A 139,377-nucleotide genomic window follows, 5' to 3' on the forward strand; every position below is an offset into this window, starting at 1 on the left:
ACTACTAGTCTACGAGAGAGAGTATAATAAGGAATTTTACGACCAAAACATATATAGATGAAGAGACAGTACGAGACCAAAACATATATAGATGAAGAGACAATACGAGCCCCCGCGGGTTGCTCGGACGGGGTTCGAGCCCCGTTGTTGACTTGTTTGGTGTGGAATGGGGCCTCCTCTCCCGGACAGTAGTGGGCTCTGTTTTCAAACTCGGACCGGACCGGGGGTCGAACCGGGAACCGGCCAGGTAGCCGGTCCGAGTCACATTAAAAAACCGGAAATTTAAGACCCGGTCAAAGCCGGTCAAAAATCGGGTTTGACCGGGTTTGAAAAAAAACCGGTTTTTCCGGTTCAACAGTAATTTTTTAAAAAAAAATTCAAACTTTTTAATATTATGTTTTGGCCCCCTAAATTGTTAAAACTTATTGATATACCTCAAATATTTGATACTTTATAAATATTGTCCTAAAATTTGATGTTATTTTTCAATTAAATTCATAATTTTAATTCTAAACTTGTTAATATTTATTAAATAATATAAATTGCTACTTGATTGTTCTAATTTCTTTGTATTTTCTTGTTAAATATATTTGAAACATCAAATATATATGAATATACCTTTATTAATATCAATATATTATTAGATATTATATATATAATATTTTAATTTTTAAATAATTTTTATTTATGACGTCATCCGGTTCGACCCCTATCGACCCCCGGTCGAACCCATTGACCCCTGACCCCTGACCTCGGCCGAGTCGCTATCCGGTCCGGTTCTGAAAACATAGGTAGTGGGGATTAGTCGGGACCCCGCAAAAATTGATCCAGATACCCCTGTGTTGACAAAAAAAAAAAAAAAAAGACAACACGAAGTAGACTATTATTGTTTGTTACTTGAGACATCCAAACGAGGGTTGCCAACGTATGACAATTTGGCCGGCATTGATTGATTTCTGGCTTCTTTTGCATGAATGGGATGTGTGAAGGCTTGTGATTTGCATCATTTACAACTACCCGTGCCTATGCGTGAGTTGACGCTGCTGATTGCTTTATTCCAAAAATTTGAAGAAAAAAAAAAAAAAAGGCAGCTTCATCAAACCCAACTGCGGGGAGGACTCGGTCCAAAGACAGGACCCAGAGATCGCTGATAAACCAATTCCTACGACAACACAATTTATGATGTTTTTGGTACAACGATAATTCCTCTTTGTATTGTTGCGATTATACAATAGTAGTAACAAATTAAACTGCATGCCTCGACAAATTTACCACCGATTCCGCTGCGGAGTATGTGTTATTAATTCAATCTGACGGGGCAGAGGGATTGAAAGTGGAAGTGCTACAATCACGTTAATACAAGTCTCTATTTTGAAGAGGGAACATGACAAGAGCTCAGATATCCATTCAAAGTGACAGAAGAAACATGACAAGAGTTTTTGTTGTTTTTCCATCCATCAGAATCAAACTACTGTTTGCTTTGAGCCCTCAGATGAAGCTGCCCACTGGCTTTCATTTATGCATTGGACAGCAACCATTCCTCATCCTCCCTAATCATTGCCACCCTACATGGTTTAACAACAATAACAAACTACAGTGTATCACTCCAGTGCCTTGTTGAATTTTCAACTCGCTGGAGCCTAGCTCCATGCTTGATAACACTTTGAATCCACTAAGACTCCAGACATACCCCGAGAAAAAAGGAAACACGATCCACCAGCATGTGATGTAAGTCCCAAGAATGAATGATCCCATCCCAGTTAATGCAATCACACAATCAATCTTGCATCTCATCTCCATACCTCTCCTTTTATTATTAAGCACTACCAAAGGAGGAGATCCTCTTGCTGACCATGACTCTTTGTGCCATGACTTTTAGCAGTAAAATTTCCACCCCAAAAAAAAAAAAAAAATCATTTGACTAAGTACCTGATTCAGATTATATCGTACGGTTGCTTCATATCCAAATCAATATAATCAGCAGACATGACCAGCCTGATCTTGCACTAAAGATTGAAAGGAAGTATGTAACAGGAGTGAATTTGTTCAACTTCACTACCATGGAGACAATGTCGTCACCTGCAGTTGTCCGTATTACATGGAAGGTTGCTTCTCCCTTTCACTGCAACAGAACTTTCTTCCATGGGTTGGTAGAAAGGAAGACCAGGCCTGAAAAAATAACAGTCAGCAAAGTGAAAGCAGAAAAGACCATGCCTCAACAAATTTACATGCACCAATGTTGTTAACCAAATAAGATTACAGAATCAGACAAAAATGGCTGTAAACACTTCCCAAGATTCTGCAAATGCTGCTCCTGATGAGAAATATATTGAGGCAACCAGCATGCAAAGTGTGAAATTCTCAATCACTAACTGCAAGAGTTTAGTAGTTGGTACTTGCTTTTCAGTGGCTTTCTCATAGAGTTGCTAGCTGGGTTCAACTTATAATTTGGCTCAATGGGGTAGAGGAGATACAATACCAAGAAATTTGTATTTCACGTAGTGATTTCTGTACAGATTTGCTCAGCAGTGCTAAATTCGGAAAAAGACACTAAAAAAGAAAGAAGTAAGAAAAAACTTTAAGAACTTTCCTAAAACTCTCCTTCACTACTTTTTAAAGTGTATGATACCATCACAAGCAAGAGTGCCTTCTAGATCTCCAATAATTCGAGATATCCTAATTTCAAGACCTCTTTGGACTTCTCGGAAGAGTGTTTTGATATTATCAGCAAACCTCTTCATGTCAAAGCTAGCAGGTGTCTCGAACTCTTCAACTGCACTAAGAAATCCAGAAGCAATCTTGGCTTGTAATTCCATCAACTTCTGTCCTGTAGCAACCATATATCTCTGGAGGTGAAATGTCTCTTCAAGATATTGCTCGAGCAATCGAATTTCCTCCCTTGTTTTTGCAGTATTCAGATCTCCACCTCTCACATATAAGCTGTTTTCATGCTGCACAACACATGCGAAAATGATAAGTAGAACTATGGTGTCAAGCGTCCAACTGTGATCACTTTTTCTATACATCATCAAAGGGCCTCCATCTAATTGTTATCCAGAGAAAGCCCAATATTTTGTGAATTTACAAGATAAAGACCTTACAAGATAGTGAAATGGTTTTGGTCCTTGCATTTGATGAAGAAAATTAACCCCTAAACTGTAAAATTAGCATAATGAAATAGAAATGTACCATTCGCTGGCATAGATCATCAGTCTTCCCCTGGAGGGATTGGTACCGACCAACCTGTTTGTTGAGCAAGGACATTAGAGCACAAAAAACATTTTTGTTAATTTGTCCATTGTTACTGCTATCACTGCTTTCATGACACTCTCGCTTTCCAGTCAATCTCTCAAGCATGAGCAACTGCTGCTTCAGCCTTCTGATCTTGTATGAGACTCCAAGAGCATGAAGATCCATTTTCCATGAAGAATTAATCTTGTTTGTTAAGCACTTGACTGCTGATTGCGATGCTTCAGCTTTTTCAGCACCTTGTGAACTAGAAGATTGCTCTTGAATGGAATCTTGATCAATTGCATCACCTAACTCTTCTTCAAGTTCCACTTGTGGAGGTTGGAGTGTCAAAACTATATCTTTGCTCGGGTAATTAGCAGAAGATTTCTCTTGCTTCTCTTCTTCTGCCGGTTGGTAATTTCTCTCTGCGGTTGTCTTTGACTCCTGCGCATCCTCCCCTGGTCTTCTCTTTACTATCTTCACTTTTGACCAAATGGTATCATAGGCTAATGTAAGATCATGCGGATAAGCATTTGAGGAGATCCTTTGGCTGTTAGGATGATTTTCCATCCGCAATGCCAACTTCTCCTTCAGGGATTGTAATTCTGCTTCTCGGTTCAACAGTACAACTTCCAACTTCATATTAGCTTGTTTGAGTTGTGATAAGTCATTATCAAGCCCCTCAATAATGGATTGCAGCCTCTTTGACTCAAGTTCCATACTCAATAAACGCCAGCGAAAAGCTTCTAACTTCTCATCTTTGACTCTAAGTTGTTCTGCAAAAGCATCTATCTCAAGTTGATGCCTCTGATCAATAGCAGTTCTATACTTCTCAGCTTGAGATCGAACCCAACCCTCCAACTGGTGAAAGTCAGCTGAAATCATATAAATCATAGTCGGGTAAAATGAACTGGAAAGATGATAATCATATATTTGCAGGAGTAAACAATTTTCTTTTCTAGTCTATGTGTAAGTGTATTACTCAAAGTATAGAAAAGCACATCAAGAACTTAAGTCTTACTTGTATCTTGAATTCCCTCAGATAAGTAGCGATCCGACAGAGGTGAAAAAGCTTCTATTCCTTCCCTGAATCCAGGTTGCTCATACTCAACAAGATAATTCATTTGGTGTGTTGTAGGCCTTTCCATGTTTGATGCCATCATTGCATTTGAATGAACCCCTTTTCTTCCAGAAACAGCATCTGCCTTTGTATTTGCATGTTTAGAAAGCATACTTCTTAGGGAATACCTGTCACGCCTAGGCTCAGAATCTGTCTTTAACCTCTCTGTTTTTAGCTCAGCCTGCTTTCTTTTTGCCTTTGACAATGTTACTTCCTCTAAAAGCATTTGTTTCTCTGTTGTATCCAATTTAGATTTTCTTAGCATGGCGGACAGAATTTGGTCTTTCTGTTCCATATCCCTTCGCATTTTGACAAGCTCGAGGGATAGCTTTTGAGTCATCAACAGTGACTGCTCCTTTTGCTCCAGAATTATATCACGGTCCTGTTTCAATGATTCAATTTGCCTAAGAGCCCGACCCATCTCTGCTTCAAGCTGTCTCTGGTTTGAGACAAGCTCAATGCAGGCAGTCTTGTGTTTTGAAATCTCATTGGAGTGCCGTTGATTTTCCTGCTTTGCAGCTTCTCTGAATTCTGCTATAGTACTCTCAGCATTCTTCAGTTTTTCTTCAAGATCCTGCCTCTTCTGCTCTTCTTCCTTGAGAATCTTATCCTTAGACTTCAATAGCAGTTCATTGTCCTGCAGCTTTCCCTTCAAATCAGAAAGAGCTTTATCCTTATTAGTTTCAGAAATTCTTAATTCGTTCATAAGACCCCCAATTTGTTGTCTAAGCTTCTTCCTCTCATTGAACCAGCCTTGTTCCTGTGCAGCAAAGATGCCTACTACTTTCTCATTTGCCTTTGCGTCCTCACGTCTTCTATTTTTCAACTCTTCAATCTCTCCCTGTGCATTCTCAAGCTTCTGGCGAAGCTCTGATTTATCATTCCCGGCTTCGTCCTTCTGGGCCCTCCAAACAAACAATCCCAGAAGGTAAGCACTTCCTTGAAGCATCCCATTTTTAATGTCTGACCATTGTTCAGAGGACAATTTAGGCTCCGACAAGATTCTAAGGGCAAAAAACGCACAGGAGACGCCAAAAAACTTAGGATACAAGTTCTCATTTTTCTCTTCAGAAAAAACCATAATGGATCTTGATATCCCTTTTCCGTCCATTACTCAACAGTATGATTTTGCCTCTTCTCTGAAAGCCAAGAATTGAGTGTAAGCTGGAATCTATTTGCCAAAATTAGGCATTCGTACACAATTGATTTTGTCAAAGAATTTCCAACCGCAAGAATAGCCAAGAATGAGCTTGAAGATACACAAAACCAAATACCAAAACAAATCAACGATAGAGTCATACAAACAAAATTTCCAACTGCAAGCTAAACATGAACGTAAGATTGTCAAACATAGTAACACGAACACTGAAATACATGTACCTAACAGAACATTTGAGAAGCATAAAGGAGTGCAGCAGGGTTGTTGAGAGACAGATAGTAGCCTAGAGAAATTAATAATTGAGCAATCAGGAAGCGAAGAGTAAATTTGAGTCTTACAAGGAAAAGGGAGTAAATTTCTCTTCAATCCCTGGAAATATAAGCCCCGAGATTTCGGTGGAAACCTAGAGCAGAAGCGGCAGCAGCAGCCACACCCTACTGCACAAAACTAGTAGTATCATACCATAGTACCATCTCTGAGGTGTGTTAGTTATCCATTATAAATTTGTCAGAGAACGCCATAAGCATGGACTATACACGTGTTGAGACTGCAGAATCGGTTAAAAATAGGGGCCTTGCTGTAACCGAACTGAAGCAAAGTTGAAGGAAATTTGCTCCTGGTTCTTAGCGGAGGTTGGCCCCATCAGCCCCACTTTTGCGTTCATGTCTGAACCCCTGTTTTCCTGGCTTTCTTGATTTCTTCTTCTTCGGTTATAGTCATGAAGGAAATGGGATCAGAAGAGCTAGATTCCTGGGTTCTTTGTCAGCATTACTACAAGACTAGATTAACAGAAGGCAATAATATAATGATGATGCCCATAAAATTATTACACGTCTCTTTCAAGTAGTTTCCATAGAATATTGTAATCTTTCCAGGTTGGCTAGGGCGTACCTTGTTCCCCTTTGCGCCCACATCTTGGAGACGATTTTTTCGTGACGGCTGTTTAGTCTGGTTTGCCGCTTTTACTTCTCCGAATATGATACTACCGCCTTGTTTGACAAGCTAGTTTTTTTTATCAAATTTGTTTGTTTTAAGTTTTTTAATAACTTTAACTACAATAATCTCAAAAAAAATTTCAAATTTTTTAAATCATATACTTCAAAATATCCATATGTTTACGCACTTCAAAAATTTTTTCTATAACTTTTACAGTAAACTACAATAAAGTTTTAGACAAATATCCAAAAAACTCACTTGCCAAACGGGATCTATATGTGGTCAAATAGTAACACACTTAGGACGAATGCGATCATTTGCCTGCCTGACTCACTTGGCCGTGATTTTCTAATTCGATTTGTTTATCGAGTGTCTTGTGGACATGCATTAAAATATATTTCAAGTGTTAAAATTTTAAAAATATAAAATTAATTAATATATATATATAGAGATTAATTTTAAAAAATGTATAAATATAAGAAAAAATAATTATTATTGATGTCTATATATATATATAAATATATATCATAGATTGAGCGAAATATCGGTGTGTTAACGAATACAGACAACATTCGTTGCGAAAATCCTTCCTAATTTGCACCACACTTAGTTAGAACTGAAGTGGACCACAAGGTGGTGCAATACGTTTCCAAGTACGCAGTAGTCCTAGCTTTAAGTGCCATTTCTGGCTTCCATCAGTGGACGCCGGACGAAATGAACTAGTCCAGAGTCAGCCAAAAATGCCAATAAAGGACACAATTAAAGGAACAAAGGAAAAGTACATACGTACTAAAAGTCGCAGAGTTGTGATTTTCAAAAAAAAAATTATAGAATTAGGCTACATAAACGCTAAAAAGCAGAAAATATGAATCAAGCAAATGACTATGCCCATATATATATATATATATATGGTAGCCTAGGCAGACGATTGGGAGATCATAGCCCCTTCACACACCAGTATTATGATGGATCAGGAGCGGGAATGGTTGCTTCTGCAATCGTTTCTGAAGGTCACGTGCATTTTATACATGGCATAATTTTATTTACATATGATGTAATTTACTTTCAACAACGTGTAATTCTAAAACAAAATTTTATAGATTCAACATATATCATAAAAAATGAGATACAAGATAAAATTTGACTGATGGTCCAAGAGATGTTAATTTTGTGAGGGACACTATTAGTGCAGCGCAGCCCTACAGTACTGTTTACTGATGATCAGAAGCATGACGATGCCACCCAGGTCATCATGGTCCCATCAGAGGAAGCGAGAAATGGTAAGGCAGAGGCCACGGTGCCTACTTTTGCTTCCTTGGTTTCACAAATTTTAGACCTGTAAAGATGGGACTTGCTGAAGGAAAGCTCTACATGCAACCCTAGTTTTGAGTACTGTATAGCTTTTGATTGGTACTCCATATATTTTTTGACTACTCATGAGGGCATGTGACCGCCTCCTTGGGGAGTTTAGTCTCAACTTTCAAGAGATTCACCCTTGGAATTGGAACCATTAGGCTCTTGCCTCTTGCCTCTTGCCTCTTGCTGGCGGAGGCTGGATTTGTCCACCACTTGATTCATCGTGCTTAAAGCACTCCGAGAAAAGTCTATGCATCCGCCATCTTCCTTTGATTGAAAAAGTAATGCTTAAATTGGAGTAAGTGAAAAGAGGAAGGACCTGGATGGAGACTAATCGCACAAGGGCAAGAAACTCTAACGATCATTAAACTGTGCAAATTATGCTTTTTTTTGCTACTTAAGACTTTTTTTTTTTTTTTTTTTTTGTAAAAATGATTACTCGACTCGCAAGATTAGTGTAGCCTTTTCATCAAATTTTGTAATTAATTGTAACGAAATGAGCTATACGCATGTAGCACATGTGCTAAATCTCGGCAAATTCGTCCAAAATTCGATGGTCACTTAGATACCAATTTTGTGAATTTAGTGACTGTTGCTAAAACAAGGGCAAAAATTTTGGTCAGTTCTCGAATTATTATTAATTTTGAACACTTTCAACTCTTCAATCATTATTCGTATACGTTTTGCTCTCTTATTTCTAAAAACGTATATTTCTAGCACTTATGTAATTTTAACCATTACTCTTAACGAATTCTATCTCAGATTGATGTAATTTTGATTATCTTCAATCCTTCAATCACATATAATCATCGTTGCAACTACTACACGCCGGTCAATAGCTACTAATTGTTGTTGGCTAATAGTTGACCACTTTTCTAGTGTTATCAAATTTAAACGAAACTACACTTTTAGAATGTGTTTTTCGAGTATATTCCAAATCTAAACTCAGATTTCTATCAATCTAGCTAGTTATGAGTAGATTTTTGCTTGTATATTATGCATGGTGTAGTTTCTTTTTGTTTTAACATCTCAAATGTATAAAAGGGTTAGAAGGATACATTTTTAGGAGTTATTAATTAGAGGATTAAAAATGTACTGACTTAATAGGTTGAGAGCTAACCAAATAATCTGTCCTTAAAACAAGCATTAATTGAACAATCAAAAGTATACTATGTGGGTAAGGTTTTTTTGTCCGTTATTGGTTTAAATACATATCAAGCCACACATGTGCAACGAACTCAAAAAAAGGGGGCCAAAAAAAAAGCCATACATGTCTCTCTCTTTTTTTTTTTTTTTTTGTCAACACAGGAGTGTCCGGGTCAAGACCCGAAGGCGGCCCGACTAATCTCCTGCGCCTGAAGTACCCCGCCCCCCAAGAACACCCAGGCGGTATGTGAGGCCAGACTCGAACCTGTGCCACCCCGAGGATTACCCCGAGGCTCACCAGCCGAGCTGACCCCGAGGAGCCCATACATGTCTCTCCACTGCTAGATATCTTGAAATTTTGAAACTTTTAAGAGTCAAATAGTCAACGAAAAACGCATAGCATATTGGTTACCAAGTGCAAAGGTCAATGGTTCTTCAATTCTCACCCCACCAAAGAGCTAATTTCTCATTTCTAGTAAACACAAGTTGATAAATTTTGGAGGACCGCCCTCCTGAGTCCTGACGGCAGCACTGGATAATGGTGGTCCTGCTTCGAATTCTTCATTCGCCGTAAAAATCTGGATCCGCACGTGCACACAAATTTTTGGAGAACTATCGTCCAGCCCATAGTTGAACAACGGCCCACAATTAAAGCAACACTCTTGGGCCTTCGAAATCATTTGCTTTGACAGTCCACATATTCTATGCTCATCCAGGCTCTTCCAGAAATCGATTATTTCATCACCTGGTGCCGGCCACCCCCACGCCTCTCTCTCTCTTGCACACTATAACTCTTTCAACCGGCGCTAACCTACGCACTAGGCGTACGAGTTGCCGCGATCCTCCCCTCTGTCCCAACCTATTCGTATCAGAATACACGAGAAAAGCACAAATAAGGAATTTCAAAAGAAAGAGAAGCTCCTTCTCTCCCTTCCGAATTCCAGATTGATACAAATTTTAGGCTAACTAAAGCAGAGTCGTAGGGTTTTGAATTTCGGTAATCGAATAAGTTCACCTATGGGTGAAATGAAGATGGAGGAGTTGTCTTTGCCAGCTCTTTTCGAGCAGGCTCGAAAGATTCATCTCGCCGCCTCCGAATCAACAGTTGATCAGGTAAGAATTTTTTGATAATTTCAACATTTATTATTTTTATGGATTCATATGTTTATGTTGCGTTTATTTCTTTTTATTTCGCTGTGTGCAGATATGATTGTTTTATTAACGCTAATATTAATTTGTGGATTTTCAGGAGACCCTGAAAAAAGGTTGTGAAAATTTGGCGCAGTGCGAGGAAATGATGAGTAAATTAGGACTCTTCTCGACAAATGAGACCAAGGATGACATTAGCACCACTAATCTCAAGTATCTTCTCGTGAGTCTATTGGTTTTGCCTGGTCCTGTTGAGTTTTTTAGTTCCTTTTTTTTTTTAATATTCACGTCGCTAGCTTTAGCATCTGAAGTAAGCCATGGATGGAATCTCTTATTCTGGCAGTTTAGTATTTTTTGAGAAGCATTTTCTTGAGTAGAATGCTTTGTGTGACCTGGTATTCCGAAGAAGAAGTTACGTTGTTTCTCTCCCTCCATTTTGCAATCAAATCGATGTTTTGTCTTCCTGATTACATTATAATAACCGTAAATTGTACCAATAAGCTATTTCCTACTTGAATCAAGGAGTTGAAGTGAATGATGTGTTATCAATTCCTAATGAGAAAGGAACTTGGCCATGCTCAACAGATGCATAACTTGTATGGGGGATTCCTTTGTTTGATACCTTTATGTGATTGTTTCTTGCAGTCTTATACTAGAAATTAAACCTGGCTTCAAATATTGCGTTCCTGTGATTTTAGTATTGCTTCTTTAATTTGGAGAAGCCTGAAGGTTTTCAGTCTCCTCTGATGATATATTCCTAGTTGGATGCTGTATTGGGCCTGAGATATGTTATGCTTATGATAAACTGGGACAGGTGCTGTTCTATCTTGGTGAGTTGACAGAAAAAGTTGCGCAAGATGACAGGATACAGGTTCTCAAGGTTTCTCAAGCTAAGCTAAAGGTAGAGAACACCCCACTATTTGTTGCTAAAATTACGTGCTTCAATATCGTAGTCCTTTATTGTTGCTAGTTCTTTTTCCATGAAAAGGTTGCCACTTTGAAATTTTTATAACTCCTGTTGAACCATTTTGCCAGGAATTTATTTCGTTCTGTGAAGCCATGGAGCTTGTGCCTGAAGAAGAGTTACAAATGTCCTCTTCAGGGGGTGCTAATTCTTTTGCTGACCTTAGGGCAAAAAAGGTAGTTCTTGGTTTGCTATTTAACCATAGAACAGTGGTACTGCTGAATATAAATTTAGTAACTTAATGGCCTTCTTTTGTATGCTTTTGTCCTATATAAAGTTATAAAGTTATAAACTTAATGTGATTTGTAATTTCAGGTTGCTCGTTTTAGACGGCAGAAAGCTGCTGAGGCAAAACTGCTTGAAATAAAGGAGCGAAAGGAAAGGCGAGGGCGGTCAACTAGAGCAGCAGCAATATCCACTCCTGTTGAGACAAGGGAAGAAGATTTGCTGGATGATGATGGAGAAGAGGAGAGGGAGGTTAGCTTTTTTTTTTTCTTTAATGATTTTTTCGTCTTCCAACTATTTTTCGTTTCACCCTTCCTCTTTCCTTCCCTCCTTTTAGGACTGGGGGATGAGGAGGGGCTTGGGCTGGGGGAAGGTGACGAAGGAACTCTGAGTCTGCAGGATTTATGGCTTCTCATCTTGCACTTAAATAAGCAATCTGTGATGTTGCCTTCCACTTGATTTTATTTGTAAATATTCATCAGATGGAATAGACCAAGTAAATGGCCAACATGATGTCAACTAGCATACCAAGAGGAAACTGTGGATGTATATTGTTTCAGTTGCCTTAAGTTTAGGCTTCGTGTGTAGAATTATTTTCTGTAAAACATTGGTTTTGCACTTTTTGGTAAGCTACTCTCTTTTTTTCTTACTCAATCTGGACACTTGTCGTGGAGTGTTTACTTTTTGTCTCGGATGAAACAGGATTTTTCCTTCCCCCTTTGTAGTTTGTCTTTAAATTGTGTTGCAAATTTTTTAAGTAAATTCAATTCCTTGTTTAATGTTTTGGCTTCCCCTATTTTAAACCTTAAGGTCCTTTTTGCAGGCTTGGCTTACTACCATCTCATTGGCCCTCTGCAAGGTTGGTTGGTGGTTTAGTAGCCTCAGAATTTTTGTATGATCAGTTTCCATCTCTTTGATATCTTTTATAATTTTATAATAGGCTTTTGATCTGCTGGAAATGCTTAAGAAGGAGGAAGAAATGCTATCTGCCATTAACGAGAAGAAGTTACAGGTATTAATGTTTTCTTCTTTAGGAAATATCTGGAACATAATTTTCACACTTCTTGTCTGAATACTTTAATTTTGAGATGTCCCTCAATCATATTTGAATGGGGACGCTCATTCTGAGATCACATATTTGCATCTTGGGTATTTGATGTTATTAAGTATGGTGTGTGATTGTTCTTTTTCTTGGATAACAATCATATTCGTATCAGCAATGTGCTCAAACACCTCCTTGTCTGGGGATATGTGCCCCCCCTCAGCAACATTTCCTTAGTTATGACATGATAAAGATCAATTTTGTACTAGGTTATGATAAAGCATTAATTAGTTCCACATTATGTATAATGTGTCTAATCGCCCATCATAAGTCATAAAAAAGTAGCAGATGCACACTTGGCAGTAATGAGGGTCGTCACCTCTTTTAGAATGATTCCTCACATGGTCCTTTTGTGTTGCTTGTGGACTTAATTGGGGGAGTGGTGGATTGGCATATGCTAATTCTTTCAATCAATAGGGGGTGATGACTTCAAATGATTGCCAGATAAATGGCAATTCATAAAACTACAGGAGCTTAAGATGTTATTTACTTCTGTATCTTATTTCTTCTTCTTTGGTTGCTTTTGTTTCTTTGGATCTTTTGTTTTCCTTAAAAGGCTTATCTGTTAATTGTTCTTCTCAGTTTTATTTTTTCAGTGTGTTGGTAACGTGTTCTTTAGAAATTTCCCTTGTTGAATGCTCCATTTTGAAGCCTGCTTTGTGATTTTTATAGGAAGGGGACGGGGAAGTTTCACCAGCTATTCTTGATGAACGCGCTAAGAAAGCTGAGGCTTGGCATCGTGATGCAGCTTCTCGGGCTAGATTCACAAAACCAGCTGCCCCCATCACATGTGCTACTTTTGCTCAGGATGTTATCGAAGGAAGAAAGAGGGTTTCAGATGCCCATGAGCACAAACATCAGCCAATGATATTTGGACCAGCAAGTCTTGTTGCCAAAAACCCAACAAGTGAGCGGGAAAGGCTTGCTGCACAAGTTTTCCAGCCTCATTACAGGTAAAATTTTATTGTGCAACTAAATGAAATGAAGGGTTGTATGCCCAGTATTAAAAGTACATCAGGAAGCTCAAAGGAAATAAAATGCTAATCATAATGTGTCGCTTTTTTTTTTTTTTCATATAGGCTGCCAACCATGAGCATCGAGGAAGCTGGGCTAAAGGAGATGGAGATCATGAACAAATGGCAGGAGAGAAATGCGAAGCTTATGGAAGAAGCCAATTCATCATGGTATAAGGACAAGTTAAGACCTGGTGAAGATGAGGAGGAGGACGATGATGCAGCTCAAGAAAAGGCAAGGCAGTGGGATGACTGGAAAGATGATAACCCACGTGGTGCTGGCAACAAGAAGCTAACCCCTTGCGGTTAATATAAGGTGGTTTTATGGCTGTCCCTGTTTTCTTTGTTTACCAATAAGCTACTTTTTTAGGCAAGTCTTGACACCAATTGAACATCTGTAATAATTTTGTTCATCAATTTGAATTCATTCTCTTGTATATAACAATGAGATTATTTACATGTTGATGGAGATTTTTGTAACAGTAGTGTCCTGTATTTTAAAGATCAATGCATAAGTCTCGGTTGGCTTCTCTTGAGTTCTTGCAATTGTTCAATTCCATTCTAATTTCTTGCCTCTTTTTTGATGATTTTTATGAAATGTGTTGTCACCTTGTACAGAGTGAGATTTTACATCATCCCTGATGCAGCCAACAGCTAATCTCCAAGGGTTAGAAGTCCTGGCACTGGAACACATTTTCATCTTGAAGTTATTCTAATTTGGTTTTTCTATAGTTTTTAAGTCTTTTTATGGAATATTTTGGATCGTAGGAGATATCTGTGCGATGGTTGGATTTTAACTAGGAGTACTTTTTATATTAGTTCCAAAGGCAGGATGGGACTGTAGCTCGTTTTAACGAGTTGTAGGTTTGGAGTCGGCGTCAGTTCACGGTAGGCTTTCTTGATTCTTTGCTATTGCTACTTGATTATCGTGTCTCAGTCTTCTCTAAATTTCCATCTACTGCCTACGTATTTGTTAACCGTCCTTAGTCTGTTGCTTCAGTCTGTTTCTTTGTTGTTGATGCTATTAGAGTATTCGTTGGGAATTTTGTAAAAGATTCTTGTGAAAAATGAAGTATAAGATTTCACTTTAGCACTAGTTTGGTGTGAACCTTTAGGTGTAATTTATCAAATTGATTAAATCTAAAATAATAGCATACCCTTCATATGATCCGCAGGCTTTCTTGTTTCTTCCTTCTGGTTTGTTTACGGTAGCTTATAAGTAATGTGGATGCCATGCCCTTGTAGGTTGTTGCTATGCACACTCGGGGGCTGGCAGTCCATATTATGACGTTAATTTTTTCCATGAAAATATGTCTGTTTGGATCCTTCAATTTTTCAAAAACTAGTTTTTTAAATAGTATAAAAATTTTTAAAAAGTACTCTAAAAGGTACTCTAAAAAATAGTCTACATTTTTTTTAATATTTAAAAAATATTTCAAAATATATTTTAAAAACACTACTACTCTTAAATATTTCAAAATATTTTCTAAAAATATCCTAAAATATATTCTAAAAACTCTGCTATAATAAAATTTTTAAAAATATTCCCAAAAACAGCTAATCCAAACGAAACCGGCCAACTCTGTTTGAGGGTATTTTTAAAAAATTTTACTATAGCAGTGTTAAAAATTTTACTGTAGTAGTCAAGAATATCTGTTTTTTGACTTGTTTGACAAACCTTTGTTCATTTTTTCATTTACCCGTTTGGTTACAACAATCCAAACATTTGCATTCTGAAACGCCTAACAAGCTTGATCTTCAGTCATATTTAGAGATTAAGTTAAATACTGAATTGGGTCTGGAAAGAGCAAGACGAAGTTTATTTGTTATCAACACAACACAATTTTGAGAAAAATGACTATCAACTCACTTTTGGATTTGATATGGAACGAAACAAAGGAAAGCCAATACATATTGTTGGAAAGCAGATTATAAGGAAAGAAGAGAACAGAAACTACTACTAATTGTTAAGCACCTTTCCTCCATCTCCTACCCTTTTCCACCATCAGCATTAATCCGAACACAAATACCCGATTCCTCCTATTCCTATCTTTTCTCTTGATTCCATCAAATCAAATGTTTGGTATTTCTGAAACCACAATGGCATCGTCAATCAGATTCAAAAGAAACTTCAACAAATATATTAGTTAAGCATAGATTCAGTTAAGGGACACTGATTCTGACTAATCCTGGTTCTAAAAATAGAATACCACAGTATTGCAGAAAATATTCACACTTCTGAAACGCAAATGTTCTTGATATAGTGAAAGCAGTTTCTGATTGGTATATAGGACATGCTTTCACAGCGTTGTCCGTTTGGATTAGCTGTTTTTGGGAATGTTTTTGAAAAACTTTGCTGTAGCAGAGTTTTTAGAGTATATTTTGAAATATTTTTAAAAAATATTTTGAAATATTTTTTATTGGCACTTTATTATGAGATATTTGGTAAAATTTTAAAATAATTTAAAATTATTTTTTAGAGTACTTTGTTGTAACTTTTATTGTATTTGAAAAACTAGTTTTTGAAAAACATTCCAAAAACAGGAGATCCAAACAGAGCCGACACGTCGATTCTCATCTGAGAACTTCTTGCTTGTCATTGTCATTTAACAAACTTGTGGCTTTCTGATTCAAGTCCATACAGGAAATGATGTATAGATTTCATTACAAGCAACCATACCGCAATCTAATGCACAAATGCGAAGACGTCCATAAAGAAAACTACATTTGTACCATGCAAGTATCTCAAGTATAGGCACATACACATTACAACATGCACAAGAGAATATACGGATTCATATCTGCATACTAAAGACAGATAAAAATTAAAGAGTTTATGAATTTCAAAAAAGAAATCCAAATGCAATACCAGCTTGAGCTTGAGCTTGAACATTTGAACCACAGCAACAAGAGACAGAGATTATAATTACAGCTGACTCTGCCAAAATAGTCTGCCAAACATCTCGGCTAAAAAGTTCCTTGATCCGCTTTTATTGAAGCCCAAATTCCTTCGTCCACTTCGTAGTAAAGCAATCAAGACAGATGGGAACATCAATATAGATGAAAAAACATCCAATTCATAATCAGGATTGCTTCCAAATGAAGATTCCATTTTCACGCATCAACGCATTTGAAACCCCCACAAATGCACAACCATACAACAAACAAGATAGTACAAATGATCAAGTCCATTGACAACACCACCCAAACATGCTTTTTCCAGACTACCTTAGCCTTCTGTTGTCCCAATTCCCCAGAATGCAGTCCATTCTTGTGCATCACCACTGTAAACTCCCTGCTCAATCCAGCTGCTGCCCCCTCATCCGGAGAGGCATCTTTGGCATTTGCAGCAGAGCCACCCATACAATCACCTAACCAAAACTTCTTCTTTTTCTTCATCAAGCTCTTGGCAGTGCCCAACAACGGCCTCCCAACGGGCCCTCCTCTGGAGGAATCCATGCTTCCGTTCCAGCCAAGACTAAGTTTCAACCCTGAATTAGGAGAATGGATCCCCCCCATATCTGCATCTGCGGTCAACAGATGATGAAAAACAGGGCTAAATTCGCCCTGAAAACAGTGAGAAGACAACTTCTGCAACCTTTTCTTAGCAGAACTGCTTCCAGCAACCTCATTGAAGGCGTCCTTGACACTCTTCAGAAAAGCCAACCCTTCGGAGTTCTCAAGATTTTCATCAAATATGGCAAAATAAGCAAAAGGATCTTCAATAAAGAATGTGTAGGTCCTGTTGCGGACCGTATGGGTGAAAACAGAATGCAAAGGTGGCGTTTTTTCAAGGCATTTGATCGCTAAGGAACCAAGATCAGCATCCTTTGAATTGAACTCAGCAAGAATTGTGGTGCCTTTTGCAACGCAAGCGTAATATACCAGATTTGGATCCGAAATCATCATAGTCTCCGAATAACATCAAAGCGACTCGAACCCAGATCGGTATTCATCCGAAAAAAAAAGAAAATAATAGAGAAAAAGTCAAGGTTAAGAAAACGAAAATAAAAAGGCTTTTTCTATAATACACGTAAAGGTCAACCAATCAGATCACTTTAACCAATGAGGGCTAACGTGGGGCGGTGAATTGGAAGATGCGAAATAGAAATAGTTACAGAGATTGATGACAACAACAAAGGAGATTAGATAGAGGGATATTTTGAAAAAAAAAAATGTTAGGGTTTGGAGGGACAAGGGAGGAGAATGGAGGGGGAGGGGTTATTCTCTAGACGGATAAGCTGTATTAAGCTATCGGAAAAGAGATTGGAGAAGAAGTAAGAACCACCTCACTTAAACCAGCTGCTGTTTTTGCATCATCAAAGAATGCAAAAGAGATCAGGAGTGGAGGAAGATGCTTCCATCCTTCCTACCTTCTTTCCCTTCCCTTCCCCCAGCCCTTCTCTCAATTTTCAAGGCTGGAACTTGGAAGACTAGGCCTAGAATCTTGGAAAGTCTCTAATAATTTTCTGCTATTTTCTTTCCATCAAATTTACATTTTTAACCAAGTTCACCCGAATGATAGATAGCACTTCCATTTCTTTAACCAAGTTCACCCGATTTATTGTCACTACGTGGCGCTTTAACTACTTTAATTCATTCATAACAAAAAATCCATGTTATTGTCTTGTCTGTTTGTTGGCTAGTGATATTGTGAAAATTCAAATTTTAATTTCATATAATTTTTTTGATAATATATCAAATTTTCCTTTTTCTAGTTAAATTAAATATAATCACATTTTGAGATAATCATGGCATTTTACCAAAAATTATGAGTGTTTGGATAGTGAAATTATCCCAAATATTATTTCGTTTGCATCATAAACACATTTCCCAACCCACCTTTTTATATTCTCAAACACCTTTTTATCTCACATACATTACATCATAAAAAATGCTACAGTAATTATTCCAAATAATACTCCCTCCGTCCCACTTTGATAGTCCTGTTTCTTTTTTCACACAGTTTAAGAAAAAATAGTTAACTTTGTTGGAAAAGTAAATTTAGATTGCTATTTTCCTAAAATACCCTCACATTAAATATGATACAACTTTGTGAGAACTTGAATTGATGGTAAAAAAAGAATCAACTCTCATTAAATGGGGTAGGTTTATAGTAACAACTACTTACATTGAATAAGGGTATTTTAGAAAAATTAAAATACAACTACATTCTTTAATTGGAAAGTGGACTGCAATTTGGGACAGATGAAAAAGAAATACATGACTATCAAAGTGGGACAGGGGGAGTATTTTAAATAATACTCTTTCCAAACAAATTTAAATGAAAATATCTTTTGCCTTGTTTGTTGGGTACATAACCAAGAAAAGGATATGACCTTTTTTTTTGGTTAATTACAATTTATCCTCCCAAAGTATATCCTGATTCTCACTTTTCTCCATAACCTTTATTTTTTGTCACTTAACCCTCTCATGAGACAAAAAGACCCTCATTTATTATGCTAGATTTTTATTTTTATATTTTCTACTTCCTTTTAACATTTAAGTTTAATATGTGATTTGATTTTGACCATTCTAATTCATGGTGATAAAGTTTCACATGAATACACTAATAATTGAATAGTTTAAAAAATAAAATAAAGACAATCATAATGAGCAAAAATTCATTTGAGGAATACGTGTGAATGTGTGATTGTAAAAATAAATATTTGACTTTGAATTGTGTAATTATAAGGAAATAGAATAAAATTATTTTCTTAATTTTTTAAATTGGAGAATAGATGAAATCAATTTGTCAAGAATATGTATAGTTTTTATTTTTAGGGCATAAACTAAGAAACAATAGTTTAGCTAGTATTGCCAAAAAATGATTTACAAAGATTGTGTTGTTAACAAACCAACACAATCTTTGGTTAACAAATATGCTAACTATAGGGATGCGTTTTGATAAAATTAAAGTTTGAAAATTTAAATTTGAAATCTGAAGTATGAATCCAATAAATTATTGAATTATTTAGTATTAAATTTAATATATTTAAATGCATATCACATTCAATGATAAGTGCAATGATAAGTGAATAGTTATCACTTAATTTTGGGAGCAAATTTTACCATAGAAATTTAGTGTTAATTAATTAATTCAAATGTTTATTTTTTTGTTATCAAATGCATCTAAATATGTTAAGATTTGAATTCATTAAGTTTAAGTGTTGAATTGAATTATCAAATAGAATCTAAGACTTATTCAATTACTAACTAAATTATTCTAATACCAAACACAATCTAATAAAATATATAACAAAAATTGGCATATCTCAACAACTATTTCTTCAATTTTGTAAATTACACAATGAACATCCTAATTTTTTTGTTTAGAGAAATACTTTTTATCTGCTTAGAATATTGAAAATTTTAAAAAAACTAAACTTGAATGAAAAAGAAGAGAGACACCAAAAAAGAAACAAGGGATAATTTCAGAAACCTCCCTTGAGGTTTCATGAAATATCACCTAGCTCCCCTAAACTTTTCAAAATCTCACTTAGCACCCTTGAAGTGATAGTAGGGTCATATACTAATATCAAAGGTGATGACTTGTCAATAATACCCTCATATTTAAATTTTATAAACTTATTTTTCTTTTTCTAAATTTCTTACTTTTCTTTAACAATGTCTATACAAACATATATACATACATGCATACATACATACATATATATATATAATTGAATTTTGCAAATGCCAATGAAATATAGGATTTAATCAATGAAATATTCAATGTATTTGGAGAAGAATAGCTGCAGGTTCTTTTTATTTTTATATATATATGTATGTATAATTGAATTGCAAATGTCAATAAAATATAGGATTTAATCAATGAAATATTCAATACATTTGGAAAAGAATAGCTGCAGGTTCTTTTATTGTTTTCCTTTTTTGGTGTTTCATAACTTTATTTATTTATTTATTCCTATTCATGCAGAGCGCAAGAGAAATAAAGTAATTGAAACTCCGACAGGTTTTCAAATTTTGACTTTTTTCTATAATAAAATTTTCATATTTCACACCTATAAAAAAAATCTGTATATTTTGAATAAATTTTTTATATGATATTGAAGTTGAATTTCATCTATTACTAAGTTTTTTTTTGTTCAAATGTATGATTTTACTTGCTAATTACCTTCAACGCTATAAAGAGTTCATATTTGTAGAAATGGTTTAAAAAATAGTATTTGCTTTTACTATCTCTTCCTACTGTAAAAGTGACTATTGATTGTAATATAAAATTTTACCAATTTTCATCTCCTCACTTTTAAGATAGTTCAAATTTAATATTTTTTTTATTAGTTTGTAAAATATTCATTTTTTATAGCCTAATGTATTAAAGACACTAAAATAACCTCTCTCCTCAAACATGAATTCTTTAATATTACTTTTGGTTAGAAGAACTTCCAATATTACCAAAATCTTTAATATTACTTTTGGTTAGAAAAACTTTCAATATTACCAAAATCTTTAATATTACTTTTGGTTAGAAAAACTTCCAATATTACCAAAATGTCAATTCAAGGGTACTAAATAATTTTGAAAAATTCAAGGATACTAAGTAAGATTTTGAAAACCTCGGAAACCATGTGATATTTCATAAAACCTTAGGAGAGGTTTATGAAATTATCCCCAGAAACAAATATATGATAAGGGAATAGGTTTTATTTGACCCTATTTCTCCATGCATCTTTTATTTTATTTTCGTTCTGATTGCTAGATCGTACGAATAAAAGCCTCAACATACAATCACCATTTCACAATCATTAAACTAAGAATTGTAGGGCTTTACCCAGAAGGGAGCCCTTCCAGAAATTCTCGATGGCCTAGGCCGAACCCAGGCCAAAGAGGGGGTTTGGAAATAGTTTTCAACCAGCAATAGACGCGCCTCGGTTAGAACCTCATGAGCTGCGTCATTGCCCCAAGCGCAAAGATGCTTATAAAAGACTGCCTCGCTTCGCTTTTATACTACCTCCTCACGTAGCTCTCCTTTTAACTGCTGGCGATGTGGGACTCTGAAGCACACGGAAACAGCATCCCACGTAAGTTGACGCTACCCACTCCAAACCGACTGCCTCTCTGGCTCTTACCCTGATCCAACTGGAATTGGACATGGAAATTGCCTCTTTTGCTTCTTCTCATCTGCTACCCAAATCATTAAAGCTCGATGAGGATGAGGTGGAAGGTCAAAAGTTCAAACATTGCCTCCTACTAATTGCCACATTAAGTAACTCTATTAAAAAAATTCGAACGAGTATGTAGTATATCCGTCTAATCCGATGATGGTTCAGTCCCCTCCAAAACTCTTGGTCCTCTTTAGCTCCGCCCCCTTTCTCTAGTATAGAATAAAATAGATTATACAACAATTATCGTCTTAAAAAAAAAAAAATCTACTACCCAAATCCTACGAGGTACCAAAGCTTCTGTTGCTTTCTCAAAATTTCTTCTAGCAAAAACATGACAGTTGATTCAGCTACTCATCATGTCATGCAAAAGGAACCACCAATGTCTGGATTAATATGGTCACCCTATCGGAGTTGGTGTGCTGCTGTGGCATCATTTCTGTTAACTTTGGACCTTCGTTCAATACTACAAGAAGTTAGCCATTTTATCTGCACAATTACAGAGACTACTCAAGTATCTCCTGGTGGGTCGATGATTTTACCATCGATTGCATGCTTTATAGAAAAATCCCAGAGGGACAACTCTCCTGACTTGATTTTGTTAATTGATGCAGTGCAAGTTAAAAAGAAATCTATGATTTGTTCCCGAGGTCATGACTGTATAATAATTATACAACGCTCTAGCAAAAATGCAGTAATTCGTGGTAACAAATTTTGGGTGTATTCCAAAATCAGGAAATTTCTTTTGCCTATAGATGCTGATTGCCTTCCTCTCTCCTTAACTCACTCACTTGACATAAGGAGGATCCAGGAAGGCCCAGTCAAAGACTTGTTCATATTGAACTGCTGCGTTGTTCCAAGAGTAGTCCCTCTCCATTCCTCTCTTCATCAAACCCTCCCAAGATGACTTGTGGTCTCTGTAAGTCCCAACAGCTATTCTTAGTGCCTGCAGACATCATCAAATACCAACTTGTGAAGATAATTCACCAATTATGTTAGCATTCAATGCCCCTATCAGGTAGACTAAGAAAGGATAACCATACCCTACATGTGAAAAGTAACAGACGAATTATGAAAATACGGGCATATATACATTGAGAGAACTTACAGCAATCAGATTTTCTCTTGATAGAGGGGAAAAAGTCCACCTGTTAGACATTTCATATTCAGCACCTTTTGAAAGCATATACAAGACCAAGGGAGAAAAAGATAGCATCTGACTGCAGACCAAAGAAGGAAAAGCAAAAGCAAAAGGGGATCCACCTCTCTGTGTCCTTCAAAATATGAAAGTATTCAAGAAAACTAGTATATACGATTACGAATTGCATTCTATGGCCTCAAAAGCACATCACTGCTCAGTTGTCTTTTATTCTCCGAAGGCAGTGGCTAGAGGTTTATTTTAGTCAAATTAAGAACCTTATGGCCAATATCCTTCTATAATTGTTTTAATAAAAGTGCAACTTCACCTTAACCGAGCAAACACAGTAATTTTGTAGTATCTTGCTATCTGATTTTACAACCATACAAGTATCATCAATTTGGATATCTTGTATCGAGGCACCAGATCCCAAGGAGATGCATATACTGTCTTAGTAGCAACAGTGTTTCAGCTATAGAGATGGCTTCTTGTTTACCAAAAAAAATTTGATTAAAAGTCCATACCCAGTTCCCTCTCCTGTTCCTTCTTGAGCATATGGATTGTAGTTCTCTACTGTGTCCTGAAAGAAAAAGATCGTAAACAGCACATGTAATGCATAATATTGTGTTATTAGAAGATTTGCAATTTCAAGTCTCCACTCACCCTAAGACCTCCAGTTCTGTGAACAACAGGCACGGTGCCATATCTCATTGCATACAACTGGTTCAAACCACATGGTTCAAATCTTGAAGGCATTGTTAGTATGTCACAACTGCCAATTGCACAGCGATAAGAAGTGAACTTCATAAAAATTGCTTCTTAACAATAAATCTCAGAAGGTCAATTCTTGCTCAATTACCCTGCAGTTATTCTATGTGAAATAGGAACATTAAATCCAACCCAACCCCTATATTTGTCTGGATATAGTGACTCCAGGTGCCGCATCCAATCTTCATATTGTCTCTCCCCAGATCCAAGCATTACCTGACAAACATTGGATTAACGTACATTTTTTCTTGAAAAAGACAGGGTTCGGGATTTATGTCAAGAAATACAAAAGAGAAAACAAAGGTCCTCAATTTAAGTAGGGCATACTGCAGCACCATCATCCCTCCACAGAAATCGTATATCAACTTACAACCACTCCAGTAAATATAGAGCGCCAAATTTTTTCTATTTATCATACCTCATTTATATGAAGCTAACTGAATAACACTTAAAAAGTCAACTGGTTCCATGACTACACTATATGCAGATATAAAGAAGGCCAATGATCAAACAGAGTAAAATGTCTACCTATACATCCTGTTAGAGCATCATAGAATAGTTTCACATCTCAATTGAATAAGAACCTCTAGCCAAGATAAAACACAACCTCAAGATGAAACATGGCAACACTAGAACTGGCATTAACTTCTAAATGAGGCATCCTAAAACCAACTAAATACCAAATAGTCCATAATCTCGACTGTTCGGATTATCCAACACCAGTTGTGGAACGGGCTGGTTGCTGGTTTATAAGTGTGAAGAAGAAACCTCACCTCTTAAGCTAGCATTTGGGGTGCAAAGGCCCAATAACACCCAAAGTTGGTGTAAGAACCCCCAGTTAGAACAACTCTGCCTAACAATAATTTGGCTAATCAAGTTGATGGTCAAATCAAGCCTCAGGCCCAATCTTTGAGGGGAGATAGTTGGGGTTATTTACATTGGTTGTGGAATCTTGAGCAAGCTTTCCAGGTGGGGAGGCCCAAAAGCACCCAACAATGGCCAAGAAATACAATGTGTATTGACATCAGTGTGTAAAGTGAAGGAGAAAGATAATACTGCCTGAGTTGCCTCATATATCCCCACAAAACGGAGAAGAGCAATATACGAGCAAGGACATCACATCCGATATGGCACATGGTGCATGTGCAATACAGTTTCAATCGAGAGAGAGAGAGAGAGCTTACAAGCTGGACATCATCTTGCAAAAGTTCTGGGGTGGCAGACAGTAACATGTCAATACCTTTCTGGAAGTCCAATCTACCTATAAACCCTATCTGAATCGAATTGAACTTATAATCAATGCAAAAGAGGAATAATCCAGTAAATAACTAGAATGAGTGTATTCTCACCAGAGGACAATCAGATCGAACTGGAAGACCTAATTCCTTCTGCAACGCAATCTTGCACAGAACCTGCAAATTACCACTAACATGGAGATAAAAACAACCAGAGAAGCAGGTCCATAACTTGACGCAAACAATCGGTCTTTTATTTTCTTTCCCTTCACCTTTTTCATCTTTAGTTTATCCTTACCACCCAAGGGCCCTTAATGTGTCAAATAATTACTATTTCTGAAGCAGATAGAGATGTCTTCATTCATACAAGTCCACTTTCTGACGTAAGGTTATCAATCCAATTTAAGTGACCTGCTCTGATAATGAAGCAACAGTACCTTTCCAGAAAGGTCAATCAAGGAGTAATGGGAAGAAATATGAGGATCAGAAGAGGGATCCCAATCATTGACATCAATGCCATTTGTTATTCCTGCACAAGCATAAAAAATCTTTTAAGCACTTACAAGCTTGGTAATACCAATTAATGCAAAAAAAAAAAAAAAAAAAGATAAATTAAGTGTAAGAGAAACAATAATCTGCAGGACCCTCAAACTCAATCTGTACCCTTCAGAAGAAGCTTACTACATCATAAAGGTACCTCAGGTAAAAGCTACCTATTCTCACATATCAGAAGTCTGTACCTAAGAAATAACCAGTATAAGACATACCATTGAGAACCGTCTTTCTGCTACTCAGAAGCTCATGTAGCCCATATCCACCTTCATGAGTAGTAATTTCCCGAGAATAACCCTGCCATAAACGAAAAAGAATAATTAGGTTAAAACAAAAAAATGCATTTTGATATTGTTCTCCCAATAAATACTTGTACGAAACTGGGATAAAAGAAGATACTTTTACAGGCTGAATCAGTTACAAAGTAACAAAGCTTCTTATTACAGGCTCCACATAGCAGCAAATTATTTTCATAAACTACCCAATTAAATCCATGATACTTAATAATGCATAATCATGTAAATAAAACTAAGTTCCAAGACATCAGACCTGGCTGACTGTCAGTATTCTGTCTGCAGTTACAATTGCACCTTTCAAGACATTCACAGCTTCGCCTGTGTCTAAAGCATGTGTCCTTGCCCAAGTTGGAAAAACCCATCCCACTGCCCCATACCAATCTGGAGGCAATCCCAGATTGTCGTAAGTTATTGCGGGCTCCACTCCCTTGCAAGCATAACAAAGCAGCTTCAGTTACTAATTGCATCAGAACTCATGATCCAAAGCATTTTTAGAAGATTTTAATGATCATTAACCCATCTTTACCTGTTGTCTAATTAATTCCAATGAAATTAGGTGGTCATTGGAGGCCTATTAGTCACTGCAATCTAGTAACACTACATATCTAGTGACAGATTGGTTCAAAGAACTGCCAGCAAAGATTGGATTGGACATGGAACCAAAGTCATGGCTATACATGACAGCACTTATAATTGCAAATCTTTTGAATGCAAAAGGAGAAGCTTATACTTAAATATGATCCTTAAACAAGGCCTTAATTTCTCACTAACGGTTCATGACTTGACAAGGTAGCTACACACAAAGAGCTGCAGATTGGAAGTGTAACAGAAGGAAAATTCATTAACCCTCAAGTGATCTTCATTTCCAGCTATTTTCAGACAATTATACAGCCGATAGCATGATTTCCAAAATAAAAAGGCCAAGTAACTTGGAGAAGGAAGTAAATAAGCATGGATGAGTGGAGAAATAAAAAGGCACCTGATGTGCAAGGTTATGAATCACGATTATACTCCGAGCATCCTTATAGACACCATAAGGACGATACTTGGCTGCGAGAAGCCTAACCATAAATGAAGGTTTTATTAAGTACTATTGCCATGTAAAAACAAGGATGAAGGTTTATACCAACGAGACCTAAAAGGGATTAATAGGTGACATACACGGGAACCAGGCCAGCATGCCAATCATTAGCAAGGAACAGGCATTTCTCTCCGTAAGTGAACCCTCCTAATGGAAGCACTAATGGAGCTTCACATGCTGCGTGACAAAGCAAAGTGAAACGAAACTGCTCAACCAAAAAAGGGAGGGAAATCAACACTTATCATTGTCAGCGGATATTGTTGCCAATAGCTTCATCTATCTTAGCAATAACAGGAAACAACCACACACCTGATTATCACCAAAAGAACCAAATACATCACCATATGGCGTTCCAGGTCTGTGATATGAGGGATGGTCCACAAATACCTAGCAAAAGAAGCAAGATCCCATAACTGTTGAGATCATCATCAAGTAGGGTAAAATTTTTCCCTCACAATACTTAAGGTAAACCACAGTGCTACAATTGAATCAGACGCTACTAAAACAAAAGGAATGAAAAAATAAAAAGCTAAAAATATAGCATGTTATGTTTCCTTACCCAGTCAACCCCTCCCCTGTATTCATGGTAAAAAGAAACTTCTTGTACACCACCAAAGCAATAAATTTTGGTTGGGCAACCAACTTCAACTGCATTAGCAAATCTTTTATCTGAAGGGCCTCCGTCCAAGTATCTAGGAGAGACAACCATTACGCGGTGCCCACGGGCAGCTAAAGCTATAGGCAAAGAACCACAAACATCTCCTAAACCCCCTGTCTTGGAATATGGAGCAACCTCCGCCGCAACAAAGATAATATTGAAGGTTATTCTGGCCAAAATATTTTCTTCTGTATCTGGAGTTGCATGCTCTTGACCACTAGGAACCTTTGTATACGAGTCCGTGACCTTTGCATCACCTGTAGATCAAGTTCAACAGAGTAACTGCTGGTCAAAGCTTAAACTTGAACAGTTCTTCAGCTTTAAAAATTGCTCCAAAGACTTTATGCAGATTTTGTACTTTTTTAACAACATCCGCATAACTAAGGGAAACGGTAGGACTAAAAATATGAATTGCACTCTGTAACCATTTATAACGCTATTGTTGTCATGATGCAATTCTGGGTAGCTTGAATAGTCGTCAAATTCAGAAGCACCAGGGTACACTTGACTAGTATAACGGTATAAATGAAATGCAGCGAGTCTATTGGAAAGACAGGTTCTTGCGAAGTTGTAATATTTGGATAGAATATTATTTTAAATAACTACTGTAACATTTTTTATATCGCGTCACGTTCGTGAGATAAAAAGAATAGATTGAGAAAAAAGGTTTCTAATGCAAACAAAATAATATTTGATTTTTTTTTTTTTGGGTATCCAAACACACTTATAAAAGAATTTCAATGACACAACGAATTAGCAAGATCAGCAACAGTACAAAAGAAATTTCACAACCGAAATCAATCGCAGCACTTTAAAATATCATCTGGCAGACTGCTAGAGATAGGAAAATGAAGTAACCCGCTTTTAAAATGCCAAACTGCATAGAATACAGGAAAAGGAAGCAGGAGAGGAGAAAATCAAGGTGGTGTATATTTACCGGACTGAGGAATCAAGTGAAAGCCAGCAAGAGAGGCAGGGCCTTCATGCCTCTGGGTGCCCAATACTAGACCCTCCTTCTGATCATCTTCCACAGCACTGGAAGAAGATCCATCTTGAGATTTCTTAGTAAACCCGGGCCCATCGAGTCCGTTCGGTTCAGCATAGGATCTTCTAACGCAGACGGAGAACCGTTTTCCGCTTCTGTTATGTCGATAAAAAGAAGCAAAACCCACTTGCCTCAGCACAGCCCAACCCTTGCCATTTGCAGGGCTCTCCGCAGAAGCCGGGGGAAATGGTGTGTGGCGACAGGGGATGATTCTTGAAGTTTGCGTACTTGCCATATGCATTGAGCAACCAGAGTGAGTGCGTGAGTGTGAGTGATAGAGATGGAGAAACAGAGGATGGGGAGAGAGTGAGATATATACCGAGATATGGAAAGACCCAAATAAAGACGCAAGGGATATATTTCCTTTTCTTGCTCTCCGCGAGAGAGAGAGAGAGAGAGAGAAACGCACGCAAGATTCAAGTGGAACCTGGAAAAGCAGGCAAAGCCAGCCCGCCCACCAAAGTACAGCTACTGGGATCTGATGATGATTGATGAACCCGCGAGAGCCGAGGGAGACGGAGGGAGTCCAATCGAAACGACGTTGTTTGGTTTACTTCCCTTCAGTCCAGGAAATTTTGACATTTTAAGGAAAAGGCAAATACCAAGGCCCACGGAAGACTCCTACCTCTACTACTAGTGACTGTTAGACACGTGTCATTGATACTTTGCTCAATTAGGGCCTGTTTGGAACCAAGTTTTTCACCCAAGTTTTTTAGCTACTAGTTTTTTAACAACTTTAATTACAGGAATCCAAAAAAACTTATCAATTTTTTTAACCTACACACTTCAAAATATCTAATACACAAAAAACTTCCTCTTTTCTTCTTCTTTCTCCTCCCACCCCGATCCACCGCACCTTTATCGCCGGCCACCACCTCTGCCACCGGTTCCGGTGCTGGTCATCTATTCCGGCGCCGACCTTCCTTTTTTTCCCCTTTCTCCCTCTCCCTCTCCCCCTCCCTTTTGACCGATCTACAACTTCTGCACCTCTCTTCAAGAGACAGGATTCCGGTTTCTGCATCTTTCTTTCTCCGATCTTTCTTATCAACGTTCGGCCTCAACCCACCTCGCCCATGCTTATACCGCTTACCCCACCTCAGAAACACCATAGCTTCCCTCAAGGGCTGGAAGGCATCCCTCCAAGCGTGGCAAACTAGCGACGCAGCCCATAAATTGGACAGCGAGAAATACGCGGCAATTTTCTGCACTAATTCAAAAGGGAGCAAAGAGTAATCATATTGCTGATGCTTAAGGTTGTTGGGGACATGGGTTTTCGACGAGGAAGAGGTAGAATACCTCTGGGCCCTGAGGTACTGGATTTGGAGGAAGACTGGTGGTGGTGGTGGCGGCTGCGGCGATTGGATTCTTTTCTGGTAAAGGGCAGCGTGGTAAAGTGGGGAGTTTCTGATTTGGAAGGCCATGTTTTCTACGTCATTGGTAGTGGTGGACGGCGAAAGGGGATGCAACAGCCGGCTACGTAAAGTCCGAGGGAAAGAAAGAGAAAAAGAAAGCGAAAAAGAAAAGGAAAAGGAAAAAAAAAGTTTTTCATCTTAAAAAAATTTTCCAAAAACTTCTACAGTGCATTACAGTAAAGTTTCAGACAAACTTTCGAAAAACTCAGGTTCCAAACGGGGCTTACATTCGTCCCCGCGTCCACCTTTCTCGGGGCTTCATGTCACTCCCGGCATCGTCTTCTTTTTCATTTTTCCAACCGATTATGAGGAATTTAACAAGTACTGTTTATTTTCTATATTTTTTTCTTTGAGGTATTTAAAAGATGTTCACTTTTAGCTTGGAATGTTTAGGTTATGAGGAAAAAAAGTGATAGGAAAATGTGATAAAGGAAAACGACAATATTTTTTGACAGAAACAAGCAATCCAAACATGGCCTTAATTTGCTACGGCAAATTTGACTATAAACCTCAAACAATAGTAAGTAGTAGATTAATATTAATATTTGTAGTCATGCTCTATTTTCATTCGATCTTTCGGATTCCCACGTTGCCAAAAATTTCAAACGTATTAAGGTATTAATGACGTTTACTTAACAGAATACTTTTTTCCTTTTTTTTTTTTTTGGTAAGTTCTATATATATTTTCCATTGATGAATCAGTAAAGAGTCAGTACACGAGGGAAGAGGCATGCTTCCATCACTAATTACAAGAGTATATGCTGTCAAAACCGTAAACAAAATTTTTACAAAATATAGACTAATTCCAAGTAGGGCTGTCAACGGGTCGGGTCTAGACCCGGATCCGGACCGGATCCGTGAAATTATTGCGGGTATGGGTAGGGATTTAATTCCTTTTTCCGGATCCGGATCCGGATCCGTTTTGTCAAACAAAAAAACGGGTCGGATACGGAATATAGTATTCCGGCCCGTATTAGACCCGGATCCGGATATAAATGAATTAATAATTTTAAATATATATATTTATCAATATAATTTGATTAGAGTGATGTATTTTAATAAAGTTAATTTGATTTCTTTTCTTATTTGGTTTTTTCTTTGCATTAGTTAAAAATTAGTTTACAAATATATTTTTTTTTCATTTTTATTAAAAATTATAAATTTTGCTAAATTTGTTCGGGTAGACCCGGATCCGGATCCGGGACCCGCCGGATCCGGATCCGGAACATAGAATAAAAGACCGTCGGGTAAACGGGTCGGGTCCGGGTCCGGCATAGTGATTCGGGTCCGGGTCCGGAATAATGAATTCCGGCCCGGACCCGGCCCGTTGACAGCCCTAATTCCAAGTACCACACAATCAGCATTAGGCACACAAAAAATCTCTTACACCCTGCAGCAACTCCTTTCACATCCTTCATAATTTGTTCAGCTACGACGTCGACTTCAGGAGAATGAACTAAGTTCTGAAATACTTTTGTTTGTTCCTACTATATCCCAGATGATAAACAACTGCTGCAAATGCTACTCCCTTCGCACAACGCACACAAGAATCTTTTGAGCAATGCTGAATCATCCAATCAACTTCCCTTACTTTAGGCCCGTATCGCAAATGAGTTTTTTGAGTGTTTGTTTAAAATTTTATTGTAATTTATTGTAGAAATTGTAAGAAAATTTTTTGAAGTGTATGGTTTAAAAAATTTTGAGGAGTTTTTTGAGATTACTGTTATTAAAGTTGTTAAAAAACTTATAAAAGACAAAATTTGACAAAAAAAACTTACTTGTCAAACAAGCCCTTAGTTTCATTGTAGAATATAAGAAAACACAAAATGGCTTCACGCAAGTAATAAAACTAAAAAAAAATGTACTGCAGTTATCATTAAACATACCAGCAGGCAAAGTGATTGATTCAACTTAATTAGCCTTGTGGTTGGTAACTTCGAATAACGTGCTGACGAAGTATCCATCGGTAATTCACAAGAAACGAGTAGGAAAGCATCGGCATACATTACACTTACACTCTCCACCTTTCTGACAAATACCCAAAAAAAAAAAAGAAAGTTAACACTCTACTTAGCTTAGCTCCAACAAAACTATCTTACTAAATCACCAATCCTTTTTTTTTTTCTTCTTAAGAACTAATAAATCACCAATCCTTCCTTTTTTTTTTCCCTCAAGAACTAGTAATAAATCACCAATCCTTATTTCACAATGAGCTAAGAAAGATGCTGTAGGCACCGCGGATTGACATATAACTCTGAACCACAATAGAACCAAAATGATTATGATCGTCTTATATCCACGGGCTCCCAAGTCCCAAGGGCAATGGGAATGCCCTGTCCTCGCTGCTCGAGTCTGGGCTGTATCCCCCGCCAATCCACTTGCCCGGCCCACGGTTTCCATTGCTCTTTGGGTTTGGGCTCCTGGGGACGTGGAAAGTTGATGTTCTCCCACCGGCGCTCGAGGAGTCGTACCCTGGCCCAGCAACCGCTCCCCTCTTTGTTGAAGTGCTTCGATTCTTGATCGAGTCCTGATGATTCCTTACCTTTGCTTTGGCAGACTGAGTTGGGGCCATGTAACTCGGAACGAACTCTGAGCCCAACTGTCGCTGCTGCCTAGCTGCTGCATATGGGCTCGTCGTCTCCATCAGATCCATGTCCCCTCCAATGCTGCTGCGGATGGACTTGACGACATTTTCGCTCGCCAAATCCATCTCAACAGTCTTCTCCGACATGTCATCGGTGGTGGTGGATGTTAATGCGACGTAGGGAGTCTCGCGCGGAGGTACCAAATGTCGGGCGTGGTATGGCTGTGATGCCATCCACTGTTCCAGCCAGTTCCATCCCCATCGTGGCTTCTCATGCTCGCTGCCGAAGAATCTCTCTTTATCACCGTTTGGATCGTTGTTGTGCAATAACTTGTGGTCTTCTTCTTGTCGCTGTTGTTATGCCAAATCCAAATGATCAATCAGAGTGAACTAGACGCGACCGCAATCAAACAACAGAATGCCTGGTTTGGAGGGTTAGCTTAATCGACGACAGAAAGCCACAAACCTGGTAGGCAAAAGCATAAGCTAGAGCTCTTTCCCTCTTCATTTCAGCATCGTGTTTCCTCATGGAATGCTCCTTTATCTTGTCTATGCTCAGACTTCTGTTGTCCCAACATTCCATTTCAATGTTCTTCGTGGGGCTCCTTCGCCTTGAAGCTTCCTCGCCCAGTCCAAGCCTTTCCTCTTCTTCTTCCATCCTGCTCCGAAGCCTGTCTTGGGCTAACTGAATTCTGCGGGCACGCACTCTTGCCTGCACACGCACTAGTGCTTGCATGCATCTCATAGTCATCTGTGCTTGCTTCCGGACGTTATGACCTCTCACTAATGCTTGCAGCCTCACTAGGCCCTTCAGGGCACGCAGCGCACGTCTTGCCTTCATAATTAGCAAACATATTTAATTATTAATGAGATGAAAAGTGGTAGATGACAAATTTTGGGCAACGCCATTTGTTGGCAAAATTATTTATTTCAGGACCTTCCTTTTAACAATATATATATATATATATATATGGCCTATAATTAAATGACCAGACTTTTCAGATGACCTGTCCACATTCCAGTATTCAGCCCCTACCAATAAAGTTTCGGATTTTTAAAGAGCATCTCCTATTCTGAGGGCCATGTTCAACAACCCTATAAATGCTCAGGTTGTGTTTGGATTGCATTTTCCGTGATTTTTCATGGAAAAATTACTGTAGCGATTTGATGTATGTGAGGGAAAAAGGTAATAGGGAAATGTGATCACGAAAAACGTCGTAATTTTTCGACAAAACCAGCAATCCAAACAAAGCTTTTCATTTTCCGCCTGATTTGCATAAAAACCAATAGGTCATTTTGAGTGCAGTAAAATGCTATTTTACCAAGTATCCCCTGTAACGTGATTGAATGAGCGTAGCAGCCCTGTCTTCCTTAGATTGACGTCCGTAACCTGCCAAACGGACCACCTTAGCAGCCGCTTGTGCGGCTGCAACAGCAGCTTCGGCTGCTGCAGCAGTTGCTACGGCGACAGCTATGGCATGGTTGGGGTCTTCAGCCGCCGAGGATGAATCGAAACTCTCGCCATTTGAGAAATCAGGGGAGCTTGCCGCCGGAAAATGTTCAACTGACACAACTTCTGGCGCTTCATGTTGCCATTTTTCTACGTTTTCCTTCTGCAAGATCAAATTATAACATTTCAGCATCAGCACTCATCTCTGGCCTAAATTAATCAGCCTATTTGTTGCTTCAATGTTTTCCGTAATTGTGGAGTCAGACACAGCAGCAGGATTACTGGGAATGATTGAGATCTAACACAACTAGCACATGATTACACATTAGATGTGATGGTGATAGGCCACGTTGGAGAGAGAGAGAGAGCAATTTATCATGACCTTTACTTTTTAGCTTAGGCCATGCTGATGGGGGACCATATTATCCGATCCGGATCGGGTTAATGATGTTTTATTAGGAGGGAAAAAAAAATCATATCCCATCAACTGCCAAGCTTAGGGATGGATGGTTATGTCAGAGACCAAATTCACTTGATCAGACAATATTATGATACCCCAAGAATTTGCAGATCCATGTGTAAAGATAGGTAGCATAATCACCTATCAGGGACGGTGTGCGCATGTTGTTTGGTTTTGGTAAGGCCGTAAGGGAGGATTGAGTAAATATGACTACTGTAACAACCAACAAATACTAGAGGAAATATCAATCAATAGACAATAGGAATTTGTGGTTGATAAAATTTCCTGTTCCGTGCAATCAAAGACATCCGACATTATTACTGATTGGTAGTCAATTCCAAATTTGGAAAAGCATATAATTGTTGGGAAGATTAGCCAATATCCAAGTATGCTGACCCCTTCCTAATCAACAAGAATCCTCGTCCTTCATTGTATCGAGAATGTTTTACCTTCTACAGCGCATTACACAGTATTCATGCATCAATCAGGCCAAAATTAGAAACGGTCTTAAATTCCTGGTTGGGTACTTTCGGTTACTCTGACAAATGCGGGAAAAGAAATATTCGGAGATCAAGTTTTGCCCAGAAGATTATATTTTTAAAAATATATATATATTTTGGGTGTAGTAATGGAGTTAGTGATACAATATATTACTAGTAGTAATCGCTAACGGCTAGAAATAGAGACATAGAAGTAATTACCTTCTTTTCCGGCGAGTCCTTGGAGTGATGCTTGAAGACCCTCTTCACGGATGCAAACCAGCTATTTCCTTTCTTGCCCATTTCTAAATGGCCCCCGAAACCCAACCACAAGAGAAGAGGGAAAAAAAATGAAAGTCAGCCTTCATGATACACAACACGTAAAATGCAAATGCTTCGCAGGAACTCATGAGAATGTCGAGAGAATGAGTAGTGTATTTGTGAAGTCTTGTGCAGCACCCATTCACACTTTAACGAATGCCCACAGCCACGAGAGTTGTCAGTTGTTAACAAAGAAAAAGAAAATCCCACGAGAGAAAGAGAACGAGTGATGGGCACATCTGATGGAGCATTATCGAGAGTGAAAGACGCGAGAAAAACCAGTATCACAGGGCAATAACTTGAGGAGGGAAAGAGATCAAACCTGGATAGAAAAAGAGAGATGGCGGATGGAGGAGTGAACGTGATTTATGGTTGTCTTTGCTTGATGACGTCCATTTGTATGTAGAAAGAAAGATGAAGGAACATGAAAGTGGAAGAAGAAGAAGCTGGAAACCCCGGAAAGAGTAAAAAGAGAGGAAAATGGAAGTTGTGATCAAGAGAGTTGGGATTTGATAACTGGAGAGGAAGGCAGAATCGGAAGAAAGACAAACCATGGGATGAATGGAGAGGGAAGCAAGTAGTAGCAAGTCATCATACCGGCTGGTGGAGACCGCGGCTTTGGCGGTTGGGTATTTATCGTTCTCACGGGGGATGGGGGGACTCAGTTAGTGGGGCAACGGGCATCGCTTCTATTGCGTACTCCATACGGCTGGGCTGTGAGCTTGTGACTTATGAGTTGTGTGTGACCATTGGGGACCTCACTCCCCCGCCCGGAGCCCAGACATTACAGATGTGCCCTTGATTCTCAATTTCCCAAGAACACCCAAAAAATAAAAATAATATTTTTTTGTGCCTTAAAAAAAAAATTTCTTATATGCGCTAACGGTGTATACATTATTACGGTTGAATATACGATACATATATGCAATATTTGAGTTTTAAATTCAAATTTAAATTATGTGTCATGTATCTTATAGTGAAAGTATATACACTTTCAATGTATAGAATATTACTAAAAAAAAAGCGCAAAGAGAAAGTCATTAGAGAATGCCAACAGCAACTCTACTTCGAGGATGAAGCATATGACTGATGGGCATTGATGTTAAGTAACCGCTCTATACTTTGTTTAAAATATTGCTAGTTGATTCTTACAAAAATGCTCTATTTGAATTAGGTGTTTTTTTGTTGTGTTTTTGAAAAATTTTACTGCAGCAGTGCATATGAAAAATTTTTACTATAATTTTTTTTTTGAAATATTTGATCTATTGTATGGATGAGATTTTTTTGAGTTATTTTTATTTATGTATTACTGTAGTATTGTATTTGAAAAAATGACCACTCCAAATGGTTTGTAACCGGAGTAGCATATCCTGAATTTTATTTTATTTTTTTCAAATTCCCTGTTATGGTATTTTGCCAGCCAAGCGGATTTTTCTACCATTTCAATCAACCTGTTACTTTTAAGTGCACATTTGTGCTTGAGCATCTATCTCCATGTCAGGCTTCTCAACATTTTTGCAATAATAACAAATGGTTCAGAAAAGCTGTCAAATATTTCAAATACTATCGTAATTAAAACCAACAAAAAGAAAAACCTCTCATTATTAGAAAAAAAAATCCCTAAAACTGCTTTTTAGGATATTAGCCGTGTGCTACAATTATTTCTTTAGTTGTGGTGTTATTGCCAAATTGAGTAGGCAATCAACATTAATATAACAGTGCTGTAGATTGAGGAGGAGGCTGCAGAAGGGTAGTGAATACTTTGTTGGTGTTTGCTGCGCTGTGAAGTTATAATAGTGTAGTGTCAGCACAATTTATTTGCACATCCAGCCTCCAACAGTGGAGGGAGCGCTTAAACGTGCAGGCCTCAAATTGCTTTTGCTTGCATTTAAAGGAAAAAAAGGAGAAAGCGTGAGAGAGGAGAGATGAATGTCCATTGGGGTGGCTGGGACTTAAAAGCGTAATAAATCAGGAGAGGGACAGGTTATCTTTGGGTCTCCATCTATTGTGCATTGTGTAATTGCGACTTTTTAATTGGTTAAGTTAGAGATGGGTTCAAAGTGATAAACCCTTCAAACCTCGTAGATGTCCTATGTGTAGATGAAAACAGTCTTTCCTGTTGTCAGGGTTCGAATTTTATAGTTGAAAATTAAGGTGAAAATGGTGCGATGAGAAGTGGAAAGATAATAATAATAATAATAATAATTTTTATTATATATACATGATATTACTAGTGACTATATTCGAATAGCAAATTCTTTCAACAAATTTTTTCACTTGTATCATGAACACATTTTTCAATCTACATTTTTATATTTTCAATTACCTTTTTATCTCACATACATCACATCATAAAAAAGTGCTACAGTAATTATTCATTATTTGGAATAATTCTCTATCCAAACAAAGGCCAGTAGTGTTTGGATAGCACAAATATCTCAAATAATATTTCGTTTGCATCATAAACACATTTTCCAACTCACCTTTTTTATATTTCCAATTACCTTTTTATCTTACATACATCACATTACAAAAAGTGCTACAATAATTATTCCAAATAATATTTTAAATAATACTCTATCCAAACAATAATGTACGACGGACCTTGAAGCTTCAATGTGCACTAAAGTTGCCTTGCATGTCTAGGGGCCTGTTTGGAACCTTGGTTTTTTATCAAATTTGTATAAAACTAGTTTTTAACAATTTTTGTTACAGGAATCCCAAAAAATTTATCAAAGTTTCTAACCTACACACTTCAAAAATACACAAAAAACTTTCCCTTCAATTTTTCTTCTTTTTCCTCCCCCACCTAACCCACCACGTCCTCTGTCGCCGGCCACCACCTCCACCACTGCTGCCGGAGCTGGTCACTATGCCGGCAGCCAGTTCCGGCCTTTCTCTTTTTTTTCTCTCTCTCTCACCCCCTCTGCTCCTCTCTCCTCCCCCTTTGACTGATCTGTTGGTGCTCTTTTTTTTTTCTTTCTCCCTTCCCCTCCCCTCTTTGCCTTTGCCTTCCCCGCCAGCCTCCCTCTCCCCCTTTGATCGATCTGGTCGCTCGACCAGATCGCAAAGGGGGAGAGGGAAAGGGGCGACCAGATCGCAGCTAGGGGAGGGGAGGGGAGGGGTGGCGGGGGAAGGGGAGAGGGAGAGGGGAAGAGAGAAAAAAAAAATAAAAAATCACCTGTTAGTTGCTGCCATGGAAGTCTCGGGAGAAGGAATAGGGGAGGGAGAAGAAGCGGGAAGGGAGGAAGGAAAAGAAAAAAGAAAGAAAGAAAATGAAAAGGAAAAAAAAAATTCATCTTACAAACACCCCAAGTTTTTCTACAACTTTTACAGTAATCTACAGTAAAGTTTTATACAAATATTCAAAAAACTCATATTCTAAACAGTCCATAGATTTCGAGGGATCAAGACTTTTAGCGTCACCAATATCAACTCCATAGTATATTATAGACAGTACCATAAAATTTGATGTATACACAAACATAATAAATGTATATAATACCACAATAAAATTAAAAAATACAATAATTTTTTACGCATTAAAATTAGTGTTCTATATTCCATCTTTTCCATCCAATTTCAAAACATCTTCCACCTTCAAATGCACCATGCAGTTACCGCAGTGCATTTTTTGGATCCCCTATTTTTGGGGTGTTTTTCAAAAACTAATTTTTCAAATACAATAAAAATTTTTAAAAAGTACTCTAAAAGGTAATCTAAAAATTAGTTTAATTTTTTTTAAAATTTTAAGAAATATCTCAAAATATATTATAAAAACTCTTATACTCTTAAATATCCTAAAATATTTTTTAAAAATATTTCAAAATATATTCTAAAAACTCTGTTACAGCAAAGTTTTTCAAAAACATTCCAAAAAACAACTAATCCAAGGAGGTTGATTTTAAGTACCATCTGCACAATTTTCTAATACATAGTACGGAAATGATAATTGGCCGACGTCATTAATTCGGGTCAACCACCACAAAACCAGAAAGCTGTTCAGCTGCGTATTCCATCATAAGGTGAGACATAAGACTCTCTTTCGCACCTTATTAAGGCATCAGTACCTTATTTGGACTATGTTTACCTATTAACGAAGACTTGAAGACCAGAATGAAAAATACCAACCTTACTAACTAATCCTTATGAACAACCAGAAGGATTCTTAGGGAAATTAATCTCTAACTTAAATAATTGCAAATAAACGATACAAGCAAAAGTGTAAGTGATTTAAAGGAAATCAAAATAAACTCTATTTAAAAGCAAGGATGACGATTAGTCGAATACCATCCAAAATATCTCCTTCCAAATCTTTACCCGTTTAGATAAATGTTCTACCAAATCTTCTTAATGGGTAAACCTACAAGTTTAATTTTCATTATCAAATTTGCTAGGTTGCATTTTTTGCATCAATCCTCGTGTATTTTTTACTTGCTATTTAAACTAGTCAAATGCTCGTGAAACTAAAATACACGCATCTAAACAAATTTTAAAAATATATGAAAATGAACTTTTGCTAAACTAAAAATTCAGTACACCAAAAAGTAAAAACCATTCATCATAATAAAAAGAGAAAATCGTTTAAAAAGTCATTCACATTTTGTAAAATGATTATTTTTTTGTTCATCACTTTTAAAAGTGTAATTTTACGTTCTTTACAAATTTATATTAGTCAAATTTGATCTCTATCTAGATTTCTGATTACTGTTTTGCGAGAATCCACCACGTGCCTTGCAAGTGATCACTTTTTTTATGGACAAATTTGTCAAATCACATTTCACATGAACCAATTTATAATCAATTACATTTTACAAAATAAATTTTTGCGTCCCTCATATTTTACAAAATAATTTTTTTATTTCTTATATTTTAAAAAATAAAAATTTTCATCCCTCATTAATTATATGTACGGTAATGTTACAAAATGTTAAAAATAAGGGAAGGGAGTACCCTATTTTTCCGGTCGAGAATTGCACCTAAAGAGGGGCTTCTTCTGAAGTTCTCCCATGTTGAGCTGCCTTTCTTGAATTCGGGTACTTCACAGCTTAAAGAATCGGCCCAACAAACTAATGCAATTGCGTGGTTAGTCCCCACTTCGGAAGGTACAGGCCCAGATCTGAGCACTGTGGTCGTCAATGTGGCATGAGGTAGACAAAGCAGGCCCGTAAACTTTCTGGGCATCCCGTGGTTCTCACGAGTGTTTTGATTTGAAATCACCAGCAGGCCTTTTCAGTGGAGGGCGAAAAAGTTTTCCACACGTAGGGTTCGGATGCGCTAGATGAAATCTGGGCAATGGATCGAACATAACATATGTAAAACAAGTCCCCTGATTGGGCGAAAGCTTGAAAAAATTTGGAGCGAGAGTACGTACGAGGAAGTGGTCGTGGTCCCACCAGCCAGCAATTATTGTTTTGGAATTGGCGGGAGCATTTCCTTGCGGAGCAAGCTCCTTACCGAGCAAGGAAGGGAAGCCAAGCCCCACTCCCCAGCCCCCTTTTTTTCTTTTTTCCCTCCTTCCCTTCGGGAGGCACAGATTACAATACAAAAGGAAGCCACCCATCGGCGACCGGTAAAGCCAATGTTTTGGGAACCGGACCGGACCGGCCGGTTCGACCGGTTGAACCGCAAACCGGCCATGGCACCGGTCCGGTTCAATGACATTGTTGACTTTGCTAGAAAACCGGCCAAAGACCGGGTGAACCGTGAAAACCGTCGAACCGGATTGAACCGGCGATTTTCCGGTTTTCAGCTTTCCCTCTTTTTTTTTTTCTTTTTTTTTTTTAAAAGTTTTGCAAAATGCAGCAATCAAGATTCGAACCCAAGACCTTTGTAATAAAAGACCAATGTATTAACCGTTGCACCATCACATCTTATTAGTTTTTTTTGATAACTTATTTATATAAAACAAACACTCATATTTCTTTTTTCCATTTTTCTTACAAAATCTCATCTCCTCATAGCTCTTTCTTTTTAATTTTCAACTCTCTCTCTCTCTATCATCTTTTCTTTTGTCACTCCCTTTTTAATCAAACCTCTTTATTTTTAATTTATTGATGTTTTCTTCCATCTTTTAATTTTGTTTTTGTCCATTAAATTGAAAAAAGTTAAAAAAGAATTTTTTTTAACTCAAATTATTTAATGCCACAACCACTCACTTTTATCTTATTTTTTGTTTCTTATCAAGTTTACATTTCTATTTTCGATTTTCTTGATTTCCTTTGAACTCCAAATTTTCTTTTTTAAATTGCAATCTCTAAATCCCAAAACGTAAATTAAAATTTAAATTCATAATATCTAAATTCTCAGAGACATGAATTTTGTATAATTTCAAAATATTGTGATATTTTGGGGTTGGATTTAGATATAATTGAAATTGAGATGAAATTTATTTGTTTTAACTTATAATTTAAAAAATTTATTTTTAAAAATCCAAGTTATTAAAAAATAGTAAACTTTTCATCATATAAAATATTAAATTAGTCCATTACATGTCTTATTTTGTACATATATATATATTTATATAAATTATTTTTAAAAAAATTCATTGAACCGAGGTTGAACCGGTCCGACCGATTGAACATCGACCCTTTCACTTCACCGGTTCAATTAACGGTCCGGTTTTTAAAACATTGGGTAAAGCACAAAAAAACTTCGGCCCGCTTTTGTCCAGCGTCCACCATCCACCAATTACGAGCAATCTGGTCTGGCGAAATGGGTAGACTTCCCAAATTCAAGGATCGGAATCAAAATAAGTAAACAAATTTGGAATGACTAAATGGTCCAACCAATTTGACCAATTTACATCGATCGGACATTTTTGTTGTTGACAATCTTATGAGCAAACGTACGTACGTACGTATGTGCTGCAAGAATTGCGAACCAATCAATTCAATTTGATGTTTTTTTTTTCTTAACAAACAAAAAATTTAACGTAGGATCGATTTAATTTGAAGCAGGAGAGTGAGTACGGAGGAGCATCCGGCCGCCGGATTTTGACAACTGTGTTAGGGATGACGGAGTACATATATTGGCTCATGCACTTTGCACTATAATTAAAAGTTGTCCCCTTCGCTTCCGCTTCCACTTCCACTCTCCCACCCTTCCATCTGATCATATCTTCATCCCCCTACTCTACTCTACTCTACTCTTACTAGGAAAGAGACCTTGATACCCCGCACCTGCTTGTCCTCCTTGTTTTTTCTTCAGCTTTCTCACCTCCCTCTGCACCACTTCTGTTCTCAGCCCGGCTGGCTGCATTTCTCCTCCTTTGCTAATTTTTTATCATAGTACTTGCCGCTTCTGAGAATTTTGTTGGTATCTGCGCCGTTGATCATTCAGTGGTATACAGTATTGGTGATTATTGAACTACTCTCCAGTCTCCTCGCACACTTGCTTCCCATACCCAGTCAGGCCGACGCAAAATCATCTAGTTATGGTTTTTCGTTCGTGAAGTTTTGGTCTACTAAAAGATTTTACCGTCTCTTTTTAAAAAATTCAGCTCTGCGACTGCTAGTAAGTGCTGCTACTACTCTCAAGTTTTGGTCTTAAAAGAAAACAGTAACTTCTTGCTGGATTTCCAATTAAAAGAAAACAGTTTTGGTGTTAAAGGTTTTGGTAGGCTTCCTTGATTTCAGGATTTTCCTTCTTTCTTTCGTGGGGGGAAATTATAAAATGGAAAGAAATATATATATATATTTGTTTGGCTGCATGACTTGATAAATATGTATGACAACTAACTTTCTTTGTTTATCTGATTTCTTTATCCTTGGAAACTTGCACGACAATTGAAGTTGAGAGTAAATTAACATTTTAACCATTTTCTTTTTTCCTAGGAATAGCTGACTTAACAGTAGATGGATTCCAGAACGCCTCAGAGTAGGCCGAACAAGAGGCCTATTGATAAAGATTCCAGCCAGGGCAGATCAATAAAGAGGTTCTTTCCTGCAGAAGGTGATCAATTAAGTGCAGAAAAGGTTTTCAAATTTCGGGTTCTTTTGCCTAATGGCACCAGTGTGGACCTGAACCTCCGCCGACCTGGTGCTGAAATGACTCTGGAGGAGTTTGTTCATACGGTGAAGCGCGAGTACTTGAGTGTTGTGAGACAGACAGAGGCTTCTAAGCCAAGCAGCAGTATAAACTGGTCGAGTCAAGATTTTCATTTATTTGATGCTAATGCCAACCCGATTAGCAAGAAACTAGTTTTGAACAACTTCAGGCGTAATAGTAAAAATCCCAACATTTTGCTTCTTCAAGTGAGTTTGTCTCTCTTATCATGTTAATTCTCGGTCGCGTTGTCAAGGTTGACTGATTTTTTTCATTTTCATTTTTGTCTTCCTTTTGGTAAAGGATGGTTCGGCAGAAATAGGAAAATACGAGGTTTGCTTCTAGTCAACCTTTTTTGCATTAATTGTTATTTTCTCGTGTAAGCTTTGGGTTTGTTGTTAAATCTGTTAATTATGTATCACCTATTTGAGCTTGTAGAACATGTGGGATCTAACACCAGATACAGATCTACTGAGGGAACTGCCTGAGCATTACACCTTCGAAACTGCCCTTGCAGACTTGATAGTAAGCATGCAGCTTTCTACTTCTCTGTTCACCATGGGCTCATTTGGCCGCCTAAATGCTATTTTTGTCTGTTTTGCAGGATAATTCCTTGCAGGCAGTGTGGTCTAACGGCAGAAATGAGAGGAGGTTAATTAGGTACCGTATACAGTGGTGTCATTGGTTTGTTTCTATGCCACTTTCCAGCTATAGTGGTGTAAACTGTAAATAATAGCTATCTATTTTGTTTACATGCATGTTGCAACTCAAAAAGACAGAACAATATTGGCCTCAACTATGGCGTTTCAAATTTCATTCTCCATTGCTAGCTAGTTCATATTGTATTTTTGTAATTAGGTTAAGAGCCTCTCATAATCTCCCCGATGAAGTTCATTCAAGGGATTAAGTAAGTTACTGGCTTTTCTTGATGCTTTTATTAATGCAGCCAATCATATCTTGAGGACGTGTCCCAGTACACATGTAAGAGGCGTATAGAATCTATTGATGCTGCTGTTGTTACAATAGAAGTTTATAAGACATATTAGGCATTTTTTATCTGGTCCTGGTACTGTGCTTGTGTGTGTATGAATATTTTCTATGAACCTCTAGGAATTTCTTGCTCAAATCATTTATTGACTCCAAATGTCTTCCAAATAAGGAATTACTCGTATGTTTAATTGGATTTTACCGTTTCCAGTTTGTTACATTGATGAGAATTCTTAAGAGTCGGTTTTACTGAAGGCTATGTACTCGCTACTTTGGTGATATTTATGATGAAGAATTTGTTGGTTAGATTCTGCATGTACATTCATTTATGCATGTGTCATTGTTGTTTTCTGCTCTTGATCAAATCTCTTCTTTTCTAAACGACTTTTTGCGGAATCAAATTCTGTGGTTGCAGTTTATTTTTTGTGATTCCCTGTCACCTGGAGTGCTTCTAGACTCTATCAAGTTAAAAATTGAAAATATCAAAACTAACAATATTGGTTTGCTTTGCTTCCAGGGTGGAATTGGCACAAGATAAAATTGAAATTTTTGATACAGGCCCTGGGATGGACGGAAGTGATGAAAATTCCATAGCAAAGTGGTAAGTAGTTGCAGTTATATATGGTGATATTCTGCTGAGCATAAGCATAAATGGTGTGGTTATATAGTTACTTGAGTTAAATACACAATGGCGTATGAGTTTGACACTAGTCTCTACTATTTTCTTGTTATCCGGTTTTAACTAGTTAATTACAGTCCCCTTAGAAATAAATAAAGCAAGCATAATTGCAGGACGCATCCTAATAGTAATTCTTAGGAATGTTCGTACCATTTATACATAATGGAGGTCCAATATGCCTGTTTATACTGATGGACCTGCAGGCAATGAAAATATGAGAGGTCCATTAAAACATTTAGAGGTCGCTATATTGTGTCAAGACTTAAATAGATCTTGTTTGAAGTGTGAAATTAATTCCAATGACTTTCTTAGTTGTAGGAAGGAGGGAGTAGGAGATGGAATAGGATCCGTAGTGGGAGATAAGTGAAATCATGAAATTTAACGATTAGTCTGCATTCCGGTGTCGATCTGATTCCTTTTTCCAAGAGACATACTTTATGAAGATCACTGCTGACAAGTTCTTGTTGTTACTTGATCTACAATGCATGAAGTTTGTGGTCCGTTTCTCGTTCAGTTGTAACTCTACTTTTACTTGTGCATTTTGCTGAATGCTTGGTTCCTTAAATTTTGATTCTATTAATTGTAATGTCAGGGGAAAGATCGGGGCATCTTTGCATAGATTAGCGAGAGAACAGGGCATAGAAAGCAAACCTCCATATCTAGCGGTAACAATTTCTTTTTAGACTTTTCTATCAAAAAACTGAAGCAAGTTACTTGAATTATGTGGTGTTTCAGCAGATGTCTTGTAATCTCAATAATCTCAATAATTCTTAGTGGCTAGCTTTGGTACAAAATCTTCTCATTATTGGATCAGGCTATATATATGTTCAAGTTCTACAAATCACAGCATTGTACTGTGACAGTTAATGGACTTTACGGATCTAGTTTCCTTTAAAGCGCCACATAGTCTAGGGAAAATATGAGAATGAAGATGATGGGAAAAAATGAGAATGAAGATGATGGGTCTAATCCACATTGGGTAAAGTTTTTTTTGGGAGCCATAAGGTGAACCAGGGGTAAATTCAGGATCCTGAACATTGTGCCTACAGGATATTTAATCCTAGAATTCTGAAAAGAAGGAAGTGGCGTCTGCTTGGTCATCTGTGGATTGCCTTTCAAACTAAAATGGCTCCTAAATATGTGATTAGATCTGCAAATGAATTGTAAAAGCTTCATTTTCATATACAGAGTCATTTCACAAAAAGCTGTGAGCATATCTTTTATCCAATTATTGTTTTGGATCTATTTTGCTAACTGCAGCCTCTCTTCGGTATGTACGGTTATGGAGGACCATTTGCAACTATGCACTTGGGAAGGTACAACTACTTGGAAGTTCATGTTTAAGTTTACAGTGCCAAGAGAATTTTTGAATGTTGGATATAAAAGTTGCCCCATCTGCCTTTCTACTCATAGGCGTGCTTTAATTTCCTCCAAGACAAAGCAATCGAAGAAAGTTTATATGTTACATCTAGAAAGAGAATCTTTGCTCAGCTCTAGCTCAGGACAGACTTGGAGGGTAGAGTTCTCTTTTCAGTGTGGCCTCTTGTAACAGTGCTTTATTCCCTTGCTTAATCCTTTCTGAAGTTTCTATCCGATTTTCTTCCTTTTCTGCAATAGGCAAATGGTGGTCTTAGAGACGCTGACAAAGATGAATTAGAGAAAGCTTCCCATGGAAGTTTCACAAAGGTAACTATTCTCTTATCGCCATACTAGATGCAGAACAGATGCATCCAGTTATCATGATTGTGTTGATTGGATTGATACTTAGGTAGCTTTCAGTGCAGCTGAAGAATGAAGAGCTGGGATACAATTTCTCATGATTTATATATTCTCTAGACATACTTGTCAGCATATTTTTTTCTTCTGTTTGCAATTTTTCTTTTCTCCAGCAACACAATTTATGCCTAGTTGAAATTGTTAGATTTAAAGGCTCATCCTTGAAATCTCATTTGGTTTGTACTACTTTGTCACTAAACACATAAGAATTATATTAGTGTTTCTTTGCACGTGATCAAGTCAGATTTTACAACTTTTTCTTCTGTCTGAGCCTTGTCTATGCAGTTTAAGTCACTCTTTGGTTAAGGCTTGCTTGCTCACATGTCACTGTTGGTGCACATAAGAACTGTAGTAGTCATGTAGAAAGAATGTTTTGGACCTTCTTTCTACATGTATACAATCATATTTTATCAATTGTAGCCTAATATTTTGGCAGGTTGAGATCTTCAATACTGAACAGAGAAGTATGAAGATGAAACAACTTAAGTGCCGACTGAAGGATATCTATTTCCCGTACATTCAGGTTCTCTTGTTTAACACCAGGCTCTCATATTTAGTATCATACTAACCAATTGAAACAGGACTAGCTGGTTCCTTGTTTTATCATCTGCAGAAGACTCCGATGCAAGCAATGCATCATGGAACTTTTTTGTTGCTTTAACAATCAATTTCTTATTGTAGGCTAGAGATTATAGAATGAGAAACATAAATGTAAGCTTATGTTATGTTTTGGCAGGAGTTAGCTCGGTGATGCTTCACACGTGGAACCAAATTCCTTCTACACAATTATAGATTATTAGTGCATCTGTCAGATAATTGAGGAGTTTGGATTCTCTTTTGGCCTGTACAAGCAGAGTGTTAACATAACAGTGCTTTTGATGAATCAAAACTTTTCTCCTGTGAACACAAACTGCCTGAGTACAAAAAATTGAAATTTATGGCAAAAAACCTTCTTATGGATGTCCTTTCATAAGTTAATTTTTAACAACTTGATGTTATCATATTTGATTTCTTACATAAGATTATTTGGACCTACATAGGCAGTACCAGATAAACTTTGGTGTATGTCTGTGAACAAAATAGGAAACCAGACAAACTTAGTAATTCATGTAGAAAAATTGAACAACAGTAGTGATGCCACTGAGTTACTTCCTGTAAATTTGATTTCATTATATGTGTATCTCTTGTATGTTCATGTAACAGTGATGGTGCCGCTTATATATTGTTTGCTGAGTTACTTCCCGTAAATTTGATTTCATTGTATGTGTATCTCTTGTATGTTCATGTTTTCTTCTTACATTGTGGCAGTGTGATGAATTATCCAGGACAGGCAAAACCCAAATGCCTATTGAGTTTCAGGTTTGAACTGTTAAACGATTTTATCATCTAAGGATATATAAAAACTTGTTTTGAATAAAGTATATGTTTCTTCGGAAGTACAAAATGCCTATTGAGTTTCAGGTTCGAACTGTTAAATGATTTTATCATCTAAGGATTTATAAAAAAAACTTGTTCTCAACACAATATATGTATCTTTGGAAGTTTATACGAGTTGAGCATGGTATAATGTTTCTCTTCACTGAATAACAGCTTTCTTTCCCCGTACACGCTGGTTGGCAGGCTTTTCCTGCAGAAATTTGTACTAGTTGGTCCTTTATGCAATTGATTTTTCTGGTCACATTCTCCTGCAGTGAAACCTTTTTTGGCATGAATTCAAAGAGAATGGATGATGCAAATTCTTGCAATATCTCTACCTGGTTCTTGTTCTCCCAATGAATAATTCCATGATTCCTCAAACCCCCCTCAACTTTTGATTGCCACTTGACATCTAAAGTAGCTAATTTACATGGAGATGCACAATAAAAGAAACTGGTGTTTATTCAAACTTGTCTCCATGTTGTATCATCTGAATTTGCTGAACATAATAAATATGAATTTGACATTATTTCCAGGTTAATGGCATTGGTTTGGCAGAAATATTAGGTGGCGAGGTAGCTGTGACGAATGTAAACTCTTGTAATGGGCCTGATTTTACTTTGCAATTGCATTTGACCAAGGATGCTAGTCAAGCTACATCATCTTCAAACCCAGGTGAGAACCTAATTTTAAGTCTTAAACGAACCATTTTCTCTTTGTCCTGTTTTTAGACAATAATGTGCTTTTGGTTGTTATATCGTATGCTTGAGTTGAGCACTTACTGCATAACATAATATTTTCAGGATACACTGCACCTCGGGAAGCAAATGCACGCCTTAAATGTGTCTATTTTCCTATCACTCAGGTTTTTTTTTTAATATTTCATCTACCAAGCAAATATGTGATCGACTGAACTAACAACGGATGCAATTGGCAAAATTAGTCTCTTTCGAATAGTAAATTTAGTAATTAATAACTTAATGCGTACTCCTATATGTTGACCATAGGGTAAAGAGAGCATAGACAAAATATTGGAGGAACTGAAACGGGATGGTTGTGGTAATACAGAAGACTTCAAGACATTCAGTCGGGTTTCTGTTCGACGACTGGGTCGACTGCTTCCAGATGCACGTTGGGTAAGTTGTATCAATTTTTTGTGAAAAATTATTACATCTTTTCTTAGTTCAGGATGAGTCAATCACTGGTTGCTATTTGCATTTACTGTTCTTACTGCTTTCATGATCCTTTTATCTGTTCAATGTAATCCCTTGATACCATTTTGTCTTACATATTGGGTGGTGGCAGAATAGATGACACATAATGTAGAAGGTGATAAACTGCTTTTCTTGTCTCTGATGTATGCTCACAGATTGGGTTTATCCTGCTATTCTTATGTGTTTGGCCTGGAACAGCTTGACCAAATTTCAAGGAATTTGTTTTGGGTTAGGTATTGCTTCCATTTATGGAGCCTAAGCATAAAAAGGGAGAGCACGGACAGATCTTGAAGAGATGCTGCTATCGTGTGAAATGCTTTATAGGTAGCGTTGAGCTTTCTTAAAACTGAGTGTCACATGTTTTAGAAAACATATCTTTGTGCTTTAACAATGCCTTTATCATGCTTTTTTTTTCACGTGATATGTCTGGTTTCCTTTTGCTAAGACATTCGAGTCTTGACTTTACCATTCTCATTGTGTTGGTATTGTTGTAGATACTGATGCTGGTTTCAAGCCAACACCTTCCAAGGTGCAAATTGCTTCTCTTCTCTAAAGTTTACTTTATATGTAAACAACTTGAGTATACTGAAGCTGTATCCACTTCCATCTTTAGGCATGGCCATTTGTTTGTAATTTTGTGTTATGCACGCCTATTGATGTAAACTTGCTCTAGGGTGTTGTGGTTGTTCTTTTTTTATTATTTTTTTCAAGCAAGGGAGGGTGAGATTTAAGAAGGGGAAGGGGGAATTGAGCCCAGGACCTCTAATTCCTGAGGCTTGAACCTTAGCCACTAAATTAAGGCCTCCTTGGCTCTAGGATGTTATGTTGGTGCTCTTATACTGTTACAATATCCTGAACTTTCTGACTTTTTTTAACAGTGGAGCGATCATACAAAAAAATAAGAGATTTTATGAGATACATGGTAAATAAAATCCATGTATTTTCACTTTTTTGCTTCTTATGTATCCCTTTGTTGTGAAATGATGTATTCTTGATACTTTTTTTAATGTTGTGGTTCCAATATTAGAGGAAAAGGCTGCAACAGCTTGTTCATACATGCTTTTTCTTGTTCTAATGGAATTGGCCAAATAAACTGTTTTTCAGACGGATTTAGCTCATCAAAATCCGTATACCATTGCGTTAAAAAGTTTTGGGAAAAAGCACCTTGAGAAAGAGAAAGGTAGGACTGTTTGGCTCTTGTGATCAATACTGGAATTTATCGATTAGTATAACTAAGATTTTGATATTCAAATACCGTTTATCTTGTAGATGTACATATTGAAATTAATAAAGATGGAAAAGAGCTGAATCTTGCAAAACTGGAGAAGCTATATGAAGACTGGATTATTAGTATGCATAAGAAATACGATGAGGAAATCGGTAGCGGCAATGATGAACCAACTTTTGTGGTTAATCCTTCCGATAAGCAAGAACTTGGCATCTCTTCTAAGGGTAATCCTTGAATTATAATCAGTTCAGCAGACTCAAAATTCCATTTAGCGTTGCCACCTATTGTAAATTAGTGATACTTCAGTAATTTATTATTTCGTTAGTTTGTGTACATCAGTTTTACTTGATAATACTTTAACATTCAGTTATAAGGGTTCACAAAGTTTTTCGGAGGAAAGGAGCAATTTGGAAATCTGGACAGAAGATAAAAATTCTCAAGGGAGCATATGTTGGTCACCATAAAACCAATTCCTATGCTACATTAGAGTTTGTTATCCTTGAAGGATGGGAGGGGGATGCAGGAGGTAAGCGTTCTTTTAAAAGTAGTTTTGTGCGTGCAATACTCTTAGTTCCAGATCTGCAGTTCTAATGGATTGTGATGGCTAATTAGAATAATTTGATCATGTAGTCTTAAACATTGTAAAACTTTTCCTGCTATATTCGGATAAGAATTTGGTAGTATCTCCTCTATTGTATAACACCTGAGTGTTCTTTTATTTTTGTCATCTGTATGAAACTCCACCGACGTCACAAATCTTCTTTCCTTCTGCATCCAAAATAGGTGAAGCTCGACTTATTTGCAGGTAAGACAAGCCTGTCATTCTTTTGCCAATCCAAGTTTCTTTGTCTCTTTCAAAAGTATCTAAAAATATCTTCTGTGATTAAATTTTCATACCTACAGGCCAATCAGTATTCCGGATGAAAGTGGTTGCAGACTTGTTTTTTATAATGAAAATCCAAGCATAAAAATTGGCGGCTCTATCTCTTTGCCAGTTAATGTGATTGATTCTGGAAAGGTAAGTGGCTTTCTCTGATAGTTTAATGTACTATTCTTTTTTCTCTTTTAACAAAATTGGTTGCTATTCCAGCATCATGAAATGCTACTCAATTTCTTATGTAATGCAGTGTGTAACCATTGATGACGCTGAGTGGGAAAACCAACTTCAGAAGCATAGTCTGAAAGTGCCATCCTCTATCAGTCTATTGAGTGCTAAAGATTGTCAAGAATTGGGAATCGGAGGGGTTAGTTTTATGCCATTTACATTATTAATTTTCAAACTTATTGCCTTTGGGTCTATTATTTTGTTATTTTGTATATGATACAGCAAAAAAAAATTCAGAGTTCTGGTAGATCTTTTAACATCTTCAAGTTGGACATGCCTTAGTATATCATAGATAGATAGGGTTAAGCATGGGTCATGTATGGTAAAGGACCAGATCCTACAGGGGTAAGCACGGGTCATGTACGGTAGAGGACCAGATCCTATCCTTGTTGGTTTCAATATCTGTATCCTCACCAAAGCTCTATCAAGCGTTGGAAGGGTGCAAAGGATGCCCGTGATCCTTTAATCTTATGTCATGTTTAATTTCTTGAATTGTATCAGTTTATGAAAATGCAATTGGATATAGGAAACCGTGACTCATCTGCCAGTATCTTGTTCTACAAGGTAGATGCCTTGGTCCTATCTCCTACTTGGATGCTACCTTATGAGGAACCTTACCTTCCATGACCTTACCATTGTCTAGGAGAATAAGGCTGCACATTCACCCTCTCCTTTTGCTCAACTTCAAGGTTCATACTTTCTAAAACTTCAAGGATTCAAAATAAGCCAGCTCAGCGTTGCTCATGTTCAAAAAAGTAAAAGAAAACCAGTCAATTTTTAGGTTGTCTCGAAACAAGAGTTTTCTGTTTTTTCTGTAGAACTTGTAGCTTTCACACTCAAATTTTTCTTCAGTATGTGCTACCATGTGGCCCTCATGTTAAATGTGTTGAGAAATTGACTACGAACAGGGACTCTGAAGTTCAGAAATTTTGGATTTGCTGATTATTTCCTTTCTCTTTTTGAGTACTAGCCATTGAGTTCTGTAAGTTGGGGTTTTATATACCCCTAACCTGTAAACTCATTGTTGCTATTACAAGTACTTAATTTTACATAAAAAGCAGCTTGTTGGTAACCACCTTCTGTTATGGGAAATAAATTCTTGTTTTATTCAGTGTAGTAGGATAACCAAGTAGAATCTGTTAACAAGAGCAATTTTGGCAGAGACATCAGCTGAAGCTGAAATGAATTCTTTTTTGGCATGCTCTTGTTTTTGGATCATTTTGCAAATTTCTTCCAGTTGAGATTTTTATTATCCATTACATTCCAGATGGTTCCATTCTGACCATAAATTCGTAAAATGGAAGTGCTGGTTAGTGCGGTTCATAGCACACTGGTTTCAAACCAGTTCTTTACACTTTGGCCACTTGTACAAGCCAATTAATCTCTGCCTATTTTAACTTTTTTCACCTCCCATTTTCTGTCGTGCTTTTACCTTTGGCCTATAGTTTAGTCTTTCTATCCTTAAGTCTCCACAGAATTCAACTCTAGTAATGAGTTTCTCTGATCTTTACAGTTTGCAAATGTTTACTGCCTAGTATCTAATCCTTCTATAAAGATGGTGCAAAAGGGAACATCATACAGTCTTTACCGAAATTTTATTTAAAGAAAAAGAAAGAAAGAAATATTTCAGATTGAAGAATTTGCATGCCTGCAAAAGAGAAGATGTCCCTCATTAAAGAAAAGCCTGAAAGCAATAAGACAAATTTGCTTCAGGGCTTTTGCATTTTAAACTGTTCTTGGAGAGTGAAAAGGGAAAGTAAAAAGAAAATCAGTCATTAATTTTCCTATGATCTATCGACATAGACAATTTTCTTATCAACTTTTCTGATTCTAAATCTGTACATCTTAAGCTTGAGTTTGGTTTTTGGTTGCAGGCACTTCCTGATAATGTAGTTTGTGCTGGTTGTGATCCTCCAGAGGAAATAGTTGCAGTTGTTCGTCCTGCCTCTTTTAGTTGTGCTGTCAAATCCAAGAATCTGGACCGAAAGTACATAGTTCAAGATGAACTTGAAATGACAATGGATATAAAATTCAGAGCTGTACATGTGGATAGTGAAAATATTAATATTTTTTCTATGAAAGTAACGCCTTCAATACGGGAAGATTGCCGTGGCTTTTATATATTTCAACTAGGAAATAACCGACCAAATTTATTTCAAAAAGCTGGTCTCTATACGTTCTTATTTTGTGTTGTAAGTTATGTGCTTACCGTACTTACTAATTTTGTATTATTAATTTCGTAAATAGATGCACAGAAAGTACTGATCCTGCATTTTCTTGTTACTAAAACTCAGAAAGGGCGGAGAGGTTTAACTTTTGAGAAGAAAGTTAAAGTAAGAGCATTATCTAAGGCTGGAAGTTGGAGACCAAATGAACAACAGAAGCACTTAAATACTGAGAATGCAAGTGTTCGTACTCCATGCTCAAAAGGAAAGAGCTTGCTTTGCCAGGAATCCTCTGAATTAGATGCTCTGTGTAATAGCCGCCATCATTCTGCACAAAAAAGAATTTTGCTTCTTCGAGACTCATCTGAACCTTCAGACATGGGAAACTTAATCGAATCCAAAATGAATCATCGTGAGACTCTTCATCCACAGGTAAATCTGCACTTGAATAGAGCATATGAAAATATTCTATCTCAAAGCTCACAAGTTTAAGATTTTGCATTCCCAGGAACTCCCTGAATCGGAGTCCGAGGGAGATGATCCCCATCAATCTGCAGAGAGAAGGAAATTGCTCCCTCCAGACTTCGCTTCATCTTCAGTCATGGGAAACAAAGTCAAATGTGAAATGAAGGATCATGAGGTATACTGATTGTTTCTGTGGTGGTTACCAATCCCTGTCAAAAGTTAAAACTTAGGACATGTTTATAAAATGGGGAAAAGGATGAGATATAACCTTCTAGACAGTGTTATGAGGCATTATATCCATTTAAACTTCAAAATTAGTTTGTTCAATCTCATTTAGTAGAAACCCAGCTCGTAAAGAGAGGAAGAGATGTTTCTTGTTTACGAGGCCAGCTTACTTTTGTCTGAGCTTTAATGTCTCTGAGGCCACAGGAGCTTTGGGATGAGCTTTGCCAGTATGGTTTATGCATCAAACAACGGGAAATGAATATAGAATCACTCAATCTTCTGCTGTCAGATATTGAGCGAGACATGTCCAACTTGCAAGGTTTTCACTTAGACCATTTTTTATGTGTTTTCTACTTTAAATTTTGCATGTATGCAAATTATGGATGAATGGTGTTCCTCTTGCACTGACAGAACAGATTTAACCTATATGTTATTTATTTGAGCATCAGTCCAAGTTAGGAAATCTTTCATAGTTTCAACACATCTCTTGATCTACAATGATTTTGGGCTATAGCAATTGTCTGGTTAAGTTCATGCAGTATAAGTGTCATAGAATAGACTTGCACACAAAATTTGTTTTGGGTTGATTCTAAATTTGATTCCTAAAAAGAAAATATAGGTCAATGACAGCCAATGAGGTTTTATAGCGAAACTGGTTGGAGAAATGCTACAAGTATTGTGAAGTCCATGGTCCCCATTAAAAGTTTCTGGAGTCTCAATGTTGTCTAGTTAGCATGACTGTTGTTGTTTAATTGTTAAAATTCACAAGTTAAATAAGTTCAAATATGAGATTGTTTGCAATTATTCTAATATGATAGTCCTCTTATAATCTCAAAACCACAATCCAAAATTGCTTATCTAGAATAACAGGAGCCTCTTTGTTCTTGGTAGGCCCTATATATTAAAAATTTGCAAAATATCATCATAAATAATGCTTTTGGGTGGATGAAAATGAGAAAGATTGTGAATGGGAAGCTGCACTGGCCCATGGAACTGTGCTCACCTGTAAGGTTATTGGATTGTCTCTGCAAAATAGTCGAAACATTTTGGCCTTTGATTAATGCTGTGAACTTGGTTCTATTTGAAGTAGGGAGTATCTGCAGGGAACTATAGTGAAATTGAGGAGTGAATATATATTGAAAGCGAACAGAAAATAGAGTTTATATGATGAAGGTGTTTCTGTAGATGTGCTCTTATATGGACTTCTGCAAGTATACAAAACAAAGTTTTACACTCTTTTTGGATTGTATTTTTTTGCAGGCTCTCCGTATCTTGACCTCCATGATTTGGAGCGCACAGCTGGTAAAAAGTTAGTTGCAGAACAGATTGTTTGCAGGGGTGATTCTGCAGCTGCTGTTATCTGCAGATTATTCCAATCGGTGACTTATAAAGAGAAGGGAATTGATTTTGCAGACAAAGTTCTAGGTGTGGTTGCACTTCTAGGAACGGTTCAAACCCATGATCTTAGCAGGTACACCCTTGTGTTTTCACTTTATAGTCCCCACTTGGTGGACCAGAATCAGAAAGCACGTTTTAGTGTTTAGCTGAAATTAGATGCTAGTACGATTTAAGAAAGAATAATGAGTGAGTTTTGTTTTGTTTATTTGATGTAGGATATTTGCACAGTATCTTGGTGAACATCAAATGCTTGCTATAGTCTGCAAATCCTATGCAGATGCAGCATATCTTGAGAAGCATGACCCTGATGGACGAGTGAATAATGCCTACGGTCTTCATGAGCTTGCGACGAAACTTGGGATATCTATAAACAGACAATACCATGTCTTATGCGTTGAAAACATAAGGTGCTGCTGATAATCTGTCTGATTTGTTGAACACCAAAAAGTATTAAATGCAAATTATCTTACCGTGTATGATGGATAAAAGTTTCTTTATATGGTTGACTTTTCATGAGGACATAATACTTTTAAAGGAAATTCTACGTTCACAGAAGTGACTCCTTATTTATTAAGAATTCGAGTTTGCGGTTTCTTTGGCAGGCCATATGCGGGGGATTTTTCTAGTGATCCTCAAAGATACCTTTCGTTGCCAGAACCTACCTTACCAAATGGAAAGCCTCCACCAGGGTTTTTGGGTTATGCCGTTAATATGATAGAACTTGACGTGAACTTCTGGTTTTGGAGGACTGCTTCAGGTCATGGTCTCCGGGAGACATTATTTTATCGCCTGTTTGGTGAACTGCAGGTCTATGAAAACAGGCAATGCATGAACATGGCAAGCTGTTGTATAAAAGATGGTGCAGTGTCACTAGATGGTGGAATACTCCGAGGAAATGGAGTTATATCCCTTGGACACTGGTATGCTTACAGTATTTCGTCATTTCATTCAGTTATTCTCTATTAAGCGTTGCGGCAAAGAATTGAATTAGTGGACCATAAGCAGAAAGCGCATTTCAGTATTTAGCTGAAATTACATTATCCATATTTTCTTGTGCTGAAGCATTTTCTCAATAGTTGCTAACATCACAACCTAAAAGCCCAGCTCATTCACTGCAACAACTCATAAACTTCTTTCTTTTTGTTACTTTTTTGGGTGCAGCAGGTGTCAGTTTTGTATGATTACTGTCAGAAATTTTCCTACAATTTTAATGAGTCTTGGAAGAAGAATAACATGCATGCTTCAATGTTTTCTTTTACTCTCCCAGGGAACCGGATGTTAAGTTTCCAGTACTTCCACTAGATAGCCAGAGGTACTTTTCTCCAAGAAAAGTGGAAGTTCTGAAGGAGATTGAAGCTAAGAAGCAAGAGCTAAGAGAGACAAATTATAAGCTCAAAGCAGAACAGAGAACACTCGGAGAAGTAATGAAGAAGTTTAAAGAAACGAAAGAAAGATACCAAAGTTTGTTGGATGAAAAGGAAAAATCATTGAGCGGCCTTACCATGCAAATTCTAAACCAATGACTCGGACAGCTTTTCTACTTTAACAATCTCTTCATCGCGCAGGTAGCCATCTTCAAGACTAGCAGCGTGGAGGTTTTATGGCTAGAAGTTCCCATAGCCATTTTCCTGAACTGTTAACATTTTATTTGCTGTTGATGCATTGCTTCATTAACCTTGTATCTAATTTCCAGTGCTTTGCATAATGTATATAATATATCCTGTTCAAGATTGCTCTTGTTAGTTTATACTTTTCTTTTCTTTTTGGTCCTATTAAGGGGCCTCGGCCCCTTAGCTGGGATTAGCTCCTCTTCAGGAGCTCTGATATTTCGTCTGGTGGATCTCTCACCAGTGTCAACCCACCTGTGAATTAGCTTCACCTTCCCGTAACCCAGCTCCCGTGTCAGCCTCAGACCACATGCATCAAAGCCCACAGTTCACATCAGAACATGTTTCACAGCCCAAAGTTTGCAATTTACAGGTTCACGTTGAAACCTCTCCAATCACCTACGGGCATCCCTCCCTAGCCCACCTCGATTCCCGGGTTTGACGCATCTGATGTGTCCATTGTGTAGCCTCTTTCCTCCATTCACTCCTTGGGACTGCTGCTTCCTAATCTTAGTTTTTTTTTTTTTTTAAAGCAACACCATTTCTATAATCTAATTCATTTTAATCTAGAGGAAGTGAAGTTTAAAGAGATTGTATATAAAGGGTTAGTGTGTATAAGAATCTGACTAAATTAAAAGGATGCTTCGACTTTTTTTATTTTTTTATTTTTTTCGCTACGGATGGCGTGTAAACCGTCAATTTACAGTCCAAAAAGGGACTTTGGTGGCCTTTTAGACAAAGCTCAGTGGTTTAATCCTAGTTTCTGCTCTCCCTTTGCTTTTGCTTTTGCTTTGGTTATCTCACCAGCTTCTCAGGCTGAACATGATGATAATGCCTTTGTCATCACTTTCATCAGAACAGACCATACCATGCATCCTTGCTTGTTTAGGGAGGATTTGCCGGCTAACTTGATTAAACACTAATGACGATGGCACCTCATTTCCAATGTCGAATTTGGCGTATTGAGAAGAGCTGGTACATTTTAAAACACAACTCGAACGAATCCTCCATGGGATTATTTCATCTCTTATATAAAAAATTAATTCGGTTAGGCGAGATGTATTATTTTATGTATAATACGCAATCAAGCATGAGATGATATAGAATTAGTAATTCAATTATGTATCATTTTATGAATCACTGACACTATTTATATGTTAGGACCAAAATATATCATTTCAAATGAGTACTAAAAAAGGTTATCTGTTATATTACAGAATATTTATACTACAGCAATGGATAAATAACGTCAAAGAAATGTCGGAATGGAAAAGGCACCTACAAGGCAATTACGGATTACGGGGTGAGAGGCTCTAGGAATTACGGCTTCACAAATTGTTGAGAACAGTTGTAACTTGTCCGGGACGACTGTAGGGAGTTTATTAAAATCATGGGATAATTTCAGAAACCTCCCCTGAGGTTTCTAACAGTCTCACTCACCTTTTCTGAACTTTGCAAAATATCAGATACCTCCCGTGTCAGGTTATTGGGTCCTATTTGCGATATCATTGATGATGAATTGACAGATATACCCTCATAACTTATGATATATTTCGAAACTATTTTGACAAAATTAGTTAAATGAGTAATACAAATGATTAACCAACGTAACTACAATTTAGATGCAAAACTAATAGCGAATGATTAACCAACTTAACTATTATTTGCTCTTTATCGTTGGTTTAGCTGTGCACAAAGAGCTATTGGCTTCTATCTTCCAAAATGCAATAGACACCTTGCCTTTTCCATCAATTTCGTATTTCATTGTTGTTAAATGGTTTGTACTGTTCAACAAAAATTAAGTCACTAATGATAATCTTGAGGGCAGATGTGGGATGAAGTGTTTTTCTCTCTCCTGGTATATATTTAAAATTGTTTGTGCATTTGAATTGGGTGAGATTTGATACACTCTGCTTAGTTTTAGGGGAGGTAGCTGATATTTTACAAAGTTCAGTGGAGGTGAGTGAGACTGTCAGAAACCTCAGGGGAGGTTTCTGAAAATTATCCCTAAAATCATTGAATTTGGAATATGGTAGAGTAGCTCCGGAATGAGAAACAACCCTTTGACAGGTGTCGTGGTTCTGTTTGTGATGATTAGATGAAATCAAATAGACATTTATATAAATTTTCAAAAACAAGAAAAAACTATTTGTACACATGATCAATAAGGGATTAAAATTTTTATTTTATGAAATGTGAGGGGCGAAAAATTTATTTTGTCAAATGCAAAAAATTTGATAAGGGATTAAATTTATTTTGTGAAATGTGATTTGATAATTTTGCCTATAAAAAATGATAACATGTATTTCAGTCAAAAATTAATCAGAAATTTAGATAGGGATCAAATTTAATCAATATAAATTTATAAAGGAAGTAAAATTATACTTTTAAAAGTAAGAGATGAAAAAAATTGTTTTACAAAATATGAAAAATATTTTCAACAATTTTCCCAAATATGGACGGATAGAGTAAATAAAGTACTTATAAAAGTTACCCGAGTACGTCAACAGCCCTTCGTTTTTTTTCGTTTCGTTTGTTGGGGGAATGGGATAATAATTAATAAATTGTAAATGCTTCGAAATCGAAAGTGCGCGGGTTGCTTGCAAACCTTAAAACGAAATCTTTAGGGGCCCTCTGTATCCCCCTCTCATTCCCCGAATCCATAGTGCGTCTTTTTGGGTTTTGGCCAACAAAACCGGGCATACGAGACAACAAAACGACACCGCCGCCGTTTTCCGCTGCCTATACTACCACTACTAGTAAAAGCTTAGTGGTGTTTTTTTATATACTTTGCACTGCTGCTCTCCTCAGTCCTCCGCCTCTGCACAATCTGAATTCTACTGCATTTCGACAAATTTAGAGTTTTTATCATGGAGCAGCGATAGAGAAGTATTTCATGAGCCGTTGATTATCAAATTCGGAGAAGCAGGTAACTGAATTTCCTCATTTTCGTTTCTTCTTTTTTTTTTCGTCTTTCCGGTGGGTTCTTCTGAGGTTAGGGTTTGTCATCGTGGCTCACTTGGAAAAATAAAAACTTGGTGGCACTGATGGCATGGAGACGGCGGTGATGGGAAGTAATGTTGGTGATTGGGATGATGATCAGCAGCAGCGTAGGTGTAAAAGGAAGAATTCAACTGGCTGGAGCTGTAAATTGAAGGCAATGACCGGGCGAAGTCTTTGTGCGAAGCACTATTCAGCCTATCTCCGGCTCCGCTCAAGGTCAAAGCCTTTGCTACCGCAGCCCCCGATTGTCGCCCCGGAAAATCAAGAAACAGGCACTGCTGCTGCTGAACCTGAAATTTCTGGTGTAATGGTTTTTCGCCCTGGAATTGAGAATGTAGGTGAAAAGAGGAAAATTGTAAGGCCACTGGGTTCCAAGGATAAGAAGAAACGTAAGAAGAAGCATCACAAGACCTCTGGGTTCCAAGGGCAGCAGCTCACAATGGATGCGACAGTTGAAGAAACTGTAGTTGATAATAGTATGACGGGGTCAAAAAAGAGAGGTAGGCCAAAAGGCTCGAAAAATAAGAAGAAACTTGATCTTGAGAAAGTTGGTGGTTTGGATGTTGAAGCCATAGCAACTAAGGGGCCGGTGGACGTGGGTGTTGGAGAGAATGTGAATAAAAGTAGCGGTATGGGGTCTAAGAAGATAGGGAGGCCAAAAGGTTCGAAAAACAAGAAGAAACTTACTTTTCAAAAAAATGGGGTTGTCTCGAATGTTGATAGTGGTGAAGTTGGATTAACCCGGGGAGTGCGGTTATCAACTGATTTTACTTGCAGTACTATAAATGTTGATGACTTTGTTGATGATAATAAGGAGCAGATTGGTGCAAGTGCCAAAATTGATGAGGTTGTAGATCAAGTTGGTGGTTTGGTTGTTGAAGCCATAGCAACTAAGGGGCAGGTGGACGTCGGTGTTGGAGAGAATGTGAATAAAAGTAGTGGTATGGGGTCCAAGAAGGTAGGGAGGCCAAAAGGTTCGAAAAACAAGAAGAAACTTACTTTTCAAAAAAATGGGGTTGTCTCGAATGTTGATAGTGGTGAAGTTGGATTAACCCGGGGAGTGCAGTTATCAACTGATTTTACTTGCAGTACTATAAATGTTGATGACTTTGTTTATGATAATAAGGAGCAGATTGGTGCAAGTGCCAAAATTGATGAGGTTGTAGGTCAAGTTCAGTTGGTTAATGGACGTGGCGAATCTGGAGATGGATTTTTCAAAAAGAAGGATGGTCGAGGGAGGCCAAAAGGATCCAAAAACAAGAAGAAACGCGGAGGGAGGCCAAAAGGATCCAAAAATACGAACGATTGTCCAGGGATGCCAATAGGATCCAAAAGCACCAAGAATCATCGAGGGAGGCCAAAGGGTATGAAAAACAAGGAGGAGGATGTAGCTGCTCAAGAAATTGAGGAGGTACCATTTTCGAGTGACGTTGGCTGCAATGGTGGAAATGAAGGTAGGCTCATTGAGGATAACAAACATGCAAGGTTCAAAAAGGTTCAAAAAACAAGAAGTGGTGAGGGGTCTAAGAAGATAGGGAGGCCAAAAGGTTCGAAAAACAAGAAGAAACTTACTTTTCAAAAGAATGGGGTTGTCTCGAATGTTGATAGTGGTGAAGTTGGATTAACCCAGGGAGTGCAGTTATCAACTGATTTTACTTGCAGCACTATAAATGTTGATAACTTTGTTGATGATAATAAGGAGCAGATTGGTGCAAGTGCCAAAATTGGTGAGGTTGTAGATCAAGTTCAGTTGGTTAATGGATGTGGTGAATCTGGAGATGGATTTTTCAAAAAGAAAGATGGTCGAGGGAGGCCAAAAGGATCCAAAAACAAGAAGAAACGCCAAGGGAGGCCAAAAGGATCCCAAAATACGAAGGATTGTCCAGGGATGCCAATAGGATCCAAAAGCACCAAGAATCGTCGAGGGAGGCCAAAGGGTATGAAAAACAAGGAGGAGGATGTAGCTGCTCAAGAAATTGAGGAGGTACCATTTTCGAGTGACGTTGGCTGCAATGGTGGAAATGAAGGTAGGCTGATTGAGGATAACAAGCACGCAACTGTTGCAATTGCTGAACTTGGAGGAGTGGTTGGTGAAGTTTCTTTAGGCAACGAATGTGCAGATTCTGTTCTAGCGAAGGATGGCCAGGGCCAGGGCGTAGTCAAGGCTTCAAAATTTAAGCAGAAAACTGTGGTGGCTGATGATGATCATGCAAGTCCTGTTGACGTTACTGAAACTAATGATGCTGTAGGAAATGATATTCCTATGTGGAGGGATGGGCGAGATCGGCTAAAGAGTTCCAAAAGTAAGAAAAGATCAGAACTTGGTGTAACAAAGCACATTGGCATGCTAAAAGGTTCAAAACATAAGAAGAAAATGTTACTTGTGACTATTGGAGAAGAGGCAACTGTGTATCATAAGCTCACAGAGAAAAAAAATATCCTTGAAGCAGTAGAACATCAGAGTGAAAATGTGGGTGTTAGTGGAAAGATGAATGAAGTCAAATGGAAGAATGGGCGACGAAAGCATAAAGGATTTAAGAAAATACCACTTCCGCCTGATGCTGATGGTGTCTTCACTTGTACAGATGGTAAGGACAGAGATTTTGCTGGAAGCAAGGGGTCTGAGGAATTTTTTACATATGTTGGTGGGTTCCATGATAGGCCCAAGGAAAGACCAAGAAAATTCGTGAACAAATCTTTGAGATGTGCAATTATGGGACAAAAAAGTGTAATATCAGCATCCGGAATGGCAGTAAGTTCATTATCTTTTTGCCGATAGGTCTGCATTTAATTGCTTTGACTGTTGTTAACATGTATTTACATGATTTGGGAAGAATTTAGCAGTAAGTTGTCTGAACATGAAATACAATCATGAACTTAAGTAATCAATCCCAATTGTAGACAAAGTTTTGGTTTTAAAAACAAACTTTGAAAATTTTTTCTCCAGGGGGACAGGGGGAGGGGGCAGGTGAAGGGGGGGAGGAGAGGGTGGCTGGGGAAGGGGGGAAGAGGAGGGTGGGGGATGAGAGGAGGAAGAGGGAGGAGTAGGGGAAAGAGGGAGGAGGAGAGGAAAATAGGGAAAAAAGAGGGGGAGGGTGAGCCGGCACCAGCGACGTTTGGGGAGGTGGCAGCAGCAGGCTGAGGTGGAAGGGTAGTGGTAGAAGAGGAAGATGGTGTGTGTTTTTCATGTTTCGGGGTGCATATTTTAAAACTTTGGGGTGTTTCTTGAGGTTATTGTAGACAAAGTTATTAAAAAACTTGTGCAATGAAAACCCCATCCAAAAACACACTTCCAAACAGACCCAAAATATTGTCTAGCTATGCCAGTTTGGCTGACCTGAATTAATTAAGTGAAGAAGACAAAATGGGTACAAGACAAAGTACTTTGATCAGCAGGGGCGATTCAACATGGTGAACATGCATTTCTAGTCCACTAATGAAATTCATGTTCACTATGTTGAATCATCATTGCTGATCAAAGTACTAGAAATTCATTATTGGACTACAAGTTACAGACAGTCACTTGAAATTAGATAAAAGTAGAGAGTGAGAATGGACTAGTTACTGCCAATATGGACCTGTGGATTGAGTTCCATACTAGCTGTTGAATTGGGAGCAGCTGCAAACCTTGGTTTAATTAATGTGTTGGTCTGATGAAGAAGCGCCTCTCCTACTGCTCCTTTCATGTGAAAACTGATAGGATTTGGCCGTTACTTATAGATTTTGGGCTGTTAGTTGGTTTCTCGTCCTGTTTGTACTTAACACTCTCGATTTCTGCTAATAGGTAAATTCTGGATTGTTCTGTAAGTCTCATTTAAGATGTTCTGGATTGTTCTAGCTGCCAGACTTGTAGTTGTACTATAGGAACTTCTTTTGCTAATTTGAGTTTAATATATTGATGAACTGTATTGCAGGATGCCACCAGTTGCAAAGGTCAGCGAAGCTTAACGTGTCATCAGTGCAAAAGCAATGATAAAATTGGCATTGTCTTCTGTTCAAAGTGCAAAAAGAAACGCTACTGCTATGATTGCATTGGAAAGTGGTAAAATAACTTCCAAATTCTTCATTATTAAATCTAGGATGAAGCAATCCCTGTTTCTCAGGGTTTGAAATATTTTCTATGTCTAATATTGGAAAAAGAACATCTTATGAACCAACTAGTAGGCTAATTGCCCAAAAATACTCAGACATCTGAGAAACAAATTGGGTAATATTACTGCTAAATTTTTATTTTTTTGTCAATGTGTCAAATGGTGTAGTTAGTATTTTGGCTTAGTTATAATACATATTTTGACAATTAATAGGTATCCTGAGAGAACGAGAAAGGACGTTGAAGATTCATGCCCTTTTTGTTATGGTATTTGCAATTGCATGGCTTGTCTTCAAGCAAATGTTGCCACAAAGGTAATTATTATTATTTTTTTCTGTTTTCATTACCATATTAGGTGTCCTGAGTTGAAGTTTTATGTTACCAGGCTTGCCATAAAGAAACACATGAAAATGCCAGATTGGAAACGACTCTTTATCTTCTTGCCAACATCCTGCCTCTTCTCAGGAATATTCAAAGAGAGCAGAGGTCTGAGCTTGATTTTGAAGCAAGAATACTTGGTACTGGAAATTGATTTTGTGTCCTGAAATTTGTTTACCAACTGACTTCCAAAGACTATTCAGATTCCTAATAAATGTGAGTGTTCATTGATAATTGTATAGGTGCTCGATTGCCAGAAGAAGATATAACCAAATCAGTGCTTGAAGTAGATGACCGAGTCTACTGGTATACATGCTCTACACTTAATGTTGCTTATCTAAGATCTCTTTCTTTACGAGTCTATTTGTGCTCCTAAACCTCCAATAATGTTCGTTGTCAATCCATAGTGAGTGGTCATAGGTTTAATATAGGACGTCATGGCATCTTTCTACTAGAATATCCACTATCAATCTAGTAAGTACGTTAGGCTACCATCTATAGTTTATTTCTGGTAAAAAGCTTTGAGAATTTTTAGACAACATTTCTGTCTTCTTGATGCAATAAGTTTGTAACTATGCATGAAACCCTATTTAACAGTGACAACTGCAATACATCCATCGTCAATTTCCATAGAGGCTGCCCCAATCCTGGTTGTTCTTATGAGATATGTCTCAATTGTTGTCGGGAACTCAGAGATGGTGACAAATGGGCCTACAAAAAGGGCAGTGGACAGGCTGGTTTCCTTCAAGAGTTACCTGAATGGACAGTAAAACCTGATGGTAGCATACTGTGTCCTCCAAAAGAGCGAGGTGGTTGTGGTTCTGGACTTCTTGAATTAAGACAGATTTTTGACGCTAATGTTGTAGATGAACTGATTAGGAGTGCAGAGGAGATTACTTCAAAGTACCAATTACGAGATGTAGATTTTTCACAGGAATGTGCTTTGTGCTGTCCTACTTTTTCTGTATCGGATGGAAATAATCATTTGAAAAAAAGGCAGGCAGCATGCAGGACTAACAGTGATGATAATTTTCTTTACTGCCCTAATGCTGTTGATTTAGGAGACAGTGATTTTGAGCATTTCCAAATGCACTGGAGAAAAGGTGAACCTGTTATTGTTACAAATGTACTAGCAAAAGCCTCTGGCCTTAGTTGGGAGCCTATGGTGATGTGGAGGGCATTTAGAGGTGCAAGGGAAAAATTAAAAGAGAAATCTTTCTGTGTCAAGGCGATTGATTGCTTGGACTGGTGTGAGGTTAGTATCAAATTTATGTACTCTGAAACAAGGGACTTATGTTGGAAAATTCTTAGCAAGGAAATCTTTCATTTGTTCATGCACTTTTTCTTTTCTGCTGCTTCTCTGCAATTTATATTGTCTGTATATTTTACATATATGCCATTGCATGGACAACTTGCTTTTCACATTTTGTTTATCTGGTAGATTAATGGGTGCTTGAAATACTCTGCTAGATCATCTAGTCTTGTCATATCAGTTTTAGACAGACTGACTATTCAACGGGAGAAATTCCATTTTGGCTTTCTTAAGTATCACTCACAATTTTCCAGGCAGCCACCACTGCTTTCGTTTTTTCCTACTTTGTTGCATCTTTCGTGTTGATGGGAGCTTAAATATATCAAGGAATAGAACTGGTTGTGTACCCAAAGTTTTAACAGCAAACCTTGTCAATTATGGACTGTTTTGTCTAGGGGCATGTGTAGGAATCCATGAGAGAGAGAGAGAGAGAGAGAGAGAGAGATTATTTTTTCTTATGTTTTGTCTCCAATATCCACACTTTTTACTCTTGATTTCGTTCCAATTTTTTAGAAGGCTGAAGGGATCATTACATGATATCCAATTCCAACTTTTCTTTAATCTTTGGGAAACAATTTTTACTACATTTGTTTTCTTATGTCTCTCTGACTAGTCTTTTGTGGTTTGTGAAAAATCAGATCATATTCACTTTCATTATAAATTGAGCAGATCTCATACTTGTTTATTTGCTGACAAATAAAGTGCATTGCATGGTAATATTTGTTGAAGTTTTCTCTCTTACTTGATGGTTATTGTCATTTTTTGTTTTGTTTAGCATGACATCCTGGCAGTTGGGTCATAATTAGGTGAAAAATAAAGTTGTAAATTTAGTTTTGGTCCATTTGTAACTTTCCTTCATGGTACAGGTTGAGATAAATATCCACCAGTTCTTCAGGGGCTACCTAGAGGGACGCAGGCATTACAATGGGTGGCCAGAAATTCTGAAGTTGAAGGATTGGCCGCCTACAAATTCCTTTGAAGAATGCTTGCCCAGACATGGTGCTGAGTTTGTGGCTATGCTTCCCTTTAGTGAATACACCCATCCTAGATTTGCTTCCTTGAATCTTGCCACAAAGCTTCCGGATGGTGCTTCGAAGCCAGACTTAGGACCTAAAACTTACATTGCTTACGGATATCCTGAGGAGCTTGGTAGAGGCGATTCTGTCTCAAAACTTCATTGTGACATTTCTGATGCGGTATGCTCATTTTAAGATTTCCTGTATTATTAATTTTGAATCAGGTGTAGCTTTTTTTGGCACATTAATGGTTTCCATATCCCGTACTTCTAGAACCAGATTCTTCAGAAATCATAATTTTTCATACTTCACAATTTAATGTTTAGAAAATCAATACGCGGTAATAAGTTTTGCCTAGGAAATTGTTGATCCATCAGTTACAAGTATATATTAACTTTCTATTGTAGTAATAGCCCTAGACACTATTGCAAAAGCAGCTGAGAATTAAATTCCTCCTGAATTGTACTAAGTTGCTTGTACTCTAAATATGTGATAGCTGCAACAGTTTAAAACTGTATCCCATTCCTGTCCTTTTTCCGCGGGCCAGGAGGGGGTTTGATTTGTTTTTTCGGGGGTGGGGTTGTTCCATGGACCTATACAACGAGTCCAATTGATCTTAGGTTTATCCACCACAACAAAGTAATTCTGATTAGAAGTGAGTGATCGATGAAATTCCTAGACTAGTTGAGTTCCTTATCCCAGATATCATAATCTAAGCTCCTTATGCTACTCATCCTTTGCCTTCTTTTTCCTCTCTCCCTTCCTAAAATTCAAATTTCCATGTAGCAGTAAACATTGTAGTTTTTATCTGAATTGCCTAGGTAATCTAGATTATCTAGATTATGTTTTGACTGGGGCATTGGGCAGTGACCTTGCATAAACTGAGAGTAATTTTGTTGGGTTGCTGATGGAACCTTTCATTATTTCAGTATGAAGTTGAGCAATGATAAAACAGGCAACCTTTCAGAACATGATGAATGGTGTCAAAACCATTCCTAATAAATGCCGAAGTCATGAGTTTTCTTCCCTTGACATTTGTTTCATTAACCACTACCTGGAATAAGTTTGTGACTATCTAATAATTGTTGTCAACCTTTTGACTTTGAGAATTTTCAAAATTGCCTACCAACTCACCTAAGTTACCTAGTATATCATTTGCTAGTATTTGGTGTTTCTAGCAGACCTCTATCCGAGTAAGGCATGACTAATTTTCTGTTTCTGACTCTCATCAGCATTTATTGCTTAGTTTCTGTTCACTGCCATTTGCTAGGTTGCATTGGCTTTTTTCCACTAACATTTCTTTGGTTGCAATATCTGTTTCATATTTACCCATTCTTTGAGATTTGACTTTTTTTAATTGCTTGTTCAGCGAAATATCACCACTCTCATCTTTTAAATTATCCTTTTACACCATTTTACTTTCACGACTTTGGTTCAGGTAAATATATTGACACACACAACTGAGGTGAAAATTGCTCCTTGGCAATGTGAAATGATCAATAAGTTGCGGAAGGTATACGATGACGAGGATAAAAATCAGCTACATCAGGATATAGATGAGGGACAGGGCGCACCTGAAACAAAGCTAGTGCAGCAGCTGTTCAAGCCTGAAGTTCGGGACACTAAATGTGGTGATGTACAATGCAAAGGGCCCTCATCTAACTCGATGCTTTTGGGAACTGCAAAATCACATAATCCGCTGTTGATTCCCAAGTGTTCTACTGAAGTTCCAAACATGTTTAGAACTTCTGAGCAGGCTGAGGCATCAAGTAGAGTTCCACCTGTGGTGAATCAGAATAATGGCCTTGACCATCAGATGATAGAGGAAACCAGCTCCACACCAATTAATGGCTGTAATGAAACTAACTCTTTTTCTGGTCTTCTAGTTGGCATGACAAATGATATGGTAGTAAAGGATGTTAGAAGTACAGATTCCGCAAATTGGAAAACTGAAATCGGAGATGTTCCTAATAACAGATGCCTTGATGTTGTAGAGAATAATTCTATGCCCACTGGGCCAAACATGAGCATCAGTAACAAACTACTGACAAATGCAAGCGCACCTGTATCAGAAAACCATCCACTAAGAAACGAAAATGCCTCCATGGCTACACATGGGGGTGCTGTTTGGGATATCTTCCGTAGAGAGGATGTGCCTAAGTTGGCCAAGTACTTACAGAAGCACTGGAAAGAATTCCGACACATCAATAATGCTCCTGTGAACTCTGTGGGTACTGTTATATACTTTCTTTGATGACATTGTTGACCTGATATCTCTTGTGGCTTATTCTAGTTTCCTGTAGGTTGTTCATCCTATTCATGATCAGACATTTTATCTGAATGAGAGGCACAAAGAGCAATTGAAGCAGGAGTTCAGTAAGCATTTGTCTACGCTCTTTATTAATCTATTGAAACTGGTTGTGGTTGTTCACGGTGCTTTCTTTTTGAAGATATTGAACCATGGACATTTGAGCAATATGTTGGGGAGGCTGTTTTCATTCCTGCAGGGTGCCCACATCAAGTGAGAAATAGACAGGTGAAACATTGTTAATTGAAAGATGCTTTTGGTAAAACACACTAATTGTTTGGACACATCTGTTTAAATCCATTTTACAATTTTTTTGGCTTTCAGTTATAAGGTCATCAATATTATGTTACTTCTCTGTTTTGTGAGTGGTATATTCTGGAATGTATTGCACAAGACACTTGCAACAACTATACTTCTGATATTTTACTTTATAGCTGACTTTTGGCACAAATAATTGGGTTATATTCTAAAAATTTACTCCATCTTGATTGTTTTCACTATTTTAAGCTGGATTGGGTATTCATTGGTGCTGTATTAGGTTTGAGTTTTGTTCCTTTACAGGTGTTAGTTAGCAAATGACATCATATCAGTTGTCAGAGGAGATGATATCAAATATATCATTCTGCCTCCATCCAAAGCCACTTAATGTGGCATCATGGGTCTTGAAACGTGTTTAGATTTGTAATCATATTTTATCTAAATTAATCATGTTTGTGATATTTTCCTTCCTTGGTTCTTTTCAGTCTTGCATCAAAGTAGCTGTTGACTTTGTATCTCCTGAAAATGTTCAAGAATGCATGAAATTGGCTGAGGAGTTCCGGCTGCTACCTAAATCCCATAGATCTAAGCAAGATATCTTAGAGGTATATTGGTTATGATGTTTTTCACTGCATATTTATCATATTTTTCCTTCCTTGCATTATAATTGTTAAAAATATATGCATGGTTTTAAGACTGATAGAGTTGTATGTCATTTCAAATCCCATGCATCTATTTTCATGTTATTAGTCTTATTTTTAATCAACTAGGAGCAACCTAAGCTACCCATGGAAACATCGTCCATTGTTAACCTTGATATGCTACATTGATCTTCACCCTATGGTCGAACCTAAGGGTAAGCCAATGCCATAGCGGCAAGTTGACTCCAGTCTTATGTGGGAGCTCACATTTCAAAGTATGAGCTTGCCTTTGCGCTTGTAGGTTTGAAGCTGTGAATATATAACATTCCTAGACCCTGCAAAGCCAGGACTGTGTCCATTATTTACTGTATTAATCTACTGAATTTTTTTTTGTTTTGCTTTTTTATGTATAATCTACTGAATTCTCTGTTCTCTACTATAAAGTCGTAGCATAGGGCCACTAAAATGCTTCAGGTGATTCTAAATCCACAGTCGCTTGTATACATGTACAAGATATTTATTATCCTGTTAACATGTTTTTCCCCCAAACAGTCCAGGAGCCTCTCTGGGAGTTAAATTGTAACAGTGAACTTTGTTAATTTTTTTCTCAACGTAGGTCAAAATTCTTAAAAGTTTCCTTCGCATTAGTTTTTGTTGGCACTTTCCCAAATAAAATTTGGGCTACTTTTAAAGCTATCATAAATTATGAGTAACTTTCATTATTAGTTATACTTGATGAGTAAGAGAGTGCTTGTGCTAAGTTAATTTAGGTTAGAATACTTATTCATTTGCAAAATAAAGTGGATTGTATGCTACCTAAACTCATATTGCATTTTATACTCAAGGTCTATTGATGAAAAGTTGTTATCAACATAAAAATGCTGTCACGTAATTGAAGCTTCAAAATTAAAGAATAAGTTCATTGAACCTTCAGCAACACCTGTGGTATCCTATTTAATAAGTAATGAAGCTTGCATGCTTAAACTAGCTGTACCATCAAATAAGTAAATTTTTGCTTAGAACTATGACATAGAACATGCAGGAAAATTATCAATAAAACTTCATTCCATCTTTTAGTTATTCAGTGACAATGAGTTGTGGCTTTTGTAAGAGTGCAATAAAGAGCCAATATTTTGAAGACAGTGGTAGAAAGTATGAGCTTTTGTTGGTTTCATCTTGGAAACTTTCAAAAAAGTGTAGGAGTGCTAAAGTTGTCATTACTTATTCATGGCTGTTTGGGTCCTTTTGGCTGAGATGATATAGATTGTAAAGCAAATTCTGAAATATCAGAAGAGGAAGTCGGCAATTGGCGCATATGATGAATCATTTGGTTGAAACCTAAGTGAATACGTTCTGTTATTCTAACCTGAATTTTATATATTTACAGGTGAAGAAACTGGCTCTCCATGCTGCAAGGCTTGCTGTTGATGAAGCGAGAAATCTAATGATGAGTCTTCCGTATGATTCAACCCTGGTTTATTTTCCATCTGCTAGTTGCAAGTTGATATCCATTTTAGTGTGAGTAACATGTTTATGTGCATGGCAGAATGGTATTAAGCAATTAATACGTGGATGATATATCTGCTCAAAGAATTTTGTTTATGATGGGGAAACTTTTAGGTTTAAGTGGTATTCATAACATGTGATTAAGTAGAGGAGATGGTGAGCCGCTTGAGCTAGGTCTGCTGAACTTAAATCATAGTCATTAGTTATGCAACAGGTTATAATGGATGAGTGCATATTGGATCAACTTTACAATCAAAGTATTGTCAGTTCAAACTATCTTGCCAGTCAACAGAATACAGAAATTGATCAGATTATTTAGCTTTCCAGTAGAATCATCTAACCTAAAGGATTAGGCAGTGCTATCAGTTTACATGTTCAAATACAGTAATTCAGGTATTGACTGTAAGAGTCAGGAGCATCAATTATAATTTAGAAGATACAAAGAGATTTTTGTTCTCGTAATGCTTTTTATGTGGTTCATGCGGAATTTACCATGGTTGTTCATACTGTTGTTAGTTTTGCATCTTCTCTGTTGCAGCATTCATGAATCACAAGCTCGTCATTCAACTGACGGACCATGGTAAAATTCATAGCAGCCTGGTGTTGTAGATGGCTCAAGTTGACAAAGAGAAATTGGCCAATGCCTTGTAACTGTGAACTATGGAAGACTGCTGCGTGTTTTGGCTTTCTAAGTACTTAAATCTTTGATTGTCTTAGGATTCATGTTGGTAGACTTTCTAACCAATGCCTCTTGTTTTTGTTGCCGTTAGAAGAGATGATGTTGTACATCGTTTAGTTCAGTGACTTCTACATCGATCTAGGGGCGGGCAAAATTACTCACTAACCCGAAAATCTGCCGTATCCGATCCGTTTCGATCCAAAAAATAGCATCCTTGATATGTATTATTTGATCGGGTGGTATTCGCCAAGATGTGGGGCGGATTATGATCACATAATTAAAAATCCGCGGGTATTCGATCCGTCCCGCACAGATATATATATATATAAATTTATTTATTTATTTTTATACACATATTATAAAATAATATTTTTAGAGTTAAATAAGTAATTTCATTGAACAAATTGTATTACAAATATGAGCTATTATAGTTTATTTATAATATTTATTTGTAGAAGTCATGATCTTATGTTTTATAAAAAAGAGTTTAATTAATGTGAAACATATATTTAAAAAGAATGTACTACTTATTTTAAACTTTTATTGATTTTGAGTTCTTTTACATCTAGCTTCTCAGATTGGCTATCCAAGTTGGAAAATTCATGATGCTTGTCCTACTTTTCTTTTTTGCCCTTTTGGGTAAAAAAAAAATATTCGAAGAGATTTGATTTCGATCCTACTACTTATTAAGACATGCCTCCAAAAAATAAAAAAGATTTTCTTATAAATTATTCCCTAACACAATTCTTACATCTACTATATGTTAGAACATGCCTTCAAAGGATATAGAGATTTTCATATAAATTATTCACCAACACAGTTCTCGCATCGTAACAGACAGCAGATTGATCTGCTTTGGTCCTACCAAAAATCAACCTAAGCTTGTCATATAGTATCACTCCGTTAGTTGGCCCAGAGATTGTACGGTTCCCAAGGGGTACGACGACGTTTGCTTCGTCGGAAAGCAGAACCGACAAACTTCTAGTTGTTGATACTGCAGTTGTAGCCAAACGGTGTTCCCAAAATTTTTAGTTTATGCTGCAGTTGTTGCAAATTCTAATGTACGCGTCTCACATTCCTTCCTTAGTGTGAATTTTTGTAATTGATATTTTATTCCCTCTGCATTGTATTTTGGAGTAGATTAGATATTTTTTTTCATTTTGCCTCATTGTTCACAAGAAACCCCGACTCTTGCCAAATAAATTTTTTTCATCACTCACTTTTAAAATATTGACTTTATATCCCTCATAAAATCAAGTCAATTACATTTAATTTCCTTCCTTAATGTAATTTTAGTTGCAAATTGTAATTAATATTTTATTCCCTCAGCATTTTTGTTTTGGAGTAGATTTGATATTTTTCATTTAACCTATAATCGTTTAAAATATAGTTAACGTCTCGTCAAATGAATTTTTTTATTGTTTACTTTTAAAATATTGACTTTATATCCTTCATAAAATCAAGTCAATCACATTTAATCTTAACTTAGATTTTTTATTAGTTTTTTATCATACATGATAATTTTTTGACGCAAAATGATCAAATATTATTTGTAGTTGAATAAACAACTCGACTCACGTGTTTTTTTCTCTCTATAATATATTTGTAGTTAAATGGATTACCTAGCTCACATTCATTTTTGTTTGATTTTATCAGGAATGTAAAATCAATATTTAAAAAAAATGAAAGACGAATTTTTTTGATTTTTCTCGGTTGTTCCTCCCCTGCATCTGCACTCGTCAATCCCTACACGCACGTAAACTCAAAAGTCTACAATCAAGCCACTATAATTTACCCCGGATTCTCTTAAATCTGTGTCTAAATTTTATCTTTCTATCCAGTCCTCCACCCCAACGACCGTTTCTTTATCATACCAATTTTTTTTTTTTCAATTTTCTCTGAAAGTCCTAAAATCTTGAAATTTCAATCCCAAGATTCCAGTTCGTATCAGTTTTTCTCAAAAGAAAAAAAAAAAAAGGCCATTTCTTAAGTTCCTATCTGAGCTCCAGAAGACCCTATTCTTCTCAATCCCGCTGAGCCTTTTAACTTGAATAATCCTTGATATCCGGGAAAATTCCCTCATGGCAGCTGCTCTAAGGTCAAAATCATCGAGAGAAGCAGCTTCCCTTGCGGGTTCTCAATTCAGATACTTTATACTCAGCTATATGCACGAGGGTCGTGTTAGTTCTTACCAATGGAATTCTAGAAGTAAATGGGACAATAATTTCTTCAGAAATCGTCGTTGTAATTTCAATTTTGTCCTCGCCCCATTCAAACCTTTTTCTCTTCGCGGTGATTTTGTGGATAAGGTTAATTCAAATGAGAAGAATCATTTGATTTCCAGTAAGGTTATTAATAATGAAAATAAAGTAGAAATATCGAGCTCTTATGGTGACCCTCCGGAGGTTTGGCAACCTCCGGGAGGAATTGTGGTTCGTCCTGGTGCGAAGTTTGTCCAGGCTGGTGAAGGGGAAGGCCCTGGAACAGTTTCTGGAGGTGGGTCCGGGTCGGGTTCCAAGGATGGTTGCTGGGGAGGTTCCAACTTGGGCCCTAATTTTCCGACCCCCAAGGAGATTTGTAAAGGACTTGATAAGTTTGTGATTGGGCAGGATCAAGCTAAAAAGGTTTCATCTTTCTTTTCCCTATATACCTGTACACTTCTTCTTCTCTTGGCTTTTGAGCTGTATTTCAAAATTTTTGTATTGGTAGCTCGCATTAGCAAATATAGTTGTTTGCTTTGTATTTTTGTGGCTTAATGCTTTGATAATTTGAAGCATAAGTCTAAAAAAATTCATGTTTGATCATAGGTTCTTTCTGTAGCAGTATATAACCACTACAAGAGAATCTACAATGATTCTTCCGAGAAGTGGTTAGTTCTCACCCTTCATTGTTGAATTGAATCTATTTCCTGCTCTTTACCACGTGACACACTATGTATATTAATGTTGTGTTGTAGAGTTCTGAGTCTAGTTTGTTTGTATGAAGCTGTAGTCTGTTACTGGATAAAGATCGAAGTGTTAATGAGCTACCTTTAGACTGGTGGTAGAGTAGTGTATGACTATTTGGGCTCTTGGAAAGTGTTTTATTCATCCTTTTTGTTAAGCTTGATATTGTTAATCTAGCTATAACTGGTTCTAACAACTAGTAACTTGGAAAGTTAGGCCGGCAGGTGATTCGGGTAGTAATAAAGTTGATACTGCAGATATTGAGTCAGTGGAACTTGAGAAAAGCAACATTCTCTTGATGGGGCCAACAGGTTCAGGTAATTTATGAACTGTTGATTCTCATCTATACTCTTTATTTTCTGCTGTAGACACCGGAAAAGGACTCTGTCTTAATGTTGTGAAGATTAAATAGAGTTTAAAAATGTAGGATAGGGATTTCAAGCTTTCTTCCAAATTACAACTTTTCAAGTATCTTCTTGAGATGTATATCCGAATCTGGTTTTATGCTGTAGTAAAGAGATATGAAACTTTTGCCTCTGTTTCAATGATAACATGTCTGAAATCTTGTAGACTGTTCATTGTAATAGTTGCAGATGACATTAATACAAATATGATCGTCAATAGTGAGAGTGCTTTAGTCATGCAATTTTCAATTGATATTTTATGTATCTTGAACATTATACATTATAAGCTTAGGATATTTTCTAATGTGCCTGACTAAAATTATCACATTGGAGACGTTCAACATTGTCGGTTGCTTGCTTCAATGTGTTCAAAATTAGGACCCAATGGAGCTTAATGAAAACTAAAACAAAACTTCATTTTTATCATTATTACTGTTTCACTTCTGTATCCTTTGGATGTCATTTCAAGGACAGGGAAGACATTACTTGCCAAGACCTTGGCACGTCTAGTGAATGTTCCCTTTGTAATTGCAGATGCTACCACGCTTACTCAGGCAAGTCTTATTATACGTTGTCGCTGTGAGGCGGTCAAGTTTCTTGTTTTGTTCTCACATATCAGGACATTGCACACTAGAGTGACATGTTGTGCTTTTGGATTCTCATCATTCTGCCACTAGTATCAATTTTTTCCCTTATTTTGGGAAATTTAAAGAACCATTATGTAGTAAAATTGATTCATTTACTGATTTTGGATCCTGAAAGGTTTATATCTATCATGGTAGAAAATGTTGACTTAAATTGGGCTTATACAATAAGATCCTCATCCGTCTATCATGCAATTATTGCAGGCAGGGTATGTAGGGGAAGATGTGGAGTCCATTTTATACAAGCTCCTCACGGTGCGCTTTGTGAAAACTATTTAACATGAATTGACTGAATTGCAATTACTGCTTTTTTCCTTAACTATTTTACATCTTTGTTCTTTACTTTTTAACTGTGGTTTGCCATCCTTGAACAAGTCCTTTGACGTCGTGTGCAGTATTATCTGGACATATGCAACATTACTTTTTATGCCTGTAGCTGTTGTGGTCTAAGAAATGATCTTCTTTATCAATTAAGTCATTTGGATTCATTATCATAATTGTATTTCGGTATTGTCTTGCTTTACAGCAAGCTGAGTTCCATGATCTGGAGTAGGTGCATTATAATTTGATGTCTGACTTTTATTTTTAGTGAAAAGCGTCTAAAACCTTGTATTTCAGGCTTCCCTCTTTAAGTATTCATTTCTTCTTCTTCTTCATCTTCTTTTTTCTTTTGGCAAAAAAAATTTTTGATTTCTAAAAGATCAAATTGATTGTGAAGTTTGTTATTATGGTCTATACTAATTTTGCCTCCAGGCTGTTGCATGCTTTAACTAAATACCAAGCTCAGATGATCCAATTTCTTGTAGGAATTGTATTGTTTTCTCTGATTATGGATCTCTGATCATTAGTGTCGCATCATTTCAGGTTGCTGACTATAATGTGGCAGCTGCACAGCAAGGCATAGTGTACATTGATGAAGTCGACAAGATCACTAAAAAGGTTTCCTTGAATGTTTAGTTGGAGCATGTGTATTAGTGTTATTCTTTAAATTGAAGTCTTACATATTCTGGACACTGTTGCTTGCAGGCTGAGAGCCTTAATATTAGTAGAGATGTGTCAGGTGAGGGAGTCCAGCAGGCATTGTTGAAGATGCTTGAAGGGACTGTAAGTGCTTTATTTCCTACTAGTTTGGGAATATAACATACATCAAAATGTTTTAGAATACAACTCCGCTGGCATACTGGAAACCACTTTAAGTGCCCCCCCCACAAAAAAAAAAAAATTCATGTTAGGTACTAATGTCTATGTTTTGTATTGACGACAACAACTATATAAAAAGTGAATTATCAATTCTTGTCTAGCTTAGAACATTAATGCAATGGTAACAATCATTGTTTTGTTGAGAGTGAGCTAGATTGGAGCCTGAGATGATTAAACATGCCTAAATATCAGCAGTTTTTAATCTTGAGGTTAGGGCCTATGGGCCTTATGCCTTGAAATTTATCTCAAATAATGAAATTTTTATGCCCTGCAACGAAAATGTTAACAGAAGATACAAAGTTAAAAAGCAGCCTTTTGCTTCAAAGGATGATTGAAAAACCAATTTGCACTACCTTTTAGATCACCTTTTAGATCACAGGGCTTCCTCATTCTAGCAGGATCCCTTGTAGATGGTAGGTAGCTTTTGGACAAATCATTCTTTCACCTTATTAGTCGGTGTTGTATCAATTGGTTATTGAACTTCATTTACCCCTTATAAAGCTTGGCATGCTATACGATCTTCATATTTACATAAAATGACTATTTGATTTGCATATGCATTACTGGCTGTAAGGATAGCCTTTTGTTTTCACATTTCATTGCTCCCAAATAAACATGAAAATCTATTCTATTTAATTTCTTAATGATACATGTTGAGCTAGTTATCTTTAATGGGCTGATTCAATTGGTAATGTTGCTTAATTACTGTCTGGCTGCTGAAGTATATGTATCTTTAATCCACAGCCATTATTTGAGCTACTGGTCTTTATTTACTAATTTTTATTGGTTTTATGTTTTGTTCAGACAATTTCATGGATTTTTCAAGAAATATGTTGCAAACTGTTTGTTTATATGTTTCTTTTTTCCTTCTCCTCCTCCTCTTCTTCTTCTTCTTCTTCTTTTCTCAAACTGATTGAGCCCTCACCAAAACAGATTTTATCGAATGGACTGTTTCATTTTTGCTGAAGTTTGACAGGTTAGTTTATTTTATTTTGATTATTTGAGGTTTTTGATACAGATTGTCAATGTGCCTGAGAAGGGAGCTCGCAAGCATCCTAGAGGAGATAATATTCAGGTAGAATTCCACTTATGTATTATATGAATACAAGTTTTATTGGATTTTGGGATTTGCTAATGGAAGAGAAGAGCTCAATTCCAGTGGTATAGACTTCAAATAGGAAAAATAATGGGTTTGTTTGGATTGTAAGTTATTTGAGATATTTTTACTGTAGCACTTTTTGTGATGTGATGTATGTGAGTAAGCAAATATATTTGGGGAAATAAAGGCCAATCCAAACAAACCCAATAACTAAATGAGGCAGCTGTTTGACTAGATACCATCATTTTTGGAGCTAACTCTTGGGCCTCCTTTTCTCTGTTGTCGATTCATAATAAAATATGTACTGTTGGTCAATAGTCATTTCTAATATTCTGGTGCCCTTTTCTAATTACTATGAGCTCAAGTTTTTCTGTTTCAGTAAATAATTGGGGGTGGGAGAAAGGAGGCTTTTAGGAACTGGCCTGTAATACTTTAACTCTTTCATGGTGACAGATGTGACTGGAAGAGAAATATTAAGAAAGACATCTGTTTACTCTGATCGCAAGTTCCCTTTTGAGGAAGACCTGTCTTTATCTTACGAGAACTTAATGAATCTAACAATGATTTATTAATTCAGAATGGATACTAATACTAACATAGGTAGGTTTAGTGCATACTAAACCATACTAACATACTAATACTAACATAATATAATTGCACGAACCCTTCCATAGGTTGGTTTAGTGCATAAAACATTGTTTATGTATTCCTTTTTAGTCTTGTTTCACTTGGTAATTAGCCATCGTGTCAATATTTATTGTCCAACTAGGATGACAAAAAATGACTGGTCTTATATTATACTGGAGAGATGCTTCAGATGAAGAACAATATGATTTGTGCATGATTATTTAAAGAGAATAAAGTTCATGCTAACCAAGGAAAATACTAGATTATGTTGTCTCTAAAACAGTAGTTGAAGTATTCATACTAAATGCTTCTTTATGTCGACTAATGCTGGATGTGCTATAAAAGTTCTAGCATAATATGCTCAATAATGTCTTTCCTATTTGTTACAGATTGACACAAAGGATATTCTCTTTATATGCGGTGGGGCCTTTGTCGATTTGGACAAAACGATCTCAGAAAGGTATCCTATTTCAATAGCGTGAACACTCTCTCTCTCTGGGGGCAGGTCGTTGTACCTGTTTGTATATTCTTCTGCAGCTTCTCTGTAATGTTTCAGGCGCCAAGATTCTTCCATTGGTTTTGGAGCACCAGTACGGGCAAATATGAGAACTGGTGGTGTCACTACTGCTGCTGTGACTTCATCGCTATTAGAGACTGTAAGCTTAGTTTCCTTAGTAACAATACGACTCAAACTCTTGGGTGTGTACTCTGGCAAACATTTTACACTTGCGTAGATAATGTGCCTTTTGTTTTCCGTGTGTGTCTGATAAAATTGTAAACATTCACATGCATATTGGAAGTTTGTACTCATAGTCTTGTGTGATTTACTATGATAATGGATACTGTATGAATCTTTTGTTCATCAATTTCAGCTGTAAACTTGGATTGATGTTTTATGCTTATATACGTTAGCTGCATCCATCTAGTTGGTTAATAAACAAAGTTTCTTTAAACCTCGAAGACTTTAGTTGCCAATCAAATGGATTGTCATATTGTCCAGGTTGAGAGTAGTGATCTTATTGCGTACGGTTTGATACCCGAGTTTGTTGGACGATTCCCGATCCTTGTTAGCTTGTCAGCGCTTACTGAGAATCAACTTGTGCAGGTAATAGTTTGATTCGATTACTGACAATTCCATCAAGTCTTCTTTATCCCAATGTATCAGGAAAACAACATATATACCGACTTCCTGTAGACTTTTTTGCTAGCGGGGTCTATATTGTTTAAAAGATGAGTAATCTGGAAATTGCACCTTCAGTTGTTCAAAATTATAGTGTGTTGTTTTAACGTTAAAATCATTTTGTAGGTTCTCACAGAGCCAAGAAATGCATTAGGCAAGCAGTACAAAAAGATGTTCCAAATGAATGGGGTAAACTTCCCGTAGACCTTTTTGAACTGGCACATTGCAAAATTACCGCATCAATTGTGTTCTTCTCTTCTTTTCCTTCATCTGCTTGTTTTGAGTTCTTGTTGGTGGCAGACTGAGGTGTGGGGTTCTTCGAGGCATTCCATGTTTGTGTTTCTTGCATATAATCAATATCTGTCATTTTTCAGGTAAAGCTGCATTTCACTGAAGTTGCCTTGAGATTGATAGCTAGGAAAGCTATAACAAAAAATACAGGAGCTCGTGGTTTGCGTTCCTTATTGGAAAGTATTTTGATGGACTCAATGTATGAGGTACGGAGATGCTTGTGTCTTTGATTCATTTTGCAATATAAGAGTTTCCAGAAGCTTTTGCCTATAATTTGCTTTGAAGGTTTAGAAAAGTGCATTAAACATGAAAGTTGTTCCCTTGGGTGCATACAGATTTAAATTGTTGACACTCTTCTTATCTGCAACTATATTGGAGTGTCCTCTTGTCAGTAGTTAAGTGGCTTGTTAATGTAATGTCTTTATTAAAAGGAACTGTCAACTAATGCCAATTAGTTTTGATTTCATTCTTCTCCTCTCCTTTTCTTTGTATTTTTCTTTTTTCTTTTCTCTCTCTCTCTCTTTTGTTTTTTGGTTTTTTTTGTTTGTTTTGGTTGGGGGGGGGGGGAGGGGAGGGTGGGTGGTGTTGGGATGCATAGTTTTGCTCTTCAGATTGTTTGCATTGTTTTTTTTTAACTCCTTTTCTGTTCAGGGAAGGAATGAGATGTCTTTCTTTCTTTCTTTCTTTTTTCCCATCTTTTGCAGATTCCTGATGTTAGAACCGGCAATGAAATTATAGATGCTGTAGTTGTCGATGGGGAGTCTGTTGGACACGAGGGGCGGGGATCTGGAGCTAAGATCCTTTACGGCAAAGGTGCATTGGACCGTTATATTTCCCAACTTAAGTTTAAGGATAGAGAGGTATGTGCATCTAGGAAGAACTTATCAACATAGTTGTCACAGATTTTAACTCTTCCCCGACCATTGAGACTCTGAGTTATTTTCTTGTTGCAGACAACAGCTGAGGGATCTGACGGAGAACCTGAAGTGGAACAGGAGCTTCCTTCTATTGCTGCTTTGTGAGCTTGAATTGAGATCCTCTTGAGGCCACAACCCATGTACAGTAAAATAAGTACATTATAAGATAATTTGTTGTGCAATCACGCTGCATTTGTTGTACCCACCTAGTGTTAGATCTACCCAATTCCAGTTCAATGCCTAACGCCTCTTTTAGCCTATGTCTCATCATCATCTAGTTCTAGTTCTAGTTCTATCATCATGGGGTTACTGATTTCAGGGTTCAGTCATAAAGATTATAGGATGGACAGTGAGGTGGTGAAATAACCGATCAATTTGGAACTCTCTGTATTATTATTATTATTATTTGGTGGTACGACCGATTTGGTCATCAGTAACAATTATGAGTCTGAATTTGATATAGCTGCAGTCTTGCTTACGAGTGCATATAGAGATTTGGTGATTCGCAATGAGCTGATTCTTATGTTCTCAATTCACTTTGTAAAATTTCTGAAAATGCCTTCTGCCCGTTGCGAGGCGGTGGAAGATAGATAGGCGATCTATGTCGGTTATATTTTCATTTTGCAGAAGAAATTGAGGGAATGGGAATCCAGCGGCCCACCTTTGACCTTACGTTATTTGTGCTACTTGTTGATAACCGTCGCGGCTTAATTATTTACCTTTGCGTGATCCTTTTTGGGCTGAAGTACTCTCCTCTTTTAAATTATTAAGCCTTATAAGCAAAGCATTCTGTCTTAAGGCAGCGGCATTTATTATTACTAGTTGGGTCGGGTGAGGAAAGGATGGAGAAAGGATTTATTAGGCTTGGGATTAAAGGAAAGCTAGAAATTTTGATTGATTATATCTACCTCAAGCACGACATAAGAAGATTGTGTCTATTGATTTATTCAGATTTGTAAACGTGCGAGTTGTAAGACTTGAGAAGCCATGATGGATGATTTTGTGAACACCAGATTGAGTCTAGCGTGTGATAAAAAAGATCAATGTTAGATGCTATGACAGTACCTTCCCCCTTTTTTTTTTTTTTGGTGTTCTATTGTCATCATTTACACTTACTTCTATTCTAACCTACATTAAGGGGTTTCTCTAACCTATACCAAGAGGGTCATCGTCATCTACGCTTATTCTTGCTCTAACATTATACTTAAAGGGTCACTATCAGACCATATCGGTACAAAAGGCATTCATATGAATTTAACAGTGGTCATATTAAATAGTAACTTTTCATATCATACCAGTACAAAAGGCATTCATATGAATTTAAGAGAAGTCACATTAAATAGTAATTTTTAATGAGAGGTCAAGATTTTCATCTCACAAAGACATGTGATGGCCAACTATTCTAGAGGTAGTTGGTTAGATGCTAAGACAGTCTAAGAGACTAAAATATTACGGTCCGGTCTGGTTTTCAAAACATTGGTTGCAGGTCTCTACACTCTGGTGTGGTTTTGAGTTGACTGTGAAATTTGTAACCAGGCGTCTACGATTTCCGCATTCAGTCCACCAAAAAGTAATTAAAGCCAACTCATTTCTGGGGAAAAATGAGATTCCCAAAAGCAAAAATCATCTGCAGACCAAAGTCAAGAAACTCCACCAGTCCAAAATACTCCTACCAAATAGACGCTCCTCCTGTTTGACAATTGGATATACTCCGTGTATATATCTATATATAAAAAAAAAAAAAAAAAACACAGATCATGGTTCTACATCGATAAATTGACTCAAACATTTTCTACTTTCAGCCATTTCTACATGACGACGAACAACAATCTTCCTTTCCTACTATCTCCAGGAGAGTTTCTTTTTTTTTTTTTCCAATCAACATCAAGATTTCCATTTCTTTGACTAGTATCAAATGATTGGATAGTAATAACTTCTAATAAGTAACGTTTTATTTGAACAAAGTGCAATATTCATTGGTCTGATTGAGACAATTCATTGATCCCATTTGAAGACAACGAGTCCTGCATAGCAACGCTGCTGTCTAGATTTTCCTGGCGAAAGAATTCATATTGTTGTTCACATTTGAAGCAAAGCTTCCATCACAACATCCGAGTTAAGAAAACGAATCATTAACATCAGAATATCATTGGCCTATTCCCTTTTTCTTTCCTCTTTTTTTCTTCTTTTTTTTTTTGGGTTCTTTTGTGAATGGCCTACAATTGTAGTAGTATCTATTAAAAGAGGAGTAAAAAAATTTAAAAATAAAATAAAAATAAAAAGCGATGCATACAGCGTCAATGAAGCACAGGTAAGAAAAGAGAAACCACACTCATTTCCACTGCCAACAACAAATGGATCTTATATTAAAACCAATGAAATAACTGACGTCCGTCGGATGAAAATCCAACTCCAATCGCTTTCGCGACTCAACGGCGATCCTTAACTCTCTCTCCTCACTGGAAACAGAAACTCAAGAGAAAGAGAAAGAAGAAAGGAACCTCTTTTTTCAGGGGAGAAAAAAGAAGCAGGTTCTGTTTGGCTCCTCAAACTTGATCCCAGCTTCTGCATCTCTTCTCTCCCTTCTTTATTTTAATCTAATGTTGTAGTTTTTCTTTTTCTTTCAATTTCTTTTGGGTTCTTCTTCTTATTTTCTAGGGAAGAAACGAAAGAAGTGAAGGAAAATTAAGGGGTAAAGAACCCAACGGAATTTGTCAATTGCCAGAAGTAGGGCAAAAGCATAAGAGAGAAAAAGATTTGATTTTTGAGACGAAGATTGGATTTTCGAAGCCGGGCTATTGGTATTTTTGGGAAAGGAAATGGAGATCGATAATATTGAGTGTGTCTCTTCATCAGATGGGGTTGAAGATGAAGAGATCCAATCTTCAGTTTCTTCGCATAATCCTAGCGTGATGCACCATCACCCCCATGCACCTCATCTCCATCAATACGCTTCCTCAAAGCCTCATTCTAATATAGTCCCGTCAGGAATTGCCCCTACAAGCGTTCATGAATTGCTGGAATGCCCCGTTTGCACCAATTCGATGTACCCTCCAATCCATCAGGTTTCTGCCTCTTTTTGCTTTTCTGGTTCAGTTCCTGTGTTTTTGGCTCTCATCTTTTCTTGGTTTATTTCGTCATGTGGGCTTGGGCTGGAACATGAGCTTTTTCCATTGGATACTTTTGGGATGGTATATGCGAGTGATTGTTGATGAATTAGATTTTGGTTCGATTTTGAAGAGAATGAGCGCTAGTCTGTTAATGCCTTTTTTTTGGGTGGTGGGGTGGTGGAGGTGTTGGGGATGCACTTGTTGGATGTTTGGATGATGACGAGATTGTTATTGGAGTGCCTTTTTCCCCCCTTTCTGACTCTTGGTTTTAAAATTGAATTGCATAAGGCCATATTAGTAATCAAGCTTTATCAACTAAGTTAATGTAAGAATTAATTGAATTTAGTGAAAACTTGTGGATTGTTTGGTTCCATCAGTGAACCTGTGAAACTTAACATATATACGTTATTAGTTAAAAGAGTATTAGATAGTTAAAAGTGGCACGAGATAGTGCTCCCTTGAAAAGAGGTGATAAGAGTTAAAAGCCATATATTTCCTTGGATAAGTTTGCACAGGGACAAAGAGAGGAAATTTTTGAACAATGTTAAGTTGATCATGCAGAATTGTGTATTAATGTGCAAAAACATACTCTTAACTAGTTATTCATTTGATTTAAGATTTCAGCTAGACAATTGTGTTATTGGGCTCGCAATAGATTTGCCTCCTCCAGTTTGTGCAATGATAGGTGCAGGAATGGGGTTTATGAATTAGTTTTGATTATAATAATTGTGAATCAAATGCCACCTGATTGGTCAATAACCATATAAGGCACATTCGCTTGTATCTGCTTTAATATCGATTAGCTCTGCACTATTTGGTGGCTGGCCTGATGCTATATAGTTTTAGAATCTGTCGACTAAGATAAATTGGTGATTGTTGAGGAACATCTCTGAGATTAGCTGTGACGATGTTTTTCGTATGCAGTCAGAAATGTACTGGTATTTATCTCAGAAAAATATATCTTTACTTCCACAAATAACTGTTGTGGGCTCATTGTCTTTAGAAATGGTGTATTTTGACAGATGCATCTACAGTTTCAGATTGTTGATTCTTTGTGTTAAGCGGGCACATAGAAAAGGCAGGACTACAGTTTTCTGTCTCTGTTTGTCAATGAGTAAGAAGTGTGGTAGTGTGGAAAGTTGGTTTTATTGTGGCATTCTTCTGTAAAATCTAATATAGATATGCAATTTAAACACAATAAGAGCAGCAAACATTCATTATTGTTACATTTAGCTATGTTCTTCTGTAAAAGCTAATATAGATATGCAATTTAAACGCAATAAGAGCAGCAAACATTCATTACCCTCCCCCCCCCCAACCCCAACCAAACAAAAATGAAAAACATAAAGGAAATGGAAAAAAAAAGAAAAGAAAAATGTGAGAGAAAGGCAGTGGCTTGAACATATAACTTTGGGGAAAAGAATCCTACAAGCGATGGCATTGTATTAGATCTATTCTTAAGAAGATTTAACTTTGACTATGATCGCGCTAAAAAAAAAAAGAGAACTTTGACTATGATCGCTGCATATTAAGGACCGTTTGAGGAGTACATACAGGCTCCAGCCAGCCATATAAATGATACTGAACTTTTGCCTGGTCTGTCAGTTGGGTGTACATTATACTTGCCCGTGATTTGGAATTTGGAAGCTTACTAAAGATTTACCTCTTTGCAGTGTCACAACGGACATACACTCTGTTCTACCTGTAAAACTAGGGTTCATAACAGATGTCCTACATGCAGACAAGAGCTTGGTGATATTCGGTGCTTAGCTTTAGAGAAGGTAGCTGAATCGCTTGAGCTGCCCTGCAAATATTACTCCTTGGGATGCCCAGAAATATTCCCATATTACAGCAAACTTAAACATGAGGCACTTTGTAACTTCAGACCCTACAATTGTCCATATGCTGGATCTGAGTGCTCAGTTACTGGGGATATTCCTTATCTCGTTGCCCATTTGAGAGATGACCACAAAGTGGACATGCACACAGGATGCACATTCAACCATCGTTATGTAAAGTCTAATCCTCGTGAAGTAGAGAATGCCACTTGGATGCTGACTGTAAGTATTCATTTCCTTTTTCCTGTGGAAGTTCCATGAAATTCAAGAGAATAACATGCTCTGCCATATTTTTTCCCCTTAAAAATTAGAACTTCTTAAAATGGGAGTTTTATAAGAGGATAATTGGCCAATTGGCCTTTGATATATTAATGAAGTTAATATAACTTCTTAAAGGGAAGATACTTTTTCATCACAACAGTTTGGGTGGATTTGTTGAAGCGGATATGCTAATTAAGTATAACTGACAGTATAAATATTTTTGGAAAATCCTATATTAAGCAACATACGACTTAAGCGACAGAAACAAACTAATGGATGACCCACCTCCTTGATTTTAGGAATTCTCATCTTTGTGTCTATCACTTAGGAATGTCGTGATTTACCATTGTTTTTTGTAGGTGGACTCAATTTTTTCAAGTGTCTGAAAAGATGATTTAGAATTCCTATATCAGGTTTCAGCTTCTATGATTCTGCTGCAACTTTTAGTTAGGGTAGCGATAAGGAAAGTCAACTATTTTATTCCTACTGCTCTCCTGGAAAATATTGGATAAAGTGGGGTCTTCTGCTTGTGTTGTCAGGTCTTCCACTGTTTTGGTCAGTATTTCTGCCTTCATTTTGAAGCCTTCCAGCTTGGAATGGCCCCTGTATATATGGCTTTTCTCCGATTTATGGGTGATGAGAATGAAGCCCGCAATTACAGCTACAGCCTAGAAGTTGGTGCTAATGGCAGAAAGCTCATTTGGGAGGGTACGCCGCGGAGCATCCGAGATAGTCACCGCAAGGTCAGGGACAGTCATGATGGTCTTATTATCCAAAGGAACATGGCACTTTTCTTTTCTGGCGGGGACAGGAAGGAGCTGAAGCTTAGAGTTACAGGAAGAATATGGAAAGAACAACAAAACCCAGACGCTGGGGTGTGCATACCAAATCTCTGTAGCTGAATCTTCATTTTATTTCCCCCTATGGAGTGGTTTTTATTTATTTATTTTTCCTTGTGCATGTGTGTATGTGTGTAAGAAGCACTCCCTGCATGTGTTGTATTTAGTTAACAATTACTAAGTTGACGAGTCCTACATCTTCACAACTATTATATACACCTGAGGTTTGACTTCTATCAATTGTTAATAAGAGCCTTTTTTACCCTTGACTACTGATCTCTGTTCTTCCTTGAATTTTCTTCTACCATGAACAGGTTGGAACTGGATAGATAGATATTTTCTTCGTCCTTTTGTTGATAAGTGGATTCATATATGTCAGCGGACTACATGGACGTATCTAAGGTTTTGTCACTTCTAGTCCCCATTAAAAATCTGTGGAGATAACATTTATCACATTTAAGATCTGACTTTTGATGCCGCTTTCTCTAGTCAATTCTTCACATGCTTCCTCCTGGAGAATGATACTGAGCTATTCTTTATCTAGTTAATTCTTTCCCATTTCTACCTGAATAATGATACTGAGCTACTTTCTTGGCCTTTCGCTGCTTCAAATCGCACGTTCTGTAAATATCGAACAGTTTTTTGGAATAAGCACGGACTGAGGGGGAAAACGAATAATAGAAGAAAACCAGTTGGAGGGAAATTAGCAGATGTATGGCTTTTCTCTGTCTGAAGTGTTATGAATTTGTGAGGTCGTTAACCTTCTTCAATATTTGGTTTCTCAAATTTCTGGAGGAATTGTAGCGTTCTCTTCAAGCCCCTAAAACCCCTTTTTCCTGATTATTACTTGACTATGTAGATTGGCAAGGGTACACCAGTGGATTTCTGTCGAAGTCTGAGATTTGCACGGGTTGGCAGTTTTATTTTATGTGCTTCACTGCATGAGTTTTGTGGAGATCGTCTTTTCTCCAAAGCAAAATATGCAAATAAAACAAACAGCTTCTTTTTCAAAGCCGACCATTTGATCATACAAGTGAAAAAGGGTATTAAGGGTTGTCCATGTACTAAGCTGCAGAAGCAATACCCATTCAAAACAGTTGTTAAAAGGACTACTACTTACTTTAACATCGCCAAGTTTAGAACAAGTTTCCAGTAGACAAACAGAAATCGACTACAGGAAATGTCAATCATCATGTCAATGTCAAAGATAAGAAACAAATGAATGCTACTAGTAATGAAATTTCGGTTTTTCACCCAAGCAGCTCACATTCCACATGAATATTTTGTAACTGCAAGCAGATCCACCGTGTTATCTAGACAAAATGTAACACGTCCATTCCTCTTGCTACTAATTACAGATAAATTGATTGAAGGAGAAAATAACACTAGTATGTTAATGGTCTGGAGGTAGTATATTAAGGAAAGCCCCAACAATAGAAAATATTTTCCTAATTAAGACATTTAATTCAACATTCAAGCTGCTGCCTGCTCTGCAGCAACACTTTTAGTTTCTGCAGCCTCCAAGTTGGCACCTTCCCGTGATTCCTTTTCCACAGTACCATCGACAGAACTCAACTCTGGAGGAGTTTCTCCAACATTCTGATCTTGCATTGCTTTCAGCTGCCCACTAACACTATCTGGAGCAATCTCAATGCCAGTGGCTGACTCCTCTTTAGCCTGCTTGTTTCCGAACAATTTAGATGGTATTAGAGAAGAAACAGCTGCCCTTGCACTGGCCTTAGCTTTTGCAGCAGCTTCAGCCTCTCTAGCTGCTGCTTCAGCCTTCTCCCTTTCCACATCATCCTTAAGCTTAGTCAACTCCGCTTCTCTCCCTTCCTTTCCCAATGCCTCTCTCACAAACTCTTCCAACTCCGAGCTAAAATCAGTAGGGTCTTCCTTCAACATTTTACCGATTATTTCAAGCACCTCATCGTGCTTGCCAACCTCAAACAAGGCGTTCATGATGAATTTATAACTATCGTCATTCATCCTCAGCTTGCTGACCATCATCTCAAAGAATGACTTTGCATCATCAATCTTCCCAACTTTAACCAACCCATCCACCAACTTGTTATAAACCCCCAAGTTAGGCCTCAATTTCGACTCAACCATCGTCCTGTAGTACGCTGCAGCATCATCTGGCCTATTTTCTTCAAAACAAGTATCCATCAATGTAACAAATGTATACTCATCAGGGTTCACTCCCTTCTCCTTCATACCATTATACAACTCCTCCGCCTCAGCCAACATATTATTCTTACACAACTGGTCAATCAGATTGTTATAGGATAAAGTATCAGGCCAGCACCTCTTCTCACCCATACTATTGAAAACATCAACAGCCTCCTTAAACTTCCCATCTGCACAGTACCCATCCACAATTACGTTAAAGCTCCCCAAATTGACAGTCAACCTTTTGGGAGGATCATGCTCATTCAACATCCTATCAAACAACTTCAAAGCCTCATCAAACTTCCCATTCTTGCTCAAAGCATCCAAAACCGAATTAAAAGCCACCGCACTCATCTTAACATTGGAATCTTTGCCTACTGCCTTCTCATAACACTCCATAGCCTCGTTCTCCTTCCCCCTTAAAAAGTACCCCTTCATCAAGCTCCCATATATCACCCCATCAGAAACCGAACCTCCCAATTTCTCCTTCAACTCTTCATACACATTAAAAACCCCATCAGCATTGGAATCCCTGGCATGGCCAGACATCAAATAGCCGTATACGATGGGGTCCGGGTCCAATCCCTTGGATAGCATCTCATCTTTCAACTCCATAGCCCTTTCGAGCTTGTTGTTGTCGACAAGGCCTTTGACTAGGATTCTGTAGGTGGTAGGGGAGGGGTTAAAGGGGGCGTCATTGATTAGCTGCTTGTAGTGCTCCATGGCCGTGTCGGTCTTGCGGCAGTCCATGTAGACGGAGAAGAGGAGATTGTAGGTAACAATATTGGCTGCCACTCCGGCCTGGGTGATGAAGCGGTGGAGGGAGAGGAGATCAGCGTACCGGGCCTGGCGAAGCTGAGCGGCCATGACAGCATTGCAGGTGTATATGGTGGGTTTACAGTTGGAGTAGATGGAGTGGCGGGTGTAGAGCGCCGCTTCTTCGAGATCATTCTCGCGGATGAGCTTTAAAATGCGATGTGGAGATTGAGACGGTTGCCCGGAGAGTGCGGAGACGGGTTCGGGAAGTTTGGGGGGCGTTAGGGTTTTGGTTGGCCGCAGGGGAGGAGGGCGGGGGGGGGTTGTGGCGCTGGTGGTTGGTGCGGAGGGAGGAGAGAGGGGTTCAATTCGAAGGCGACGCTTGCGTTTGCGGCGGTCGGCGGCTGCTTCCTCCGGCGTAGCGAAGGAGAGGAAACGGAGGGAGAGAAATGAAGGTGGAGGCTTTGGGTAGTTATAATGGTAGTGGAGAGCAGCTCTGGAGGCTAGGGATTTAAGTTGGAGGAGAAATGAGGGCTTCGAGAGAGCCATAATTCTTTTCCTGTTTTTATCTTTTCAAATTTTTGTGTCGGGGACGGGGAGAATTGGGTGGGGTGGTAGGGTTTCGACGGGGTTTTAGCAGAGAAGGATTTTAATAGCGGTATCGTATCATTTCAGTTGGAGAAGGAAGGAAGGAAGGAAGGAAGGAAGAAGCCAAGCTAAGCCCTCTGAAATGAAACGATGAGTAAGGTTTTTGACAATTTCTGGAGGCCTTGGGGCTCGAGTGTTGTGGGCCAAGCGGTCTATTACCAATTTCATGGGCTTTTAGCTGAGTTATTGGATATATATCCTTCGCTTACGGCCTCCATCAAAACATTCATTTAAACGCGTGCCATAACAAATAAGTGTTGCTTTATTTTGAAAGGGGGGTCTAAAATTGTTGAATAATCTCTTGCCTGTAGTTTGGTGATTCTAACATGTTTATTTGACGATTCGAACTCATGATCCCTTGATTATTTACAGGTGTAAACCGTCACAAACTCAATTGAATTGCATTTCATTCTCTAGGATATTTTCCACTTTCGTGTAGTCTAAGTATTGCTTGTCTGTTGGTGATATCATTTTGAACATTGAAATCTTCATTATTTTGTGTCATTATTAGTACAAAAAGTCATTTTAAGGCAAATAAAGTAAACCCCATATAATGTTTACCCTTCCCTGGAGCTCCTCAAGAGTTGCCGGCTTTTTAGGTGTCTTCTGGGATAAGGTTAATAAGCAAAAGTCTTGACCGTTTCGGTAAAAAAAATATAATGTTTACCCTTTGATTGAAATTTTTTCTTTTTTTTTTTTGTTGTTTTCATGTTATCTTCACTAACTCAAAACTCACAACAGTATGATTTTGTATCTCAAAATTTATGAAAGTTGTTTTGCGTCATTTTATTTATTATTATTATTTTTTTGGTGAGGAGGAGGGGAGGGGGGTGGTAAGTAATTTTAGGAGAAGAATTTTTTGCTTTTATATGCTCATGGTATACCTTATGGATGAATAAATATTCAGAAAAGGTAAACAACGTGAAAATTTGATTCACTACTTATGGTCACGTCAATGACGGAGAATCCCTGTTTATAATTTTTTTTTTTTTTAAAGTAAAGCCGATTCTAACTTTTCTTTGCCGGGCCATAAAAAGAAATTGTAGTTCGACTTTATTGTACGATTAACGAAATAAATATCTATATGTCAACGTTTTTTCGAATAGCGAATAGAAATTACGGAACTTTCCCCTTTTACTACTGCGGCTACAACTGTAACATAAGCTTAGAAGTAAGATTTGGAAAGAAATCTATTTAATTAGACACACATGTGATGTGATTAGGGCTGTTCATAAATCGAGCCGCTCGCGATCGAGTTCGAGCTCTCGCGAGCGGCTCGAATACGAGCTCGACTCAAGTTCGAGCTCAAAAACATTATGCTCGTTGACTAGCGAGGGGCTCGCGAACTCGATTATACATATATTTATTTATTTATTATTTTAATTGTAAGATTACATATATATCTCTAATATTTTATTTTTTGTTAAAAAATTATTATTTTATTTATTTTTAAAAAATAAAATAATTATATATTTTTTTATTTTTTAAAGCTCGAGCTTGACATTTTGAGCTCGATGAATTCGAGTTCGAGTTCGAGTTTCATAAAATTAACTGGAGACTCGGCTCGATTAGGCCAAAAGTCGACTCGACTCAGCTCGTTTGCATCCCTAGTGATGGGTGGTCGAAATTTATTTATCCAAGATGAAAAAGGGTAAGAATGGTTTTTTCTTTTTTCTGTCTCTATTGTCACCATCTAACACCTACTCCTACTCCTAGTCATACTCTAATCCATACTAGAGGACTGACCCAACAGGTCTACAGAGAATTGACAAGCATTGAACTACCATCGAACCATACGAATGTATTAAGTACCCATATGAATCTTAGAATTGACAACTTTTGATGTGAGATAAAGTTTGAACCAACATCACAAAACGTGTGGTAATCAACTCCTCCAGAGGAAATTAGTTAGATAAGAGTGATAGTAATAGCGAAAAATGATGTTATAAGGTGTAAGAGTAAAGATGCCTTGAATTCAAATCTTACATGTTGTTATTGACAAATTGATTACAATAAATTTCATCTTTTCATTTAATAAATACTAGTAAATTTTTTGATTTTTTGATTTTTAAAAAAAAAAGAAAAGAAAAGAAAAGACGCTAGAGTAGACATCTGAATTAAGAACGTCTTAATATGCTTCTTTTTTTTAAAATAAAAAAAATCGCACCACGGTTTTAGCAGTACTTCAGAGATGTTAGAGGCATCCCCGATCATAATGTACTACTATTACAATTACAATTGCATCATTCATCAACGGCTGCGGCTGAGGCTGAATCGGTGCCGGCCTAGACATCCAGTTCCATTTAGAGCTAGCTAGCAAAAGCATCCACTGTCGGTGCCGCCGCCGGCAGCAGAGCAGCATCCACTGTCTGTCCCTGCCCCCACAATCCATTTATTACCCGGTATCAGTCAAACAACGAAAGGTCTGTGTTGGTGAGCTGATGTTGGATTGATGGCTTCATGTTCATGTATTTGGCCACACTTCATCCATCATCACACCTTAAAATATCGGCTGTCCCGGCAAATACCTTTTACTTTCCTTGGATAAGATGTGATCACTTTATCAACCCCTGCAAAGTCCAAACAGCCTGTCCCACCCAGGCTACGCGAACCTTTCCTCTTTAGCTTCTCATCACGTTTTATTACTTCTGTTGTCACCTTTTTGTTCAGCCACTTTATTACCATGTTTTTTTTTAATAATTTATTTTATTTTCCTGAGGGTATTGTTATATTATACTAGTAGAAAAGAAAACAAAATACTTCTCCTAAACTCTTAAATGTAATAGTTTAGTGTTTGTTTTCTACAAGGTTCTCCTTGCTTGGGATTTATCAGGTTCTATCTTGTGTAGATAAATTAAATGCATTTGCCTGCGCATGGGCACGCACTAGAATTCAATTTCTGAGCCAAATCCCAGTCCAAAGTTAGGACCTAGTTTTTTTTTTTTGTTTTGGTCAAAAAAGATAGGATCTAGTTACGAAGCAAGAAATAACCCTTATTTTGAAGAAGAATAATGACCGGTAATGTAATTAGAGGGATTAACAAAAAAATCACTTCTTGCTACCTCTCTTTCTTTTGAGTTTTCAATGGCTGACATATAATTTCTTATGAATTAATATTTTATACACTAACAGTGTATACACTTATATCATTGAATGCATGATACATAATATAAAATTAAATTTAAAATTCAAATTTTGTACATGTATCGTACGTCCGACTGTGATAGTATATATAAGATTTACTCATTTCTTATTCTAAATTTGCCTGCAAGATTTTGTACACACAAACACAATGGTAAACAAAGATCAGCCGTGTAATATGATAATATCCATACTCGCAGTATTATTAATATTATTTTTTTGTCTAGAATTGGTCAACGACGCTGTAGATGATGATCACATGTGGGTGCTCATGCGGATCAACTCGTCGGATCTCAGAACAGTATACGAGTATTAAATTCGAGACGTGGAGAAGGAGAATTGAACATGTCCAAATTTTAAATTTTAAATTTTAAATAATTGCTGCTCATTAATTTTACTACTAATAGATTTGTGCAAGTCAACGTAAATGAATACCATTTTTATATTTCTTATCAAGATCGGAGAAATTCAACCTTTCAGATCATAATATAATACAATCTGCATCGCATGAGCTTTGCTCAAACACTCAAAAGCCACGCTGCTAACCCACGGACGCTAGCGTGATGACATTTTGATTTTTACCACTCGTGTTTGGCGCACGTATCCTTTTTTTTATTATTATTTTTGAAAAGTACCCCAATTGTTAGATGATGGTAGGACTCAACTGAAATGGATTTTCTACTTTGGAGACCTTAGATGAGATGTTTTTACTATGAGGGAGTTGATTGAGATTTTTTATGTGTTTTGGAGGACAAAAATAACACTCAGCGTTAGCATATTCCAATTTAATATACGAGATCTTCTAGTACAAATGGTTCAAAAATATATAGACTTTTAACTGTTTTTTTTAAACATTTATTGCAACAACAATTGGAAATTGTTAATATCCTTGTTTAAAAATAATAGAGTAAAAGTGTTTTGTTTCATTTCTAAAGAAAAAAAAAATGCCAGCATTACCAACCGATGCCTAAGTAGTACTGATTGGTAAATACATATTTGGATACAGACGTAAATTTATTCCACATGCCGATTCAGCAACATGTTACTTCTGGTAACCATTAGGGTTGGCTCAATAGTAAGAGGGAGAGTTCTTAAAGTTTTATCCATTTTTAGGTTCAGGGTTCAAATTCTGACGGAGATGCGAATGAGGTAGGAGGGTTAAAAAAAAATTCTAGCTCTAGAATCTAGATAGTATTACCCACCGATATTGTCTTTATTCCTTTTTTTTTTTGGGTAAAGAAAAAATTTAAGGTTGAGTGAATTTGAATTCAATTACATTTTTTTTATTTAAAAAAATTCAAGTTTGAGTGAACTCAAATTTGAGTATGGTCAAGAGTTAAGATATGTTTTTGAAATCATGCGACTATTTACATATCATCACTTATTATCTTTTGTAAAGAAATGATTTTTATTGGATGTGGAGCAGACAACTTTTAACGGTCAAAATCGACCCAGCATACCTAAGGCAAATCTCAGCCGCCGACATGAATTTCATTAGATTGGTGCAGCCATTAATTTGGATTTCATTTGAAATTAATAATGAAATTCAAATCAACGATCAGAATCAGTCCGAGGTTTGGCTGGCAGATCTTGTAAAGTTGTGAGCCAGTTGCAAGGATCCACTTTGGTTCTTACAAATTGAGCAAGTTGTGTTGGCCGCCGCGGCTGTCTTTTCTCTCTGAAGAGTCACTCGCCTCTCAATTGACATTTAATGTCACGGACATACAACCTATGTTTTCAGAACCGGACCGGATATCGACTCGGTCGAGCTCAGGGGTCAGGGGTCAATGGGTTCAACCGGGTTCGATAGGGGTTGAACCGGATGACGTCATAAATAAAATTTATTTAAAAATTAAAATATTATATGTAAAATACTTAATAACATGTTAATATTAATAAAGGTTGATTCATATATATTTGATGTTTCAAATATATTTAATAAGAAAATACAAATAAATTAGAGTAATCAAGTAGCAATTTATATTATTGAATAAGCATTAACAAGTTTAGAATTAAAATTATGGACTTAATTGAAAAATAACACCAAACTTTAAGACAACATTTATAAAGTATGAAATATTTGAGATATGTTAATAATTTTTAACAACTTAAGGATCAAAACATCATATTAAAAATATTCTGCCCTTTCAAAAAAAGTAAAAAAAAAAAAAAAAAAAAGAGACCGGTTTCATTTTCCGGTCAAACCGGGTCAAAAACCCGGTCAAACCCTGGTTTGACCGAGTTGTTGATTTCCCGGTTTTTAAGATTAACTCGGACCGGTCAACTGGCCGGTTCCCGGTTCGACCGATCGAACTGGCCGGTCCGGTCCGAGTTTGAAAACAGAGCATACAACCATACTCATTCATGCTTACCGGGTACGAGTAGGATCTGACTTCTGTGGAGGATTGAGTCAAGCCCACATGAATGGAACAAGAGCTGTTGAAAGCAGAGGTAATAATCGGTGCAAACAGTCAAAAGAAAAGGCCCTTGTCTTGATGGACAACGCGCCTAATAGGTGATTATCTCCTTGGCCCACGAGGATAAATAAATGTTTTCAAAATTAGTACATGTTTGGATTATAAATTATTTGAGATATTTTTATTATAACACTTTTTTTAGATGATATATATGAGATAAAAACATAATTGGAAAATGTGTTGATGATGCAAGCAAATCAGTGTGTGTAAATAAGGTGCAAATAAAGTGAAATAATCTTCAATTCAAACACACAAGGATTTTAAAATAAATATGGAGAAAAAATTACTAAGAACTGTAGACAACTACAAGGGAACTGTTTCCAATTTATTTGGATAAATTTAATTATTTAATATACCTAAAATTTATATATATTGGTTATACTAAAATTTACTAATTTATAAGTTGATTTGCCTAATGATTAGTTCAATTATTTGCACTAAATTTGTCGTTTCTTGAATATATATGATCCTTGTATCATCATCTCGGGACATATTTGATAAGATGGAAAAGTTAGCCAATAGTATTTAGGTTACTTATGTCTAGGCGGATAACATTTGGTTAGATCGTTTTAATCCAAATTTAGACCCATTATATTTAATTAGATATAGAGACCTTTGTGGATCTGAAAAAGTACATATAAATACGTATTTTCATGAGTTTGGGTATTCTTGATTACTTTTTTGAACATACATTGAAGAACCAAAGTAAAAATATTTTAAAATATATATGGAGTTCAAAAAATAACATAAATACCATCTAATTTTTATTTTGAAATAATAAAATTAACATTTAATAAGTTGAATGCAATATTATGAATTCAAAGAAATAACTATGATCAACTACTTCTATTTATTTTCAAAACTTCATCTACATCTATAGAAGCATACAATAGACGAGCAGGTTTTTTTTTGTTTTTGATAAAACATAAGTCAATATTATTAATAATAGAGATGAAAATCATCCAACACGATTTGCTTGACAAAATAATATGTACTAATGGCAGAAAATACGTTGAACATGTCACAGATATATTTGATCTGAAAAATCATACAATTTAATATAGTTACAAAATATAAAAAATTACACTGTAAATTACAAATTATCAAATTTGACCAATTGAACGAACCACTACATAGATATCTATGCATGTATATTCCCTTATATATTGCTATCCAACTGGTTCAAGTTCAAAACTGTTATTGAGATTTGACGAGAAGACCCAAGAAATTTTAGATTTAGCCTATAGATCTGAAAAAATTCTTAAATCTGAGAAAATAAATAACAAAAAAATAAAAACTAAATAAAACCCTCATCAGGATAGCTTGGGATAGAAGAAAACTCTCACTATGATACCTTAAGATAAACTTTATTAAATAAAAATAAGAATAAAGAGAAAGGGAGAGCAAAGGAAGAGGAAATGAGATATTGACTTAAAACCAAGATTTTCCTCCTATGAAGGAAGAAAAGTAGAGAAAAAGTTGAGAGTAGAGCAGAATGGATAACGGCGCAATTGTTCCTTCCTCTTTAGATTTGCTTTCTCAATGTGTTTAGTTAATAAATGATGGATGGGCAAAATTAGGTGGTGTTTGTTTTATATTAAGAGCGTATCTTTCAATTTAATAGTTATAAAATCTTAATTTATTTGATCCTTGAGAAATTAAACCCAAAATTTATCCAATTATATTGGGTCTAAATTGAATCTAGATAAGATTTGATTCATTGACATACCTACTTATATCCAAAATTAAAATTTTATTCTAACTGCCCCATTATTGTATCATTTATTATTTATTTTTCATACCAAATATAAATGTATTTCTACAACATGTAATGTGAAGCAAACCAAGTTAAACTTCCCAGTATGTACTTTTACTAGAATAGTTTCTTTAACTACCCGTGATATTAATTTTTATCTATTATAAAAAAAAGGTTATAGTGGTTTTGCACTTGGTAACATAAAATTTTAAAAAATATGATAGGCATTTTAGGTGTAATTAAGGGTGTAAATAAACTGAATTCTATACTCGCGAGCTTAAGTTCCTATTGACCGAGTTTAAATAGATCGAACAACTTGAAAAGCTCAAGTTTAAACCTAATACGTGAGTCCCAAAAATTCATCGAGTATAAACAAGCTCAATTGAGCTTCAATATGTTGATCTTGATCCCTATCTTTTGATATTTACAAAACAATGGATAATACTAATATTTCTTCAAGAAATATTTTCAGTTATGAAGCAAATCAGATTTAAAGATCAAGTACAAATGAAAGGGACAAAAGCCACTGAAAGCTGTCGAACGCTTGGTTCGGACGTCCGATAATCATTGTGCAATTTCGGACGCATGAAGAACTCCACCACCAGACTTCCGAAGGAAATAAGAGATTTCCCCTAACTCACTGACCTCGATCGAACGCAAGTATCGGACGTCTGATAGGATCGTTCAAATTCGATGAAAGCTGTCGGACGCTCACAAAGACAATACCGGACGTCCGATAGAATTGAGATATTCCTTCTAATTCATTGTTTGCTTTCGAACACAAGCACCGGACATCCGATAGAATTGAAGAAGATTTTTCAAACTCACTGCCTGCTGTCAGACGCAAGAAACCAGACTACTGAATGTCCGATACTCCAACGGCTAGTTGACTCTTCAACTACTTTCTATCCGTTTGAAACATTAATGAAGCACTTTCTTTGTCTCCTATAAATAGAGTATGGTCAGAAGTTTCAAATAATTTTTGCACATTGAAGATACAAAAGATCTAGAGTAGTTTTTAGTTTTAGTGAAAAAACACTCTCCAAGGAATATTTGTAGTCTTAGTGGTGTGAAATTCATTATAAACTTTTCATTTGTGAGTGAATATTTCATGAGTGTAATTCTGTGAGATTTGTCCCGAGAGATAGTAAAACTTTCTAACTTGACCGAGTGGAGTTCGGGGCAAGGAGGAGGTGAACCTTCATTTGTACACAAGAGTGATTGTAATTCATCAACTTGAAGAAACTTGTTTGAATTAATCTACAAGCTCAAGAGGAGTTGAGTAGTTAATTAGTTTGCAATTCTTTCCTTTTTATTTACTTATTGTTACGTTTGTGATCTTTACATTGCTTATCTTTTCTATTTCTCTCAAGTGATTTTGTTCATTCATTAATTGATTCATTGTGTGATCACTTAAAAAAGAGGGTAAATTTCATATTGAACAAAAAGTGCCCATAATTTAATTAGGCTTTTAATCAACCTAATTCACCCCCTCTTAGGTTGTTTTCGATGCTTACACAATATATAAAATATTATATTCATTGATATAAAATATCTGTCATGTCCTTTGTTTAAAAATATATAAAATATTAGTTTATATTACTTTAACTTGACTGGGGTCGACTAAACTCAATTGATTTGAATTGAACTTGATGAAACTTGATTGAGTTGATTAAGTTGAATTAATTGAGCTTGATTATGCTCTATCTGATTGAACTCAAGAAAGAAAGGTAAAATAAGTTTGATTCAAATTGCAACTCAATTTTCAACAACTCAACAACCTAGAATTCAAGTTCAAGTTTTTTTAGTAATGTACTATTTTGAACTTGATTTGATACAATTGCACATTTAAATGTAATAACATACAGTAATATGTTTCTACATTTTGATGCATTATTTTTGGCAACAAGTAACAATTAAGCTTGAGTTCAAATTCCCATAAATATTAGTTACAATCTATTATCATAATTTTCTTCACTTGTTTATTAATTTTATAACAAGTGTTCCATAATTAAATATATAATTCGGAGCATTTTTTTGTACTTTCGATATTTAGCTATCCTACTTTTTTAAAAGTGATATAGATAATCGAACACTGAATACCATACTGAACTATTTACTTGATGTTTAACAATTTTAATAATGCTTACTTAAATTTTTGTATCTGTATATATAGTTGGTAGTAAAAAAGATTAATGTATGTTTGAGGAGGCAAAATTAGTAAAAAAATCATGAAGAGGCATCCTTACATTTTTATAAAAGATTTCACGTAAAGTCTAATATTCATAAGGAACATTTCAAGAGGATATAAAACGATTCAAAAAATCCTGGTGGCAAGGTTTAATTTTACGAGAATATAAGCACTAATTTTTAATATTTTGAGGAACTATGAAAAATTTTCTGTAATCTTGGATTTATTTATGCCCCTTGGTCCTCTCATTTCACCCCATTGGTGCGTATTTATGCGGAGTATTGTGGACCACAAGACCACCAAGATTTGACAGCACTGCAGGCCATCCAGCCATTCCCTTTCAGACTGACACAGCCGGTTGCCAATATATGGATACGGGGCAGGAGCGGTCATCAGGCCGACCGCTCCTGAACGGTTTCCTCACAAGACCCAACAAATGGACCATAATAAGCCACGTCAGGAAGGCTTCAGTAGGGCTAGAACGACGCCGTGTTGAGGAGAAACGGGAAAAACAAAAAGAAAAAGAGTTGACGGACTGTTTCATGAAGTGTTGGTCCGTTACCGCCCAAATGAATCCTCCAAATGAAAAGCTAAGTCGCGCTCCCTCCAAAATAATTGCCCATATTCATTAATGCAAAATTCTACAAAACAGAGCAAGAAAGAAAAGCAAAGGCAAAATAACATTGTAGAATTGAAAATTGCCAGGTAGTATACAAGGGATAGCAAGAAGTAGTAGAAATAGAGTGGCTACGAAGGAAAATCACGGCGAAGAGAAGCAATAAGTAGTGGCAGAAGGAGAGAGTTTGGGATTGGTACTCAAATATCAAAAAGCTTGAGAAGGTGAACGGGAATTGTGGAGTACAAGGTTGGGAGATCCGGAGAAGAGATAAAGCAAAAGAAACACAGGTAGGAAAACATCAATGGTATCAGATAAATTATGGATCGATTTGACTTGTAGTTATCTTTTGCTGTATACATTGTTGTGAACAAATGGGCTGATTATACTTGCTGCAGTTTTAGTTGAAGTAATTGTTTAATATAGTGGAAAATGGATAATACATTGGAACCTTCAGCTGCACATAATAGATATTATAATTACCAACACGGAGAAAGAAAGGTACTGAAAATTTTGCTTGCTTGCAAAATTGTGTGCATGGGTTGAGGATTGTTATGGTTATTGTACATGAGGTTGGTGTAGGTTTTGTTACATAACAGTGGTTGAGTGGAGATTAAACATGATATGGGCTTCTAAGATGGTACATATTGTTGATAGAGACATACAAAGTGAAGTGAAATGGTTACAAGATATTTCATTTAAGAGCGCCATAGGAAAGAAGATTATAATGCGCTAAGTAGGATAGAATATTATAATTTGACAGTAGCAGGTAGAAAGTATGCCAAACTGCACAGTTTGGTATACTCAATGTGGAAACAAATTTATAAGTCTTGATAAGTATTGTGTTTGCACATCATATTGGACAAATCATTTATGCAATGAGTTACTAGTGACACCTTCAAAATGGTGTGTAAAATTGCCCCAACAAATGATGAAATTGCAAGAATATGATTGTCACTCCACTGGAATTGTATACTAGTACAGTGCTTAGATAGACAAGTTTATTGCATGGAACTAAATAAGTAGGAGAGTAGGTTATAATTTGACAATGTGTGGCAGAAGAAATAACAAATTGTGAAGTTTGACATACTCAGTGTGAAAAAAAGGTTATGAATTTTGTTAGTTATTGTGGGTGCACATCATGTTAGATAATTGTTACACGTAGTGATTCAGTAATGACAGTATTAAAAGTGTTGTGTAAAATTGGCTGAACATACATTGAAATTGTTCCACGGATTTGTTACTTCGTTCGTATTGTTGAATACCGTGATAAATAAAGGAGAAATTGATTGCATCGATCTTGACAGGTAGGAGAATAGATTATGATATGACTAAATTAGGCATAATTAACAAGAAACTTTGCACGGTGGCAAACAAATTGTGAAAAGAAGATTACTAATACAGTAATTGTTGTGGTTGGACATCATGTTTGATAGTTGCCAATGAAAATTCAATCTTCGCTGTGACCATTTTATTTATTGCCATAGAACTTACTGTTATAGAACCTATGCCAGTAGTACAAACGTTAAATTAAGAACTGTCACTAAAATGTAGTTTTACTGTATATACATGTATTGTTTTCCATTCTTGAGAGCATGTGGCTCATTTATGGATTGGAAATGTCATGATGTAACTGCAGGCTGAGCTAAACGAGCTGTATAACATTACTGTTAATAACCAATGAAGGATATTAAAGATTGCAGAAATGTTGTGTTCTCATCCGAGAGCAAAAGCTTCCACTTCTGGGCCTGAAACATTTGACAAAGGAAAAAAATCTATACAGGAGGACTATACAATGGACACGAGTCCTGATACCGAAGAAGAACTAGAATTTCAATCTGCTGAAAAAGAGGGCAACGATGAAGATGATGATGCTGATGAAATTGATGCGAAAGGGTCTGAAGAAGATAAGCATAATGCAGCGCAGTATGAAGAAAACGATGCAATTACGAGGACAAATATTGAAACCAGAGAACTTCCAGAACTGAATAAAGATGTATGGACATGGAGAATCCAATTTATACCTCATCAGTTGTGCCTGATAGCATCAGTCAGGGATTGTAACAAGGGGCCACCATGACAACAATTGAGCAAGGAAGCAACAGTGTGTTTGAAGAGTGTTACAAAATAGTTATTGGAAAGTTACGGTATGTTTGAAGAGTATTACAAAATAGTTATTGTAGTGTTACAGTGTTTAAAAATTAATACAGAACTGTTATTGTTACTGTTAGTTACAATGTGTTTGAAGAGTGTTACAAAATAGTTATTGGTAAGTTACAGTGTATTTGAAAACTGATACAAAATAGTTAATAGAATGTTAAAGTGTGTTCGAAAATTAATACAGTGGTGTTTGAAGACTGTTAATTACAGTGTGTTTGAAAACTGTTACAAATTGGTTTACAATTTGTTACACAACAATAGATATGAAATCATATGAAATACATGTTCTTCGCTTTTTAGGAGGCCTTGACATTGAAATAAAGCACAAGTCTACACATGCAACAAAGAACAGCACCGTTCTGCAATCAGTCGAATACATTCTACCAGCACATGTGACAGTAAGTCTGTATGATAAAAATGTAACTGCATTCGAGATTGTAACATCGAAGCCTTGTAACATAATCACCTTGCTACTTCCAAATATTATGTTTATTGAGCTTAACAAGATTGTATGGTCCATGCTCTGCATATGAGTAAACATATTCCATACTCTGATGTGAAACCCCGATCTAGACAACCAAAACTCCATGGCTTAGGCAGCGGAAATTTGACCCAACTAATCCCTAGAAGTCACGAACAATTTTGATATGATCTCAACCCGTAACTACTCGAATTAACGAACCAAATTGGAGGTAGTAGAACGCCACAATCAAGGAGATACTCGATTGATAAGTTCGGGTGAATAACTTGAGAAGATTCTCAAGTATTCAAAGGCAACTCTCTTGCCAAAGAGAAAGTGAAAACTCACTAATTGTATTTAATAGTCAAAAAATTGATCTCAAAACAAAGAGGAAGTGGGGCTATTTATAGCCCTTACAAGCATTAACCCTAATCCAAAAGTTGACCAAACTACCCTACATACTTAAGAAAGATTTTGGACCTTACTTACTAACAAATGGGCCGCAATTAAACTATCTTAATTACCTAGACTTTTTAAAACGAGAAATAACCAAAATCAACGAGGAAAATCAAATAATCCTACTAAACTCAAGCATTTGTGCAATCAACTAGTCTTCACTTGAATCTTCCAATTTTCCATGTGTTTGAATGGGCCTTGGTCTTTGTATTCTCATCATACTGTTGGATTTTTCTCGATTTCGGGAGCAACAGTGTTTGGAGGGCCATTCACTGACTAACTCATTGAATGCATCTACGAGTTTTGTATGGGCCAAATAATTATATAAAACAGACAAAATGGGTATATCAGGAGGGATGTCAGCCGTAACAAAATCATCACACAATGTAGCATCATCGTAACTAATTGTGCTGTAAGAAACATCCAAATAAAAGTTAAAGCCATGCTTATTTTATACTAACCAAAACTGAGTCAGTTGATGAACGGCATCCCATAAACATGTGTTCATCAAATGAAACCGATGTCGGCTCCGATTCTGAGACCTGTATTATTGACACGACAATAATGTTATTTTATAGTGAATGGTACTCATGGATTGTAGATAGGGAATTACGATAACATTGTTGTAGCATAAATGTTTACCATCATAGTTATTGGATCCTTACCGTAGTCTGTATAGTCCTTGATAATCTAGATTTTCTTTTTAATCTGTCAAATTTATCGACCCAACTTCGCATCACTTTACTTCTCTTCCCACTGGTACGTTTTTTAAATCCTCTTGCGATTACTGTTTCTCCCATTTCATTTACAAATTGAATCTTATCACGTTCCTCCACATTCAGATCATCTTCGTCGGCGCTCGTGTCCTCTTTGGCATCACATCACCTTTGTACTTGGGCTTCACACCTTCCTTGCAGCAATTATATCTCATAGACGTGGTCACGCCATCTTTGTCTTTATTCAGATAGTTTTTGCATATACTAAAACCCATTTTAAAGGCATATTTATTGTAAAACTTGTACGCATCCTCTTCACTGTTAAACTCCATTCCTAACTCATGGATCATATCTTCTGTCAATTTGCTGCAATTTATTATTTCTGCTCCTACCAATTATGCATCAAACACCATAATTTGTAACACTTCATGAATTGTATGTACATAAACGATAAGATAAATGTATATTACCATTCATAATGTGTTATGAATCACACATTACTCGTATACCAAATCCTATTGTTACGCTTATCAATACGATTAATGAATCACACCACCTTACTTTTATTCTAAAACAACGACATTATTTATGTACTAATAGAACTCCATGTACACTAAGTTATATGGACTGTAATGTATTGGTCACACGATGTAAGTCTATTTTAACTGCATGTACATCAACTCTGCTGATTATATTTAGGTTCTAGGTTTTTTAGCTCACTGGATCTTATGTCATTCGTTAATGACAAGCGCCTAAGCCAATTGCGCATTTTCTACTATTTCCACATTTTGAGAGCCAAACAAGTATTTTCTATTCATTGTAATATATTTCTTATATCATGTAATTAACTTACAACACCAGGTACACCCTTTTATTATTCACATATATATCTTTTCATCTGCTTCACCTCAATGAACTATACGCCTCCATTTTATACACATTGCATGGTCAGGAGAGGAGCAAACTAAGATTGCATGATGAGCATAGACCAACTACATATTACTCATTTAACACACTGTATTCAGTAACATTACCTTGGTCTTCACCATACGATTTATGTTTCACCGAACTCGGAGAGCGCAGTTGCTTCTGCTATTAAGTTGCACGACAAAATCTGACTTCGTGAGATGATTAATTTCCTCTGTTTGCTTCTGCCTTGCTGCCTGCCTTGCACACATTCAAAATGGATACAACACTCTCATACCCAGTTTCAAAATGCATACAACACTCTCACTGCACTGTTTGCTTTATTCCTTATGCACTCAACACCATACCCCAGCTCTCTCCACCAACTTTTCTGTCAATTGCTACCTTCAGCAGGACGCCTCCTCTCTTCCCTTAGTTTTGTTTTGTGCGGCTCTCCACTTTTTTGTTTGCTTTTTTCCTTATTCACTCAACACCATACCCCAGCTCTCTCCACCCACTTTTCTGTCAATTGCTATCTTCAGCCGGATACCTCCTCTCTTCTCTCAGTTTTGTTTTGTGCGGCTGATTCAAATTTTCAACTTGATTTTCAAAATTCAAACTCTTCCGTTTGGTCCGTCATGTTCCCGTTTTGGCTAAACAATTTTTTTTGGAACGCCGTCGTTTTTGGGGCCTGTTGAAGGCTTCCTGACGTGGAATATTTCTTGCCTCACATTTGAGTCTTGTGAGGAGACCGTTCAGGAGCGGTCGGTCTGATGACCGCTCCTGCCCCTAATCCCCAATATATAGACTAGTTCATAGGGTCAACTACAAAAGACGCCTTAATTTCAGTGATTGTCTTGTTGTAGCTTCACGTTTTATCTCCCTATACGGAGTTGATTCTGCACCATAGAATTGACGATGGTATATTGTAATCTGAAGAGCAAAGCCTGTTTGGGAACTGTTTCTGTAAAATGGGGCCAATATTTGACGGAGACGGATGCAAAAGTAAACTCCCCGAGTGCAGGTGCAGCTATATTTTGACAAAAAAAAAAAAGAAAAAAAAGTGCAAGTGCAGGTGCAGCTTTGGGTTATTATCACTTTACCCCCTTAAACTATATCACTACTATCAATTTATCCACTAACGTTATCTTTTAGTCACTTCACCCTCATAAGTAATTCAACTCAACATGTTAAGAAATTTTTGACAAAAATACCCTTTTATTTTATAGCATTACTACATTATTATTATCACTTTATTCGTTTAGATTATAGTGATACAATCATTTTAGTTTCTAACATTATTTTACAGGCATTTTACCTCATCGTTAATTTAACTAGTATGGTAAAAAAAATTTAAATATATTTACCCTTTTTATATATATAATTAAAAATAAAAAAGTTGGAATGATTATTCTTTCTTTTTTTTTCAATTTAAAAGATCAAAAAAATAAAAATAAAAGGATTTTTTTTTCAAAATTTTTTTTATACTTATTAATATTAGGAAAAAAAGAGAAAGGAAAGAAGGAGACAAAAAATTAGATTTTGCAAAGAAAGAAAATAAAAAAGTCTAACATTATCTTATTACTTTAAGGTTGTCGGGATTAGAATTGAAATTTGGTAATAAACAGAAAAGTGAAATAATTTTAATATTTAATTATTTCTTATTTGTAATTTTTAAAAAAAGAATTGAGCTCTCTCTCTCTCCCCCTCCCCTCTCTATCTCTCTATTTTTTTCAATATTAATAAGATTGTCAAGAAAAAAGGAATTAATACTTTGACTTTTTTTCTTGATACTAAAAAGGAGAAGAACCACTCTAAATTTTTTATTATTTTTATTATGCAAAGAGGAGGGTTTTTTTTCTAAAATTTTTTTAACTTGCTAAGTTGGTTTAATGGTAGGATAAATTGTCTAAAAAATAATTTTAGGGGGTAAATTGATAATGAGACTATAGTTTATGGGGGTAAAGTGATAATAATTTTAAGGGTTAAACATGTTTTTTCATTTTAATTAACAAACTCCGTTAAATTTGACCGTTAGTTTTGGGGGTAAAGTGACTAAAAAATAACGTTAAAGGGGAAATTGATAGTGGCACCAAATATTAAGGAGGTAAAATAATAATAATCCTGCATCTTTTGGTTAATAATTAGGGATAATTGTAGAAACCTCCCTCGAGATTTTTAACAATTTCACTTAATGCCCTTAAGATTTTTAATGATACACTTACCTCCATTAGTCATAGAAAATGATCATAATAGCCTTAACATATTAATAATTTTCATCCAATTAAATAATCTACTCTTAATCTTGTTCATAGGAATGCATCACACAATTAGATATTTAATGAAAATAAAAATAAAGTTCACTCGTTGAATAGTCGATTATGTCCTAAACACAATTATAACATATTACAAATTAATTTTAGCTTTGCTTGGAGCATCTGGCGCTGAATAGAAGAAGATATAAGTTAGGTTTAAAAAGAATAGGACCGGTATTAGTACTCCAATTTTTTAGGGATAGGATGGTGTATTAATGTAGTAATTGAAATTTTTTAAATTTAATAGTGTTTTTTTTTCTAATTTCAATTGAGATTTTAGAATTTATGAATTGAGAGTTGTAATGGTTAGGTGATAATGGTACAATTTGAGATGTCATAATATGAAATATTTAAAATAGTAGAGACGAGGGTTAAAAATGAATTTGAGATTTTATGTATGTTCCATAGTTTTTAAATAATTTTATAAGAAAGTAAAATGAACTTTACAATTTTGATAAGGGTATTTTGGGTTATTAATTTGAAATTTTGATCATGAAATAGTCTTTGTTACCAAAATGGTAAACTTATGGGAGGTAAGTGTAATTTTTTAAACCTTAAGAGAAGTAGGTGCAATTGTTTATGAAATGATCCCTAATAATTAATAAATCATCTGTAATGGTAACTTGTGTCCTCCTCCTGGCTCTGTATGCTACTGCTCTTTGTCAAATTGTTGGACGATGCATTTTTTTTTTTTTTAAATTTTTTGGTTGGTTCAGCATATACTGTAAAGTGTAAACAAGCCCCCACACAACTTGCTCCTACTCACAAAACATCAAACTAAGCAGCCTTCCCAAGGTCCTTTCTCTGCTCCCTGGGTTCGGTAGTTCCTGCTCCCTCCTCCAACTTCAGGTACGTTCTAATCTTTCATTTAGATAGTCTTCCTTTCTATACGCATATTGCATAGTTCCTCAATTACTTGTATTTTTTCTGGGTCCCTGATCTCTGGGATCTGAACGATTTTGAACTTCAATCTAAGTTGGGGCTTTTAATTCTTGAATGTCATTCGCCTCATCGGGGTTTCGAAATTTGAGTTCATCTCTACGTTTTCTTTGCATGTTCGGGCCCATTCATATATGTAATTCATGCCCATTAAGTCACTATGCAAGAGAAACAGGAGCAGTGAATTTAAGAGCTGACCGTCATGATGAATTCATGCCTAGGACTTTTTTCAATCTCAAAATTTTCACGCTCTCTCTCTTTCCCTCCCCACCCACCACAAAAAAACAAAAAAAAAACAGGAATCCAGTTCTTCTTTCTCTTACTCTTAGTGGACTTCTAAGACAGCATTTTTTGAGGCGAGAATGCTGCTCCCCTGGGATCAGTTGTTCCGATGGACGAGTTTTTCTTGAGGGGAACTGTTCTGACTAACTGAGAAATACGTAATCATCGGAAAGTGCATCAGTTAACTCGATTTTTTCAAGTCTTCTATTGCGTAGCAACTGGCAAGTTGTGATGCTTTATTTCTCATCGCTGGTTCCTTCCTACTCATTATATTTTACTCCATATCCGTAAGGAACAGATTTGCATACGTTTTTGGTTGATATTTTGGGAAATTCACCATGTTCATCCTTGAACTTTTTCACTAAAACTAATTTCATCCTTGATATTTTTTTTTACCATTGTAGTCCTTTAAGTTTTACTATTTACTATCCAGTCATATCCTTTTCGGTGGCACCATCCATTTCAATTTTTCCGACAAATATCAAGGGCAACATAGGAACCACAAGTCAACTCTCGTATAAAAATAAAAAAGATAAATAAAAATGTTCAACTATATGTTGGGGAGAAAAAACTAAAGCTTCATTATTGGTGACGTGTCTACTTATGTCATTCCCCTTCCGACTGATCTGATCTTTACTTCCGGCAGTAGATTTTCTGGAATTTCCCCACTCAATCACATCCAAGCACGCAGAAACTACGTACTCATACGGGTGCCATTTAAAACCAAAACAGCAAGAAATAAAGGAACATAAATTTTGATGGAAGATGTATATATTTTTCTTGCAAGTTGTTAGTCTTTGCCGGTGCGACGGCGGCAAAAACTAAAATAGAAGACGGCTCCCCATGTCATACAATACTTATTACATACACATAATCGCATTTCGTTATCAATTTTGCATTCTGGCATTTTTCACAAGCAGGTGGAGGGCATTTATTTACACATTCATCTTCTGAGCAATTGGGGTATAATCTACCCTAGGCCAGATGTTTCAATCCAATCAAAAGTTCAATCTTTCTCACATAATAGGATACTTATTTGATGACGGTCAGTGTTGATATGCTTTTCATCCTATTATCTGCATTTTTTTCTTTCAAATTTGTGTTCTGTTGTGTTTCGTTCCTTTTTCTTTCCTTTTTTTATTTTGAAAGGAGAAGCTCGGAGAGAATTTTAGTGAAATTAAAGTGATGGAGTTGGGTTGAAGTCCTTCTGCATTGGAATATCTCCACAACACTCCACAATTTTTAGAATCCAAAAGCAAAATGGCCTCCCTTCCATCTTTCTTGGGTGTTGCATTTGAGCAGGGCCGTCGCTGCAGAAATGGGCGTAGATGCTCCTTCTACTGTAGCTGCTTCTAGTTTTGTGCGGTGATGGAGTGTCCTGATAGAAGAGTGCTTGATGTGCGGGAGATGGGTTTTGTTTTTTGCCAATTTTTATTTTGTGTCCCACTTTAATGAAAAATTGGTTGTTCTCGGGCAACGGATCTTCAGTAATATTCTCTGTGCTCTCATCTGTTATACTTTTTATTATATTGCTATTTTTTCTTTATAAATATTATGTTTTATTTCTTTTGTTTTCTTAAGATCAAATAGCTATTAACTAAGTAACATACAAAATTTAAACAAACTCAAAAAATCAAAATGCATAAAAAATGACATTTTTTATAAATTTTTTGCTGTATTTTTCAATTTTCTATTATACATTGCTTTTTTGCTGTATTTTTTAATTTTCTGTTATATATTGTTTTTTTGAGGTTGTTGCATATATTTTTTTACTCAAATAATAGTTATTGCATCTTAAGGAAACAAAATAGAAATAAAACATGATGTTTATGAATGAGAAATAATAATATAATAAAAAGTGAGATAGAGAATAATATAGAAAGTGGGTTTCTCCCCAGCTTACTTGAATGTTTTTATTTTTCTTTATTTTTTATATAGGATTTCTTATACTGCAGCATCTAACCTTTTCTTGGCCAAAATACCCTTGGCTTGTCGTCCTACAGAGATAAAATGTGATCATTCCACCGTAAAAGTCCTACATTGGCAAATATAATTCGAGGACTACATTGATTAAAAAAAACTATTAAGGACAAAATTGATTTTAATGAAAAAATTTAAGAACCAAATTGGTGAATGAACCCCCCCCCCAACCCAACCCCCTTTTTTAATGTACATAACACATCCCCTCCTCCCTTGTGCCCTGTTTGCCGGATGTGAAATTACTTCTACCACTTTTTTGGGTCGGACTACTGTGCTCTCGGAATGAATTAAAATTCTATTGAGCTGGACCCCTGGAACTGTAGCATGCTTTAATTCATTCACCAAAAGGTCAACGAGAAGGTGCGGCTTGAATTGGAAAGTATACAAGTAAAATAGTGGCTATCGGCCTATTCCACGGTCGGACTTCAAAGTTTAGGCCTTTTATCATCTTTATTCTTTTTTTTAATATTGCATGTTTGGCTTATAAACCAATCCTCTGTGTGTGTGTGTGTGTATTTATTATTATTTTTTTAACCAATTGTTTTCAATTCGGTAGATGGTCAAATGACGGTTTATGACAGCCGAGCAGAAGAAAAGGCCTACTGTAAGAAACTACTACTAATTTGCATTTCCCTGTAGTCATAACTTTGGTTATCAATTTCTTTGATAGAATGTCTTTGAAAACAAGAAGGTGTATCAGTAGATTGTTCATTTGCAGTTGCTAATAAACGTTGAATGATCACCTCATCTAGATGCTTGAGCAATTCTGGAGAGTTTGAACACTCTTAACCTGCCCTCTCCTGCGTGTGCTGACTATGTTTATGTGATGAGATTGAACTCTTAAACTCTCGTTAAAGCTGAACGATTTGTTCATCTACTAATTTTAACAGCAGAGTTGCTTTACTTTTTCAATTCTAGTTTGCAGGATTATCTATAGAATGAAATATTTGTGTGAAGTAGACCTTAGAAGCTAGGATCTTGATGGGGTGCTTATACTCGAAAAACGCCAGGAATGTCCCTGGCTATGAGGAACCTACTGTACTTGCTGCTGAGACGCCTTGTAAGTGTGCATTTTTCTCATAATTTGCCTGGTTTCATACTTAGAAAAGTTGTGTTTTATGTCACTGTATAGCCTACTTTAGGCGTCTGATCACCTTATTTATAGGCTCTATTGAATTGTATTGCAAAATTGTGTAACGCTAATTTCAAGCTCCACTTAGTTGACCTTTTGATTATTTTCCTATCTCCATGAATGTTAATTCCAACACTTTTGATAATTGGCATACTATTCTCTTGCAGTTACAGTAGATGAAGTACAGGCATTATATGAGCTATTTAAGAAAATTAGCAGCTCCATAATTGATGACGGGCTTATCCACAAGGTAATCTCACCAGCTTACCTGTCAATTTACAACATATATCATTTGTTTCCGAATAATTTATCTTTGTCATATAAGATACTGAATTCATGATAGCAGTGAGGCTAGAATGTCTCCTTCTAATGAAATCCTTTTACATGGAATTTGATTATCAGGAAGAGTTTCAGCTTGCTCTGTTCAGGAACAGAAACAGGAGGAATTTATTTGCAGACAGGGTACGTATTTAGACTTCTGTTTTGGTAATTGCTGCTGAAATTGATGACAAATTATTGATGTCTTGGTTTTGTTGCACAATTTTGGCTGCTGCTATTACATTGGATGTGGTTCAACCATGCTGCTGCTTGGTGATGGGTTCTACATGTTGCTATAATATGTGTAAAGATAAATCTGCAATTAGTGGTATCCTTGCTGAATCTTTGGCACATTATCATGCAGGTATTTGATCTGTTTGATCTAAAACGCAATGGAGTAATTGAATTTGGTGAATTTGTCCGATCTCTGGGCGTGTTTCATCCAAATGCACCTATGGCTGACAAAATTGCATGTAATAACTAGTTTTGTCATATGCACAGTTACTCCAAGCAGCCTCAGCCTTCAGTTTTAGTTCATATTATGGTTCTGGCGTAAGATATTCATTGACTTGGCTCATTTATCTTGTGCAAAACTTTTTCTCTTTTGGCAGTTGCATTCAGGTTGTATGATCTAAGGCACACTGGTTATATTGAAAGAGAAGAGGTAACAGTAAACACCATTCATGACGCTGTACTTTCAAATTCCTATTCCCCTCTTCTCAGGGATAGATGTACTTGCTATGCTCAAATATCTCTGTAGATACATCAAAGCTTTACGTGGAAGTAAATCTTTCCACTGAGAATTATGTTCTCATATCTTTGTTTTATAAGCTGTATTACCGCCTTCACTACATCTGCCTAGGATAGTCATACATGCGTCACCCCATATTTCTGTGACAGCTTTCAACCAATTCTGTACACTATCCTTTCCAATCTCATGTCTTAATTAAGGTGACTGTAAGAAATAGCCTAATATAACTTTTGTCCCTCGAATGAAAATATGAAAGCAATTAATTTTTATGAGTCTTGTGCCTGTTGTTTTAACTGACAGTTAAAAGAGATGGTACTGGCTCTTCTGCACGAATCAGATCTCGTGCTTTCAGATGATGTTGTCGAAATGATCGTGGATAAGGTTAAAATTTCTGCTTGCTACATTGTCCACTTCCTATTGGGTCTCTTCATCATCAGATTCAAAAATTTCTTTTAACTTATCCTGCTGTAGACATTCAAAGATGCAGATACCAAAGGTGATGGAAGGATTGATCAAGAAGAGTGGAAGGAGTTTGTGTCGAGGTATCCATCCCTTATGAAGAACATGACACTTCCATATCTGAAGTAAGTGTTATGAGTGAATCAAATGCTTGTATTACATTCAAGCGATTGCTGATCATCTACAGTTTAACCATTCCCGTTCCATTCACAATTTCCTCCTTCAATTTTGCAATTTCTGCTGAAATCAATTTAACTTGGCTATGAAATTGTTCAGTCTGCTTCTGCAGCATGTGCCAGGAACAGTATGCTTGTTGAGACTTCAATGTTTTACATGTTGAGCAAGTAGTCCATATAACTGCTATACATTCGAACGTGCATAATATGATTGAGAATTCAAGGTTTTCAGGTGTTCTCTGTAGATTTTTCGAAAGAAACAAAACACTTTCACAAAAAGTAGCAAGTCCATTAAAATGAAAATAAGTAGAAATTGTCATACACTTTAGATAATTGAGTTTGTTGATTATTATAACTTCTAAGTTATTTGGTTTGATCAGGGATATCACGTTAGCATTTCCAAGCTTTGTTTTAAGCTCTGAAGTTGAAGATTCAGAAATGTTGGTTGAGGTTTAAAGAAAAACTGTTGCAAGGATGCAAGCTTTGCAACTATCGGATGCAAGAAGTTGTTCTAAGCAGCACAATATATAGTTTGTGCATTAGTTTCTAAGGATGGTGGTTTTTACCTCGAGTACAGCTTAATTATATAGAGAGAAGCTTTAGATGCTGCTAAACCATCTTGAAGTAGGCAACATCCCCGTAACAGAACCTTTTTCTTTCCTTTTTTTTCCCTTTAAGCCTAGAGCGAGGGGGAGGGGGGGAAAGAGAGCATGTACAGAAGAAACTCTGCCTTTCCAGGCTTTTGAGTAAAGAACTCCAGTCCATAATGGTCGGAGACACTGTGTTTTGTTCTCTGGTGCAAAATATACTGAGCGGCTTTAGGCGGCTGAAATCTTGCTCGGAGACCGTAAAATGTAAGCTTAGCTTTCTTGATGGTACCAGAATCCATGTTTAAATATTCACACTCCTATATGCATATAGCATACTTACTGTGTACGAAGTCAAGGATGGGGAATTGGTGCTTCTAATTTTAGCTTGACATCAAAATGTAAAATAGCACATTTAATTCCAAAATGGGAATAATTCCGGATATTATTCCAGCAATCACACCTTATCTTTACTGAATTTAATATTTTTGTTTATGGCCACCCAAAAAAAAAAAAAAAAGAGAGTAGGAAAAGAAACGATAGTTTTGTGTCTTTGTTAACAAATCATCCAATGTACACTTGATGAAAAGTAATGTCCACAATAGGAAAAGTTTAAGTATTGATCCAACATGAGTATATGAATTTTGACCTTAAAGTTTGCTAGTTTTGATTTCTAGTTCATGCTCTTCTTCTTCTTACTTTGTGTTTTGATGATTATTGAATGCCATTCAACAAGACTCGAAATCGAAATAAATAAATACACCCTAGTACACTAGATAACTATGCTTTTGACTGCCAAGTTCCAATTTGTTTTACTCCATAGTCTATGCGTTTGAAACTTAAAATATACTACTATTCAATAATGGCAAAAAGATAGAGAAAAAAATAAAATTAAACCTTTTAACAGCAAGCTCAATAGTAATAACTTCCTCTTAACCTACAATCAGCACAACATGACAAAGTGGGCATTTGGGCCATCGAGTTAACCCATCAAAAGGATAACTCAGACAGGTTTGGACGGGTCATAATTAGATCAACTTATTTATACCCACTTAAATAAATGAGTGTGGTCCGGATATATTCAATTACTCATTAATGAATCATTTAAAATTCTACTTTTTTTTGTATGTTATTTGACAAAAATAACAGTATTTTATTGTTGTTAGATTAGTAAAAAAATTAAATTTATTTGCTTAACACTAATTAAAAGTTGAGTTTAAATGTATAATTATTTTTAAATGACTATAAATTGGTAAATCAAGTCAGCTCACTAATTATTTTTAAATGCATCTAATTGGATATCTATTTAGACCTATTCAAAATTAATGGGCGAGTTATCGGTGGAAAAGTTAGGACGGGTTAACATAATTGGTTATGATCTACACCTCTAAATTATTGAGCAAGGACCCGTAAATCATCATTGGCTTTGGATTCAAGCCATGGGGGCAAACGGTATCATATTGCAATTCTGAGGGATTGAACTGGGGGAGCACTAAAACATTACTTACCGCACGAAACCCTGCTGAAACTGAGGGCTTTCTGTTTAATAGCAGGGGACTGGATGCGCTAAGCTGGGGTCCGGACTCAAGAGGCAAGTTCTCCACAAAATCAGCTTCCGAAATGGAGTGTGAAATCGATATGGTGGAGAAGACAAAAGGGATGGAGCAAGATCTAGAAACAAAAAGGTCCCGGAAGATGATAGTGCCTATTGTGGATGGTTCGGCATGGGAAATTAGCAACGAATGGGGAAAAGCGGAGGCGCCATATAGCCAGGGATGAGAAATGTCCAGTTTACCAGAAAGAGTACGAGGATACGCTGCATGCAATCAGAGATTGTCCTTGGGTGGAACAACAATGGAAACACTATGTTAGGGAGAACAAATGGGAAATGTTCAAGAGCCTACCGCTGGTTAAATGGGTGGACTGAAATCTTAAAAAGGAAGAATATTGGAATGCATGGAGGAGTTTGTTTCTCTACCAGCTTAGCTAGTGGTTCATCACGCATGGACAACAAGGAATTGCTTTAATGCGATTGGAGGGGAGCAGAAACTGAGACTGCAACCAACTCGCTTCGAAAGGCAAAATTAGCCCATGATGAACTCACAAAAAGGGAACTGCAGCAGAAGTGTGGACTGGATATACATCAGTTGGGTTGGGAACCGCCACAACAGACTGGGTAAAGGTGAAAGTAAACGGAGCATCCGCCAACAATCCAGGAGTTGCGGGTGCAGGGGGATTAGTCAGAGACGAGATGGGAAATTGGAAAGGTGGTTTCTACTGTAATTTGGGCATTGCAAGCAACTCAGCAGCTGAATTATGGGCCATTATCCCTTGGTTGAAACTAGCCTGGCAGAAGAGCGTTGTCGCTGAAAAAGACTCTGTAGCGAGCTTATCCCTGATAAATGACAGTGGGAAAGAGAGAGTCCTTATGCAAATCTAATCCACAGAGTAAGAGAGAAACAGGGAATGCAAGTTGGATGATGCTTGGAGGGAGGGAAATAACCGTGCAGATGGTTTTCGGCTAAACTCAATCCAAGCAGAGATCCTCCAGGCTCGTCTATCCTTAAAGGACCCGAAACCTGCATGTTTGCAGATGTTGAAATTGGGTTGCATCCCCTCGTTTCGTCCCATTGTAACAAGGTCAATAGGCCTTCCAATGGACCCAAGAAAAAAAAAGAAAGGGTTGCTGCATCTACATTGATTCTAACGAACTCTGGTGGTGGAGTCGTCCAATTTGCATATGCATTTTCCCTCCATTCTCGAACAGGTGAAACTATTGCACTATGGTCAAAATTCTGTAGCGTTTAAAAGTCACCCTCTATCCCCCATAATCAAGCCGATGCTATTATTTTGAAAAACAAAATTGAAGTTTTAAAAGTTTGTAGCTTTTAAAATCAACATAATTCCTGCATGTGTAAATATATATATATATATATGTATATATTATACCCTTTTGCGCGTCCTTTTCTCCCAATTCTTAGACATAAAATTTGAACCCAAATCTATAGATATACCAACTCCCAAAGTAATTCCACTACTTCCTTTGAAAAAATTAACAATTCTACTTGAGTAGCCATCCGAAGGTTTACCGGGCCTTCACATTACATCTTGTAAAAAGTGTGGGTTAAGGGGTAATATTGGACACATAGCGGATCATATTGTAAAATTTTTTTTTTGGTCCTTGACATTAACAATGTCTTACTATAGTCAAGTTAAAAATTCGACATAACAAATTGGATCATTAACATGTTATCCGATTTGGATCGACAACATATTTCCAATCATTATTTTTGGTCAAGAAAATGATGTAGAGAGTTAATATTTTGAGGAAGAAAAAAAAAAGAATAAACATTTTTTTATTATATTAAAAAAAAAAGATATGTATGCATTAAGATACACCTTCATACCCTTAATATGGAAAATAACGAACATATCAAAACCATACTTTTAACTTTGCTTCGTATTACTTTTTGGGGAGCAGTGTCCGCGGACATGGAATCCATACAGGATTAACTAAATCAATTTTGATCGTTCAAGTGGTGAATATGCACTTTTTCAAGAATGAGTAGATTAGAAATGATAATTTGCAGAAGTGAAGGACTATATGTGAAATATTTTCAAGTTAGTTTGATTTCACTTGTAGCCCCCTCAGGCTTTTTATCCCCCTAGAAGCCCTTGGCATTCGTCCCTTCCGTGACTGGCTGATTGTATGAACAGGGACATAAACTGATACAGAACCAAATATATATATATATATATATTTGTTTATTTATCCGCTCCTTTCTTCACGTCGATTTCTAATTGCTCCACGTCAAAAAGTCGAACAATCTGAACTTTAGGTCCATTAGATTCTCCGATTTTGTCTTGAGTTCTCTGAGGTTATATTATGTAATAAGGAAGAAGAAGAGGGAAGAACACTGAATCAAACGGCTCACAGAAACGGAGATCTCATAGTTATTACTGTTCTTTTGCTGCTGACGGGGCCGATCAAAATCAAATCTTTCTCTGGTTCAGGTCTGATTCCAATCCCAATTCCACATTTAGGCTTTTTCTTATGGATGATAGATTGAACTAAAAGTTTATAGCCCTTATGGGCTCTTTACCCTTTTTGCTGATTGATTAAATTTACAGGCTAGTCAACAGTCGAAATATTTGCCTGCACTTACTGGATTATATCAGTCGTTATCGAACTTTCTATTTTTTTCCGAAACCTTATTGGCAGATACGGTGCCTTTTTCTCTTTTTTAGTCTGTTGTTTTTTTCCTCAACTAATAATTGCTCAATTGAGATGAGGAATCTTTTACGAGCTTTTCTTTTTTGTCAAAAGAAAATAAAGCCAAAAAATGGAGAATTTGAATTAATTTTAATAGCAAAGGTGTATGCCAAGTGGGAGAAATTGAATCTTGGCTAATGTTTTTAACTTTCACTAAATTACCCACTTGAATTTCTTTTTTTGGGTTTCCTCTTGTTTTATAGTCATGAACCAGATTAATTGTTTGACATTTTTAAATTGATTACTGATTAACTTTCCAATTCCTTTTGAACTAAAGCATGCCATTGACTTTGTTTTCTAAAGCTATAATGAAGCCATTGACTTTGGATGGCTTGCAGATTTGTCAGTTTGCACGGTTTGATGTGTAAACTGTTCAATTTTGGATCACTTAATTGCTAATGCAATCGACTGATGCAAATGAAAAGGAGAAGACTTTGAAACGTCGGAGATCACTTTCTTTCGACATGCCAGTAACTGATCCAGCTACGGTACAACCATTAGATGACTGCTTCGTTTTTCCTGTTGAAGAAATTGTCCAATACCCATTGCCAGGTTTTGGAGCTCCAACATTGGTTAGCTTCAGTCCTGATGATAGCTTGGTGGCATACTTATTTAGTCCTGATCAAAGTTTGAACAGAAATCTCTTTGTGTTTGATCTGAAAAGCCGCAAGCAAGAATTGTTTTTCAGTCCTCCAGATGGTGGACTTGATGAGAATAACTTATCTGCAGAAGAGAAGTTGAGGAGGGAGAGGTCAAGGGAACGTGGATTGGGGGTAACTCGCTATGAATGGGTGAAGGCAAGCTCGAAAAAGAAGGCTGTCATGGTGCCATTACCTGTTGGGGTGTGTCTCCTTACCTCCATGTTATTTTCCTTTTGCATATATAAGACCATTCTCATGGGTGAATGCTGAAGCGAAAGCTACTCTTATTTATTTATTTTTGGAATGCTGAAGCAAAAGCTTCTCCTTTTTTATTTTTATTTTTTGGTTTTTCTTTTCTCCAGTGGTAGGATGTATCGTTTTGTCATTGAGGGACATGACGAGATTAACAAAGTTGCTCTGGAGTGCTCTTTCCAAATGCACAAAAATGTGTTCGAAAAGAACCCCTTTTCCAGTCTTTTTGGAACTATGCTGCCTTAAAATTCTCTGTTTTCTTTGCTCTTCTTGACCTGGAATTTTCTGTAGGAATAAGATGCCAAGGAAGTCTAACGATTTTAAGTCTTTTTAATAGCTATTCAGATTATTGACTTGCTAAAACTTGGGAACTATCATTTGCATGGCTGCGCTATATTTCCACTTGGTATAGGAAATAATGGGTTTGCTTGGACACTGGTTTTTTTTCAAAAGGTTTTTTGCTTACATTATCAATATATTTTTCAATCACCTTTTTATCTTGCATACATCACATCAAAAAGTGCTACAGTATTTTTAAGAAATTATCACAAAAAGTGCTACAGTATTTGCTTGCATAAAAAAAATGCTTTCCAATGGTTCATTTACACAAGAATCCATTTCATCTACTGACATGGGCCTGTGCGCATCTAACCTACTTCTGTTTGATCCATCACAGATATATATCCAGGATTTTCATCTGCAGCCAGAGCTTAAGATTCCAAGTGTAGCATCTTCTCCAATTATTGATCCACACATCTCCCCAGATGGAACCATGCTTGCATATGTCAGAGATAGTGAGCTTCATGTGTTAAACCTTTTATACAACGATTCAAAGCAGTTGACATCCAGTGCTGATGGAATCAATCTAGTAAGCATAAAGTCCAATATTGTTGGTATACTTGAGATGGCCCCTATGATGATATATATGAAGTCTACAAATTAGAGAGATCATTTTGACCAATCATAGTGTACAAATAAGTGTATTTTAGCAGTGCAGGTTACCCACCAATTGTGTTTGCAATTTATGACCTCTTGGAATCGTGTTTTCATCATTTGATCTTTTTGGCCAAATTTGGCTCTCATTTAAACTTGTTGGTCTATTCTAATGACAGTAATCTGCCAAGAACAACAATTAAGTGTTATGCCTTCAACGTTTTGTCTTATTACGCCTGTATTATGGTCCATTTCATGGACCTTTTTTGTTGGACTGAATTATGTTTAAGATGTATGAATATGATGATCATTTCTCGTTTGGGTTGTTTCAGATGCATGGTCTTGCAGAATATATAGCACAGGTGAGATAATTCATTCTCTCTCATTAGATTTTCTGAGATTTTCAATAGTTTAGTGCCCATTATGGGAGAAGAAATAGGTTAATGCACAGAGTTGATTGGAACCATCTTTCTGATTCTAGGAGGAGATGGAACGAAAGAATGGTTACTGGTGGTCACTGGACAGCAAGTTCTTGGCATTTACACAGGTTGATTCATCTGAGATACCTCTTTTCAGAATCATGCACCAAGGTAAAAGTTCTGTTGGATCAGACGCACAGGAGGACCATGCTTACCCTTTTGCTGGGGGGCCCAATGTCAAAGTGCGCCTTGGGGTGGTTTCTGTTGTTGGAGGTCCTGTGGTGTGGATGGATCTTCTCTGTGGAGAAAAGGTCGAAGCTGATGGTGATGAGGAATATTTAGCAAGAGTAAACTGGATGCATGGAAATATTCTTACTGCTCAGGTTTTGAGTAGATCGCATTCTAAGCTGAAAATCCTCAGGTTTGACATCAAAACAGGCTGTAGGAAAGTCCTTGTGGAAGAAGAGCATGAGACATGGATCACTCTGCATGATTGCTTCACCCCTTTGGATAAAGGACTCAATAAATACCATGGGGGATTTATTTGGGCGAGTGAGAAAACAGGATTTAGACACCTGTATCTTCATGACTCAAATGGAGTTTGCTTGGGACCTATAACTCAAGGAGATTGGATGGTTGAGCAAGTTGCTGGAGTAAATGAGGCTGCTGGCCTCGTATACTTTGCAGGAACTTTAGATGGCCCTTTAGAGTCTCATCTATACTGTGCTAAATTGTTTCCAGATGCAAGCTGTCCGTTGGAGGCCCCATTGAGATTAACTCGAGAAAAGGGAAAACATATAGTTGTCCTTGACCACCAACTGCATAGTTTCATAGATATTCATGATTCACTGGATACACCTCCAAGAATATCTCTTTGCTCCCTACATGATGGCAGCTTAGTTATGCCTTTGTACGAGCAACCGCTGAGCATTCCCAGGTTCAAAAAGCTCCAGATTGAGCCTCCACAGATAGTTCAGATACCAGCAAAAGATGGGACTGCTTTGTATGGGGTGCTATACAAGCCTGATCCTTCAAGATTTGGACCACCACCATATAAAACTATGATTCAAGTCTATGGTGGTCCCAGCATACAGCTAGTCTGTGATTCCTGGGTGAACACTGTAGACATGAGGGCTCAGTACCTTAGAAGCAAAGGCATCCTAGTATGGAAGGTTAGCTGATATTTAGATGAGATCAAACTATTTATCTGATGAAGAATCATTTTCTTTGTTTCTATGCACCCCATTGTACTTTGCAAAAGTGTGCTACACTTGTAATCAGTGCACGATTTGTACCAAGTTTAGATGCCTTCTTAAATTTGTGGAATCTGCCCAAAGGTTGGGATTCCTACACAGAAGATATGTCACAAATAACTTATCTGTTTTCTAGTTTCTTGCCATGACATTGTAACATTCCCAGCTGTTTATTGTAGAAGATACAGGAACAGCTTAATTCTGATCTCGAGTCCTTTCCCTTTTTCAGATGGATAACAGAGGAACTGCTCGACGGGGACTCAAATTTGAAGGTGCACTGAAGTATAATTGTGGCCATATTGATGCTGAAGATCAATTAAGCGGAGCTGAATGGCTAATAAAAAATGGACTAGCTCACCAAGGCCATATCGGATTGTACGGATGGAGCTATGGCGGATACCTCTCAGCTATGTCTTTGGCAAGGTTTCCTGAAGTATTTCGGTGTGCTGTTTCTGGTGCCCCAGTAACGTCATGGGATGGGTATGATACATTTTACACTGAAAAGTACATGGGTTTGCCCGCTGAAAATCCGTCAGGTTATTTGTATAGCTCTGTGATGCACCATGTGGAGAAAATCAAGGGGAAGTTGCTGCTCGTGCATGGTATGATTGATGAAAATGTGCATTTTAGGCACACTGCAAGGCTTGTAAATGCGTTGGTGGCTGCTGGTAAGCCTTATGAGTTGTTGATATTTCCTGACGAGCGGCACATGCCCCGCCGGCATAGGGACCGTATATATATGGAAGAGAGGATATGGGATTTCATTGAGAGGAATTTGTGATGAATGAGCCAGTTGTGATTCATTGTTCCAGTTGGTTCTGTCCCTCATCAGGTTGAGAAACTCTTGTAGTCTCAGTTTCATACTTTCATCTCTTCCCGTTCTTTTTCCATCCCCTTTTCGGGATTCTCTGGCAATAAAGGAAAAAAAGGCCTTTTTTTCTTCTTTTGATTCGCTGAACAATTTTAGCTGTGTCCAATACCCAGAACTTGTAATTGAGCTTTGTATTGGCTGCCATGTACCATACGTGCTCGTGTACAAAATTTACGAGTAAACTCTGCATTTGTTGAGAGACACCGGAATAACATTGCAGTTTATTCTTTTCTTTTGTATGATTGTTTTTCTGCTAATGTGTTTTGGCTAATGCCAATACATTGGCCTGGGGCATGTGGCTCACAGAACATTTCAGCAAATCAAATTCAGAGGCATAAATAAAATGTCGAACTAAGCACTGGTATTTGCACTGCTGGTTACAAATAGATTTGTGTACTAGTAGACAAATCACCTAATCAGACTTTGTACTTTGAAATACATGTGGATAGGTCTCCGGAAATTCAATGTCAATTAATATCTCGTCTGGCTAATTACTCTCCCCCATTTCTTTTAAAATAGTGGGAAAGATTGTACCATTCTTCTCGTGGAAAGATTGTACCATTCTTCTTGGCCAAGTTAAAACTCTAAGGGTGCGTTTGATAAAACTAAAAATTGAAATATGAAATCTGAAGTCATTAAATTATTAAATTGTAAGTATTAAATTTAATATATTTGAGTGTGTATCACATTTAGTGATAAGTAAATAGTTTATCACTTAATTTTCGGATCAAGTTTTGTCTAGGAAATTCAATGCTACTTAATTAATTCAGATGTTCAATTTTTGGTTATCAAACGGTCTAAATATGTTAGGATCTCAATCTATTAAATTTAAGTGCTGAATTGGGTTATCAAGTAGGGTTTAAAACTTAATGGGACAAATTTAGAAACCTCAAATTTTTGACAATTTCACTTAGCACCCCTATAATTTTAAAAATTATGCATATCTTCCTTGTCCATTTAAAATGATAATGCTAACCTTAATATTCTAATAAGCTCCCTTGTTTGCACTTCTTATCCATAAGATGGGTTTCATATTCCCCTTTCCTCCCCCCCCCCCCGCCCCAAACCTTCTTTTTCAATTTTTTTATATTTTAAATTAAGGGTAGAAATTGAGGCCCCAAAAAACTAAAATTGATGCCCCCAATTGATTTTTGGTATTTTAAATTAAGGGTAGAGTTGAAATTTCACAGTTCTCCGTTAATAAAGAAGGTTTTCGTCCACTTCCTATATTAGTCCAAAATACAAAGAAGGCTATTTGGGTGTTTTTAAATAATAAAGGGGTTTCGTGACCTTTGATAAAATCACAAAAGGGTTTTCTGTATTTTATCATTTCTTTTATAATTGTCCCAAATTACTTTATAATGGTTTAGAAGAATAAATTAAACTTTTTAAAATAAGAGCACCTTAAGATATTCATTTAAGTTTTTATCCTATTTTAAGGTTTGATTATTAAAAGTGTCAAATTAAGGGAGGTAAGTATAAATTTTAAAAATTAGAGAGAGATAAGTAAAATTGTCATAAACCACAAGGGAGATTTTTGAAATTATCCCAAACTTGATTGAGAAGCCTGGTAAGGGATCTTTGGGAAAAATGCCTGTTTGGAACCTGAGTTTTTTGGGAGTTTGTCTAAAACTTTACTGTAGTGCACTGTAGAAGTTTTTGAAAAAATTTTGTAGAAGTTTTTGTAAGGTGAAAATTTTTGTAGAAGTTTTTGTAAGATGAAAAACTTTTTTTTCTTTTTTTTTCCTTTTCTTTTTTTTCTTGTTTTTTTTTCTCTTTTTTTTCCCTTTTTTTTCTTTTTCTTTCTTTCCTTTTCTTTCCTTTCCTCTCTTTTTCTTCTCTTCTTTTCTTTTCTTCTTCCTCCGTTACCTCCGCCAACCCCCAGCAGCCTGCCAAGCAACCGCCACCCCTCCTCTCCCTTTCCCCTTCTCCTACCCTCTGCCCCGCCTTCCCCCTCCTCCCGCCACCGCCCTCTGCCCCTTCCCCCACCGCCTCCCCCTCCCTCCGCCACCCCTCCCTTGCCCCTTCCCCCTTGCCCTCTTCTCCCTCCCCCGCCTCCCTCCGCCACCTCTGCCCTTCCCTCCCCCCGCCGTCCCTCTCTACCCCTTCCCCTTCCCCCTCCCCCGCCTTCCCCCTCCCCTCCGCCACCCCAGCAGCATTGCCCCTCTCCCCGCCTTTCCCTCCCCCTGCCACCCCCTCTACCCCGCCACCCTCGCCTCCCCTGTCCCCCTTCCCGCTTCTCACCATCTTTCTTTTCTTTCTTTTTTTTTTTTTTCCACGAGAGCTGGGAGAGGAAATGGGCCAGACGTAGAGAGAAAAAAAAAAGACAAGAGAGGATGATGGCAGGGGAGGAAGAGGGGTGAGAGGAAAAAAAGGGGGAAAAAAAAAGACCGCACCGGCACCGGGGAAATTGGCGTGAGAACCGGCACCGGAAATTGGCGCGAGAACCGGCGACGGAGCCGGCAATGGAGGTGGTGGTGGGGGAGGAAGAAGAAGAAAAGGAGAAGGGAATTTTTTTTGGGGTGTTTTGGATATTTTAAGTGTGTAGGTTAAAAACTTTGATAAGTTTTTGGGGGTTCCTGTAGCACAAGTTGTTAAAAAACTAGTATAATAAAAACTTGGTAAAAAACAGGGCTTCCAAACAGGCCTACCGACGACGGATGAAAGAGAATAGAAGAAGGACAGGCTTGCCGCCGGCACTAAAGGAAGGGGCGGATGCTGGGATCTACCAAATCTGAATTGCGCTTTGCCATAATAAAACTTTCCTTCTGTTCTTGAGACACATAACTGAGCGGAAACGTGCTTTCTGTTGCCTTTGTTCCCAAGCAATGATACAGATGCTACTCCTCTTGGATCGAGGCTACAGTTGTGCAGTCATTCCAATTGCCAACTAAAAATGCAATTTCACTGCACCCAAGGAGTAATTCAAGTATTGCATTTTTCACATCAGGACATGTATTCCAAATGTATTAAGTTCGAGCTCTCCACTACTATTAAGTCCAATATAAATTCTACATCTTTTATTGATTCATCAAAGAAAGTTATGCAAAACAAGATCTAATGATGACGTTTATTTCATCTTCTTTGGTTATTTTTCTTTGTTCAACTTTAGGAAAGAAATTGTTCTTGTCTCATTTAAAATTAAAATAAAATCAAAGAGAGAAGGGTTTAAAAGGGGATAATATCAGAAACCTCCCCTGAGATTTCTCTTATTATCATTTGGCATCATTAAGGTTTTAAATATATCACTTACTTCCCTTATTTTTGTTATTTGTGAAATTCTTTTTTTAACAATCTAAACTATCCTTCTACTTGTTAAATAAAAATACACTTAAATCATTTTGTTTATTTCAAGAAAACTATCATTTAAAAAAATAATATCTAATAGTACTACCACATCATAATGCTATAGTCCATAAAAATATGTATTTAAAAAATAAAAAAGGTATTTGCAAAGAAATACACTTGATTAATTTAACTGTATATGTTCAAAATCGATTTCTTATAAACTTTATATTTTTTCCAACTTCTTCTTAATCATTGCCAAAACCTTTTAAATTATACTGATCATTATAAAAGTCAACCTAAAATAAACAAAGAAATGATACTCCACTCTATCACAATTACAAAAAAGTTAAAAATAAACAAAATTTAATTTATTATAATTTACAAATAAAAAATCACATAATCATCCAAAAAATGAGTAAGACAAAAAATTGGAGGACAGAGAAAAAGAAAAAAGTGACATTTGTTTCTTTTTTATTTAATTTTGACCTCCATTTATTTGATATGTGAATTATATATCAATTGAGGGTTAGTATAGTCTTTTGCAATTATTAGGGTAGGTAAGTGATTATTTTTAAAACTTCAAGGGCGCAAAGTGATATTAGGATAAAGCTCAAGGGAGGTCTCTGATATTATCACTTAAAGAAAACAAAAAAATAAAAAGAGGAAGAACTTTTTTTTAATTATTTTTTAACCTCTTTTCAAATCTATGCAAAGTTCTAGAACATGGTAGTAAGGTCCCCCGATACTTGCGGTGAAAGTGCTTACGTGCCATCATTTCCGTGGGGCCTCCAGCAACACTATGGCTACATCTACCCAGCTGTACTGGTTAATCCAAATTAGCCCCCAACGCAAATGGTAGTAAAAATTTTCACTCATTACACTCCCTGTCTGTGCCCCCGGTAAAAAAGTCTCCTCCTGCAAAGTAAGTGCAGAGCAAGAAACGGGGGGAAAAAAGGTCCTCTTGAACCAAAAAAAAAAAAAAATGCAGGAGGTGATCGTGGATATTGGAGAAGAAAATATTATGGGTTTTGGATAGATCCTTCGATAATTTCCCTTCAATTTTAATTACAATTTGTTCTGCAATTTGCCACGCTCACCTTTGAACTTTCCTTTTGCCTCTTCCCGATAAGAAGTTCAAATTTTTTCCTGCCCTATTAGACATTGTTGAAGTCAAGATGTACCACGTTTAAGTTCGGTTGGTTTTTCTTGTTTAGACCATAATTGGTACCCGGGAATCCTGAAAAGGCAAAAACTTTCTGCCTTCTTAGTGGAAAAAGATTTTGCTTTTGGTGATGGTGTATCTTGCAGGTTGAGAATGTGTTGAAGGGCGGTGCAATTGAGTTTCAGGTCATAGCACCACAATATTACAAATCCTTGTGCTTTGTTTACTACTATCGATGTAAGGGTTCTGCCTCATTTCCTTGTACTCGGTCCCTTCAGGCTAAATTTTGGGTTCTTGATTTGTGAATATTCTTGGGTTCTTGGTTCTGACGTGATAAATTGTTGTTTGTGGATTGATAGGTTTCTGGAATTTTAGCGTGTTGTATGGTTTTGTCAAGTGGTGATTGTTGTGGTGGGCTCTTAAAAAATTGAGAACTTTACCGCTTGATATACAGGGGAGGATTATCTATTGGAGCTGCAATGTCGATTGCCAGTGTGGCTCTTACTCCTGTTTATGAAGATTATTGGAACTTTCCTGGTCATGTCTTGGGTAGAAATGGGGCTTTTTCAAATGAATCCATCGTAATTTTCCTTGCAATTGGAGGGTCTGTGATACCTATGCAGGTAATGGGGTCTGATTCTATTGCTTCTGTAAAGCTCAGGATACAGAACCGTAAGGGATTTTTTGTGAAGAATCAGAAACTTGTTTTTGATGGGAAAGAATTATCGCGGAATAATTCCCGTGTTCAGGACTATGGGGTCACTGATGGGAATGTGTTGCATTTGGTCCTTAGGCTATCAGATCTCCAGGCGATTACTGTTAGAACTGTTTGTGGGAAAGAGTTTGAGTTCCATGTTGGACGAAAGAGAAATGTGGGCTATGTGAAACAGCAGATTGCTAGAAGCGGGAATGAATTTCTCGATCTCAAGGATCAGGAGTTAGTATGTGATGGTGAGGAACTAGAAGATCAGAGGCTCATTGATGATATTTGTAAGACCAATGAAGCAGTAATACACTTGCTTGTCCGTAAGTCAGCAAAAGTTAGAGCTAAGCCTGTTGGAAAAGATTTTGAAGTCTCGATTGTTGCATCAGAAGTAGATAAGAGTAGGAGGGCTGACTCAGTAGATGAGAGAAGTTCTGAGGTGGAATCATTAGTTGAGAAACTTCCAGTTGCTGCCATAAGGCCTTTGGAGAAAGAATTCTTTTTGGAACCACTAGTAGTCAATCCAAATATTAGGCTATCATCTGTGATTAAGCAACTTGTTGATGCCACTTACCATGGACTGGAGAAGGGTAATCCACCGATTATGTCGTCTGAGGGGTCAGGGGGTGTTTATTTCATGCAAGATTCATCTGGTCAGAAGTATATTTCTGTATTTAAGCCAGTTGATGAGGAACCCATGGCTGTAAACAACCCTAGAGGGGTTCCCTTGTCCGTCAATGGTGAAGGGTTGAAAAAAGGGACACGAGTTGGTGAAGGGGCTGTAAGGGAAGTTGCAGCATACATCTTGGATCATCCAAAGGGTGGACAGTGCTCGTATCTTAAGAATGAGAAAGGCTTTGCTGGCGTTCCCCCAACTGTGATTGTCAAGTGTCAACATGAAGCATTCAATTATTCTGAGGGCTTTCACCCATCCTATAAGAATACTAAGGTTGGATCACTCCAATTGTTCATGGAGAACTGCGGCAGTTGTGAGGACATGGGGCCCCGTAATTATCCTGTGGATGAAGTACACAAGATTTGTGTTCTGGATATTAGGTTAGCAAATGCAGACAGGCATGCTGGCAACATCTTGGTTTGCAAAGATTCCGAAGAAGGTCGGATTAACCTCATTCCAATTGATCATGGCTACTGCTTGCCTGAAAATGTAAGCACATCGAACTTTCTACATGACGACTTGATTGAACTTATTGTAACCATTTGAAATTTTAAGAACACTAAAGGCAGGGGTTACATTGGGTGCTTTGGGAGTTAATTCACCTAGAAAGTGTCATGTTCTGTACTATCATGAGCATTTGAGGTTAATGATGGTGTCCCGATGCCTGTGTAAAACAAGTTAATTTGGAAATTAAATCCGAGGCTACATCCTGTTCCAAAACATATAAGTGTCAGATTTTGATGTTACACTCTGGTAACAAGTAGTTTCCTGAGAAAGGTGCCTAGTTTTTTTGTGCAGAGATACTTAAAGCGGGTAGCTTTAGGACAAAAGTTCATTTGAAAGAAGTCTAGTATATTTTGCATCGTACTTTTATGGGTACGGCAACGACCAATAGTGAGATTTCCATTCGTGAGGATTTTAGATTACCTTGATCATTGCCATTGTTTTGAGGTTTATTTCTTTCCCATCCTGTGTTTCTTCTTTCTGATTTGTTGTATTGTTCTTTCATTGGTTTGCCTTTTTTCTTCTTGTTTCCTTGCTGCAGTTCAAAGACTGCACCTTTGATTGGCTTAATTGGCCTCAAGCACGCCAACCGTTTTCGCCAGAGATAATTGCCTACATAAACTCGCTCGACGCTGAGAAAGATAATGAACTTTTGAGGCTGCATGGATGGGAACTTCCATTTGATTGCGCGCGCATCCTTCGCATCTCCACCATGCTGTTGAAAAAAGGTGCAGGGAGAGGGCTTAATGCATTTCAAATTGGAAACATCATGTGCAGGGAAACACTGAAGAAGAAATCGGTTATTGAGCAAATTGTCCGAGAAGCACAAGAAGCTGTGCTTCCTGGAATGAGCGATGCTGCATTCCTCGAGTCGGTGTCATTGATCATGGATCGTTACCTTGATGCCATGTCTGCAAGTAAATATGTAGGTAGGTAGAATGTACGTAGAATATTGTGACTGGTCGGATGGAGGATGGACGGCCAAGGATGTTGCTTAATCTCTATCCCTCCTGGGTAGTCCTACATCGCGACCCTATGACTTTGTTGCGCTTAACTCCGCTCTTTTGAGCATTATGACTGTTGAAACTGAGAATTGAAAGCATCGCTTTCCTCGTAAAAGTGTTACCTGATACCATGGTCTCGTCAAATCTCTGTTCTTTCTTCGTGTTTATCTCTAGTTTTGTTCTTTTGCGTTTTTTCCCCTTGACGAGCTCTCTCTCTTCACACACAGACACCTGCATGTATGCGTCGGTATTGACGGAAAAGGGGAGGAAAGTCTACCGTTAGTTTCTCCTCAGGTGCCTTTGTTTTCTCTGATTCTGTGTCCTGAGAGGATTCTACCAATTTAGCTGGTATTTGTTGGTCACGAAGGAATCTAATTACCATGAAGGATAATCCCATTTGAATTTTCAAAAATTTTTGGGGCCTTTTTGAATGGATGTTCTATGAGTATTTGTTAACATATCTACATTTCAGTCAACCTATTTTATATATATATATATATATAAGCATACTAATAATTATTATTTTTCTTATATGGCTATGTTTGAATTCAAGAGTTTTTTAAATATTACTAAAATTTTTAAATTCGAGAATTTTTCAAAAATTAGTTTTTTAAATATTATTAAAAATTTTTAAAAATACTTTAAAAGGTATTTTAAAAAGTAGTCTAAATTTTTTTTAATATTTAAAAAATATTCTAAAAATTCTTCTACTCTTAAATATTTCAAAATATTTTCTAAAAATATCTTAAAATATACTATAAAAACTCCGTTATAGTAACATTTTTCAAAAACATTCTCAAAAACAGTTAATCCAATCGATATATTTAATTAAGGAAAATTTGTTAAATTGGTCCCTAACATTTATCAAAAACACTTTTTTAGTCCCCAACATATAAAATCAACCAAAATTGTCCTTCACATTTAAATTGTGATCCAATTTGGTCCTAATGCTCGTTTTTGCTCCTTTCTCCGGCTAAAAATAGCACGTCCCTCTCGCGTGGTCATATTTTCAAGGGCAAAATTGGAAAACAAAAGCTTTACTCAACTGGCTAGTCTGTTACACTGTGTAGCAATTTGTGCACCGAGAGAGACAAAGAGAGAGAGAGATTCATCAGCTAGCGGTAGAATCTTATCATCATCATGTCCCCAATTGTAATCAGCAATACAATTCCTCTTTCAAAGTTGATAAGATTACTGCTATCATCATTATCATCATCGGCAATACCTACCCGATTTGAAATCTCCCAATCGATCCGTAATATCCCTCACATATGAAAACCTTTTCAGGATCAAAACAGCAATGGAAAAGGGAGATGGGCAGTGGCGCCAAGCAGAAGCAGCTACCCAAGTGGAAAATCCACTTTGAGAAATCCCCAAAGCAAAAAATCCAACCTCCTCTGGAATTCGTCTGCCCCATCCCGGCTCCCTCATGGTTGACCCCGTTATTGTCTCCTCCGGCCACTCCTTCGAGCGTAACTGCATCGATGCCTGCGAGTCCCTCAACTTCAGGCCCACCCTCCCCGACAGCTCTGTTCCCGATTTCTCCACCCTCATCCCTAACCTCGCCCTCAAGTCCGCTGTTCTCTGCTGGTGCCATTTTACTCTCTTTACCCCTCCTCCCAAACCCTTCGATTTCTGCTCCGCTCATAACCTCATTTTGTACCTTATTGCTCGCTTCCCATTCCCAACAGAAGCCTAATCATCAATTATCAAAGTTCTCTTCCCAAGAAACCGAGCTGACTCGAACGCCTAGTCAAATTTCCGCCAGCTCCAAGGAATTTGTGACGGCCGCCACTGTCATCAACAGGCCCACCACTCCTCTACCTTTAGCCACCCGTCCCTATTGTTGCTGCTCTTCTTCGTCCTCCTCAGATATTGAGTCCTTGTGTCACTCTAGCTCCCTCGAAGAAGACAAGTTCATGACCAAGCTCCGGAGCTCTTAAGTGTTCGAGCAAGAGGAGGCTCTGCTTTCCCTCCGGAAACTAACCCGGACCCACGAGGAATCCCGAGTGAATCTCTACACTGCGTGTCTACTCTCGACTCTCCGGCCTCTGATCACCTCCAAATATGCTTCTGTTCAGGTGAACTCAGTCACCGTTGTGGTGAACCTGTCCTTAGAGAGTCGAAGCAAGATAAAGATCGTGAGGTCAGGGATCGTCCCCAGTGGATCTGGGATTTGTGTTTTTCAATTTTGCCCTTGAAAATATGACCACGTGAAAGGGGCGTGCTATTTTTAGCCGGAGAAAGGAGCAAAAACGAGCATTAGGACCAAATTGGATCACAATTTAAATGTGAAGGACAATTTTGGCTGATTTTATATGTTAGGGACTAAAAAAGTGTTTTTGATAAATGTTAGGGACCAATTTGACAAATTTCCCTTTAATTAATCCTCTTATATTTATATGATTTTTTAATTAATTTTATATTTTTAAAAATCGAACATTTAAATATATTCTAATAGTGTTTATAGGACTCTCGTTAGATGGAATTTTTTTTTTGGGATACCTATTCTTTCTTCTGCGGATCTACGTCACTCTTAACAAAAATGAAAAAAAAAATTATTTCCTCCATTACAACAAAGCCAAATGAGACTTCGCTTTGTGAGAATGGATAATATTTTTAAATGCGCCTTTCATTTTGTAACCCAAAATCACCATTAGCTTTGTGCAATAGTTCGAGTGGAAATAGCTGTTTCAAATCGGATCAGACAGACACAGACATGCGCAGTGTGAGCGCTTTTACCCATAAACCAAAAATTGATTTGTGGTTATATCACTCATTTTTCAACTGAAGTTGACGTAATTGTCGGATGAACCTTGTCACAAAAAAAAAAAGGTCGAGTCGGAGAGAGAAAACTTTTAATTTCAACCAGGACTTGCCCACCTGTAATTGGTTTTAAGCATTTACTTTTTGGGATCCAATGCCGCCGACACAGGCATCAGCATCAGCACTACTGTTTCTAAGTCAGCATCACCCTCGCGTCTCTTCTGTCTCTTGGAAGAGAGAACCTAAGGCATATTTATTATATGGGATAATTTCAGAAACCTCCCCTGAGGTTTCTGACACTTTCACTGACATCCCCTGAGGTTCTCAAAATTTCACTTACCTCCCTTGCTTTTGATTTTGTGGTAACAATCCAGTCCAAATCAGATTAAAATATTATTTTCATGTGTGAGAAGGTATTTTTATTCCATAGCTACCCTTTGCAGAAGTTGTATTAGTAGAAGATTCAAAGAAGAATAAATGATTTGGACTAATTAGTAAAGTTGAGGGGGGGTAAGTGCAATACAAAAAATTGCATGCACCAGATGTGCCATGCAACAGTTATTTGGCAGATTTTGCAACGGCTAGCTGCAAATTGCAACGGCCAGAAGGTTTGCTGTTTCAGTAGCAATAGCATATAAAGCAAAGCAACTTAACTACCTCTGAGGTTTCAAGCTATTAACATTCTTTGCTACTAATTTGGAGTGATAACAAGTGCATTTGCTGTGCTACAATTAGAGCTCTGAGTAAAAAGTTTTAGCTGCAACCATGGCCTCTTCAAGCCATAGGGGAGAATCATGGAATTCACCTACATCTTTCTCCATTAAAAACAGGTTTTGCCGCTGTAATCGCAAAGCAACCGTAATGATATCAGAGAGTGAAAGGAATCCAGACAAGTTGTATTTCTATTGAGAAATTTCCAACTTTGTGATGAATTTTAAAAAAATTCTACAAAAGGGGTGATTTTGGGTTTAATTTCCGTCAGGGGGGTCTTCGCATTTGTGAATTTCACAAATGCGAGCTTACAAGAGCTCGCATTCGTGGAATGCGAGCTCTGGTTATTGAGCTCGCATTCCACGAATGCGAGCTCTTCTCAATTTTTTTTTTTCCTTTTTTAAGAGCTAGGGAATTATTTCTAGGAAGCAAATGCGAGCTCTTATCTTTTTTATTTTGGTATTTTTTGAGAGGTAGGGAATTATTTGCAGAAAGCTTCTAATTTTTGTTTTAAAAAATGTTGCAAATATTTAAAATTTTGCAAATAGCTCGCATTTGTTAAATTTGACCTGCAAAAATTGTATTTAACTTTTTTGTTAGATTTCGCATTTATAAGTATGACTTGTAGAAAATTAGATTCAAATTTAGATGTATTAGGGTTTTAAAAATATTATATAAGTGATAAAAATTTTATAAATTGTAAAAATAAAATCAAACTGCTTGGATAATTAAATGTTATATTTGCATAAGAAATAATACAATAATCATAATAATGATAATACAATAATATTGGTGTAATAAAACTGCCATTAATTTAAATATTTACTTATAATGCCCAAAGAGCCTAATTACCAATTTTTTCTTCTCGCGCTCAAATATAACATTAACCCGCATGCGAGCTAACCTTGAAATAGAAAAAACACAGAATCCCGCTTGCGGGTTTCAGGAGTATTCGGATATTCTCATATGCACCTATGCAAATCGAACCAACCGGATATCTTATCCGTATCCCATTTTTTTAAATAAAAATCTTATAAATTTGAAAAATAAAATCAAATTTAGATGTATTAGGGTTTTAAAAATATTATATAAGTGATAAAAATTTTATAAATTGTAAAAATAAAATCAAATTTAAATAATTAAATGTTATATTTGCATAAGAAATAATACAATAATCATAATAATGATAATACAATAATATTGGTGTAATAAAACTGCCATTAATTTAAATATTTACTTATAATGCCCAAAGAGCCTAATTACCAATTTTTTCTTCTCGCGCTCAAATATAACATTAACCCGCATGCGAGCTAACCTTGAAATAGAAAAAACACATAATCCCGCTTGCGGGTTTCAACGTTATTCTGCGCTTCGTGTGTTTGCTTTTGTTTTGCTTTTGTCTTTTTTTTTCGAAATGGAGGGTTGGCGGTGGAGCTTAGTACGAGAGCTCACTGAACTCTAATAGGTTTCTAATTAGGTTTCTAATAAAGACTTCGTTCGATATGTGATATTTCAGCCGAACTTCGAATCCATGGCACTTATTACGCGCTTAAGCCACCTGTCCACATTAGCAATCAAATGGCTTGATATCAAGAATTCCACAAAGGTAAATTACCTAATAACCTTGCAAAATAGGCTATCCATCTTCCTTGAGTTCATATAAAAACATTATCCTAAATACCAAAAAGGACAAGCTTGAATTCCCAATCCCACCTGTGTACATAAATTGTTCTTATTTGATTGAACTTCTTGTCTTGTAACAAATGACTCCACAGACATTTTCTTGCAAAGTACGTAATTTGAAGTCAGGCGTGTAATCTTGCATGACAAGAATAGGTACGTAAAGAATAAGAAAATTCATTATGTAACTTAAACATAAACGGTAGTAATTAACCCCAACTACTTGGGATATATCTGTAATTTTGGCCCTGATGACGTCAGAAAAGGGGCCCAATTTTTTATCAAGGGAGGTAAGTGAAATTTTGAGAACCTCAGGGGATGTCAGTGAAAGTGTCAGAAACCTCAGGGGAGGTTTCTGAAATTATCCCTTATTATATAGTAATACTACTAATGTAATACAGCGGTATCAGTAGTAGCAGTCGTGAAAACGACACAACGGCTGAATGAATGAATCCCCTTTCTGCTCTTGTAATCTTTTTGCATTTATTTTTTCACACACTTAGTGGGGTTTTGAGAATTACATTCAGTACCAGTATACAATAATAAGTAACATACAAATGATAAATAAATTTTGAACAGTTATTTTAATTAATTTAACCTAAAACCTATCCATCTTGAGCCATACGGAACTCGATTTACTTTATTAGTCATAATATGCATAACGGAAAAGAAAAAAAAATAGTAGTAGAGTGGGTAGGGAACCGACCACATAAAATATATAGGAAGACGCCACAATCCTTCGATCCTTCCAATGATTGGAGTAAAAACGCACAGTAACTGGCAGGCATCCTCTTTTAAGTTGATAGGCCGGCCATAAAAGCAACACCGGTTGAGGGTAGCCACGACGATCCAAAGATGAACTGTGCAACTGTGAACTTGCTGGCCTCTGCCGGCGTGGTGATCACTCGATAGCCCGGCCACTTTACTCGCTGTCCAAGGGCTGCTCCCGGTCCGTAGTTCATGTACTCGCCATAGTACAGAGTGTCGAGAGCGAACGTTGCGTTCCATTCCAGAAATCCCCTCGGGTGAATATGGTCGCCCATGTAGGATAGCATGAACACCGTTCGCGAGTAGAGTTTCCATGGGCGGCCTAGGTACGTCTGGAAGCTGCCTTTTGATGCCTCAAGATCAGGCGTCGCCAGGATTCTGCATGCATGAACAGAAATCCCGGTGTTTTGATTAGGGTCTTTTCTGTTTTGGGCAGTGACGGTGTTTTTCTGGAGGTTCATCGGCTTGCGAGCATTTAGAGTGCAGTTCTGGAACACAACCGCGGCATTACCAAATATGAAGTCCACTGTCCCATAGACGTCGCATTCTCGGAAAAATTGACGCTGCGAGTGGACGTAGAGGGTGTCTTGGTAGCCGACGATGCTGCACCGGTAGACCACAGCATGATCGGCGCCCACTCGAAGAGCTACAGCCTGATGCTTACTTGGACCAGCCCAGTTCTCAAAGGTCATGTCTCTTGCAATAAAGCCAGCACCAGTAGCCGCTGTGCGCAGCAGCAGACAAAGATGGATAGAGTAACTAATAAATTTGCATTGCACTATAGAAAGAAAGTTGGAACTTCCTTGGAAGAGAGATGTAGTACTAGTACAGGGTGGAAAATAATTGGAATCTTTTACCAAAACTGAAGTACGTAGGTAGGACAAGAAGGTACTCTCTCACAAGAAGAGAGTACGCATAACTACTTGAATGTCTACTCTATAGTCTATACTACACAATTCAATGCTGCAAACACGCGTAAGTTGACGATTGATGTCCATAACTATCATACTGTTATAGTAACAGAGTATGGGATATGCCCCACAACTCCAATAATAATAATTATTGAGGCCACCAACTTATTTATGGTCACATCACTATCCTCATATTCTAGTGCCAGACAAGTGTGAAGTAAATTCCAAGTAGACAACGTTGAAGATGGAAAAGAAGAGAAGCCAAAAACTCAAAAACTCTCCTCCTCCTCCTCCTCCACTTAACGTGTACTAATAAATAACACGAGACAAATGCACGCACAAGTAAACGAAGCAATACTTGCAACTAGTATGCGCAAATCAAATTTGACAGAAGTAAGATCATGCATATGTGTCCTGTTGTCATTTCTCATCATAGCTCTTTTTTTTTTTTTTTTTTTGTGTGTGAGATTTCTCGTCATAGCTTTAAGAGCAATGGAATTTTAGAATTAAATGAGAGAAAGAAATTTCCCAAACCAGAACCGACCAATTTCCTTCTTTCCTATATAGAGCATTTATATGTAGTATAATATGTGCTCAGTAAAAATTATTGAAACATTTATATATTTATTTACACACACATTCTTCCTATCATTACATGGAGGAAGGCCAATGCTAGGGAAAGGCAGGCTTTTCAAAATTTGACATATCATACTGTCCAGCATGGGAAAGTTCCAAGTTTTCAAGCGTCCACAAAAAAAATTAAAAGAACTAATTAAACATTTACTTTTAGCTGAAAAAGTTGAGACACTACTAACATTTACAAAGAGAGAGAGAGAGATAGAAAGCAGGATTCCTTACCCAATAATTATTACTGTTGTATCCTGTAATTCTATTATGTATATTTATATTACACGGAAATGTCCAAGACAAGGGTCAAGATGTTGACTACAAATCTTTCGTCGGGGGTGATTTTGTCATACAATAATGCATGAGCTAAGCTATAAACAAGCGTAAACGGTATCGGCCCGATTCTACGGGCAAAGAACGTGAGGTTTCCCGTTTGCAGCCACACAAACAAAAGTTAAAAAAGCGACCTTAAATTGAAAAAAAAAAGAAAAAGAAAAAAGAAAAAGAGAGAGAGAGAGAGGACACGTGCATCGTTTCCTTCTTCTTCCATTTGGGACATTGGCCATGCCGCTGTGCCCGGGGTATCTGATGCCCCCTTTTTGTTTTCCGCCACCCACAAAAGTTTGATTCTAAGCTACTGCTACTAAATAAGCGCGTCAAATTTCTACCCCCACCACC

At 36.9% G+C, this 139,377-nt stretch overlaps 15 protein-coding genes, 1 non-coding gene and 1 pseudogene across 26 annotated transcripts in view; 10 read left to right on the forward strand and 7 right to left on the reverse strand.

Moving 5' to 3' along the window:
• Positions 1–2,434: 2,434 nt before the first annotated feature.
• Positions 2,435–6,281, reverse strand: LOC113763642 (putative WEB family protein At1g65010, chloroplastic). Of its 2 annotated transcripts, none has more exons than XM_027307524.1 (4): positions 5,849–6,281; positions 4,253–5,490; positions 3,190–4,106; positions 2,435–2,951 (listed from the first exon to the last, which is right to left on the reverse strand). In XM_027307524.1, the coding sequence occupies exons 2-4, from the start codon at positions 5,460–5,462 to the stop codon at positions 2,607–2,609; spliced, it is 2,472 nt and encodes an 823-aa protein (XP_027163325.1). In that variant the 5' UTR covers positions 5,463–5,490; positions 5,849–6,281; the 3' UTR covers positions 2,435–2,606. The 2 variants fall into 2 exon arrangements, with proteins under 2 accessions (XP_027163325.1, XP_027163326.1); XM_027307525.1 differs by having other exon boundaries at positions 4,253–5,600.
• A 3,430-nt stretch (positions 6,282–9,711) lies between these two features.
• On the forward strand, positions 9,712–14,497 carry LOC113762766 (PP2A regulatory subunit TAP46). 2 transcript variants are annotated; one of them, XM_027306351.1, is made up of 10 exons: positions 9,712–10,061; positions 10,198–10,320; positions 10,912–10,998; positions 11,133–11,237; positions 11,377–11,538; positions 12,110–12,145; positions 12,227–12,298; positions 13,061–13,341; positions 13,468–13,717; positions 14,020–14,497. In XM_027306351.1, exons 1-9 carry the CDS (start codon positions 9,966–9,968, stop codon positions 13,709–13,711), a joined length of 1,206 nt encoding a protein of 401 aa, XP_027162152.1. In that variant the 5' UTR covers positions 9,712–9,965; the 3' UTR covers positions 13,712–13,717; positions 14,020–14,497. The 2 variants fall into 2 exon arrangements, with proteins under 2 accessions (XP_027162152.1, XP_027162151.1); XM_027306350.1 differs by lacking the exon at positions 14,020–14,497 and having other exon boundaries at positions 9,713–10,061; positions 13,468–13,937.
• A 1,481-nt stretch (positions 14,498–15,978) lies between these two features.
• LOC113761403 (phytolongin Phyl2.2) lies at positions 15,979–17,861 on the reverse strand. Its single transcript, XM_027304372.1, has one exon. The coding sequence runs from the start codon at positions 17,308–17,310 to the stop codon at positions 16,516–16,518; it is 795 nt and encodes a 264-aa protein (XP_027160173.1). The 5' UTR covers positions 17,311–17,861; the 3' UTR covers positions 15,979–16,515.
• Positions 17,862–21,188: 3,327 nt separating this feature from the next.
• Positions 21,189–21,339, reverse strand: LOC113764278. The gene has a single exon (XR_003467558.1). It is a non-coding gene; the product is annotated as a U4 spliceosomal RNA (small nuclear RNA).
• Positions 21,340–22,145: 806 nt separating this feature from the next.
• Positions 22,146–28,708, reverse strand: LOC113759977 (soluble starch synthase 1, chloroplastic/amyloplastic). 2 transcript variants are annotated; one of them, XM_027302556.1, is made up of 15 exons: positions 28,193–28,708; positions 27,157–27,512; positions 26,907–26,984; positions 26,678–26,802; positions 26,496–26,577; positions 25,770–25,943; positions 25,436–25,517; positions 25,106–25,197; positions 24,783–24,845; positions 24,618–24,707; positions 23,525–23,649; positions 23,329–23,437; positions 23,190–23,245; positions 22,636–22,675; positions 22,146–22,473 (listed from the first exon to the last, which is right to left on the reverse strand). In XM_027302556.1, exons 1-15 carry the CDS (start codon positions 28,539–28,541, stop codon positions 22,315–22,317), a joined length of 1,980 nt encoding a protein of 659 aa, XP_027158357.1. In that variant the 5' UTR covers positions 28,542–28,708; the 3' UTR covers positions 22,146–22,314. The 2 variants fall into 2 exon arrangements, with proteins under 2 accessions (XP_027158357.1, XP_027158358.1); XM_027302557.1 differs by lacking the exon at positions 24,618–24,707.
• Positions 28,709–31,582: 2,874 nt separating this feature from the next.
• LOC113761650 (protein IQ-DOMAIN 1) lies at positions 31,583–35,643 on the reverse strand. 2 transcript variants are annotated; one of them, XM_027304725.1, is made up of 5 exons: positions 35,329–35,643; positions 34,908–34,990; positions 33,619–33,909; positions 32,763–33,131; positions 31,583–32,647 (listed from the first exon to the last, which is right to left on the reverse strand). In XM_027304725.1, the coding sequence occupies exons 1-5, from the start codon at positions 35,558–35,560 to the stop codon at positions 32,003–32,005; spliced, it is 1,620 nt and encodes a 539-aa protein (XP_027160526.1). In that variant the 5' UTR covers positions 35,561–35,643; the 3' UTR covers positions 31,583–32,002. The 2 variants fall into 2 exon arrangements, with proteins under 2 accessions (XP_027160526.1, XP_027160527.1); XM_027304726.1 differs by lacking the exon at positions 35,329–35,643 and having other exon boundaries at positions 34,908–35,322.
• Positions 35,644–42,184: 6,541 nt separating this feature from the next.
• On the forward strand, positions 42,185–57,430 carry LOC113759792 (structural maintenance of chromosomes flexible hinge domain-containing protein GMI1). 2 transcript variants are annotated; one of them, XM_027302366.1, is made up of 31 exons: positions 42,185–42,521; positions 42,842–43,261; positions 43,356–43,385; positions 43,491–43,577; positions 43,657–43,712; positions 44,557–44,640; positions 45,311–45,383; positions 45,979–46,034; positions 46,132–46,234; positions 46,336–46,404; positions 46,931–47,017; positions 47,803–47,853; positions 48,447–48,585; positions 48,714–48,775; positions 48,918–49,046; positions 49,358–49,448; positions 49,619–49,653; positions 50,229–50,304; positions 50,394–50,576; positions 50,720–50,878; positions 51,136–51,157; positions 51,256–51,370; positions 51,480–51,596; positions 53,332–53,649; positions 53,752–54,054; positions 54,131–54,262; positions 54,517–54,631; positions 55,573–55,783; positions 55,926–56,117; positions 56,313–56,630; positions 56,978–57,430. In XM_027302366.1, the coding sequence occupies exons 2-31, from the start codon at positions 42,863–42,865 to the stop codon at positions 57,231–57,233; spliced, it is 4,068 nt and encodes a 1,355-aa protein (XP_027158167.1). In that variant the 5' UTR covers positions 42,185–42,521; positions 42,842–42,862; the 3' UTR covers positions 57,234–57,430. The 2 variants fall into 2 exon arrangements, with proteins under 2 accessions (XP_027158167.1, XP_027158168.1); XM_027302367.1 differs by lacking the exon at positions 53,332–53,649.
• A 2,572-nt stretch (positions 57,431–60,002) lies between these two features.
• On the forward strand, positions 60,003–72,649 carry LOC113762542. Of its 3 annotated transcripts, none has more exons than XM_027306033.1 (13): positions 60,003–63,072; positions 64,235–64,362; positions 64,625–64,724; positions 64,796–64,928; positions 65,031–65,094; positions 65,386–66,043; positions 66,967–67,296; positions 68,555–69,343; positions 69,420–69,492; positions 69,567–69,652; positions 70,168–70,287; positions 71,711–71,841; positions 72,368–72,649. In XM_027306033.1, exons 1-13 carry the CDS (start codon positions 60,370–60,372, stop codon positions 72,411–72,413), a joined length of 5,361 nt encoding a protein of 1,786 aa, XP_027161834.1. In that variant the 5' UTR covers positions 60,003–60,369; the 3' UTR covers positions 72,414–72,649. The 3 variants fall into 3 exon arrangements, 2 of the variants coding, with proteins under 2 accessions (XP_027161834.1, XP_027161835.1); XM_027306034.1 differs by having other exon boundaries at positions 71,711–71,781; XR_003467209.1 differs by lacking the exons at positions 70,168–70,287; positions 71,711–71,841; positions 72,368–72,649 and having other exon boundaries at positions 68,555–69,347.
• Positions 72,650–74,266: 1,617 nt separating this feature from the next.
• LOC113754130 (CLP protease regulatory subunit CLPX1, mitochondrial) lies at positions 74,267–82,255 on the forward strand. Its single transcript, XM_027298477.1, has 15 exons — positions 74,267–75,132; positions 75,316–75,377; positions 75,670–75,770; positions 76,332–76,411; positions 76,706–76,756; positions 77,366–77,440; positions 77,528–77,605; positions 78,720–78,776; positions 79,817–79,887; positions 79,984–80,083; positions 80,428–80,532; positions 80,734–80,796; positions 80,982–81,104; positions 81,603–81,758; positions 81,852–82,255. The coding sequence occupies exons 1-15, from the start codon at positions 74,590–74,592 to the stop codon at positions 81,918–81,920; spliced, it is 1,734 nt and encodes a 577-aa protein (XP_027154278.1). The 5' UTR covers positions 74,267–74,589; the 3' UTR covers positions 81,921–82,255.
• Positions 82,256–84,214: 1,959 nt separating this feature from the next.
• LOC113754135 (E3 ubiquitin-protein ligase SINAT5-like) lies at positions 84,215–88,137 on the forward strand. The gene is made up of 3 exons (XM_027298489.1): positions 84,215–84,880; positions 86,599–86,985; positions 87,564–88,137. Exons 1-3 carry the CDS (start codon positions 84,635–84,637, stop codon positions 87,924–87,926), a joined length of 996 nt encoding a protein of 331 aa, XP_027154290.1. The 5' UTR covers positions 84,215–84,634; the 3' UTR covers positions 87,927–88,137.
• Positions 88,138–89,071: 934 nt separating this feature from the next.
• LOC113761451 (pentatricopeptide repeat-containing protein At3g49240, mitochondrial) lies at positions 89,072–91,485 on the reverse strand. Its single transcript, XM_027304445.1, has one exon. It carries the CDS (start codon positions 91,338–91,340, stop codon positions 89,337–89,339), a length of 2,004 nt encoding a protein of 667 aa, XP_027160246.1. The 5' UTR covers positions 91,341–91,485; the 3' UTR covers positions 89,072–89,336.
• A 17,914-nt stretch (positions 91,486–109,399) lies between these two features.
• LOC113762373 (calcineurin B-like protein 7) lies at positions 109,400–115,357 on the forward strand. 4 transcript variants are annotated; one of them, XM_027305800.1, is made up of 10 exons: positions 109,400–109,482; positions 112,391–112,438; positions 112,753–112,894; positions 113,134–113,216; positions 113,369–113,428; positions 113,649–113,757; positions 113,896–113,948; positions 114,336–114,416; positions 114,507–114,619; positions 115,051–115,357. In XM_027305800.1, the coding sequence occupies exons 3-10, from the start codon at positions 112,816–112,818 to the stop codon at positions 115,124–115,126; spliced, it is 654 nt and encodes a 217-aa protein (XP_027161601.1). In that variant the 5' UTR covers positions 109,400–109,482; positions 112,391–112,438; positions 112,753–112,815; the 3' UTR covers positions 115,127–115,357. The 4 variants fall into 4 exon arrangements, with proteins under 4 accessions (XP_027161601.1, XP_027161600.1, XP_027161602.1 ...); XM_027305799.1 differs by having other exon boundaries at positions 114,523–114,619; positions 115,051–115,139; XM_027305801.1 differs by lacking the exon at positions 109,400–109,482 and adding an exon at positions 112,084–112,251.
• Positions 115,358–116,971: 1,614 nt separating this feature from the next.
• Positions 116,972–117,697, forward strand: LOC113762306. Its single transcript, XM_027305695.1, has 2 exons — positions 116,972–117,166; positions 117,368–117,697. Exons 1-2 carry the CDS (start codon positions 116,972–116,974, stop codon positions 117,695–117,697), a joined length of 525 nt encoding a protein of 174 aa, XP_027161496.1.
• Positions 117,698–118,966: 1,269 nt separating this feature from the next.
• Positions 118,967–124,138, forward strand: LOC113761012 (dipeptidyl aminopeptidase 4). The gene is made up of 6 exons (XM_027303805.1): positions 118,967–119,271; positions 119,869–120,372; positions 121,100–121,291; positions 121,689–121,718; positions 121,838–122,947; positions 123,258–124,138. Exons 2-6 carry the CDS (start codon positions 119,929–119,931, stop codon positions 123,807–123,809), a joined length of 2,328 nt encoding a protein of 775 aa, XP_027159606.1. The 5' UTR covers positions 118,967–119,271; positions 119,869–119,928; the 3' UTR covers positions 123,810–124,138.
• Positions 124,139–128,754: 4,616 nt separating this feature from the next.
• On the forward strand, positions 128,755–131,433 carry LOC113763087 (phosphatidylinositol 4-kinase gamma 3). The gene is made up of 2 exons (XM_027306790.1): positions 128,755–130,217; positions 130,774–131,433. The coding sequence occupies exons 1-2, from the start codon at positions 128,829–128,831 to the stop codon at positions 131,167–131,169; spliced, it is 1,785 nt and encodes a 594-aa protein (XP_027162591.1). The 5' UTR covers positions 128,755–128,828; the 3' UTR covers positions 131,170–131,433.
• A 1,116-nt stretch (positions 131,434–132,549) lies between these two features.
• On the forward strand, positions 132,550–133,437 carry LOC113762313 (annotated as a pseudogene).
• A 3,400-nt stretch (positions 133,438–136,837) lies between these two features.
• The window catches only part of LOC113762747 (probable pectinesterase/pectinesterase inhibitor 34), a 4,677-nt gene continuing 2,137 nt past the window's right edge, over positions 136,838–139,377 (reverse strand). Inside the window, exon 3 of the mRNA XM_027306327.1 lies at positions 136,838–137,885. Within this exon, the coding sequence (XP_027162128.1) occupies positions 137,188–137,885 (698 nt within the window). The 3' untranslated portion in view covers positions 136,838–137,187. The remainder of the gene's footprint in view (positions 137,886–139,377) is intronic.

This window comes from Coffea eugenioides, chromosome 2 (genome assembly GCF_003713205.1).
Source record: "Coffea eugenioides isolate CCC68of chromosome 2, Ceug_1.0, whole genome shotgun sequence".
Taxonomy (NCBI): domain Eukaryota; kingdom Viridiplantae; phylum Streptophyta; class Magnoliopsida; order Gentianales; family Rubiaceae; genus Coffea; species Coffea eugenioides.

Coding starts and splice junctions, on each gene's coding strand:
- LOC113761650 (XM_027304725.1), bottom strand. CDS start 35,560: ATGGTTTGTCTTTCTTCCGATTCTGCCTTCCTCTCCAGTTATCAAATC. Junction 33,910..34,907: donor AGGACTCGCCGGAAAAGAAG/GTAATTACTTCT, acceptor TTGATCTTGCAG/AAGGAAAACGTAGAAAAATG. Junction 32,648..32,762: donor CTTATGCTTTTGCCTACCAG/GTTTGTGGCTTT, acceptor GCATAACAACAG/CGACAAGAAGAAGACCACAA.
- LOC113754135 (XM_027298489.1), top strand. CDS start 84,635: ATGGAGATCGATAATATTGAGTGTGTCTCTTCATCAGATGGGGTTGAA. Junction 84,881..86,598: donor TGTACCCTCCAATCCATCAG/GTTTCTGCCTCT, acceptor ACCTCTTTGCAG/TGTCACAACGGACATACACT. Junction 86,986..87,563: donor ATGCCACTTGGATGCTGACT/GTAAGTATTCAT, acceptor TTGTGTTGTCAG/GTCTTCCACTGTTTTGGTCA.
- LOC113763087 (XM_027306790.1), top strand. CDS start 128,829: ATGTCGATTGCCAGTGTGGCTCTTACTCCTGTTTATGAAGATTATTGG. Junction 130,218..130,773: donor GCTACTGCTTGCCTGAAAAT/GTAAGCACATCG, acceptor TCCTTGCTGCAG/TTCAAAGACTGCACCTTTGA.
- LOC113762306 (XM_027305695.1), top strand. CDS start 116,972: ATGGTTCGGCATGGGAAATTAGCAACGAATGGGGAAAAGCGGAGGCGC. Junction 117,167..117,367: donor TGTTCAAGAGCCTACCGCTG/GTTAAATGGGTG, acceptor ACTCACAAAAAG/GGAACTGCAGCAGAAGTGTG.
- LOC113762766 (XM_027306351.1), top strand. CDS start 9,966: ATGGGTGAAATGAAGATGGAGGAGTTGTCTTTGCCAGCTCTTTTCGAG. Junction 11,238..11,376: donor CTGACCTTAGGGCAAAAAAG/GTAGTTCTTGGT, acceptor TTGTAATTTCAG/GTTGCTCGTTTTAGACGGCA. Junction 12,146..12,226: donor TCTCATTGGCCCTCTGCAAG/GTTGGTTGGTGG, acceptor ATTTTATAATAG/GCTTTTGATCTGCTGGAAAT.
- LOC113761403 (XM_027304372.1), bottom strand. CDS start 17,310: ATGATGATTTCGGATCCAAATCTGGTATATTACGCTTGCGTTGCAAAA.
- LOC113759977 (XM_027302556.1), bottom strand. CDS start 28,541: ATGCATATGGCAAGTACGCAAACTTCAAGAATCATCCCCTGTCGCCAC. Junction 23,650..24,617: donor TGCAAGATGATGTCCAGCTT/GTAAGCTCTCTC, acceptor AATGTTTGTCAG/GTAATGCTTGGATCTGGGGA. Junction 22,676..23,189: donor GGAACAGGAGAGGGAACTGG/GTATGGACTTTT, acceptor AATGTCTAACAG/GTGGACTTTTTCCCCTCTAT.
- LOC113761012 (XM_027303805.1), top strand. CDS start 119,929: ATGCAATCGACTGATGCAAATGAAAAGGAGAAGACTTTGAAACGTCGG. Junction 121,292..121,688: donor GTGCTGATGGAATCAATCTA/GTAAGCATAAAG, acceptor GGGTTGTTTCAG/ATGCATGGTCTTGCAGAATA. Junction 122,948..123,257: donor AAGGCATCCTAGTATGGAAG/GTTAGCTGATAT, acceptor TCCCTTTTTCAG/ATGGATAACAGAGGAACTGC.
- LOC113762542 (XM_027306033.1), top strand. CDS start 60,370: ATGGAGACGGCGGTGATGGGAAGTAATGTTGGTGATTGGGATGATGAT. Junction 63,073..64,234: donor TATCAGCATCCGGAATGGCA/GTAAGTTCATTA, acceptor ACTGTATTGCAG/GATGCCACCAGTTGCAAAGG. Junction 65,095..65,385: donor GTAGATGACCGAGTCTACTG/GTATACATGCTC, acceptor CCTATTTAACAG/TGACAACTGCAATACATCCA.
- LOC113763642 (XM_027307524.1), bottom strand. CDS start 5,462: ATGGACGGAAAAGGGATATCAAGATCCATTATGGTTTTTTCTGAAGAG. Junction 4,107..4,252: donor TGAGGGAATTCAAGATACAA/GTAAGACTTAAG, acceptor ATATGATTTCAG/CTGACTTTCACCAGTTGGAG. Junction 2,952..3,189: donor ATGATCTATGCCAGCGAATG/GTACATTTCTAT, acceptor TGTGTTGTGCAG/CATGAAAACAGCTTATATGT.
- LOC113759792 (XM_027302366.1), top strand. CDS start 42,863: ATGGATTCCAGAACGCCTCAGAGTAGGCCGAACAAGAGGCCTATTGAT. Junction 51,371..51,479: donor ATGTGATTGATTCTGGAAAG/GTAAGTGGCTTT, acceptor TATGTAATGCAG/TGTGTAACCATTGATGACGC. Junction 55,784..55,925: donor CAAACCCATGATCTTAGCAG/GTACACCCTTGT, acceptor TATTTGATGTAG/GATATTTGCACAGTATCTTG.
- LOC113761451 (XM_027304445.1), bottom strand. CDS start 91,340: ATGGCTCTCTCGAAGCCCTCATTTCTCCTCCAACTTAAATCCCTAGCC.
- LOC113762373 (XM_027305800.1), top strand. CDS start 112,816: ATGGGGTGCTTATACTCGAAAAACGCCAGGAATGTCCCTGGCTATGAG. Junction 113,429..113,648: donor GGAATTTATTTGCAGACAGG/GTACGTATTTAG, acceptor ATTATCATGCAG/GTATTTGATCTGTTTGATCT. Junction 114,417..114,506: donor TCGAAATGATCGTGGATAAG/GTTAAAATTTCT, acceptor ATCCTGCTGTAG/ACATTCAAAGATGCAGATAC.
- LOC113754130 (XM_027298477.1), top strand. CDS start 74,590: ATGGCAGCTGCTCTAAGGTCAAAATCATCGAGAGAAGCAGCTTCCCTT. Junction 75,771..76,331: donor GATGGGGCCAACAGGTTCAG/GTAATTTATGAA, acceptor TTTCAAGGACAG/GGAAGACATTACTTGCCAAG. Junction 77,606..78,719: donor TGAAGATGCTTGAAGGGACT/GTAAGTGCTTTA, acceptor TTTTTGATACAG/ATTGTCAATGTGCCTGAGAA.